This window comes from Lygodium microphyllum, chromosome 27 (assembly GCF_053477565.2).
Source record: "Lygodium microphyllum isolate KBCC chromosome 27, Lygodium_microphyllum_v1.1.10, whole genome shotgun sequence".
NCBI lineage: Eukaryota > Viridiplantae > Streptophyta > Polypodiopsida > Schizaeales > Lygodiaceae > Lygodium > Lygodium microphyllum.
In genome coordinates, this window is record NC_141161.1 from 102,045,561 (window position 1) to 102,189,739 (window position 144,179).

The following is a 144,179-nucleotide window of genomic DNA, read 5'->3' on the forward strand; positions in this document are numbered from 1 at the left end:
CTATTGGGCTTACGTGATGAGGACGATGTACTTTTCATGGCCATTCGTGCGGTGCTCACCACGATTGATTGCAATGGTATTAAGGCAGAGTGCAAGAGGGAATCGTGCAAATGAGTCAAGGTGACAAGTCTAACCATAGGCGAGACAAGCTCCCTAGGTATGTCCTGCCCTTGATGTGCCCTGAACAATTGTGGGTGATGCTAAAGGGCTAGGAGACTAGGTATGGAGCCAACCGACCAAGGTCACTCAACGTACCTAATTTGAGGACCCCTAGGTGTTGTGCCGTGATTGTGGGTGCTTCTTATCTTTTCGTCTCTTTTCTTTTCGTTGTTCTTTTCCTTTCCTTTTTCTTTTCTTTTTCTTTTTCTTTTTCTTTCCTTTTTCTTTTCTTTTTCTTGTTCTCTTTTTTTTTTTGGAAACTTGCCTGAGTACAACCATTGCAATATGTTGGGGCTATCAGCCTTTCAATGGGTTGGGAAATGTCAAGCTTCGAAGGCTCAGGAAATGGATATTTCAGCGATGATTGTCTCTTAGCCTCATTGTTAGAGAAGCAGTTGTTGACATGGGGAGATACACTTGAGATTTTGCAACCCTCTTTGGAACGTGCGATGTTGGTACAATTGAGGTAATAGTTGCCTTGAGTGCCCGGTGTAGAATGTAACCCAGAAAGAGATAGTAGTTATGATCATGCTTTGGGCCATGTGATGTGGGCAATCGGCAAGGGTGATTTTCGCTTTCGGCAGCATGGCTTTGTCACGGCTCTTCATGGGGTTGGTGGTTTATTGGCAGTTTGGAGGTGTCTTGGGTATTGAACACTTTCGCACATAGACCTGCGTCATCCTACATCCACTTGTCACTTCATGAGAGTACATGCACAGCATATGCCGCAACTATAATAAACCAGTGCAACGCAAGGAGACATCACTTATCTGAATTCCATGGTGTTGACTTAGATACTTATCACCTGTGCTTGATTATCTTTTTCTTTTGCTAAAGCCGTGAAATATATTAAACACAGATATGAAAAGTTTGTACAATTGGGGAACCTGTCAACACTTAACCATTTAGAGACAAAAAGTCATGGACAGGTGGCATTTGATAAGCCTTTTACAACATGGGGCTACTCTATTTGTACAAAGCAGGGCGAGTTCGGGTGGTCGGGCGACTAAGGCTCTGCTGGGGTGAGGGGCTCCTGTGAGGCTAGGCGGGGAAGATGTCGGCCAGGACTTGAATGGTGTAGTCCCTGGCCGCAACTGTTTCCAACATGCTTTTGAACAATGTATCAAATTCCTGCTTGTCTCGAGCTACCCTCTCCTCTTTCGAGCACCTGGTGCCCGAATGTCTAGTGGGGGCCCGTACGACCGGTGTTGCCACACCCCATGTGCTCCCTTGAGCTTCTATTCCCCTAACCTGGGGACTTTTTGTGGCCTACGTCCGGGGCGATGTCGCTTGGGGCCTCATTTCTTTGCATACCTTTCAAGGGTAGGTACGTAGTGTTCCGACAGAGGAGCTTATATTGCATGCTCCCTCCGAAGGCAGATAACGCCCTTGCAAGCTAGCTGCACTAGGTGCTCCATGTCGGCTACCATAGGGGGACCTGCAAAATGCGAACCAAGGATTAGGCCTTGAGGCTGGATAAAACTATTCGCATGGAAGGGATTATACAGTGGGTTATCAAGCGCATATGATGAGGAGGGGAGAGGTGAGGCATGCAGTGTTTGTTGTAGAGGGACAGCCCCCGTGATGATGTTCATTTTTCCTCCATCCATTAGAAAATCTTAGCTTATGCTAAGTTGCGTGTATTGGTTGTCATGGAGTGGGGCAAGGCTCATCCTCGAAAGGATAGATTGGAAAGGGAAAAGGTGTATAGAAAGGGACAGTGTCCCATCTACACCATCAGGGATGTTGGTCATGGCTTCCTATGGCGATAATGAGGGTTGCATGCCCTCCAATTGGAGGCGAGAATGGTCACACGACTTCTAAATGTGTGGTGAGAGGAGGACCTCAGGAACTTAGCCTGTCAAACCTAACTCCTCTCCCTGCGCTTGACTATCATTGCTTGTGTGTGTGGATATTGTCTATACATGGTCACAAAATTCATTGTTTATTTATGTACATATTTACGAATCCATGACACTTCACGAGGATAAAAACCAATTGTAGAACTCTGGATTGTACTGGAGTGTGGTACACGCATCCAGTACTCGTGGCAGCATACTCAATAATGATAGATATTTTGCAACATCGAGTAGCATGGCACCTTGTCCGAGTCTACTGGCAACATGTAACTCCTCCTCGGTGAGAACCTTATTAGCTAGAGAGTTCTCTTGGTTAGTTTTGGCTAAGTCCGCACCCCGAATGGCAGTTAGTACTCGAAAGGAAGTTGGTGCCACATAGGTAGGGTCTCTTTGAGACCGCCATTTGGCCAATCGCTCCTGTGAGACTGTCATAATTTGGGCTCCTAGTTCGGCCATCACAACACGGTTTTCAAACCAATATTTTTCAAATTGACTTCCACCCTCCAATTGTCACTTTAGTTGCTCTATCCTTAAGAGATTTGGTTGGCAGAGCACATCATTGAATGTTACAGTTAAGTGTAGTTCGTCGGCTTCCTCATCAGAGGTGAGTCGCATGCGTTCATGTAAGAGCCTGTCATAGTGCTCGTCAAGATGTTCTTGCTCTTCCCAGGATAGGAAAAATGGCAAGTATTCTTCAAGCTGCTCCTTAGGGAATGTGCCCATGTCTGTCAGGACATAGACACATGCGAACACTTTGAGCTTAGCATCCAACTCAATTAAGCATTCTGCGACACTTCTATGTTCAATGAGGGCTTGCTCGGTTGCTATCTCATGCAAGGTTCTAGGAATTTCCCTAGGCTTTAGAAAAGCTGGGGGATCAGGCCTAGATGAGCAAGATTGGTCAACGTTAGGGTTGCTTATGCTCTCGAGGTTTCTATGTTTCCCCTGAGACTTTGTTGTTGCATCATGGTTCTCCTTAGATGTGACTGGTATAAATTTGTCACCCTGTTGTGACAGTGTTGTATCCAATCTTGATTGGTCGATGCGAGTTCTGTTGTCGGCGGATTGAGTGTTGCAAGCAATCCTTGATGCTAACGGCTGCTTTGATTTTTTAGAACGCACGGATGTGTCTGAGGTTTCACCATTATTAGGAGAGACATCAATGGGTTCATTGGTGGATGGTCTCGATGCTTTATTTCTCAACTCTTCGACACTCTTGGTTTTAATCTTCTTGGGATCTACAGCCACTTGCAACTGCTGTTGTTGTTTTCGTTCTTTTCTCTTCTTTTTCTTAGGCAATCGAGGTGCATCCCTTGAAGACTCCGGACTTTGAACTAGGTCAGTCTCGTCGATGTGCTTGGCTGGGCCTCAACATTCTCTTTCTCTAGTGTATCCTCATGGGACATAGCCGTGGCCTGCTGAATAGCCTCGCTAGGTTGTGAGGATACAACTCCCTCTCTTTTTGGAGAGTCTAGCTCTTCAACCAATTCCCTTCTGTTTAACTCCTCCAGCGTAGGCTTTAGGCACTTTGGAAGTGCTGAAGTTGTCAAGGATGCTCGTTGCGGCACGTCCTCCACAGGTGAACTGCTATGGACACGTTTCGCAAGGGGCATTGTCATGGCCAGGGGTTGTGACTACTGTGATCCCTGATTGGAAGTAGTAGTAGCTATTTCAATGGACTGGCTACTGTTAGTAGATTGCAGTGTCAAGTCCCAAGGATGATCGGAAGTGGTCGTGTCTTTTTTTGCCTTTTGAGCATTCACTTGTGTAGATTGATCTAGTCACATTAGATTGCATAGGCATATCCTTGGGCCGAGAGCTACGGATGGTGTCATGTTCCTCCTCTTGGATATTTGGAAGCTTAGATGGAAATAGAGATTGAGATTGAGTAGCTGCACTTGATGACTACTGTTGTGCTTCCTATGTCCATTTAGGGAAAGACGGTGTAGGAGACTTGGGACTCCCAAGTGGCTCCGATACTAGTTGGAAGATTTGCTCGTGGCTATTAGGTGATTTTACCATTTGCTTTGTTGAGCATTTGACCTTGCCATGAGCAATGTTGTGCCTATGATGTCTGTTATCTTCTTGGGGAACCAAAGGCTCCTTGGGCACTAGTGACTTTTGTGTATCCTCAACAATTACATCTGATATCTGCTTGTCAAGAACGCTAGGCTGAGGATCTACCCTCCGATTAGTCCCGTTTGGTTTCTTGATTTCGACCGTGAGGGTCTCGGTCACTCCAATGTTTTTGACTCAAGACTTGGTTTTTCGTTTATATCTCCTCCTACGCTTCTTTGCTCTTGATACGTTCTGGCCTTCAGTCAGCATAGGGGGTTTAGTAGGGGGTTTTGGCACCCAAATCCATCAATTACCTGCGTAATACCCTTGAGTACGTAGCAACGCTTTGGGTATCCATCGCAGTGTTGTGTTGACCCTCCATCGATGCCTTCATCTATAAGACTTGGGCTTCTTTTGGGGTCTTCTACGATATTTGTAAGTCCAAAGCCCATTCTTGGCGTTGTCTCCTGACCTTCTTGTTTCAGGCATGGCCTCACTCACTGGTTCTCATTGTTCGACCTGTGCTCGTATCAACTCTTCCAACAAGTCCTTGCTCTCGTTAGCAGGCTTGACTATTATGTTAGCACCTTCCTTACCTTTCCTTCGAGGTTCGATGAGGCCACCCTTGCTAAAGGTTGTGACTAGCCTCACACCCAATAGTATCAGGTGTATCCTCTATGCTACATAGTTGGCCTCACACTTGGTCGCCCTTTTGAAAGGTCTTCCTAGGAGGGTTTCCTTCCCACAATCAGCACTATTTGGAGGAACATAAAATAGGATAGGAAAGCTTTCAGTTTCAATTGTCGCAAGGATTTTGCACTTCCCTATGAGTGCTTTTGGGTATCCCCTATAAGGGCTAAGAGTTGCATTAATCGGTGTGAGCTCCGGTTGGCCTAGTAGGGTCCATGCTTCATAGGTCAAGATATTAAAATCTGCTCCTTCATCAATCAGAGCATCGATAGTGTACTCTCTTTTCGCGGTGAGTTTGACCCTGACATAAGCAGGCGGTACTATGTCTTCATCTTTCGGGTCTTGGCTCATAAATTTAAGCCTTCTGACAAATGCCCTTGGGTCCCCAACTGCACGACCAGATGTGGATTCTCCACTGATGTCTTGGATCGCCGATGCAGTGCTATTCAAGATTCATCTATCCTTAGGACTGTCATATCTAGTCATCCTCGCCGTTGTAGCTTGATGTTGTTGCTTTCCGCTTTGACTAGATGTAGTCCGAATGCAACACGTACGTGTTTTTGCAGTGTGGCCTTTTTGCCCTTGTTGGCTAGATTGGCCCGTTGAGGTTCTAGGGTCTCTGTTTGTCTCTGTTCGGGTATGAGCTTTTGGTTTCTCTTTTGCAAGTGAGAATCCATGCTCATGTAGAGCCATTACCACACTAGGGTCTAATTTGAAGGACCTGTCACGGTGTGAGTTTTCTCTCCAACCTACTCGGGGGAGGTGCGGAGGGGGCAGAGCCCCCTCTATGGGGGTCTGGGAGGGTAGTCCCCCTTGGCCTACAAGGCCATTATGATAAATGCCATGCACAATTTGAAGGACCATTTATAGCCAAGTTTTGAACTACTTGCTTTAGATTTCAGCCCAGTGATAGATCTATGATGTGGTTTTGGCTCTATATGGTCTCTTGGTCAGTTTCAGGGTCTATAGGTTAAGTTTGAAAAAATCCAAATTCGGCCCAACAGGTCCGAATTGCGAGGGTCGAATGCCCGATTCGGCCCGTCTGAGGACCGAGTAGAAAGAGCCGAATGTAACTGGTCCGAATGTCAAATTCGGCCAGTCCGACTCTAGTTGTCCGAGGGGCCGAGTGGTCGAGTGGGCCGAGTGGCCGAGTGGGCCGAGTCAAGTGGGCCGAGTCGGTAGGGCCGAGGGCCGAATTTCAAAGTTGGTCCAAATGCTTCACTCAGACGGGCCGAGTGAAAGGTGTCCGAGTGTAGTGGGCCGAATGGCCAAGCGGTCTGAGGGCCGAGTCTGGGACTCGGCCCAAAATCGTTGTCACTGGGACGGGCCGAGTGCGACGCATTTTTTCGCCAGACTTCAAAAAATTCATCGCGCCGAGCGATGGAGGCCTTCCTACTAGTCGAGTAGCTCCAAATCCAACCTACTTATGCAGTGGAAGGTGTGGAATTACCTGGACTAGGCAAATAACTCCTAGATGACCAAATCGAAGCAAGTCCACGCGATGAAGCTCTCTTCCTCTCTCCTGCTCTCCTGAAACCCTACAATGCAAAATGTGGCCTTTCTTGCCACTCCTGGCCCCTTATCACCCTGCCCAAGGCCTGCACTCACCTTAATCTTGCTTTCCTTACTGACATTTAACCCAAATTTTCATTTTTTTCCCTTCGTTTCCCTGTTTCAGCTTGTTATACAGCAACAAAAAACCCTATTGTTTGCTCCAATGTTTTGCTCCTATCCTTTCTAAATGTAAGAAAAAATCATAAGGAAAATACCTATGCTACTCCATCATACTTTCCCAAGTCCAAAACAACAAAAGCCTACTTGTTAAGAAGATCGAATACCTCTTCAAACTCCCTTGCTTCCTACCTATCTACCTCAAGCACCGATTCGGGGAAAACCCTACTTCAATGCTTGATTCGCAGCGCACAAGTACTCAAGGCTTGAATCTGTTGGTCTCGGCAACGGAACCAAAATGTGGGAGGCTTCGCTCAATCGCCAAGACCAACGGACCACTTATTGCTTCAAGTGTTCCAATCCGAGCACTAGTGGCTACCTCTCAAATATCCGATGCGCCATTCATATCTATAGGTGTAGCGAGCTTACCTCCATGCCGATCGAGTTACCTCCTCTCCTGCGCACTCCAGTAGCTCCATGATCCAAGTGCAAGCTTCAAGCAAGCTCCACGCTCCAAGCCCCATCGTCGCGAGCAAGCCAAGAGAAGAAAAGAGAAGAGAAGAAGAGAGGAGAAGATGGAGAGCTTCTCCTCCCTGGTCCCTCACCCTCACACACTCACTCCCTCACACTCTCACACTCCCTCTCTCAAGTACAAGCTCAAGCAACCAAGAAGAAGAAGAAGAAAAGGAGGAGGAGAGCCACTTTTGGCCACACACAAGAATGAGCTTCTCATTCACTTTTCAACTTTATATACAAAACCCTAAATCTCTTTTGGGGGGTCATCCCCTTATCCCCTTTTTTACACGACCAGCCATGGTCTAGGCCCTTTTTCCTATTGTCCTCCTATCTTCCTAGCTTCCTTCCTACCGCCCATCTACCTTTACAAATTACACGGATGAGAGTCCGACGCTCTTTAAATTAAATCATGATACACTTGCGCTCTTTTACAAAAGTATTGACTTGTGCTTTTTCTTGTGCGTCTTTTTCCTTTATTTAGGACTTTTTTGCACTTCTTGTGCTTCCATATTTTTCTTGGCGCACCTTGGTCTTCCGTTTCAATTTTGCCTTGGCCTTTGTCTTCTGCTTTAGATTTTCCATCTTTTCCACCTTGTTCGTTTAAGGGTTAACACAAAGAAAGGAGCTTTGGTGTTGAGGCTACTACTTGAGGTCTTTAAGACTTCAAAAAAATCTTCAAAATATCCCAAATCTTTGCTGAAACCTTCAAATTCAGTGTAATTAGGGTGGCATTTGGGTGGTAGGGGAGAGAAAATGAAGAAATACTTAAGCTTTAGCTTAATAGGCTTTGGAGGACTGAGAGTTAGGGTTCTGGCGATTGGTTTTTCTACTCGTGCAGCTCGTGGATATAATCATTTTGCGCAAGACTTGATGGGAAGGAAGCTTGGGGGTAGAGCTTCAGTTGCCCTAATGGATGCCTGGTAAATCACAGCATGCAGAGATAGCATGAACTGTACGATCAGAATATGGCATAGAATGGGCAGCAACCTCCAATTGTTGCAATGCTAGAGCTAGCGTTTACAAATGTTAGGCTCTGATGCGACAGAGAGCTATGCCAGGAGTAGACAAAAGTTTCTCCAGAAGGAAGCGTAGGGAAATATGGGATGTAGGAGTAGATCAAGAAGCTCCAAGTGAGCTAGGTACTATCTGGCTATGGTAGACAAGAGGGCATAGTGAAGATGGAGGTATGAAAATTGGAACCATGAGCTGGCCTGAGGTTAGGAGAAGCTGGAAGAGCAGAGAAAAGAGCTGGGTTGAGCTCCATGGCCAACCGGGCTCTGATACCATGTCAAAAGACGCAAGATTGAGGGCATGGCAGAAGCTATGGTGGATGGAAGATGAAGATTAATCTCATGATCACATAGACAAAGACTTGACCTATTACACAAGTGAATTAGGTTCCAAGATTGAGACTTGGACTCATAAACACAATCTTTTGTATAAGACTAACAATGACCAAGACACTAATTGAAAGAGGAAAGCATCATGATATTGCATTCATCATAAATGAAAAAGTGATAGTCAAGTACAATGCTTTATAATTGTTGGATAGGTAGTTGTCTCCCTCTATGTGCCTATGGGTTTTAGTTTGCTTGCATGTCCTAAGCCTAGAACTGCCTCATACAAAGAGGCTAAGTTAGGTGTGATTGTAAACATCTCAACATTGTGGAGGCTATAGGGGAGTTGCCAACAGGCTCTAGAGCTACCTCCACTGAGGTGAGTCAGACCATAAAGATACCATGACCCATCAGTACAACCTCCATAATTTCACAATGCCAATGTGCAAGGTAGAAAGAAGCTAATCACAAAGTTATGCCTTCGAGGGAGAGTGCTCTACAACCTTACCAAAAATCACATCTCCTCCAGTTCCCTTTCTATGGCACAAACATACAAGAGCTACTCCTCAATGAGAGTGATGTGCAAGGCGTGTGACTAGGGGACACTCACAAAGTTCTTCGACATTAGACCTGAGGTTTCCATTGCGAATCTTCAATGGGGACCTTTTGAGTATGATGTTTGTTGACCCGGGGGGGGGGGGGGGGGGGTTCCTTGAGGGTATGGGGCAACTACGGGTGTTTTTGGTTTAGCCAACCTATAGAGGGGGGGGGAGGGAGGTGTGTGGTGGTAGAACAGTGGGGGAAGAAGGTGCAGATGAAGAGAATATACCTAGTGGCCACGTGCCTATGGACAATGAGACCTTGTGGGGGGGACTAGTGATAGGGAGGTGGGGTGGGAGCAATGGCTTGTGACTACCACATGAGGGAGGAGGGGTTGAATGGTAAAGCAATGGCGTCCTAGTCTTGGTAGAGCAGTAGCAATCATCAGAAGTAGGGGCAACATTCATCATGCGACATGATTCTTTGGAAGCTAGATGCTAAGGCTTGGCTACTTACTTAGGGCCCAACTGCATAGACTCTTAGTGGGGAGGGGCTCACCTGCCCTAAGGAGTCGCTACATCAATATGTTGCCATCCAGCCCCTATCTCCCTCTAGCATCCCACTACCCACTAAAGTACCTCTAGGTTTGCATCCTTGTAGATATCTCTTCAAACCCTAATGGAGCAAGTAGAGCCAACTTCCTAGGCTATCCCCACTAAATATGTATATGCTCCCCTAGCTGCAAATTTCTCAATCCCAAACTTGAAGATTCCATATGGCTAGATATCTATTTATCTCCCGATGACAACTTGGGGCCCTTTGCTCTTGAAACTCCTACAAGCTATGCTATATTCCACTCTCATTGGAGGCATGGCCAACATTCCTAGAAGCCCTCCTAGAGGAGAAGCTCCCAATTCTAAGCACTAGGTGTGAAACCACAAATCATCAACTTCCCTAGAAGGGCCCGACTCTAGTACTCTAGATTAATAATCCCCAAATCTCCCTCTGAGTGTTGTTTTGATGATGGTGGTCAGTTAGATCTCCTTAGTACTAGAGTCCTTAGAGGTGGTCTCCATTCTCATTAGAGGCATGATTGACATTCCTAGAATCCCTCCCAGAGGAGAAGCTCCCAATTCTAAGCACTAGGTGTGAAGCCACAAATCATCAACTTCCTTAGAAGGGCCCAACTCTAGTACTCTAGATTAATAATCCCTAAATCTCCCTCTGAATGTTGTTTTGATAATGGTGGTCAGCTAGATCTCCTTAGCGCTAGAGTCATTGGATGTCTCCCAACCAAACCGTGGGAAGATGCGCACTAGGTTGCATGAAGTGGCACATGAAGAGAAACACCAACAAGAAGCTATATACCAAGCCATTTTTAGCAAGACTTAGTGAACTGCTAGCATTTAGCTTGCTAAGGAAAGGTGAGCACTCTAGTAGGTCAGCTTTCACTAGATGGAGTCTATCACTAGCATGAATTGTTAGGTTACTATGATGTTTAGACCCACTTGGAACCCCAAATATGTATAACTGTCTATGCATTGCAAAACCATCTACTAAAAGGGGCTTGCCTCCTCCCTCCCCTACCCTAGCTTTTTCCTCAACAAAAAACAAAACAAATCTTCCCTCTCCTTAACTGAATAGCCTCCCCCCCACTCCACCCCTCTCTTAAGTCTTTAGAAGACTATTCATTGTCTTTTCTTCAAATCAAAAGTCATTCCCCCCTCCTCCCAACCTTCTAGACCTTTCTTTTCTCCCTATAATGCCAAAAAACCCTTTTGTGGGGCATATTAGGAAACCCACCCCTCCCCTTGACTAAGTGACCCCCTTTGGATATATGGTGGAGAGTCTAGTAATATGTGAGGGTGAGGAGAAGGTAATGTGAGGAAGGGAGGATTATGTGAGAGAGAGAGAGAGTGAGTGAGAGAGAGAGAGAGAGAGAGTAAAAGAATACAAAAGAGAGAGAGAGAGAGAGAGAGGAAAATGTGACAGTGTGGAAGAAGAAAGAAAGAGGAGAGAGAAGAATGATGAAGATGAGAGAATGTGAGAGTGTGAGGGAGTTAGAGAAAAAGAGAGTGTGAGTAGCAAAGAAGAGAGAAATGTGAGGATTGAGAGAGAGAGAGAGAGAGAGAGAGAGAGAGAGAGAGAGAGAGAGAGAGAGAGAGAGAGAGAGAGAGAGAGAGAGAGAGAGAGAGAGAGAGAGAGAGAGAGAGAGAGAGGTTGAAAAGTGATCAAGGGGTTTTGAGATCATGAGTAGATAGGTGAGAAGTCCATCTATCTCTACGATTCAAACCCATGTACATGGACTACACCTCATGAAATCGCCACCAATCCAAGGATGGTTGAGCTAAGACAATATTATAAGTATTAGGATCACCTCAACAACCACTTTTATCAAATATGTCACTTACACCTCTAAAAGGACCCTAGTAATCTATAAGGAGGATTACTATGAACTTGGTAAACCTAGAGAGAGCAACATAAGAAACCTAGTATGAATGGACTATTCACGCACATAAATTGATGTAAAATAGACTATTCTTACACTATCTTTTGTAAGAATAGCACATTTAATATTTTGTATATGCTAGAAGCACATTCTCTCTTCTACATACTTGCATTAAGAGGAACATGTTCTTAACCTTACAAAACCAAACATGTAAGCCTATGATAACCAATACATACTTAGGCCAAAAATAGGACACAAAAAAGTATAGGGTGTGCTTTCCCTTCAAAATCCATTAGTAAGCCCAAATAGGCCAAAATGTGGCATACATCAAATGATTACCACCAAACCCAAGTTTCAATTTCAAATATAAACAATTGCCTACATGCTACCCACATAAGGAACAATAGGTATAGTGTATGCTTTTCCTCAAAAATCCATCAACAAGCCCAACTAGACCAGAATGTGGAATACATCACATGATTACCACCAACTCAAGTTTCACTTTCAAATATAAACCATTGCCTAAACTCTACCCACAAAAGGAACATTATGAAGCCCGGATAGTGTCTAGCTAATCTCCAACTTTGTTAGAGCTACTTGATGCATAAGTTTATGGATCAAGGGTTTTAATCCAAGAACCCAAATGAACACAAGGCATGTAGGTCTCCTTCTTTGATTCTCATAGAGCAAAATTTGGGCATGAGCACCTTGGGAACTCACATAGGTTCACAATATAGGCAATCACGATCTTCTTTGATTCCACTATTAAAACCCAAAAAATATGGGACTCACTGAGGACAACTTCAATCTTACAGAAAAAATTCCCCTTGCAATAGATGAGCAAAGTCACAATGCACTCATTATTTTTCTTGTTTAATTTCTCTCTCCATCTATCAATGCCACCATCTCCTCTACTCGTTCAACACACATTGGTAGGAGTTGTTTGCATATTCTGCACCTTATGCCCCATACCCTCCAAAAGAAATCATGACGAAACCAATTTAGATGACTCATCTAGATTTAAACATGTCCCCTAGGCTACTTTCCACACTAATGGTGTTGTTCTACAAAAGCTTTGAATAAGCTTATCAATCCTAGCTAATTGAACCACACTTGAGAGACAAAACCAAAATATTTGCTGACTCTCCTTCTTCTTATATTGTCTTTGGCCCTTGAAGCATCATACATGCATGCCCTTAACTTTTCTAGCTCTGCCATTGTGAACAAAGGCTGTGCGTCACTTTGCTTTGCCCTACAACACTCCCTAACATGTGGATTGATAATTTGCTAGTGTTTGACATATCATCCGCTCTTTCACATCCACATCAATCTCTTTAGGGATGCCTCTAGTGAGTTTTGGCCCTCCCCTTGTTCTTGGATGATGAATAGTGACATTCTCATACTCTGGCCTATGACTTTCAGTGTCCAACACAAAGTTTGCATGCACATTTCTCCTTTTTCGCATAACATTTTGTTGCTCAATACCATTGTGCAAGTTAGTTGTTACTTGTTTCTCCTCCAACATAGTTGATGTTACATCCACCAAATGCTTTCCTGCTAGCACTCCCTCATCCCCCACCATAAATCTATTGTGTATATTTCTAAGCGTTGGTCCATAGCCTTCATGTCTTCCCATCAAATAAGCTTTACAATGAGCACTTTGAAGATTTGACGTAACAAGGTCCGCAACACAAGTAGAGGACGTAACAAGGTCCACAACACAAGTAGAGTACAAGCTAACTTTTTTAGCATATCCAAGAGGAGCTGCCCTCATAGATGCATGTTTGCATTTTGAAAGGTTGGTTGTAGGTAGAGAGTGAGCTTTGTCTCCTTGACTTAATATCAACCTTGCCCAATCGAACCCCCTCACCTCCCACTAAGAAATCAGGTGTCCAATGACTACAATTCATCCTCATGTGCATGACTGAATCTCCGAGGAATTCTTGACTTTGTTATTGACAAGCACATTATGTCATGGACTCTATGAGTTAGATGATTTATCCCTCCATTGATAGCATAACTCCTTATGTTCCTTTTGGAATTAGGTTTGATACATTTTCTCATATGCTTCAATATACTCTTTTCCCAAAGAAAGGAGCAAAACCTCTCCTTACAGTGCATAACATTCCTCTTTTCTTTGTTGAAAGCACTATGTAATACCAACCGATTTGCCTCAGCCTCATCAACCATGAACCTGGCAAACTATGCTCCTAGGAATCCCACATTAAGCCATTCGTTTGTTCAACAAAGTCCAAAAAAACACTTGAGCATTGGTGTTTTCCACCTTGAACTCACCAACAACAATAGTAAGCAACTCTTTAGCATATGGGTGATACACATGAGCACTCACTTAGGTCCATCCATAAGTACGGTGAACATGATCAAAATGTATTGTACCAATGGGCCTCTAGGTCTCATTTGATTAACCAATTCTACTCCACTTCTTTGACCAATAGTAGAGATTTTAAAACCATGTGGCTCTTCTACATGGGCCAAGTAATTTGGAAATGAGATACCTTGAAAGTAATACACCATTCTTCATGCTCACCAAGTTTCATTGCAATTGAATAGTGCAGCCCTGCGAGCCTCACAAGCCTCATGTGGCTATAACCTAAGGTAAATTGAGCAAGGTGGAAGAGCTTCTTATCTGTTGCTTGCTTGTTTGCTTCCGTGCTCCAATGTCTTCACCTCATCCTTCAATCGAGCTTTGCAAAGCTATGGGACAACTCTAATACCATGAAAATAGACAAGAGGGGAGAGAGGTGAAGCACCCAATTGCGTGCGCGCGTGCACACACACACACACACACACACACACACACACACACACACAAGAGCAATGGAGACTTGAAAAACATAGAGAGATAGGGCTGAAATCTTATTCTTCTTCTTTTTTCTTCTTCACTCATAAGAACTAAGTCTTCAACATGATAAAAGGCTAATCTGAAAGTACCACAACGTATGTACATGTGGTCATTAAGTGTGAATCTGCTAGGAAAGAAAAGGTGGCACAATGAATGTGCCATAACTAAGGATGGACTACGTGAGGGATAGTTTAGGTGTAGAATCATTGGTGTATCCTCATGTTGGTCACCTAACACTCCCACCTAACACTCCAATGAATAATATTGTGCCACATCACCAAGCCACGTAGTAGATGCCAACTCATGTAGAGCTTGACTTCTCAACATGATTGCCAAGTATCCAACGAGTGCCTAGGAGCTCGAGATGTTACCAATGAAGTTGGCAACAACAGTAGGCACAATTTATGTTGATGTTGCTAGGGTTACCACTATAATGGCTTAGCCAAATGCTCACTTGGGTGAGCTCAAGGCAAGCTCAATAATGCCTTGGAAGGTGCCCAAACAAGTTAGGAAGAAGTCAAGAAGTGAGGAAGATCAAATGTATATATTTGAAGTTGAAGCCATGGCTACCATAAATGAATGAACTGTAGGTATTCAAATCGGGCTAAAGCAATGGCAGGTGAAAGCTTCTCGACCAAGGCTCTAATACCAGTCGAAAGGTGGAGCCCAAGTGGAAGCACAAGTAAGAGAGAGACGAGTTATGGAGGAAGACGCAAGAGAGCAAGAGAGAGAGATATATATATATAGATGTGGGAACTCTAACAGTCACGGTGTGTGACCGGCCTTCTCTTATTCAATACACTGAAAGAATAAAGAATAAAGCGATAGTAATGGGCACCCACCACTCACAAGGTACAAGTGTGTGGTCATGATGTGCAATGTAGGCACAAGCACCTTTACCCCCAACACAACAAGGAGGCACCATTTGGAGAGGATAGGAAGAGAAGATAAAGTAAATAAGAAAAGTAGAGAGAGTGACCATAGTTAAATACAATGTAGACTACACTAATCATGAGTTCACATGTAGTGGATAGATAGTTAATCACAAAGCAATATTGCAAGAAGACAAAATGTAATCAAACATAGCCAATATAGGATTAAAAAGGAAGATTACAACTAAGAATAATTGAGAAAAGCATTGTTGCCTAGCCTACATAATGTCAGAAACATGAAAACATAGGGGCAACTATAAATTTAAAAAAAAAAGGAAGTAGTCCAAGCATTAAACATAGACGTGTAGGATTAAGCTAAAACAAAAAATAGAAATGTAGGTTGTTGTTTACAAAATGCAAGGTGAAGATGGTTGGAAATAGGTTGACTTGCTCCAAAATTAGGTCCTTTAGATAACACCTAGTAGTACGAGGCTGATCAATAGTAGAAAAGTGTGAGGGCAAGGTGTCCATAACAAAAACATCACCTATGGCTCTCGAACACAGACATCTAATACCAGGTGAAAAGTGGATGCAACAATGGAAGTGTAGAAGATTGCTGTAATAGATTGCAAAAGAGAGAAAATAGAAAAACATAAAAACAAATGAACACTACAAAGGGAGAACTCAAAGACGTTCGGGAAATGGAATCCATATACTAGATAAGAGATAGTTTGTGTACAATAGTGAGTCACTGGCTATGTGGGCACTGGCATCGATTACCTCTCTCCAACAAAACTTGCTTTGGAGGATTGCAAGTGAATGAGTCATTGAGGATAAGGAAGCTTGAATAAATAGAATAAAATAATGCCCAAAATGCATCAGGTTGGCTAGAATCATAATGGCTCTACGAAATAAAGTTGGCGAGCCAAAAATGCCAAAAGTCACAAAATAAGCAAAAAAAAAAGATACTTGAAATAATCCACTATGCCTAGCCCACATATATTCACACATAGACTCACTCATGAGTTGACTAATTTGCTAACATCCATGGCTTTAAGATTTGTGAATTTTAAGTAGATCTGGCATTTGTTAACCTCTAGCAAAATATTCAATAACGTTCAACTAAATTCTTAGTTTTTTTTGATATCCATGCAGCGAAAATGTTACCTTCATTTAATTTTAAGCAATTAACAGACTACCGACAGTTTTAAAAAAGGCATTTAGGTTTAGTATTTATTTTCAACCAACAAAAATTAAACCACAATATTCTAAAATATTAAGAAACAAGTAGTTTTGACCAAAAACACACATAATCCCACTACCTAAACTTGGGTGCACGTGTCAACTAGGTGTGTCAGCGCAGTGGAGCATCCGATCAAAATATTTGGGCGCCTCATGACTCGAAGTACCAACGCGCGCCTAAAATAATCCATCAATACAAATTCATTTCGAAATTCGCCTCTAAACTTTGAAAATTTTAATGTTCTATTTGTGCTTTAAATCATTGCGCCTCTTAACTTTGAATATTTAAGGTCTAGAAGGTCATGATGCTGCCGGAGCAGGTGCCCGGGTAGCAGCGAGAACCACCAAAAGGTGCTGGCATGGCGATGGAGTTTGTGAGCCCTGAAGGTCTTCGCCTGGATGGTCGGCGACCAGCTGAGGTAATATGCTCCCCCTTTCGAGTCTCTTCTGACGAAGACACGCATTTTCGTTCTGACAGCATGCCAACAGTTTCGAAGGCGTTAGGGCTCATCAGTGGTAAACCTGTTTTTTCCCAAACACTGCGGTATGTACTCATCACCACTGGACAGTGCACATGTAGTGCCCTGTGATAGCAGTGCACATGTAGTGGCAAACCAGGTTGATCATGTCGCGTGAATGGAGTTCTTGTGTTTTCCAGGTTTCGTGAAGTGTGAGCACAGGATTTGATTACTCAGCATGATTAGGCATCCTTGCCTCTGATTTTGTCATGGTTGGTACGAATGGTGTCTTAATAGATACTCGAGAACAAGGGAACTTCATGGGAGAAGATGATAGTGAGAAATTTAGGTACTGCCTGTGAAAACAAGGGAACTTCCTGAGAGAAGCCAATAGTGAGAAGTTTAGGTGCGACTTGCTATCTTCAAGAGGCTGATCGCATGTTTGTGGATTCAGATGGGTGCAGTGCAACTGAGTCAGTTGTACTTCAAATGGTGAAGATGATAGTGGAAAGTGGCAACTACCATGGGTGGATACCAGGTCGTGTGCCACACCAAGTTGCAGTTACAAGAGCCGCTGACATGGCAAGTTAGATGACATGACATATTGGTTGGCAGATTGTTGATGTGATAGGTAGCTATAACAACAAATTGGCAGGATTAGGCAGCGCTGGTCAGATATGCACCAATGCATGTCCAGTACTGAAGAATCAGTCGACCAGCTTGGTCAATATATTTGCAATATTATCTAACGATAGTATAAACTCTCGATGAATGGTGTCTAGCTCAATTTGCTCATAGGTTAAATGGTAGTGTACTTTAATGTGTTCCATCTTTGGACTAATGATGGGGCTACCAATGCAATGGTACTTTGGTTGTCGCAAAAGACTACTATTAGAATGGCACATGGAAATTGAAGTGCCATTAACAAGCTTCTCAAATAGACGGCCTTGGTGGTGTCTTGCATTTTGCCTTGGCAATGGAGGCAACCACCATTTCTTTCTTATGATTGAACCAAACAATGGAAGCTGTACCCACGGAGAAGATGTAATTATTGAGAAACCACATCATTTTGTACAATTTTCCTTCTTCATTATTGTTTTTGGCTTTAGTTTCTAGCCCCAAAAAGGCTTTCTAGGGTCTTTCGAAAGTGTTGGAGCACCGTTTGAGAGACTGCAGTGGGTGAGACTCGAGAATGTTTGTGCCTATATATGCGACATTTCTCATTCATTCTTCACTTGTACTCACCACACTCCCTCACTTTTTCTAAGACTTTCATCTCTTTTCTCTCCTTCCACCATCTCTGCTCATCAGGTGCTAGTCACCTTCCTCTAGAGGTCTGCGTTTATGATAATAGAGGCACCATCTCCAATTGGTGACCATCCCTTCATCATGGTTATAGCATCTTGAGGATGGCACTCCTTGTGAGGAAGAATGTGGAGGCACTGCTAGGGTTTGCACTGAGCGAAACAGAGTGTATGACCAAGCACAACAAGACAAACACAGATACAGAAAGCAAAACTCAAACCCTAAATGCAAAACTCAAAACTCAAACCACAAATAGAGGAAGGGAGAGAAAGAACACAATTCTAAAGTGAATGAATACTATAAATGAATGTACGAGTATACAATGTGTTCAAGGGTAGAGCAATGTGTCAGAGACTGATATTGTTAGAGATCAGATCATAGCCTGATCAGGGGCAGCAGGGCAGGTGGCTTGGTGCAGTCGGACTGCACAGTCGGACTGCCACGTGGCAGTCCGACCTGCAGCAAGTAGTCGGCTGCATTTAATGCAGCCGACTGGGCATTTCTGGCGCCCTGTTTTTTGTCCCGTTTTCGGCTATTTATACCCGACTTCTTCAGCAGTCTAGTACACCTCTCTGCTCGCAGATTACAGACCGGTGACACGCGCAGATTCCGTCTCTGTTCGCAGATTTCAGACAGGAGACAGTGCAGACTGCAGCAGACTTCGAGGTGAACAGCAGGTTGCATTGTCGAGGTGGAGACACGCAGTCCAGCGCACTGCGTCCGTGTATATATCTGCATATCTTTGTATTCAGCACTCTTTATACAACAGATCTTCATCGTCCACTGTCTCTTTCTCTCTCTTCTCTCTCTGCGTTCTCTCTCTCTCAGTCCTACGCTTCCGCACCGCTGCACTCTGACATGGTATCAGAGCAGTGTTTGAGGGTTGACTGAGCGCAGAATCAACCTGAAGAGGAGTTTCCATCGCGACACAAATTTGCGTTTTTTGCGTTTAAGGGCAGACAGGAGGGCTGCGCCTTGGAACAAGGTTGAAACGAGTGTGGGGGCACAGGAAAGGAGTACAGGTGGTGGATTTGCTGCTGTTTACTGTTGTTTGACGTGGAGGAAGTTTGAGTTTTCAGCCTACAAGTGCAGGTTTTGCTTTTTCATCGCCTCTGGCGGGTGAAGAAGGTTCAGGACGCGGAAGAGCCGTAGCAGGCTGAGTTTTCTCAGTCAGAGGGGACTGCTTTTGCGTTTGTGAAGGCATTGCAGGTGAAGATGTCTACAGAGATTGACTTGGAGTTCCAGGCGATCAGAAGCTCGACGGCGATAATTACCGCATTTGGCGCATCATGATGTTGGCCATCCTTGAGTCCTATGATTTGGCGGAGTTGGTATAGGAGGAGATTGACCGGCCCTCGGTAAGAGATGAGTCCAAACTCTCTTCCGATGCTCGTGCGGAGTTGGCCAAGGCCCAGTCTCATTGGGACAAACTGAATGCCAGGATTCGATCCTTTCTCTTTCTATCATGCACTACAGCCGTGATCGCTCACATCGAGCACTTGACGGTGGCTCGGGAGATATGGCTGGAGCTTGATCAGATGTACAATCGGATGACCCTAATGAAGCGGGTTTCTTTGGAGGTACAGATGCGGACCTTGTCCGTAAATAAGTCTTCTTCGCTGCGGGAGCACATTAACAAGCTAAGGCAGCTTCAGATGCAGGTTCAGAATACGGGGAAGCCGATTTCCTCCGAAGACATGGCGATCACACTATTGTCTTAGTTGCCGCCACGATTCGGTACATTTTATTCTGCCCTTATTGCTTCGGGGCGAGAGTCTACTCTTCGTTGGGAAGAGTTGGTTCCTATGGTCTTGGATCAAGAGGAACAGTTAAAGGGACAGAATGCTTCCAAGTCGGAGGCGTTGACAGGTCAAGCCTCTCAGAAGACGGGGAAGGACCAAAAGAAGAAGAAGGGGGATAACAAGTCCAAGAAGGACAAGGAGAAGGACAAGGACAAAGACTCCACATGCCATATTTGTGGAAAGACTGGCCATTGGAAGAAGGATTGCCCTGACAAAGACACGAAGGACACCAAGAAGAAGGACACCAAGGATTCTGGAGCGGTGGCTGTACCCTCATCAGCTGCATTTCTTCATCTAGCTGTCATTGAGGACGCTTCACCGAATGCTTCTGATGCTGCGATGATGGCTCCCCAGGCTCGAGAGTGGATCGTTGATAGTGGTGCCTCACGGCACATGACTCCTTCATCAGATGGTGTTGCCCAGTTGCGACCCTCGTGTGGGCAAATTCTCATTGGAGACAGCTCTTCAGTATCTATTGCAGGACGGGGTAAGATGCAGCTTATTCCCGATGGACGAGGTGGTGCCCATACCTCAGAGGTTTTGCATGTACCAGGCTTAGGGTACCATCTCCTTTCAGTTCATAAGATTTGCTCCCTTGGTCTTCTGGTGGAGTTTGACAGTACTACGGTGCGAGTCCTAGATTGTGGATCAAGGAAGGTTCTCTTATCCGGATATGAGGAAAACGGCATTTACAAATTGAAGTCTTTCACCGCCCTCTCTACTCTTCTTCTTACCTCTCAGTCACAATCCGAGTTGTGGCATGCTCGGTTTGGTCACCTGAACTATGACTATCTTCGGAGGGCGTCACGTGGACAGCTTGTTCGAGGGTTGCCGGATATAGTGGTGAGCCAGCAACCATGTGTCTCCTGCATTCGGGGGAAGCAGCATAGGGATGCCATTCCCCACACAGCTTCGCGGCGGTCTACTTCACCGATGGAGCTAGTATCTACGGATCTATGTGGCCCTATGAGGAATGAGTCCTTGCGTGGGAGCTCGTACTTCATGCTGATCGTGGATGACTATAGCAGGATGTCATGGGCCTACTTTTTGGCATTAAAGTCAGAAGCTTTCTCGCACTTCAAGGATTGGCTTCTCTTTGAGGAGAATCGATCGGGCCGGAAGTTGAAGACCTTGCGATCCGACAAGGGAGGTGAATTTGTTTCTAATGAGTTTACTCGGTTTTGTGCAGATAGAGGAATTCACTAGGAGTTTGCCAATACCAACACTCCTCAAGAAAATGGTATTCTTGAACGGAAGAACTGCAGTGTGATCGAGATGGCGCGCACCATGATGGAGCATCGATAGACCCCTCAGGTTCTGTGGGCCGAGGTTGTGGCTGCTGCAGTCCACATCCTTAATCGATTCCCTACTTCGGCCGTGGAAGGGATGACCCCATTTGAGGCTTATTTTGGGACAAAGCCAGATGTTTCTTACTTCCGGGTCTTTGGGTGTGATGCCTATGTTCACATTCCCAAGGCTCACCGTGATAAATGTGAAGCAGCTTCCCGAAAACAGGTATTTGTTGGCTACAGTTCCCAGTCCCAAGGCTACCGACTGTATGATCCTGTCAAGCGGGATGTGTACACTAGCCGTGATGTGTACACTAGCCGTGATGTGCGGTTTGTGGAGGTTCCGGCTACTTCAACGGGTAAGGAGCATCCCATTCTTGGAGATTCAGGGGAGAGTTGGGCTCCTTGTACAGTTCCACTGGAGCTCGTGCCTTTTGATTATGATTCTGTTTCTGACACAGAGTCTACTGTTCCACCGGACACCTCTGAGGAGTTACCACCGGTGGATATTCCAGAGTCTTCTGCTGATGGAGAGAGACGAGGGGAGGTTCGGCCTCCTCCTCACTGGGGCCGTGACACACTCCGTGATTCAGGGATCGAGGGGGTTCCTGAGGAGTGGGGACCGCAGGATGGTCCGTGGCGGTCACGGAGGCACCAGGCAGATTCTACGGAGCTTGTTTGCTCCAACTATTGTTTGATGACCTGTGTTATGCATGACCGAGAGCCCACCTCCGTGAAGGAGGCTTTACAATCCGCACCATGGAAGAAAGCTATGGAAGTCGAGTTGGAGGCTATTGAGAGGAATGGCACTTGGTCACTCGTGCCCCGCCCCCCGAAGAAGAAGGTGATTGGAGTCAAGTGGGTTTTCAAGACCAAATACCTTAGCGATGGTTCTTTGGATAAGCACAAGGCTCGCCTTGTTGCTAAAGGTTTTGCACAGCGCCCAGGTATTGACTGTCATGATACTTTTGCCCCCACAGCTCGTATGGCGACCATTAGAGCTGTTCTTGCTTTGGCTGGCCATAGGAGATGGCCTGTTTACCAGTTGGATGTGAAGTCGGCCTTCCTCAATGGTGATTTGAAGGAGGAGATCTATGTTGAGCAGCCTCTTGGCTTTGGATCTTCAGATGGGAAAGTCTATAGGTTGAAGAAGGCCTTGTATGGCCTCAAGCAGGCTCCGCGTGCATGGAACAAGAAGATTGATTCGTTCCTCCAATCTCAGTTGGGATATCGGCGGTCCAAGGCCGATCCGCAACTGTATGTTCACACTTCCGAGGATGGTTGTGCGCTTTTTGTCTTATATGTTGATGATTTGATTGTCACAGGTGATGATGCACAGCAGGTCCAGGAGACGAAGTCAGCTTTACATCGGACGTTCGAGATGACGGACTTGGGTCTACTCCATTTCTTTTTGGGCCATGAGATTTATCAGTCTCAGAGGGGGCTCTTCATCTCTCAACAGAGATATGTACAGGAGCTCTTGGTGTCTTTTGAGATGGAGGATTGTCGGGCCCTATCTACTCCTATGGATCCGAACTGGAAGGCCACTTCCCATTCAGCTTCTCCTTTGGCGGATGCGTCCCGCTATCGTCAGTTGATTGGGTCCTTGATTTGGCTTCTCAACACTAGGGTTGATCTATGTTTTACTGTTGGGCTCTTGGCAGGGTTCATGAGTGAACCTAAGACGGTGCATTGGCAGGCTGCTCAGAGGATGCTTCGGTATTTGAGGGGGACGTCTAATTTAGGGATTCATTACCCCGCAGTGCCAGATGGGTCAGATCTTGTACTTGCAGGTTGGAGCTACTCTGATTGGGCCGGTGATATGGACCACAGGCGGTCTACTACAGGTTACTGTTTTACCTTGGGTGCAGGTGTTATTTCATGGAGTAGCAAGAAGCAGCCCACGGTAGCCCTTTCGTCTACTAAGACGGAGTATCGGGCCGCGTCTTCCACCACATGTGAGGCTGTGTGGCTTCGGAGATTATTGGAGGAGCTTGGGTGCCCCCAGACTCGTCCTACTTTGCTGCGATGTGACAATGAGAGTTGCATTGCCTTGGCAAGGAACCCTGTTTTTCATGCCCGGACGAAGCACATAGAGATCCAGTACCACTTCATCCGAGAGAAGCTTCTGGATGAGACCATCACTGTGGAGTACTGCAAGACGGAGGACAATCTTGCGGATTTGTTTACGAAGGCACTTCCTCAGGCTCTACTTTGGAGACATTCCAGATACCTCAGGCTTCTGCCCTGCCCAGGCTCTGAGAGGGGGTGTTAGAGATCAGATCATAGCCTGATCAGGGGCAGCAGGGCAGGTGGCCTGGTGCAGTCGGACTGCACAGTCGGACTGCCATGTGGCAGTCCGACCTGCAGCAGGCAGTCGGCTGCCGACTGGGCATTTCTGGCGCCCTGTTTTTTGTCCCGTTTTTGGCTATTTATACCCGACTTCTTCAGCAGTCTGGTACACCTCTCTGCTCGCAGATTACAGACCGGTGACGCGCAGATTCCGTCTCTGTTCGCAGATTTCAGACAGGAGACAGTGCAGACTGCAGCAGACTTCGAGGTGAACAGCAGGTTGCATCGTCGAGGTGGAGACACGCAGTCCAGCGCACTGCGCCCGTGTATATATCTGCATATCTTTGTATTCAGCACTCTTTATACAGCAGATCTTCATCGTCCACTGTCTCTCTCTCTCTTCTCTCTCTGCGTTCTCTCTTTCTCAGTCCTACGCTTCCGCACCGCTGCACTCTGACAGATATCCACTGGAGACAGATCTCAAGTGTGTGACTACCAGTCAGAGTGTAGGATGAAGAGGATGCAGCAAATGCAAGTGTCAGGAGGGTCTGGAACACCAAACGCAAGCATGAGAGGTGTGAAAGAGGGCTGGCAGTTGTTGCTTGATGTGGGAAGATGTCGCTTGATATGAAGAAAAGTTGTGGCTTGATGTGGAGCACCAACACGTGTCGCTTGGAGAGAGAACAACAAATGCAGGCTAAAGATATAGCTGCCAAGATGTAGTAGCTGTAAACGCAAGTAGAGGAGGTCCAGAAAATTGTCCCCAATGCTTATGGAGGAGCGCTTGATGCAAAGGAAGGTGTGGTAGCAATCGTTGGGACTAGACAGCCACGTGTATATGAATTGATAGCTGAAACTTGCATTCATAGGTGAGAAACTTGCACATAAGGGATTGAGATTGAATGGGAATAGCTTGTCTATTTATAGATGAGGATGGACCCTCCCAAATTAGGGTTTTACTCTTAAATTAGGGTTTCACTCTCGAATTGCTCCTTGTTTTAAGATTCTCATTAAATAAAGCTTGTTTTGGAGATATTTAAGTGGCTAATCGGCGTAGAATGCATTTTTTTTTACCTCAACACCCCCTCTTAGGCCCAAAACAAGATGAGAAAGGACGCCCAACCCATTGTGCCCAAGGTATCCCATCCCAAAGTAGCCAAGGCATCGGACAAAGGGTGTATAGTGGTTGCCCAGTGGCTTACCAAGACTACAAGGATGATGGTTATCTTACCAAGGGAGTCGAAGTAGTCACCCTAGAGAGGACATGGCATCGAACAAAGGGTACTTGTCGGTTGCCCAGTGGCCTACCAAGCCATATAAAAGTGGATTTTTTTTTGGGTTTAAGTGAGAGATAGTTTGTGGTCAATTGAGGAGAAGACGGTAGAATGAGAAGGGATAGTTAGGTTCTGTCAGAAGTGGTGCAGCAATGGAAGTAAAAACATAAGCTGCAGTAAATTGCTGAAACACAAGATGAGAGAAAGGAAAAGAAAGAACACAATACAGATGAGAACTCAGATGTATGCTCGAGAAATGGAATCCATATATCAGACACAAGATTGTCGTAAACAACAGTGAGTCATTGGTTGCGTGGGCACTAGTACCGGCTTCTCTCTCCACGGGACCTCCAGGTGGTGAACTGACCAATTGAGGAGCGACCCAGAATAAATAGACATGAATAACGCCATAAAACATATTAGGTCGGCCAGCAATAAACGCCCCAATATGACCATAAAATGACACGATAAAGAATATTTAAATAGCCTAAATGATATGTCTAAGCCTTTGCAGCTCAGACTCACACATGAGCTGACATATTTGCTAACATCCTCTCTCAGATCATGGGTGATCTGATACAATACAATGGTACAATGAGAATGAATCAGAAACCATACAACATAGAATCACCAAGTGGAACCATGGATACCCAAGTAGTGGGTGATCAAGCTACCACTAAGGTGCCTCGGATAGCACCTGCTGTCGATGTCGATTGTACGAGCTCTTGAAGATAGAGAAGATCATAGTAGCTTTCAATGTCTGTTAACAATGCCATTGATGTAGCACACATGACCATCCTGTCACCAATGCCATGGCACATAAATGACCATGGATTCCCTTGCTTTGGCCATTGCTAAAGTGTCCCCTCATGTGAGCTCCAGATGAAAGCCACCCACTCTCTGTCAAAGAACTAGCCCATCATGAACCTGGATGTCAATCCTAGCTTTAGGATTTGTACTTGCCAGACTTTGGTCGATGCGCCAGGGACGTCTCTCTCTAGATCCTGTGCATCTATATAGAGAGAGAGATGAGGCACGGCTGCTCCATCTCACCACCCTCTCACACTCCCTCTTTGGCATTGGAGAGTCGTGAGGGATGACCGCATCACCACCACTAGAAAACAGGTGAGGAAGGGGCCACCAAACCCTTCCCACGATTTGAAGAAGAGGATCCCTTGCGCCCTTGAACTTCACCTTGGTCGGAGAATCTGAGTTGGAATTTGAGGCAGATGATGATTCGTTGGAGGAGTCTACATCCCGGTTTATCTTTTGATCCTTTTTCTTCTTGGAAGCCCCTAACTCTTTGTAGTCCTTCTGCAAGTGGCTCTTTTTGCCACAATGATAACATTGGGCCTTTGACTCCATCTTCAAACTCCTCTCGGAAGTTGCAAGAGCCTCACCTGAACCTCCATAATGTGATGGAAGCTGCCCTTGTAGTCGCAAAGTTGCCTCATACTCAAGTAGCATCGAGGACATATGAAGGAAACTAACAGGAGTCGTAGATGTGTGCGCCCGTAAAGCATTCGCCACTCCATCAAACTCCCGAGGAAGCTTGCAGAGTATTGTACCAACAAGATGTGCCTTTGATAGGGCAAATTGCATAGTGCGAAGCTACTCTTGGATTTGGGTAACTCCAAGTAGGAATGATTGGATCTTATCTTTGGTTTCAAACTTCAGTTGTGTTGGAGTTAGCCATAGAGAGTAACGGTCCGCATGGTGGAAAGAGCCTCGTACATCAACTGCAACTTCGACCATATGTCAGAAGTTATCTTGTAGGAGGTGACCGTCAGTAGGACTTATTTGGAAATACATTGAAGGCCGAATAAGCACGGACATCATCCGAATCCTATGTAATCCCATTGCTTCTTAATGGTTGTCTTCATAAAATTAGTTGGAACAGAAGAAGGCTATTGAGGGCGTGCAAGAGCTCCGCCTCCTACAGGAGGTGACCGCCGGTAGGACTCATTTGGAAATACATTGAAGTAAGGCCAAGTAAGCACGGGCATCATCCAAATCCCATGTAAGCATTGCTTTCTCATGGTTGTCTTCATCAAAATCAGTTGGAATAGAAGAAGGCTGTTGAGGATGTGCAAGAGCTCCGCCAACAACGTACCATAACCGCTTTTGGATAAACCGGGCCTTCATCACCGCACTCCATGCTTAATAATCAGGTCCATGGAGCTTTCTTATCAGTTGATGTGCATGGAGGAGCCATTTGTAGAAGATTTAGAAGAGAAGTAGAGAAAAGAAGGTATTTGGAGAGGAAACACAGCCAAAACACGAGCATAGATTGCAAAAAACAAGAGTTCACATACAGTATAACCCCAAATCTGACCAAAAGAAGACAAAGGCTACTACAAAAAATCAACAAATCAGTCAAAAACTACCAAAATTAGCAAAAACGGCCTGAAAATACAGTCATCCAGAAGGAGTCAGGTTCACCAAAACACAGGCTGAGTAGAGACCTTGGGCCTTCGTATCTCATCCACATGGCCCGACCTTTGGAAGTGTGTGCAAAACCCTTTTTTCTTAGGAATTTGCTGCCAAGGGGGTCATGTTTCTTTGTTTTCATTAGAGGGAGTGGTGTCACCCTTGTTTTGGCTTGCCTTCGCATCTTGCGAGTTTTTGCCACTATTGATTTTTGCTCCTAAAGAAGAGGCAACCAACCCTCGCCCCTCAGAATAGATGTAAGTGGAGGACTTCTTGTGGACTTGATTATGCAGCCTTGTGTAACACAAGAATTGACACTCAAACTCATAGAAGGTCGGTAATCTAGACAATGAGATAATGTGTTGGATAAATTGGAAGTATTTGTTGGGCAACTTATTCATGAAGAATGTAGCCTAGCGTTTGACTTGGGAGAGCCAGTAGTGGCAAACTCAGCTAGTAACCTCCGATATTTGGCCAACTTGACTTTTAGATCACCCCCTTCCTTAATGGAATACTCTTGAAGCTCAAGTTTAATGTTTGTTGCACGATGGTCGAGGAGATGACTCCAACATTCCGATGCAAGAGGGAAGTACTGAAACTTAGGAATCAAACCTTGCATTAGCCTGACATTGGCTGTGGCATTGCAAGCTTGCCATTCACGGATGTAATCAGGGTGGGCTAGGTGAGGGTTAGGCATAGGGTCAAGACCAACAAGGAGGTCCCAAAGATTGTGAGATTCAAGCACTTCTTGCCAGCAACGAGGTCCCAAAGACTGTGAGACTCAACCACTTGTTGCATATAGTTTGACCAAGTGGTGAATTTCGATGTTGAAACAAGTATTGTCCCTAAAGGCATTCTTGGCCGATATAATAGGAGTGGTAGTGCTTGGATAAGGTGGATAGGCTGTGTAGTACAGTGGAAAGGAGTACACTTGGGAATGGGTCCTAGAGTGCCCACCAAGCATACGAGAAGTGTGCATGGTATGTTTGCATGGGATGACTAGGCATAGGCAGTTTTGCTGCATGAGGACCCCATGGTGGAGGGATAGGGCTATGTGGAGCAGAGGATGGAAATCCTTGCATAGGAGTGACCCATGGAAAGTGCAATGATGCACCATAAGTAGAGGATGAAAATCCCCGCGTCTGAGAGGTCATGGGGTGTGTGTGGTTGGGGGTAGTGAGGGGGATGCCCATCATAGCCGTCCCTATGGGAAAAGAGATGCCTACATTAGAAAAGGTAAGAGGAAACTGTGTTAGAAGTTGTCATTCCTTGTAACCAAACCCCCAGTGCGGAGTGGCTTGTGGAAAAGGGTAGGCGACAGTGTTAGGAGGTGGAATGCCCCCTAACAAGGCATTGTGATTTGAAGTGGTAGGGAAGTGTGAATATGGAATAGAGAATGAGAATCTGCTAAGAGCGGAGATAGAAGGTGCAACTCCCAATGTGGTAGAGGTGGATGTGGAATGTAAATCGAGGTTTTGAAATGAGTGTGATATGGCTTCAAGAGAAGAGAGTGGGATGGGAGGGAGAGAAGAAGAGTAACTGACTTGCTCAAATGAAACAGAAGATGTAGGTATAACTGATGATGAATGTCTACTTCTTGAGCCCCCTCTATTAAGATTTATATACATTTGACCAATCGGATCTTGCACATTGAAAGGCTAAATAGGAGAGGGTTTTGATTGGAACGACTCAAAAGGGTTGTACAAACTTGACACAGGGCCTAGCAAAGATGATGAAGATGGATTGCTAGTCGTCCCAAATGTCATATTGCCTCCATGATCAGAAAGGTGGCCAACCTCACCAATCGGTCAGGAAGCAGTAGCAAAATTGAAAGAAGGGATGTCTTTTGGTCCATACTTGTTGCATAGGTACTCCTCAAACTCCTCCTCTGTGAGGTTAATGAAATCCGGAATATCTGGCATAGGTGTAAACATAGAGGGTAATGGTGAGGGTGAATATGGAGTGTTGTCTTTCTCGTGGAGTCCATGATGCCTCCTCAGGGCTTCCAATGATGAAGAAGCCTAATAAGACATCATGGGGTCATGAGAAGGTGTCTGTGACTATGATTTAGTTACAAGTCGTATTGTGTGCCTCGTGCAAAGGCTAGCACTCCACAATATCCATAGGATACTCTTTATAAGAGCACTAGCTTTGATACCATGTGAAGAAGACTGTGGAGGCACTGCTAGGGTTTGCATTGAGGGAAACACAGAGTGTACGACCACGACAAAAGCACAACAAGACAAACATAGACACATAAAGCAAAACTCAAACCCGAAATGCAAAACTCAAAACTCAAACACAAAAATTCACACTAACAAAGGAAGGGAGAGAAAGAACACAACTTTGAAGTGAATGAATGCTGTAAATGAATGTAAGAGTATATAGTGTGCCCCATGGTAGAGTAGTGTGCCGGAGAGTGATATCCACTGGAGACTGGATCTCAAGTTTGTGACCACCAGTTGGACTGTAGAATGAAGAGGATGCAACAAATGCAAGTGTCAAGAGGGCGTGGAACACCAAACGCAAGCAAGAGAGGTGTGGAAGAGGACTGGCAGTTGTCACTTGATGTGGAAAGCTATCACCTGATGTGGAGGAAAGGTGTTGCCTAATGTGGAGGAGCACCAGCACATGTCACTTGGAGAGAGGACACCAAATGCAAGTTGAAGATGCAGTCACCAAGGTGTAGCAGCTGTAAACATAAGTAGAGGAGGGCCAAAAAACTGTCGCCAATGTTTGGAGGAGTGCTAAATGCAGAGGAGGGTGTGGTAGCAGTCGTTGGGGCTTGATAGCCATGTGTGTGTGGGCTGATGGTTGAAATTTGCACTCATGGGTGAGAAACTTGCATAGAAGGGGATTAAGATTGAATGGGGGTAGCCTATCTATTTATAGATGAGGATGGACCCTCCTTAATTAGGGTTCCACTGAACTCTCCGCTTCCCGTTTTAGGGGTTTCATTTAATCAAGCTTGTTTTGGGGCTGTTTAAGTGGCTAATCAGCATAGAATGCATTTCTTAGCTCAACACTCCTTGTGTTTGTCATCTTTTTCCGTGATCCTCACTTCGTGACCTTCCTACATAGTGGACGTAGTTGCTTCTCCTCCAGGTGGCTTCATCAGCTTGTGTTTGGTTGTCTAGGTGGCTTCACCACACCTAGTGTTTGCATCATCAGCTTGGTGTCAGCTTTTTTAGGCTATTCACATTTTGGTTCTTGGTTCCTCCCCTTCATTAGGCGTCACACTTCTTGCTAGCGCTTCCATCATTAGAGATTGTCTACATTTGCGTTTTCAGTTTTTGGCTCCTCCCTTATCTTCGACGTCACTCCTAGCAATTGGCATTAGTCTTTAGGTCTGTGTTTGCAGACTTAGAGGCTCCTCACCCTTCGACGGTAGTCTCCTTGCTCCAAGCAGCACCAGTCATTATCCTTGTGTTGCGGATGTAGAGGCTCCTCTTTGATGGTAGTCTCCTTGCTCCAAGCAACACCTCATCCTCCCTATGTTTGTAGACTTAGAGACTTCTTCGATAGCCTCCCTGCTATAGAATTCACTTCATTATTTCAGTCCTTCATCATCATCTTCATCTGAGTTTCTCTTCTCTTCTTAGTGTTTGCTGTACATACTTTGTTTTTCTCCTTGCAAACCCTACTATCCTTGTGTTTGCTCAGTCATTTCTTGATAGTAACCACCATGGGAATGTTGGGTGTTGAGATCTCTTGCCTAGTCAGAATAATGTGTATATCCTTGCAAAATCAAATCACGAACATATTGTAAACCATAAAAATAAATACATCAAACATATCTCAACACATGCAAGCAAGCAATCCAATGTGACATTTTAGGTGCATTGAGATACTTACTAAGTAATGAAATAGAGTAAGCTAAATTTAACCTGATATGAATCAACAAAAAAAGCTTTCCTACCATAGATTGGTAGGTGTGCTCATTGAAGGGTTGACCATGGGGATCCTTAAGGCAACTTCAGAGTGGGGTTGAGAGATGTTGCCAATAGCCATGTCTAATTAGTGCAAGACTATTTCACTAATTGAAGGGGATATTTTTGTTGAGATACAAAGTTCATATCCCCATGTCGACCACTTTCTAAAGTGGTTTTGATCTATAAATTTGGGTCATATGGGTGAGAAGATAAGATGCATCTTTGACAAGTTGGAATCCAAATTCCTTTATTGGAAATGTTAGGGATGGCCTTTCCATGTATGCTTGAAAGTGGAATAGATAATCATGCTCCTTATGCTTGCTTATTATCTACCTCTTGTGCCTTGCTCCAAGAGTAGTTTGTGGGGGATTATTGAGGCTATTCGTTCTATGCATTAAAAAAAGGATTTGTTGCATGCTAATATTTCTTGGGGTTTTTGGAGCCATGCTTGCACTCCTAAAAATGAGGGTGGTGGTGCTGTTTTAGATATGGGGACTCACATGGCTGCCCTTCATTTGTCATCATTTCAAGCCATGTGCGCTGGTCATTAGCCTTGAGTCTCTATTGCTTGCTATTTTCTTAAGGACCAAGGTGTTGTGCATGGGAACACAAAAATTCAGGGCTCTTGGTGGCATGTGATTAACATAGATTAGCCAATTATTGCATAATCTCTTCTATTAATTCATTTGGTTTGTTCATGGAAGGTCATTCTTTAAAAGGTGGTTTGGCATCCAACGAAGGATCGATTGAATGCCAACTTTTTGTAGGCTGAAGTGTTGGCCGTTTCTATGTTGGTCTCTTGGGAAGGAAAACAAGATGACCAATCTAGGTTTGATCGGATGGTGCAACTAGGATTGGTTTCTATTGCTAATGCAACACTATTGACATGAGGTGTCTTGATGTCCTTTTGTACCCTCCAATAGGCTCTACGAATTCATTGTGGATACTGTGGTTTGTCAGACATACTTTTCTTCCATTTGCAGGATCAACAACCTTTTCCTAGCCTTGCCTTGAATCATCCATGGCAGGATTAGAGAGTGCAGGCCAGCCGTGTTTGGAGGGTGCTTTTGTTAATCATATCTATCACCTACTTACTTTGTGTTGGTAGCTAAAGCTAATTTTGTTTGGGCCTTCATAAAAGCAGGTCATTGTGGAAATTGACTATTATGGAGGGATGGAATAATAAAACTCCATTAATACCAAGGTAACTGCGAAATGTTTCACCCTTGAAATGTTTTACCCTTGAAACGTTTCACATTTAGGCAAGTCCCAAGCGAAACAACAATTGAAACATTTAAATAATACATACGTGTTAGTTTTCTTTATAAATAATGAGTTGCAACTTACACATTGATATTATGCAAATCCTTTCATGTCAATAAATGATGTCTATCCTATATATAGTGTGTGGAAATGCTAAAAAAGCAAGGAAAAACAAAATTTTGATTTAAAAATCATGTTTGAGTTAAATATTTTACTTAGGATATTTTGTGTTTTAGTGAAACATTTCAGGTGTTTTGCATTTTAGTGCCAACAAAATGCATTTTATGGTTACCATGATTTAAATGCAAGGTCTTTCTTTGGAGAATGTTCATTGGTGGCTTGCTCCTTGCTTCGGTCCTCTATAGAAGACATATTTCCACGTCTTTTGTACTACTAGTGTGGAATCTTCCTGGCAAAGTTTATCTCCTGTCCATTGGCTAGGAAGATTTGGTCTCTCTTGTTAGAGATTTGGCGAAAAGTGGTCGGACTTTTTATGCGTTCTTCTGTTTGGGTCTTTAGTGCATTTCCTACTCCCGTGCAACCACATATGAAGATAATGCTACATTTTCTTAGAGTTTGGGATTGTTGACATAACTAGGTTACTCGGAATGCCTTTATTTTTTATTAGAGTTGTGGTGTTCAAAGTCATGTTGTGAGATTGAAAGGTATTCTCCACTCGTAGCTAGATCTTGTTTAACATGTAAGTCTTCTCCCTGGGGATGATTTAGTCCCTTGGCATATGGTAGTTTTCTCAGTTGTTCTGTCATCTCTTTAGTTCTTTGTGACTCTTGTACTTTTATACTTTTATAGTAATTAACATGAGAACTCTTTGTGTGTGAGAGAGAGAGAGAAAGAAAGAAAGAAAGAAAGTACATTAACATCTCTAAAAGGCCAATGTGGCCTATGAGACCAAAGCAATATATATATATATATATATATATATATATATATATATATATATAATGGTGTGTTTCTCATCTCGAATGAGAAAAGACAAAAAATATGCCTATAAGACTGAAAAGTGAAATAGTGTCCTATAAAAAGAAAACATGTCGATGATCTAAAGTCAAAGTAGAAAAAGAAAGTCTTCATCAATGAGATGTCTATCCTCTAGGGAGATGTATCTTTGCATGGTTGAGGTATCTCAGCATCTGTCTCTTGTGGGGAGAGAGAGAGAGAGAGAGAGAGAGGGGGGGGGGGAAGGGGGAGATGTGAATAAATGCTCTAAATGCAAAAACACAACCAATTATATGATAAAGCATAGATTGATAAACACAGAACATAGTTAGGGCTAGGGTTAGAGAAACTGAGAGACATTGAACACAATGAATAATAAAGTAAATGAATGATAAATATACAGTGCTTATGTAACAAACACACTATATAGTGAATATTGAATCTCAAAGTCTTGTATCTCTAGGATCAAGGCAGAGGTTATGAGCTGTAGAGTTTGTCGTACTTTGAACGGATCCTGAATCGCAACAAAGGCAGCTTACGAGTGTCGAACATGAGCAAATGTAGCCAAGGAAGGGTGGATTTGATGCAGACGACAGTGGAGGAGAGAGAAAGACTAAAAACGCAAGTACCAGAGGAGAGAAAAATTGGGCGATAGTTGTTAGGTGCAAACGTAGCTTGTGGAGGAGAGAGAAGATTAGGGTGTTAGTCAAAAACTGTAAACGTAACCTGTTGAGGAGAGAGAAGATTAGGATGATAGCTCTAGAATGTTGGTAACAATACCAGATGCTGATGTCAGTATCAAACGTAGCAGACAAACTGGAATCGAGCGCTAGATTGTAGGCGATGGTTGACCGCAATGTCCTCCGCAAATAGAGTGTGGGCAATAGAGATACGGCTCTTGAAACCTACAAAAACGAGATTGAGGGAGAGTGTTGGGTTGCATGCTTATTTATAGAAAGTTTGAGGAATCCAAATTATGGTTTTGCATATGGGACACAATAACTCTCTAGGATCGTGTTTCTTTTTATAATAAGAAGGTTCATTCATTAATTAAGCATGTTTTGGGGTTGTTTAAGTCAGACTAATGCATTTTTAGTTCAACACCTTCTCTTAGGCCTAAAACTGAGCCATGAGAAATAAGCCCTTAATATATATTTTCTTTGATTTGAAGGCGTTTCATTCCAAAGCAGCCATGGCATCGGACAAAGGGTGCATGTTGGTTGCCCAATGACCTACCAAGAGTACAAAGCTGTTGGTTATCTTACCAAGGGAGCCCAAGTGATCACCCTAGAGAGGCCAAGGCATCGGACCAAGGGTGCGCATTGGCTACCCAAGGGCCTACAAAGACCTGTAAAGGCGCATGGAATCAACAAGGGATTTTTTTTGTTTTCTAATTTAAAAAAAGAGCTTTTGGTGGAATCTGTTCAAAAACTTTAGCATTAAGTGATGGTTTTAAATCAATTTTCGTCCCATTGAGTCATTGTGCTTCAAACTACGGGAAAATAAGGATATATAACTCTACTACGTTTATAAAACAAGCAAAACAATCCTACACACTACTAGGGTAAGTGCCTAGGGATTCCTAAGGGGGTGTGTGTGTGTGTGTGCTAATCATATGGAGAATATGTAGAGAGAAAGTCAAGACAGGTAAGCAAGCAAGACAAGCAAAGCCTGCATGCAAGCATAGGGTAAAAATTTCGTTTGGACATTGCCATGTGCAATGCCATGATTGTGGTGGATTTGGAGTCGACCACTGCAGGGGTGAGCAAAAAGGGATAAATATACATAGATGCATGCTTAGATGAACATAATGCTTATGCATGGGGTAATAGAAAGGAAGATGCAAGTATTCATGCTCATGCAGAATGCAATGCAATGGTGCCACTTGGATAGTGCCCTCATAGGGGAATTGTTTACTTACCGAAGTATCCTTTTACAATCATGTTATCTTGATAATGTAGATGAAGTTACAAATGTCCATAATATATAATACATAATAAATAAATGTTTGAAAGTAAAAAATTATAAGCATAATCATTGTCACTATCAAGAGAAGGAAGCTACCCCCTCGTAAACTAAAAGGGGAAGTAAGAGGGAAGCATCCTCTCCTTGTCAATTTGAAGAAGTAGAGAAGGGTGTATCCAAACTGATCAGCGGTAGAAGCATTTGTAAAATTGGCCAATTGATTGCCTTGGTCAAAATATCTGCAAACTTTGGTACAAACCTAGGCAAATGGTGCTTAGCTTAACTTGCTCTTTGGTGAAGTGGTAATGAACTGCCACGTGTTGGGTCCAAGGGATAATGATAGGATTGCCTGCAAGGGCAATGACACTCTGGTTGATACAGTAGACAATGGTAGATGGCTTGCAAGAAAGCTAGAGTGCGGCTAGCAAGTTCCTCAGATACATGACCTTAGTAGTACCATTGAAGAGAGCTCTATATTTTGCCTCGGTCATGGAAGTTGCCGTCGGCTCCTGCTTACGGTTAGTCCAAGAGATGGGTGTCATGGCTAAGGTGTAGAGATAGCCTCCATGGGAACGACGGGTGTCAGGATCTCCCGCCGGTTAGAATTAGTATATCCTTGTAAGCACATGACTATAAGTTAGTCCAATCTGATTGGTGTAATATTGATCCACCTGCTGTAGGTGTACTTCTGTTGGGATAGAAAGATACTGCCCTCAGATCTAACAATCTCCATCCCTAAGAAAGAAGACAACAAACCTAAGTATGTCATCTCTAATGTAGAGCAAAGATGTACCTTAATTTTTGCTAGAGCTGCAAAATTTGAGCCAATGAGTATAGAATGGTATCCATGAGTCTGTCAGAACTTTTCCATCTTGTGGTACTAAGATCTCGGCACTTGCATCAGCCCATAAAGAGCATTCAACAAGAGAAAGACCTTGTTAGTTTGGTCATGGGAAGAAAAGCTGGGAGGTTGCTCCACATAGACTTCCTCCAAATAACCGTTCAAAAAGGCACTTTTGATGTCCATCTAATAGATCAGCCAACCATGGTGAGTGGTGAGTGCAACCAACAATCGAAATGATATCAATCGAGCAATAGGTACGAAGGTTGCCTCATGGTTAATGCCATGCTTTTGCTTGAAACCTTGTTCTACAAGGCGCGCCTTGCATTTGTCTAAAGTACCATCAACCTTTAGCTTAGTCTTGAAAATCCACTTCATCTTGATGATTGGATTATGAGAAGGATGATCCACCAATGTCGAAGTCCCATTTCGATCAATATTGTCCAATTTTTTCTTTATGGCCTCACGCCATAGAGGGTCTTGGAGAGCCTCCTTGCCTACTGCCTGGCTCAAAATGTGCAATGTAATTAGTTGTGCAAATAGTGATGCATATGAAGCTTGAGGAGCAAGTTGAGTAGACCTTCTAGGACTCTTCGGAGTGAAATCCGGTGGAAGGATCCTTGAATCCTGCATGTTCTACTAGTACCATCAAGGTAATATGTCTTGCAAGTTGCAGAGGATGCCTGGCAGTTGAAGTATTTGTACGAGAGTCAGAAGCAGGTCGTAGACTCAACTCAGTAGGCATGATCTTAAATGATGTGAGCGAAGGTGAGGTTGAAGAGTCCAATGCAAAAGACTGCACAATGTCCCTCTTGTCGAAGATGACATCCCTCTAACAATAACCTTGTTTGTTTGAGGATCGAAAGGTTTTCGCTTTGGAAGAATAGCCCACAAAGATTAGGAGGTTTGCTTGAGAGGTGAGCTTTCCTATCTTGTCATCATCAGGAGTGTGCGTATAAGCATGACTATTGGAAACTCTAAGTGAGAAATAACAAGCGGAGAGCCAAAGGATGCCATGTATGGAGTCTCTTTAGGGACCATGACAGTCGGACATTAGTTGAGGATGTACACTGAAGTGTTAAGAGCCTCGAATCAAAGGCACTTAGGGAGCTCTATTGTGAATAATATAGAACGTGCCATATTTTGGTTCCTACGCTCTACGGCTCCATTTTGTGCGAGGGAGTTGGTAGAGGTGAGTCAGCGGTAATGGATGTGGGACCACAAAGATCTACATGAATGAGCCTAAGGGGTTGCGCAGCATGGGTGACATATTGTTGAGGAAAGGGTGTATGATGCTGCTTACCTAGTTGACACGCTTTACAGACCTCTTGAGATAGTTTTAGGTGTGGAAGGCCCTCGACCATGCCCTAATGCGATAACTCATAAAGAGAATCGTAGCCAAGATGTCCTAAGCGAAAATGCCAAAGACGCTCTAAGTCCGTGGGCTCGCATGTGGTGGCCAAAGCCTAGAAGCAATGGAACTTTGAATCATCGGTAGTCGGCGCAATAAGAAAGTGTGTCATGTGGTAAAGGCCATTAGGCTATGCCTTTCCTCGAGCAATCTCTAAACTAGACTGAGAGTCTAGGATCTCAACTGTGGTCGTAGTGAAGAAAGCTACTCGCTCCAATTGGCAAAGCGTTGAACGGACAACAAGTTCACCCCAAGCTGGGGACATGATAGACATTATCTAGCGAAGCGAGATTTGGACCTAAGTTAGGGCCTCGAGAAATGAAAATGTCCACTCTAGGAGTCATGTGATGGGTAGTTTCATTGTCCACAAACCAAACATGTACTAACGTGCTCAGTTGTGACAAGCAGGCCTTTGTAGGCATCTCATGAGGAGGCAACTCGCAGATGTGAACGAGACTCACTTTCGATGTCTCTAAGGAGATGATGTGGGCTGATTGTGATGATTGACCGGTGGTTGTGTGGGTTTGGCCTCGCCATTGCCCTTGTTGGGGGTGCCACCCTCTTGCTTCCCTTGTTGGGGGTTACCATGACTGGGGTGCGGGGGTCTTGTTATTAAAATCATATTTGGCGGATGAGAAGCTAGAACCATGAGGTGTTTGTGAAGATAGATAAATGGGATAAGATGGTGGTGGTGGATAAGGAGAAGGGGGTAAAGATGGATAGGTAGAAACAACTTGTTGATGTCCATGAGTGTCGATTGTTGCAGAGGTACCAAAATGAACGTAGGTTGACATGATACCATAGGTGTAGGTAGAGGCACTAGGATACGATAGCCTTATCCAAATGTTGGCTGGGGCATGACATAATGATTGGATGGCCTCACTAGGTAATGCCATAGAGGCAAATTGTGATACCAAACGATCCACACTCGAGTATGTTTGGATGCACTCCCAAAGGGATAATTCAAAAGTGTGTGTGTGGGTACACCACCCGGAAATGGGTATATAGAGGTCCTAAAGGCTATGCCGAAATGTGCAAAACCTCTCGATGTGATGTGTGGTGTATAATGTGGTGCACTTAATGGAAATGCAAAGGAAGGTGCAACAGAAGACGAGGGTGGGATGGATGGGAGTCTAAATGGATTTGTGATGGGTGTGGTTGTGGAAACATGGTTGGTTCTTTTTGTCCATTAAATGCATTAGATAAAGATGCACCTACTCTATATTGACCATGAGAAATAAAATCATTTGACGATAAAGGAAGGGATGAAATACTTGCAAGTTTTTCTTTTGGCTTCTTATCTAGTTTTGAGTTCATAAAGAAATACTTATTTTTCTCATTATTCACAAACCAAAGCTTGTTTTGAAGAGTTGCTTTTTGATTCCGATCCAATAGAAAATACAAAATTAGGTGGCATAAAATCTAAAATAATAGGGTTCGTACCTAGCATTGGAGAAAAGGAGTACTGTGGAAGTGATGTGTAATTTAAGCCTGGTTCCACTTGCGGATGGCCCGTTCGTAGTGGATATTTCGAAGGACTTGCAAGATCATTTGTTCAGTGTATCGAATCGAAAGGAGAAAACTCAAGCTTACCTTCAACCTCGTGCTAAGCCCTAAGCATAAGGATGAGATCAGTGGCAAAAATTTTATATGGTTTGTAGACTCCATGGTAGTCCGATGGTTCTCTGCCCACGTTAGTTTGGGTAGTAGCAAGTAGAGAGACCCACTCTTGATCGTTTTTGTCCATGGTTGGATGTGGAGACTGGAGCGGTGTTATGAATGTGTTCGAAGTCATCTAACCCTTTTGTTATTTCTGCTTTTGCGAATGAGCTTTCCGATCAAAGGCCAAGGTTTCTTAGAGAGTATCTAGATTTGATACCATATGAAGAAATGCTCTAAATGCAAGAACACAAAACCAATCATATGACAAAGCATAGACTGCTAAACATAGAACAAAGTTAGGGTTAGGGTTAGGGAAACTCAGAGACAATGAACACAATGAATAATAAATATACAATGCTCATGCAACAAACACACTATGCAGTGAATATTGAACCTCGAACTCTTGTATCTCTGGGATTAAGGGAGAGGTTATGAGCTATAGAGTGTGTTGTACTCTAAAGGGATCCTGAATCGCATCTAAGGTAGCCTTCGAGTGTCGAACACTAGCAAGCACAGCCAAAGAAGGCTGGATTTGATGCAAACAACAATGGAGGAGAGAGAAAGACTAAAACGCAGGTACTTGAGGAGAGAAAAATTGGGCGATAGCTGTTAGGTGCAAATGCAATTTATGGAGGAGAGAGAAGATCGGGGCGGCAGTGAGAAATTGTAATCATAGTGTGTTGAGGAGAGAGAAGATCAAGGCAATAGCTCCAGACTGCTGGGGATAGCACTATATGTTGACGTTAGTATCAAACCTAGTAGGCAAACTGTAGGCAATAGCTTCAAGGTACTAGGTGACAACCGCAAAAAAAGTTTGGGGGACCCAAATTAGGGTTTTGTATGTGGAACACAATAATTTTCTAAGATCACATTTCTTTTTAAGATAAGAAGGTTTCTTCATTAATTAAGTGTGTTTTGGGGCTGTTTAGGTCAGGCTAATGCATTTTTAGCTCAACAGGAGAGAGAGGGATGTTATGCTTTGGATTGGACTTTGGCACATTTGGAGGACATGCAATGCATTTATTTTTGAGTCAGCCTTAGGTATCTATGGTCATGTGGCCATGCATGAGGATTGTTATTATGGCAAGTTAGTTCCACGGTTTCTTTGGTGTGATCCTTAGAGAGGTGGCTGTTGCATGGATGGATATCATCAACCCCATGGTCCACCTGATTGTGCTTGCTCCATGATCTTCTTCTTTTGTAATTGTAGCCCTACTCTTTTTGTAGTTTGTTGGCTCCATGCTTTGTTCTCCACGTGTCTTTGAGTTCGCTTGGTGGCTCTTTGTAAATATGTCAAATCATTAATTAAACTTTGTGTGGAGAGAGAGAGAGAGAGAGAGAGAGAGAGAGAGAGAGAGAGAGAGAGAGAGCTCCTATTTGTTTTTCACCAAAGCTTTTGTTCTGTGCAGATTAGACAACTCAATGCGCAAATAGGAGTAATAGACAAAGCAGATGGGTATGTGTCCTTTGATATTCTATGTGTAAGATTGTTGATTAAGAGCAAGGTAATAGACACAATGTATGCTTTTTGCTATTTTCTATTTGCCACAGAGGTTATATTTTTATAGGTTTATCTTGCTATTGATTATAGAACGAGTCCAGACTTTTTGGTTCGAGTGCTTGAGGTTGTGGGGTCATGACACATGGGCTTCTAAGACTTGACAAACTACAAAGCTTAGAGGTCCCACCCCCATGGAGGTAGTCGATGTTTCTACAAAGCTTGAAGGTCCCACCCCCATGGAGGTAGTCGAGTGAGAGAGGGAGATCAAGCTATAATACATGAGGAGACAGAGATGCCAAGAGTTGGCATTACAACCACACGGGTCTGAGAGATTGAGCAATAGAGCATGAGATTCCTTTCATGAGATGTTGGTATTGAGTGGTGGGCGGATATTTGGAGAGGGTTGGTAATGAGACCTCCATTGGGCTCTTGGGAGGTTTGATTGGTTTTTCTCATTCGTATCTTGCATTGTTGGAAGATCCTACCAGGATAAAGTATTACTTTCTAGGCTCCAACCATAGAGGTGATAGAAATTCAGACTAGAGTTTGCTTAGTGTTGCGGAGAGTCAGGTCTCATCTGTATGGGTTGGGGTAGGTCTAGTATGCTGTGCCTTATGCCCTCAACAGGTAGAGAGACAAGGGAGAGTTTTCGACTTCAAAGGAAGTGCTGTAGTTTGCATTGTTTAAATGCTGTAACATTCCCCATCCCAATCCTCATCAATGTCTAAAAGTTTTGGCCATCCCTCATCCCCTATTTCCATGTTTGAAACTCAGGCATCATAAACTTTATAGTCACAAACCAACTTTGGTTCCTCTAGATTGGTGCAGACAAGTGAATGCAGTGATATTAAACAACTTTAGAATTGAAGAATCAAGGGATGCATCTTTCATCCAAAAAAGAAGCTGCAACCTGAAATTACATCAGAATCTTTTGCAAAATCAAGATGGTCCATTTTCCTTTTGGAGAAATTCTTTGAAATTTCATCAACCTTTGAACTTTGAGATAGTAATAGCATTGATACTAGAACATCTCTGCTTACTCGTGCTTCCCAGCTGCACATTAATCACAATCAAGTGGCTAAGTTGGCACCCGTTGTACAGCCCCCCACAAAGTAACAAGTTACATAATTCAATTGTTTGAAAAAGCTAATTTTTGGCAGGACAACTGGCTTAAAAAGTTGTATAAAATTGGATCATAGGCAGTCCACTTCTGATCCCATCTATTCCACCTTTCCACACCAATTTGTTGTCACCTATTCTTTTCCCTGGACATTTCCTGGGGATTTTTGCCATGTGGCATTTGCTAGATTTCTTGATTATTGGTGAAACAAGTTTGGTCATTCTGCCTCGTCTTCATTGTGCTCATGCTCTCTTAACTGTCCACTCTCCATGCCCCTGCTTTCATCAGCTAAATCTAATTCAAGCATCTGAAAAGCCCTCAACGATCTATGAGACTGAGAGCATGCTTACAATGCTGTTTATAAACTCTCATGAGTGAATACTGTAAACTCCAATCATGTGATAAGTAAAGCAATCCTAGCCTCTGATTAGTCATGACCAAGGATGTCTTTAAAGTTTTGTAGAAACATTGATGTGACCAAATGATTATTAAAATCTAATAAGTATTCATTCATATAAAAGGTAAGTGGTCATTTTATCTTGTTGAATTCCTTTTGTATCATATACTTTGCTAAAAGTTGTCCTTCAAACTCTGCAATTTTACCAAAAACAGGTCTGCGACTTTTGAGATGGGAAATACAAAAGTCATTGCTGCAGTATATGGGCCACATGAGGTAAGCCATATCTCGTATGCAAATTGTAAGGACATGACTGTTTATAGACAGTTATGGGTTTTTGAAACGAGTCTTAAGGTTCAGTATTTCAAAATGTGTGAATCCCAAGCCTTGAAAATAGATGTAAGTTGAGAGCTGGAAGATAGACGAGGTCCGAGGACAGAGATGTAAGTAGAGAGCTGGAGGATAGAAAAAGTCCAAGGACACAAATTATTTCTAGCCAAATAATAAAAAAGAGACAAAAAGAGAGGATGCCAGAGAGAAAAGGAGTGGAGTGAAAAGCAAATCTGCTGATGACAGAAGATACTGAACTGGGTATTCATAGAACAGCATAAAAAAAGTGTCCATCAAATCAAAGTGTAGTGATTAATAGTTCATCCCACAAAATGTATGCACTAGATCAAAGTTAGAGTGTCAGCAATAAGCAATCACAATGCTTAGCTAATAATTGTGTCTTTTAAGGTCTGCATTTGTTTTGTATCCAAAACGGAATGGCTGTACATAAAATGGAAGAAATTTACATTATTTTCTTCATAGCCCATGGGTTTGGTAAACATTACAGTTGAAATTACCCGATATGCTCTCCCCTTTCTTGATGGCAAGATAAGTAGAATGGCATGTAAACTTGCATTAAATAGAAAGTTGTTACAAATGAGGCAATGAAGCCACTCGTTTATAGCTGATATTTGAGCTCTTTTATGCATGATGCATGCTTACCATTAATTCTAAATACATGCTTCTCCTCCTACACACGTTTTTGCTTCTCTTTTTCATGTGAGCATTCCTTAAAGTTGTTGACGCCTCTAGTAAGTTTTCAACATATGACTTCTATGCTATTGGAGCATGAGTCTGCACTCAGGTCATAAGGGAAGTTGCCATCTCATTCTGGCAGCATCCATGATCGTGCAGTGACTGCTTCAGAGAGGGTGACACAAAGAAGAAAAAAATGAGGAAGGAGCAAATCTAATTTTGTGGCAAGAAGGGGTATCTTTGGAAGGATTGCAATAAGCTGGTGGATGCGTGGAAGAACAAGGAGAAGAAGGGCAAGGATGACTCCAACTCTTTATTATCCTCAAATTTTGACTTGGATTCTAGTTGTGCAGTCAAGGTTGCAGTGACCATGCAATTGGTCTTCTAGCCATGATGGTGCTGTCATCCCCTATGACTCTTTGGGCAAGAGTGTGAGGGTAGTGGTGGTGAGACATGCGGGCCTCATCCATATTCATGCATCATTGACCTTGAGCATGGCTTTCTACATGCAGCAATGAAGTTAGGTGGCTCAAATTCTGGACGTATTTTGCCTTTCAAGTTCATGATGGGAGGTTAGATAGAGGCCGATGCTTGCACCTAGTTTGTTCTCACGTGAGGGGACCCCTTTGGCAGTTTGGCCACAGGTGTGTGAAAAAAACATAGGAAAGCCCTGAAGTCGCTTTGAGAGTGTGTGAAGTGGTAGGGTTTTAGTGGAGACAACATAATGCACAACAAATACGAACAATGAATGAATGAAGGAAATGATGAATAATGCACATATGATACAATGGGGTCTCAGGCCTCCATGCCTCTAGGGTCAAGGCTAAGGCATGAGTTAGTGAATGTGATTGCCCATACAGATATGTGCAGCCCCAATGCCCCATGCACACTCCTCCCATGGGTAAGGCTCTCTAGTTGATGTTGATCATGGACAATTTCTTGAGGTATGGTTAGGTTTATTTCCTCATGCTCAAATTAGAGGCCTTTGATAGATTTTGTGAATGGAAATCTTTGGTGAAGGTTTATCCACATTTAGGGTTTGAGCTGCTCGTGAAAAACTTAGTGGCGAGTTTCACTCCTTTGAGTTTGAGAGGTTCTATATGCAGCATGACATTGTGATGGATTTGGCCAATACATGTACTCCGGTGGAGGATGGTGTTATAAAGCAATAAAATTTGACCATCTTTGAGATCGCTAGGTCCATGCTTGAGCACAAAGGGCTTCCTCGTTCCCTTTGGGCTAATATGGTTGTCACGACAAGCATATCTTGAAAAAGCACCCTATAGTTTTTGCTCTTGGAAAGATCTCGTTTGAGGCTTATTATGTTGCACACCTTCGGGTATTTTGGTGGGATGCCTACATACATGTGCCTAATGGCTAGATAGAAAGTTGGATGCCAAATCCAAATGGCACATTTTTATTAGCTATACCAACTCCACTTGTGGTTCCCATTTCTCCTCTCTTTCCTCTAGATGCGCAGTTAGATTCTAGGAGTGGGGAGGATCCTCTTCAAGATAAAGGAGCTCTAGTGGTTCTTGAGGCTTTGCCACCTCATTCGTAGGTTTACTCTGTTGACATTCCTTGGTGGTTCGAGAAACTTATGCAAGATTCAAGTGTTACTTCCTTTCTGGAGCCCATTGTTGGACTTTGGCGATTGCACGTCTATAGAAGCTACAATAGGAGGGGCACCTTAGTTTGTGTGAACTGTGCTCTTATGACTAGGATTATGGAAGGATGAAGAGCCTACCACCATTCAGAGACCCTTTCATAGAGACCTAGTATCATGCTATCTAGGAGGAGCTTGATTCTTTTGAGTCGAATCAGACTTGGCAATTGGTTTGGTGTCCTCCACAGAGAAAGATCATTGGTACTTGATGAGTGTACAAGACCAAGTATGGTGCTGATGGATCCTTGGACAAGCATAAGGCTAGGCTTGTTGCCAAGATATTTGCTGGAGATCTAGGCTTGGATCATGTTGAGACATTTGCTACGATCACCCTGATGTCTTCTATCAAGATGGTCCCCTCTCTTGCCGTCCATCATCATTGGCTAATGTCGAGAAGTGACGGGACAGCATGCACTCATACCATATTAGAGAGATTGTAGGGTTTGCGGGGAGATGAATCAAGTTGATACAGTGGAGCAATGCTTTAAGATGACTGCATTGTCTTGGCTAATGAGGCGACAACACCTGAAGGGAATTTGTATAGTGAAGGGACCGAAATATAGTCCTTTGGGCAGTAGAATTTTGAAGTAGATGCTGAAAGACCAAGGGCAGAGTGTAGGGAGTGAAACACAATTCTCAAGAGTGAAGAAAACACAAAAACGCAGGTATCTGATGTAGGGCTGATAAAGAGGGTGTAACCTGCTGTAAACGGCCTGAATCTGCTGCAACAAAGCCTTCATAAGGTGGCTGATGACTTGGCCTAGGTGTTGGGGTGGCAACAGGAGCTGAAAACACACAATAATGATGTACCAGCCTAGAGAGGAGTGAAACTAGCAAACACAGCAGTAGGGATGATGAAGGACAGGCTGCCAGGATGAAAATGCAGCAATTTGGACATTTGATGGTGATGTGAAGAAGACCTCTAGATTGAAATCACTTGTTGGTATGACGTCACAATTAGTTGGACAGCACCACGAACTGAGATATCTGCCAAGGTAGGGGTGTGGACAGTAGTGGTAAAGAGTTGAGGCTGAAGGTGTGATGAGGAATGATGAAGAATGAATGAGATAGTAAGTGTGGAGTGGAGTGAAGAATGGATGAATGCCCATGCCCTACTTATAGGCCCATGAGCCATTGAACTCTTGGGTGGCACCTCAACTCTCTTGGGTGGCACCCACTAAAGTGTCTAGTGTGGTGCCCCGATTCTCTCAAGTTTGGTGCCCCGATTCTCTCAAGTTTTGTCAAGAGACTAACTTATGATATAAATAAAGCCTTTTTGGGGCTGTAAATAGGAATTAAGGTAATGAAATGAACTTAATGAATGGGTTTCTCAACAACCAGACTATTAGACGTTAAGGTAGCCTCGATTACAATAGGAAATTTATGTTGATCAACATCTAGATTTCAATGTACTTGGTAAAGAGAAGCATGTGTATGATTTGTAGAAGTTTCGTTATGGCCTCAAGTAGGCTCCTAGGGCTCGGTATTAACATGTTTACCACTTCTTCTTTCAATATGCTTTGAGGAGATAAGGTCATGACCCCAACCTTCACTATTGCTTGGAGGTTGGCCTTTGTGTAATTGTTATTTTGTATGTCGATGATTTGATTCTTGTAGGGAGCAATATAATGGTGTTGCTTGTATGTGGGAGGTTCTCAGCCAGGAAGTTTGATATGATAGATGTCAAGCTCCTCCAGTTCTTCCTTTGTCTTGAGCTTTATGAGCTACCTCAAGGCATATTCATCTTGCAGCAATGATACATCACCAATATGCTTACAGCCTTCAACGTGGCTGCTTGCAATCCTATTTTATGCCCCATGCACCTCCACTCCCAAGTTCTCTCAATACGGCACTTTAGAGTATGCATTAACGTCCCGTTACGGTAGTTTTGGTTATTGATTTGGATTGCTTAAACATGACTAGATATCTCCTATTGTGTGGCCATTCTTAGTTCCTTCATGAAGAAACCTCTCCTATTCCAATGTCAAGCAACGATGTGGGTATTTTGGGATTATAGGGTAACCTCTCCATTCTTAATTCCTTCACGAAGAAGCCTCTCCTTTCCCAATGTCAAGCAATAATGTGGGTATTTTGGGATTATAGGATATCTATTTTCATGGGATTCTCTTTGGTTAGGGGCTCATACTCTTTGGCTAGTCAGATTCAGATTGGGTAGGTGATATTGACACCTATAGGGCCACCACAAGTTTTGCCTTTACTCTTGGATCTTGTGCAACATCTTGGAGCATCAAGAATCGGCCTACCATTGCCCTTTCTTCAACGGAGGTGGAGTATCCAGCTGCGTGCTCTTTCAGCTCAGAAGGGATTCTAGCTTTGGAGGATGTTAGCAAATATTGGGTTTCCTCAATGAGGACTTTCTGTACTTCGTTGCAACCTAGAGTGCTCTAGCCATTGTCAAGAACCTTGTGTTTCATACTTGCACAAAAGATATGGAGCTCCAGTACTATTATTCTTGGGAGTGTATCTTGGATGGAGAGCTGCAGCTGGTTTATTTTTCTACCAAGGACAATGCTGTGGACACTTTCATGTCCTTCCATTTTCTTCTATGCTTCATCACATGCGTTTTCTAGGCCTCCAGCCACTCCTAGGATATAAGATTTTGTTGGATTCATACTACTTTTGTTAGTCATCTCTTGATTGTGAGCCCTAGTTTGAGTTACACAGGGCCACATTTTGGAGCTTTTACATTGTCATTTCAGCATATGTTTTCAGTCTGATGCTTTCCCTTCCTTGCATTGACCATGCCTGCATTTGTCATTAGCTGATTGCATTTTTTGGCAGCCTAGAGGCCTATTTTGCTTGTTGCACCAGTTTATGCCATAGTTGGGCCATTTTGGACAGCAGTCAGCCCATTTTCAGAGCAGCTAGATTTGGTGGATGCCTGCTATATGTAGCCCTCCTATTGGCATGTGTCACATTCATCATTCTCTCTCTTCTTCCTCGATTTCACTCTTCTCATGATCATTACCTTTTTCTCATTTCCTGTTGGAGTTCGGCATGCTTATTGAAGTGGACATCAGCAACACATGTAGGAGCTTCTCTTTGTGTGCAGTGCTTAATGAGATCAATGTGATTTCTTCTTTACTTCAGCATTCCTCCCCTCTCTCTCTCTCTCACACACACACACACACATTGTTCTTTGCTTCTACATTTGCATTGTGAATTCGAGGTCTTCATGGGTGGATATCACAATGATGGTCATTGAGAGGCTACGAATCTCACAATAGCACCCCTTGGCAGAAAGATAACCTTCTAAAGGACTATCTTCTCTAGCTCTTGATGATGGCTTCATCACCCAACTAGGGATACATGGATGCACATTTCATTTGGGATGAGATGTGCCATAGGGCGGTGCAGACTTCACACTACGTTTGACATGCTTTGCATACTATGAGACATGATGCTGCTGCCATTGGCTTATTCCATGAGGATTGGGTTCCTTGCATCAAGTTATAGCATTTATTGAATAAAGATGCATGGGATTTACCTTTGGATATTTATGGACATGAGTCTCGTTGATTTGAGCCCTAGCAGTAGTCACAATCGGTGTACATGTGTCAAGACATGAGACAGTGGCATGTATTTTTTTAGGGGTGTACACTATTGATATTGGTTTGCACCTAGTAGAGGACTATTTGGGGTGATTATAGACAAGTTAGAGAGTTAGGAGGCCCCACCATGAGCTAGGCGGCATGCATGATTGAAACTAGCCTTCCTCCTTGGATAGGGTGGTAGATAACTTAATTGATTGATATTTACAGTAAGTAATTAATTCACATAAATTGAAATACACACTTTACCACTTTAATTTTGGACAATGGATAGCTTGTTGGCCCCAAAATCGGTGCCCCTTGTGGTATTTCTTTATCCTTAATTGCAAATGGATGGAGTACATCGGAGATTCCTTGATCTCCTTTGCTAATCCAAGTGCCTCTTGGTTGCTGTTAAAATTGACCAGTAAGCCTTCAAACCAATTTTCCCCTTGGTTTGCATGGAGATTGGCATTCACCTTGCTTCTTGAAAGACAAATTAAGCCGTAAATCTGATAAGGGTTGGTTGGCCTCTTGAATCTCCTCAAAACTCTTTAATTTTAGCTGCTAGAATTCAAGTCCTAGATCCTCAATTCAGAGCATGCATCTTGAGGTGGCTGTCAAACCATAGTTTCTACTGTAAATTAGGGTTTATAGTAGAGATTTTCTTCTATGAGAAAGGTTGAAAAATTGCTGCTGCTCTGTGAAAGCAGCCATGAAACTGTCATCTACACCTTAGGACCACTAGAAAGGCTATTATCCCCTCCAATATGCTATCACCTGTACCAGAAGAACCTTGGATTGAATTCACTTGCAGTTGGAGGGCTCCAAACTGTTGTTGCTTATTGTAGGACTGGTCCTTGGTTACTGCAAATCATATCAATAGCATATCCTTGCTCTCTAACAACCTCCTCTCTCACAATGGTTGGAATAGACTTTCACTAGCTCCCAAAAACGTTTTTCCCATTTGCACTGAGACTACCATGAACCAATTGTACTCTTTGTTTTAGTCTTAGATCATTTTAGCCTGTACAACTGTTTATTTCTCTCTCTCTCTCTCTCTCTCTCTCTCTTATTTGTTTGTGTTTATTAGAGAAAAATATCTAGTTTTCACTTAAATTGGATGCAACACGGGATGGAGGCCAATGCGAAGACAAAGCCGAAGCTTGTAAATACCAATGAAGGGTAGAAATCCCCTCTCAATGGGTGTCGATGTTGAAGGAGGAGGATCTGATGTCAATCTTCGTGTGGTGCAGGGAACCATGATGAAGAATAAAGCTAATGATGGTAGACTTGACACCCGTTAGCTAGAATAGCCAAAGGAGAATGAACCATTTGGCTACCCAAACATGACCATACTCGATCTCGAGAGAGGGCTTCTGTGTTGACCAAGTGGTGTAGACAAGCCTAAATCTCAACCTTGGGAGGTGGCTCCAATGCTAGTCGAGAATCACCAAGATAGTAGTCCACCAGCATGCACATGGATCTGATGGATGAAGAAGAAGGCTTAAATGTAGTGTTTAGCAGATAATAAATGCCTCCAAGCAGCACTTAATGGTCCCCTAGCTGATACAAAAGCCCAGTAAATGCAGCAACATAGATATCTATCCACCTATATTGCAGATTGTCCAGCCTAGATTGTTCTGCCCAAGACTCAAAGCGACTTGCCTACCCAAAATGTAGGTCTACAATGAGTAACCTGCACAAAAACACAGCATGAAATGATTATGAAGGGGTTTAGATGGCTGAACACTCGTATAGACGGCTCCTCTTCATAGACTTTGAACTCCCATGTATGGTTTTGATACCATGTGAGAGTGCGCAATAGAAAGGAAACAGATAATGGAGAGGAGACAGTAAGAGAATGTAGGTGAGAGAAGAAACAATGTGATTGCAATGTTTAAAGGATACAAGGTTGCATTAGTTAGTTCCAACATGTAGCTCTACATGCTAGTGGCCATGTCCATAATGTGGGTGCCCAAGATAGTCTGTAGTGCACAAAAAGAAATGCACTAATGGTGCCCTCTATCTAAAGCGCCTAAAGCACAAAACGATAGACAAAGACAATGTCAGAGCTGTGAGAGTGGGTAATGGAAGAAGGAACATGAACATAGAGACAAAGGAACAGGGAGATTGCAAGAAAAGAAGAAAAAATCTGCACTAAACAAGGAAAAAGAATGCTGAATATAGGAGGATTGAGCAGTCCCTATACACAGGCCACAATGTCAGTGAGAGCAACAGATCAGGCTAATGATAATTGCAGCACTGGAGATGGAGGAAGATGATGGAGTCGGAGTGTGCACGTGCCAAGAAAGGAGGAAGATGAATAAACTTGCCAATTGAGTGGGGAAGGTTATAAATAGTCAAATACCCCTAAATATGTCCAACCTGAAATTTGGGGCCAAAATATTGTCGACCAACATTTAATGTTGGTAAAATGGCAGAAATGCTCAAAATAATCTTGGAAATAGTGGACAATGTTTGGCAAGTGAGATAGGCTACTGTATGCAAAAATTGCCCAGGAAATGCACACAAAATCCCGATTGAAGACGAAAATGCACTGAAAGGCAATAAACTTAGTGCTCTAGAATGAGCTACCTCTTCCATAAAAACAAGTGATAGATAGGTCATAGCTTCTTAAGTCCTTGTTTGACTTAGACTGAGACTCATAGACAAGAGATGACAAGGTGTGACAAACATGATTGCAAACACGCCCTCTCAGATTGTGGATATTGTGGAAGGCCAAGGAAGAACGGATCCGGGGGTAGCAAGAGAAATGCCAATGTTGATGAAGTCCATGGATGTAGATTGCCGATGAAGAAGCTTCTCATGATCTTGGGAAACCTCCTCTGAAGCACTAGGGGCTAGGGAATCCATAGTTGCATCATCAAGATTGTCTCCCTCTAAAAGGGATGGGAGATACAAGGGAACCATCGGAGGAGAAGGTGGGGATGGGAAGAAATGTGTGAAATAGATGGTGCATAAGTGAAAGCGGATGTAGCAATAGACAATTGCCTTGAGGACCATGCATAAGAGAAGGGGAATGGAGCCTCTAAAGCCCTCTCTCTTGCCAACCTGTTGCGATAATAGCCCGTGTAGAAGAATCCTCAATACAAATGGTTTGCTCGGTGAAGATAACCTAGATACCAAGCCTAGTAAGGCCATAAACTGAGAGGAGTGGAAAGCCCAAGTTTGGAACATATAGGGCTTGTGAAAGGGAGCTTGAAGCGCGATTGGGAAACAAAGGCAAAGTGCCGACATCACAAATAGGCATTGATACAATGTCACCAATAGTAGATGAATCCTCAAAAGGGCATAGATCTTGTAGCAAATCACCTCATGGAGTCAAATGACTAGAAGCTTTACTATCGACCAGCCAAGGCTTCTCAGAAGACGAGGTAACCATTGAAGAAGGCTCCTCCAAGTCAATAATATGAAGGAACATTGACTCACGGGTAATCGTTGAAGTAGAGGTAGAAGGTTCGGATATTTAGCTCCGTCCTTCGCTCTTGGACAAAGGTGAGGGTACTTCTTTCAACATTTCTCCTTTGGATGTGTTCCCTTTCCACAATATGGTTATTTAGGCTTCTCTGAATCCAAGTCAAAGCCTGAAGAACTCTCCTGACGTTTAACCTTGGACTTTCCTTTCTTCTTCTTTCCCCCTCCAGAACCTGCAACAAAAGCTTCGGTGGAGGTGGATCCACTGGGAATCTCTTTGGCGCACTTGTCATGCTTCAAAACAAGCGACGTAAGCTCCTTCCATAGAAGCTTCTCATGGATCCTTAATGTTAGGAGCCTAGTGTAGAAGACATCAAACCAGGGATATGGCAACTGAGTCAAAAGAATCATATCTGGATGCAAGCTCATCCCTTATATCCTCAAACTTGTCGATATGATTCTTCATAGAAGGAGAATCATCAATAGTGAGCATCCATAAATTCTTCTAGAGAGTAATCCAGTGGGCAAATGTCTTTTGATGCTACAAAGAAGTAAGTTTTGTCCATACTTCTGTTGCTTTTTGCAACCTACGCACATGCACTAGGATAGAATCTTGTAAGCTAATAAGGAGAAAAGATCAGGCTCTAGAGTTGAGCCGATCCTATAAGGCCGCATGATCCATTGATGATCCAATTGTGGGATCCTCCACTAGATGGAGAAGAGGGTGGGTATCAAACTCCCAAAGATCGAAGGTGTCAAGGATACACTCCACCTTAGAAGACCAAAGGGAGTAGTTGAACCATCAAGCTATTCCTCTCTGGGTAAAGAACGGAGTACGGGCACCTATATAGAGGGTGCCATTGATAGCATATGGAGGCCAACAACACGAGTCTTTTGTGAGACATGGAGATAACGGGGAGGAAAGGGTTTCCGAACAAACGGGGTAGGTGACCTCCATGCTTTATGATTTGCGTGATAATCTCGTTGCCATTCGGAGTAGGGTGGAGAAGGCTCCTCAGCTGTACCATCAAAGCCACGAAATTGGTTGTAAGATATCTTCAAAATCGTGCAAGACATTGTAAAGAAATACTCTGGCATAGAAACACAAATAACAATTGTATGACAAAGTACAGACTGATAAAAGAACTCAGTTAGGGTTAGGGTAACTCAAAGACAATGAACACAAAAAATAACTGAAGTGATATAACTGTTGAATATTCAATGCTCATGCAACAAACACACTATGCAGTGAATGAATACCGAACCTCGAACTCTTGTATCTCAAGGATCAGGGCAGGGGTAATGAGCTACAACAATTGGTTTGCCCACTGCTCACTTACAACTTGAGAGGTTGATGATCGCTCTGGAGGTAAGGGAGGATGATATAAGTCGGGGTTTTCTCGCTCGTTGTAGAATTGAAGTAACAAGTTACAAGCATGTTCGATGACTAGAGATTTGGCAACCCATGAAGCTTCTTTGATTGGTCGGTTCTTCCATTTGATGTGGAACTCTGGATGTTTGCTAATGAACAGAGTTTCCAAGATGAGTTTAGACTCAAACAGAAGTTAAGCGAGTTGTGCTGGAAGAGGTCGTTGTCACCTGAACTTGGTATCTGCATGAAAGTTGGATCTGATGCAGACGGTAGTGAGGAGAGAAAAAGACTAAAAACGTAGGCAAGATAGCTTGCAAGAGAGAGAAAGCTGCCAAACGCAGGCTGGACAGTCTGCAGAAGTTGGACGACAATTGGAGGAGAGAGAAAAACTGCCAAACACAGGCTGCAGATGATGGGCTGACGGCAGTAGGTATGTCCAGGAACAACAGTCGCTTGGTTGGGATCAGCTCCAAACTGTGAGAAGAGGGCTGTAAATGAGGCGCTAATTGATGTAGACAGCAATGGACAGCTTCGGTTGAGATGTCTTTCACGAACGGGGTGTGGGCAGCAAGCTGAAACACTTGAAATTTGCAAAAACGGGATTGAGGGCTGAATGGAGGGTAGCATACGTATTTATAGAAAGTTTGAGCCATCGTAAGTGGGTTTGTGCTTATGGGACATAGAAACTCTTTAGGGTCGCGTTTCTTTTAAATAAATAAGGTTTTTTCACTAATTAAGCAAGTTTGGGGGCTGTTTAAGTAAAGCTAATGCATTTTTAGCTCAACAGACACCAACAAGAAATTTGCATTTTGGTGGTAGATAGCCCCGAAACAGTAGGAAATGGCTATAGGATCACAACGAAGTTGATGTAGAGGATCTACCTAGGGGAGAAATACTATTGAGTGCATAAAGAAGCTGATGCCTTCAAGAAGAAAGCCGTGTTTTCAGCAAAACGTTGATGTGGCAAGGCTGTTTAGCAATCTGGGGTGGTCTTCTCTGCGAGAAATCAGCTTTGTCTCTCTTAGGCTCTGATACCATGTGAGAGTGCAACGGAAGAAAGAACACGAATACAAAGACAAAGGAACAGAGAGAAACTACAAGAAAAGAAGAAATAAATTTGACAAGCAAAGAATGCTGAATTCAAGAGGACTGAGTAGTTTTTGCATGCATCCCATAGTGTCAGTGAGGGCACCACATCAGGCTGATGATTGTAGCACCGGAGATCGAGGAGGATGATGGAGTGGGAGTGTGCATGTGAGATAGATAAATGACTTGCCAATTGAGTGGGAAAGGCTATAAATAGACAAGTATCCCTAAATTTGCTCAACTTGAAACCCAGGGCCAAAATATGATCGACCAACATTTAATGTTGGTAAAATGCTAGAAATGTTGGAAAAGTTCATGGAAATAGTGGACAATGTCTGGTAGGTGAGGCACAATGTTGTATGCAAAAACTACTTAGGAAATGCACATAAATCCCAATTGAAGGAGAATATGCATTGAAAGGCAATAAATTGAGTGCTCTAGAATGAGCTACTCCTCTGTCAAAACAAGTGATAGACATATTAGAGCTCCTAAAGTCCTTGTCTAACTCAAGCTCAGGCTCATAGGTAGGAGATGACAAGGCATGACAAGCATGACTACTGACGAGCTCCTAAGAAGAAGCTATTACCTCCAAAAGTAATTAAAGTTTAGAATATACAAGAAAGGCCTTGCTACTTCCACAAAAACAACTGCAAAATGGTTCTCTGCCATGTCCATTCTTGGAACTTTGTGGGGGTTGACTCCAAGAATGGCAAAGTTCCAAGAATGGACTGACTTCATCGATGTAAGTAAGGAAAAATGGGAATTTGCCAAAGATGGAGTCAGTCCATTCTTGGAACTTTGTGGGGGCTATCTTGATTCCCAAAGCTAGCACTGTCCATTGATAATGACCTTGTGGGACACAAAATGCTGTTTTATACCGATCTTCTTCTTTGATAGGAAGTTGCCAAAAGCTTGACTTAAGATCGAATTTGCTGAAGATATTAGTCTTTTTTAGTCCTTTCAAAAGAAGATCTTTCAATGGAATGGGATGACCATGTCCAATCAAATACTTATTTAAGGGCTTATAATTAATCACTAATCTCTTTTTTTCCCTTTTTTGTTCGGAATGCTTATTTACATAGAAAGCTTGACATGCCCACAAGAGTTAGTTGCCTCTATTAATCCCTTTTTTAGAAGAGAGTATATTTCTTCTTTGCACAACTGCAAATCTTCATCCTTCATACCAGAATGAACTGCCTTTGTGGCCACTGCATTGGGTTGGACAGGTAATGAGATTGCATACCTTTGTCTTTGCTCCTTGTAGACCATAGGGTCTTCATGCATAAAAGTCTTTATTTGCTCCTATATTTGATTTATGGCCTGTTCATGTTTCTGTATTTTTGCCTTCATCCATTGAGCTCTTGAGATATCCTTAGTCTTGACATTGGATTCTGTAATGGATTAAATAGTCCTGCCAATTTTTTGGAAGTAGTGTCATATCAACTTTCTTTCCCTTATAGAAAACTGTGAAGTGTGTGGCCCAAAAAGTGTAGGGTAGCAAATGTTGCAATATATCTGTTCCAATCAGTAAATCATATCTCATCTATTTCATAAGCTGTATTTCTATAGGTACATTGATGGATCCAAGATGTAAATAAACCTGAGTTACATGGATCAATGTAATCTTTTTGTTATTAGACAGTTCTACTATGAGGGGGGTAGAGATTTTTATACAGTTTTTTGGAAAGAGTTCATAAGGGGCAATTGTTAAAGAGGATCCTGTATCTAACAAGGCATCTACAAAGAGAGAATTGTGGGATATTTTTGACATGTACACAAACCATAGGGATGGGTCCACGAGTGTCTAAAGCATTGAACTTATGGACTCTTGATTGGGATAATCGTACTTGATTTATTGGATTTATTGGTTCACCTGTAGTTGAAGAATGTAGATCTTGTAGGGTTGTATCTTTTTGTCTCAATAGAATCCTTTTGTATACTTTACAAAGTGAATGGAGTTCATGTTGCATTTGCAAAAATGCATTAGTTATTTCTTGATTAGCTTGTTGAGTACCTGAAGTAGTTGACTGTAGCAGTTGAGATGCCGTTCTGCGTTGGTGTAGATTCTCCAGCTTGTGAGGAATGAACGAATTTGCTTGTCCTTTAGTTTTTGGTGCAAGAGTGCATGGCCTGGGCAAATCATATGGATTTGAGAAGAATTCCTGTCAGATCTTATTTTTATGTTTTTTATGTTTAGATGAAGATGTGTCTGTTTCTTCAGAATCTTGTGAGTTGGAGGAACTTTCTTTGATCTGCTTTTCTTTCATTTTCTTTGAAAATTCATGCTTTGAAGAGGATGCAAAAGCATTGCCCATAAACTTTTCTTTTCTAGAGGGAAAATGAGCTTTATGGGCATTAATAGCTTGAAAGCTTTCAAGGCATACCTCATCATCATCTGAGTCTTCTGTCATGTCTGAGGGTGTTTCATCCACTGTATCTGTGAAATCCTCTGCAGTATGCCAAGAGGTTAAACTGGATACTTCAGGAGTAGAATAATCTTCAGATTCAAAGAGTTCTGTCTTAGGATATTCTTTTTCTTTATCAATGTCTTGCTGAGTATCATATTCACTGTCATAGTCACTGTTGTAAGAATACTCGTCTTTGGAATAGCTATCATATGAGTAACATCTATCATAATCAAAGTGATGCATCATATTAACCTTTGCCGCATTTGTTTGCTCTTTGTTTTTCTTTGGACACTTGTTTGCTAAGTGGAAAGAATTGCCGCAAAGAAAACACTTCAAATCTTTCTTTTTTGATCACTTTTCATATTCCTTATTTTTTTCATGTTTTGAGTAAGATTTGTGGTGATACTTATCTCTATCTCCTCCTCTCTTGAATCTTCGAGATCGTTTGGAAGACAGATGACCATATAAAGATTTTTGCTCATAATCTGGCTGATTGTAGTGTTTGTAATATTGGTGATGTCGGTGTTTATTATGTCTTATTTTGCTGCTGTTATAAAAATAATCATTGCTACATTTGTCACATCCAAAGTCAGCCTCAAACTTAGAAGCTCTTTTGGAGATAGACTGGTTGAGTTGGGTCATTTTTTGGTGATGACAGATTTCTTTGATGGTTTGCTCAATAGTTTGGATAATTTGTCCAACACTATCAGTGAATCTCTGTTCTCACTTTTCATTTTTTGTTTGCAATAGAAAGGAATATGTTCGGGGAAGGAACATATCAAGTGCTCCTTTATGGAATTATCATGGGCTTCAAGACCTTCATACATTCCCTGGCTTCTAGAACATCATTTAATTTATTTCCAACTAATTCTTCAAGTAATAGTTCAAAGAAAATTTGGATAGGGTCAGCATGCTGTACAATGGCAAGTTTGACCTGGGGATGAATAGAAATCCACCATTATTTAAGGCCTCCTACAAATCCATGGGTCATTGCATTTAGGATGTCTATCCTATTGGTCTGTGGTTTTTCAATCATCTTCTATCCTAAATATGCATACATCATATACATAAGAAACTTTATTTCTTCAAAGGATTTACAATCAATGGACCAAATTGGAAAAGATCCAACCTTTTCTAGAACACCTATTTTTTAATGGAAACTATTGTAGGATGGTTTTGATTTTGATGAGGATGTAGAGGTAGCATTTACAGGATTTGTAATAGAGGAATGGTTACTTACGTAGGAAAAGTGTGCGTTCATTTGCGCACGCATCGGAATTGAAGTGGGAGATGACTGTTGTTGGTGTAGATTGATAGGGACAAAAGTCTCTTCAATTAAATTATCACCGTCCTCATCGGAGAAAAAAGAGAGTGAATGCGGCCTGTTGTTGAAAAAATGCCTGATCATGAAAGTACCATGTAGGTAGTTCTGATGGATGTTGGTTTGGAGGATTTTGCTCTATGCTTTCTCTCATAATTCTAGAATCAAGCCTTTTATGCACATGATGGATAAGCTCATCGCTATACTTCTCAGAGGGATCAATGCACAAGGGCATTCTATCTAGAATTTGATTTGCTTCCCTTTGCCTATGAATCCTTTCAAGATCCAATTCATCAATTTCGTCAAATGCTGTGCGATAGTCATTATCAGACCAATGTGAAAACGTGATTCTAGATAGTCAGCCAAATGCGTTACAGTTTTCCCTAATTGAAGGGGTTTTTGTAGGTAAGAGGGAATAGCAGTAGAGGATTGATTTTCCAAATCTTCAATCATAGGGCAATAGATATGATGGACTTCTTTAAGGAGAGTATTTTCCAAATCATCTTTTCCATTTGAAATTGATTCATAACAATATAAATCCTTATCTGTTGAAGCAGATTTGTTGGCATGAGAAGATCATTCACCTGTAGGAATTATCTCTTTAGCTTTACCTTTGGAGGAGTGAATATAATGAACATTGAGGGTTCTTGAAGAAGGTGAAACAAAATGAGATGTCCATCCTTTTTGTAACTTTTTGTTGGAGAAAGTGGATCAATCAATCACTGTTTGGGAGAAAGGTACTAGTGCATAGGCAATGATTATTGGAGTAGGTCTTGAAATGGTAGTTTTTTGTAATTGTTGACAAATATTGAGAAGTTGATTTGCAATCTGTTGCAAAGATTCTATCTTTTCAATCAATCGTGTAAGAGCTAGATGGGTCCAGTTTACTGCCTGGATCTTTGGTATCCAAGATGAATTATCTTGTGGACGTAGGTAGGGTATAGCCTTATACTGGTTATATTCATATTCGAATTCCTGGATGTTGTTGATAACTCTTGAAGATGAGCCAGCTTTTTCAATTAGCTTACGACAATGTCGGCACACTCCTTGAATTACTTGGTCATGATTACAAGGTTGAGTATGGAACTTAAGAGTATTGGCTATCTGAGATGGTGAGATCTTGAGTTGAGGTTGTTTGAAATCCTTGTATAGGAGTGACCCAAGGGATACGTGACGAGAGTCCATATGCAAAGGATGGTGAGATCCTGAGTTGAGGTTGTTGGAAATCCTTGTATAGGAGTGACCCAAGGGATACGTGACGAGAGTCCATATGCAAAGGATGGATATCCTTGCATGTGAAAGGTCGTATGGGGGATTGTATGTGTTCGAGGATAGTGAGTGTTGGAGCTATATATAGCTCACCCTATCTAGACTAGGTCTCACCTATATATATGTAGATAGATTGTGATTAATATGAAATAGTCTTTGGGAGTACACATGGTGTGTCTCCTCTCTCTCTCTCTCTCTCTCTCTCTCGCGTATCTATATATAATATCTTCTCTCTCTCTACATCTCAACATGGTATGAGACCTATCATGATTGACTACAACAAATTCCTTAAAGAAGACTATCCAGAAGTATATCTATGTAGTATCTCTTTAATTTTGGATTGATGTTTTTTTAATGCTTAAATTTGATGTATTGTGTATGTTATGAATTTTAAGCATAGAAGAAGTTTACTCAATCATCATTTAGATTGTAGATATGTTAAATTGTAGATATGCCTTGCTTGGACATTCTAAAAGTTTCTATTTGGAAAACTCTTAAAGAAATGCATTTCTCAAGAAAATTAAATTTTGTGATGTGCTAGGACTCACAAGCTTTCTTTTTAGCAAATCCGTGCTCAATTTGGAGTTCTATGTCAAAAGTTATGTTAGTTCATGTAAAATTGACTTGAAATATGAAAACAAACAAGGCAATAACATTTCATGTAGACTTCTACGACACAGGTTTCGTCACGATTGCTCACTTTTGAGTTTCTACCAAAATAAGCCAAATCATCGTCTATTCTTGGCCAAAAAGTAAAGCGATAATGTTTTGATCGTTAGTCATATTTATCGTCTTTGTTGGGTGGCCGATTTATTCTCGTATACGTTTCGTCTATTTTGGGCCGTTTTATTCTTGCCCATGTTTCGTCTATCTTGGGTCACTTTATTTTGGAGTATGCTTTTTGAACTAAACGCCTTTGTTTACAGCATAGCTTTTGTGTACAACTTGTTATGCTGCATTTTTGTCGTTGTTTCGTATACGGTGTGCTAATTCTATGATCTTACATTGTACGTATTCTCTCAGCTAGATATGTCAAATTCTATAATCATCAATAGATTTTCTGCTAGATAACGTTCTGTCTCTTAGTTTCAAGCACAAGGATTCCTTGGATGGAAAGTAAAGATGCTACTAATTCTTGAAGGTGATGACTTGCATGATATTGTTCTTGGTAATTATAAGTGTCCGTCTCATCCAATAGATCAGGCTCATGATAATATCCTTGTAACTGAAGGACCTATCTTTGAAGAAGGGCGAACTGTTTCTAATGAGTGGATTAGATGTGACAAAGTGGCTCATCAATATATTCTTTTTGCTCTTCAAGAATCCCTTATGCTTGATGTATATAATCTTTCAACTCACAAGCTATATGGGAGTATTTGATAGCCAATTTTGAGAAGAAATCTACTATAGAAATACTTTATTTTTGTAGTCAGCTCACTCTGTTACAATACGACATTGGAACTTCTATAACGATATATATTGAATCATTCAGAACATTATCAATTTGCTTGCTGTTTTGGTCATGCTATTCCACGAAAGCAATTGGGAACACAACTTCTTGACACTATAAAGGATCTTGCTTATGATAATATTGTTACCATATTATCTAACAAAGATGGGATCAATTTTGATTAAGCTTGGATATCTTTGATTGAATATTCACAATGACATGAACGACGATGCACAAATCAAGAAACAACTACGATCTCACCAAAGGACACACAGTCAGAACAAATCGACTAAGCTTTCCTTGCTCGAAGGCATCCCTTTTCATGCTTTACACGTAGTAGGAGTTGTGGTGGTGGTAGCTTCTCTTGTCTCAAGTTTCCTAATAGACATTGTTCTTATTGCAATAGAAATGGTCACACTACTGATGATTGTTGGGCAAAACAATATGATAAAGAATGATATTATGAATAACAACCACATTTATCCAAAGATTATTCTCCTTGTGATCAAGTCAAAGATACATATGATTTATATCTTGGTACTCTTTCTTCAACAAGAATTCTGCGTGGAGTTTTACATACCCTAGATCTACAAAGGAATTTTTTTTCAGTGGCAAGACTTGTCGATCTTGGTCTCTTTGTTGGTTTTGACCCTAGCAAGTGTCGCATTGAGAAAGACGGCCAAACCATAGCTGTCGCTCCTTGAAATGGTAATCTTTTTGAGTTATCTTTAAATAAAGATGTTGCAAATGTTGTTACAACTCTTAGTGATCTTAACAACAAACTATGGCATCATCGCTTTGTTTACTCTGATTTTTTAAAGCTTATCGATCTTTATCGGCTTGAGCGTGTTCAAGATATAGAATTTAAGGCTTGTTCTTACTTGGGTATTTGTGAATATTGTGCACTTGAAAAGCATTTTCGCAAACCCTTTTCTATTTCCACCACAACTTATTTCAGAGATTTGCTTGATCTTATTCACACTGATTTTTGTGGATCTTTTTCTCCATTGAAATTTCAATATCTGTATTTCATAACTTTTATTGACGACTTCTCAAGATACACTATTATTTTTCTCTTGCGATACAAATCAGAAACTTTATTATCTTTTAAGCAATAAAAAAAAGCTGCAGAACTTCATATAGGTCGTTGCATCAAGAAACTTCGCAACAGTGATAATGGTGAAGAATAATCATAAGTTGTGACGCTATTTTCAATAAGCAACCTATTGCTAACACATGGTCTTAGGAGGATGCTGGGAGGACGTGGTCACTAGAGCACGTTGATGATACAAAGCCATTACTCATTGCTTTTTCTTTTCTATAAGATGATGAACCTCCTTCACAGGACAATATTGACTCTTCAAATTAGAATTCACAACTTGCACCTATTATTGCTGATGATGACCTTGGTGTTGATCTTTATGTTGATCTTCCAATCGATAATGAGCATGGTACCTGTCATGTCTATGATGTTGATATTCTTGAGAATGCTCTCAATATTTGTGAAGATCCTGTCAATGGTAGGAGGCTATGGAAGCTAAATATGTATCTCTTATCTCTAAAGGTATGCCATGCGCTCTAACTGAGTTACCTCTTGGATATACTGCTATTAAATGCAAGTGGGTTTATAAGACTAAAACAAAAGCAGATGGCACATTTGATAAATTCAAAGCAAGGCTAGTTGGGAAAGGTTTCTCACAAATTGCAGGTGTTGATTATCAAGAAACTTTCTCACCTGTTGTTCGTATTACCAATATTCGAGTCTTGTTAGTTTTTGCTGTTGAGTTTGATTTGGAGATTCACCAAATGAATGTGAAAATTGCTTTTCTTAATGGCGATTTAAAGAAAGAGATATACATGGAGCAGCCAGAGGGATTTGTGGTCAAACATAAGAAAAATCTTGCTTGCAGACTTCATCAAGCACTCTATGGTCTCAAACAATCTTCATGAGCTTGGTATCAAAACATTGATCTTTTCCTTATGAAACAAGGTTTTATCTCTTGTTCTTCAAATCCTAATGTATATGTCAAGCGTTGCAATGATACTTTTGTTATTCTTGCTCTATATGTAGATGATACTATACTTGTTTCTAACAATCTCAACTTCGTGCAACAAGTGAAGAAGGTTTTGTCTGCTGCATTTGACATGGTGGATCTTGGAGACATACACTCATGTCTTGGTATTTAGATTCAATGCTATTGAGAAAAGGGTGTTTTATTATTGCGTCAAGCAAAGTTCATCAAATATATTATGTAGAAGTTTGGTTTGGGTTTTGTACATCTTGCTACTACTCCTTGTCTTCTGAGCTCTACCAAAAACTCTTACTTTTTGTAGAATGATGGACAATTAACATTACATCAGCCTTATACTAATCTTATTGGGTATCTTCAATTTGTTGGTTTAAATCCTTGGCCTGACATTCTTTTGCCTATAAATTTTCTTGGACAACATCGTCGTTCTCCATGCCTTCAATATTGGGCTGCAACTAAACGAGTTTTAAAGCACTTGAAAGGCACTAAAGATTTTGGGTTGGTTTATTGGCGCCAACAAAACTTTGATTCTCTGTATTCACTTCAACTTTTGGGTTATACAGATGCAAATTGGGCAAGCTATCACTTATCTATTCATTCTACAAGTGGAAATTGTTTCTTTATCAATGGTTGTTTTGTTCCTTGGACTAGCAAGAAACAACATTGTGTTGCTGTTTCCACTACAGAGGCTGAATATAAAGTTGTACCTTTAGCGGCTCGAGAGTTAGTATGGCTTTGACAAGTTCTATCAGATTTTGGCCATCCTCCTCTCTATAGCACACCACTTTGATGTGATAACCAAAGTGCTATTAGTCTTGCTAAAGAGTATGTTTAACATAACAAGTTTAAACTTTTTGTAGTGCATTATGATTATGTTCTATGAAGTAAAGAATTGCAGGATCATGATTGAACATTGTCTAAGTGTTCAGATGACTGCATATATATTCACCAAAGGACTCAATGAAGCACGCTTCACGCTGTTGTGCTCGGAACTTGGAGTTGTCTCAACTTTAATCTTTGGGAATTAATCTACTATTACATTGTAGTGCCATTGTATATACTCCTTGTAGGCACCATACACTTTACACATGCACATACATCTTAGATCTCTTGGTTATATTTGTACATACATATTCAATTTCACTTCACATTTACGGATTTACTTTACATGCACACAATAATCATTCTTGATCATGTTTGTATATTTGTATATAGGAGCTCAGGTTTTTCCCTTATGCTCCCTAAGTGTTTTTTCATCCGCAGCTAAAGACCTTTCTTTGAGTGGGGGTGTTCGAGCTATATATAGCTCACCCTATCTAGACTAGGTTTCACCTATATATATGTAGATTGTGATCAATATGAAATAGTCTTTGGGAGTGTACATGGTGTGTCTTTTCTTTCTCTCTCATGGCTTTACATATCTTCTCTCTTTCTCTCTACATCTCAACAGTGAGGGGGATGCCAATCGTAGTTGTCCCAAAGTGGAAGGATGTGGTAAAGTGGGGGTATGTGGAAGGTATAACGTTAAAGGGTGGCATTTCTCGTCACGATGCACGAAGAGGTGGAGGGAATGGAGGGTAGGTAGATTGTGGGATGGTGACAGTATGTTAACTTTAATAGAGGAGGCTCTTAGAGCAGATAACCTTCATTAGGTATATCTCTACCATCTGTTTCATTTGAGCAAGTAAACCACACTACTCAACTCCCTCCCATCCCACCACTATTTTTTCCACATTCTGATCTATTCACATCTTCATTCCAAAATCTTGGATTACATTCCACTTCTACTCAAAGCACACTAGGGGTTGGATCTTCCATCTCAACTCCTAGCAAATCATCTAAGAGTCTCCTCTATTAAAGTTAACATACTGAAAATCATCTAGATCTTGCACAACAAAAGAAGAAACAAGAGAGGATTTTGGCTTATACGACTCAAAAGGGTTAAATGAACTTGAGATAAGGTCTAGTTGAGATAAAGGAGATGGACTGCTAGGCGCGTCAAATGTTGTGGTTTCTCGAAGATTAGAGAGGTGGCCAATCTCACTAATCGGTTCGGACGGAGTAGTAGCATTCGTTAAAGGAGTGTAAACTGAACTGTACATGATGTGCAAGTACTTCTCAAACTCTTCATCTCTAAGGTGACCAAAATGAGAAGAAGAAGATGGTAAAGGTGAAGGTGTGTCTATCTTCTCCTCGAGGCCATAATGCCTTCTCAGAGCCTCCAATGATAGTGAAGCTTGATAGGACGTCATGGGATCCGAAGAAGAAGTTGCGTGAGACATTATGAGGTAGAATTGAGTCGCATGTGAGTCTCGTATAAAGACTAGCCTTCACAATCACTATAGGATACTCTTTAGAAGAGCATTGGTTCTGATACTATGTGAAGATATGCCAAGGTTTGCACTGAGGAAACATAGCATGTACGGCCAAGACTAAAAGACAAAGAGTTAGACAGAGAAGGCCCTAAATGTAAAACACAAAACACAAAAACTCAGAAGTCAAATGCAAAGACAAACACAAAGGGAAGAAACTCTGAAGTAAATGAATGTTGTGAATGAATGTAAGAGTGTACAGAATGTCCAATGGCAAAGCAATATAGTGTTGGAGAGTGATGTCCATCGGAGATGAATCCCAAGTACTGTGGCCACTAGTGAGAGTGTGGAAGTTGAGGAAAAACCCCAAATGCTTATCACCAGAGGGTCAGATGATTGAGATGATAGCAGGGAAGGTGCATGGAGCAGAGGGCGGCAATAGGAAAATGCACTCTAGGATGGCCCCTAGTAGGGAGAAGATGGTTGCCATTAGGGAGAAGATGGTAGATTCATTGTCTCTTATGGAGATCCCTCCTCCCCATGTATGTGAAGGATGTAGTTTTTGTAAAATGCACATGTTTGCTTTCAAGAAGGATGATGTCGTGCATGTTGTATGGAAAATGGAGCTAATACACTCCGATGTTTGTGATTACATGAGGAGACGTATACTTGGGGATCATCTTTCTTTTGTTACTTTTATTGATTTACTTGAGGTGTACATGGATATATAGGTTGAGAGCAAAATCTGATCTATTTATGCATTTTAAATATATTAATGCAAAACTTGAGGTTGAAACTAGTTGGAAGGTGCAAACACTTCGCATCGATCGAGGGGGGAAATACATGTCCGTGCCTTTGAGACATTTTTGCTTGAAAATAACATCACACATCAAGCCACTGTTAGGATGATATCTTAGCAAAATTGTGTTGCTGAAAGTTAAAATTAGACACTTAAGGAAATGACTCGTTGTATGGTTAAGAGCAAAGGGTTGCCACACAAGTTTTAGCTTGAGGGCCTTTAGTGTGCGAATCATGTCTCAATACATGCACCCACCCAAGCACTAAAGATGATCACACCATTTGAGGGTTGGCATGGTAAGAAACCCAGGGTTGATTACTTTCATGTGTTTGGATGCATAGCCTATGCACATATTCCGAAAGAGCTTCATGGAAAGCTCGATGACAAAGCAATAAAATACATTTATTGGCTACAGTCCAGAGAGCAAAGGCTATTGTTTGTATGAATGATGCACAAAGAAAGTATTTGTTAGTCGGGATGCTACTTTCATTGAAAATGCAACATTTTCACATGATCAATTTGAGATGCTAGCCACCCATGACATAGGTGATGTATTTGGGGGTCTTCTACCATTTTTTTGGGGTTTGTGCTTGCTGTAAATGGTTGGACAGACTTATTACAGCAAGCTGTTGTTACACCACATGCTCTTGAACAGTAGATATTTGATCTTGGATTGCCTCATGTAGTGGAAGATTTAGTACAACATGAAAGAGCTGCTGTAAATGCAGCAAAAATAGTTCCTTGATGGCTGTTACAAACTCTCTAGGAGAGTAAAATGGATGCTCCCTTACCTCAGCACACTAGAAGGGTTGCTAGACATGCATCATATTACGGAGGGGGGCCACATTTGGCTAATCTTATGGAAGTGGATGATGTTTGTGACAAGCATGTGTTCATAAGCTCAATGTTAGATGATGATGAGCTTACTTCCTTGGACGAAGCTTAGCAAAATGTACTTTGGATGCAGACCATGCAAGAAAAGTTAGACTCTATTGCTAGTAACTATACATGGGATCTTGTGAATTTAAATTTTACCATGCGATAAAAAAGCTATTGGGACAAAATGGGTTTTTAAGCTCAAACGTAATGTTGATGGCACTATTGATAGGCACAAGGCACGGTTGGTCTCAAAAGGCCATGCAGAGAAGAAGGGCATAGATTATGAGAAACCTTTACTCCTCTATCCCATATGAGTATAGTGAGATGTATCATTGCTATGACTACAAATTATGGTTGAAAAGTACATCCATCGGACGTAAATAGAACATGTTTGAATGGAGATCTACATGAGAATGTTTATGTTTCACAACCACCAGGGTTTGAGGTGGCAAAGGGAAAAAAATACATGGTTTGCAAGTTGCTTAAGGCTCTTTATGGTTTCAAACAAGCTCCTCACCCATGGTACTCTAAAACTAATGCTTATTTGGACAGCAAAGGGTTAAAAAATAATCCAATTGTTTCCACTCTATACATTAAGAATGAAGGGGGGGCTTGCTAGTTATCATTCTTTATGTGGATGATATGCTACCCACGAGCCCTAATGAGGATAAGATTGCAAATTTCAAGGTTGCAAGATTACAAACCTATGTGTACTCCTATGGAGCCAGGCCTAAAGCTGTCTATACATGATGGTGAAGAGATGTGTGACGTTGGAATTTACAGCCAATTGGCTGTCTTATTTATCTTTGCAACACACGCTCTAACATTCAGTATGTAGTATCTCAGGTGAGCAGGTTCATGAACAGCCCACAAACTATATGTTGGCTAGTTGTTAAGTGGATCTTCAGATATTTGCAAGGTACTCAGTCACATGCATTATTATCTTTTTGTTGGGGGGGGGGGGAGACTTGCATCTATAGGCTTATGGTGATTTAGATTGGGCCATCGATTTAGACATTAGAGAGTCTACTAATGGACATTGTTTCTTTTCGAGCTGTTCATGCATTTCGTGGCTAAGTAAGAAATAGTCTCTTGTGAGGTTGAGTAAAGAGCAGCCTTCACAGCAACAGTGGAATGTGTATGGTTGTGTGGATTATTGGCTGATCTAGATATATCACTAGAGGGTCCTACGACCATTATTTCTGATAGTTAGAGTACTATTGCTATGGCTTGGAATCCTCGTAGGAAACACATTGAGGTGCATTACCATTATGTCAAAGAGAGATGCTATGCAACCCCACACAAGAAAATGTTGCAGACATTTTCACCAAAGTGTTACCATGTGAGAAGTTTGAGGCTTTTTGAAAGGCTTTGAACTTATTTTCCTTGGTGATTGATCATCCTTGTACTCATCACATTGTCATTGCAGGGGGATCTTAGAATTTGCCAATTCTAGACAATGCCCAATGTAATTCATGTGGTGTGGACACTTATTAAAGTGTCAATGTAGGGTGTGTACACCGAGTGTCTTAGAACATTAAAGTAGTGACACTAGGCACTAGAGTAAATAAAACTAACTCTAGTTAGTTGGTGGAAGGTTGGTTGGTTCAACCCTTGACCTAAACATTGGTTGTACTTTCCCTCTATCTTTCAGTTCAACAAGTACACACTACTCTTTCGCTTCAGCTCACGTATTGCTATTGTCTCTTGTTTCTCTCTTCACCATAGTTGGTGCCATTTCTCACAAGACAACCACTGGAGGGAGAGCTAATTGCTGAAACTTGCAAGACACGGGATGAGGCTAACTGGTGGGCAGCTTTTCTATTTATAGGTCAGTGGATCCTCCCAAATTAGGGTTTGGCTTATGGGATGTAGACACTCTCTAGAGCCACACGTTGTTTAATGGAACTTTGGGTAATTTACATGTTTTGGGGCTGTTTTAAAGAGCTAATCAGTTTGCGCATTTTTAGCTCACCACAAATCATCCTCAAGCTGATAATCAAAATGTTGTGCATAGAATATTTTGAATAGATGCTTGTGTCCAGCCACATACAGTTTTGTGGCTACAAGTGAAATTAACACAAATCATGGGTATATGGGTATTGAGTACTCAAACTATACTCAGCAAGATTTGTTGTTGCAAGGCTGGATGTGGCAGAAGATTTTGACAATGTTAACTGGAATCGTTTCGTTGCTGTGATGGCTAACTTGGATTTCGGCAGAATATGCAAAATAATCTTTGAGCTTTTATAGCGACAGTTCAGCTAGATGTATGTTGGGTAAAGGTTTGTCACTTCCATGATTATTAGGTCGATCAGTCCAACCAAGATGTCCTCATGGCGCTTTACTTTATATAACAGCACATACCCAGCCTGATCATTGAATTGCTTTAGATAACAGCATATATCCATCCTGATAATTGCTTTATATAGCAGCATATATCCATCCTGATCATTGGATGACTTGACTGCAAGTACATTTGCATGGTTTGCAAAGGCCAAATGGGAGTACTTTGGTGCAACATGACTTGACTTTCAGGTGGACTCATTGACAGTTTTATTTGGGTATGTAAAATGGTAATGTCTTTGGTGGGGAGGAGAGAAGGGGAGAAGAAGTGAAGGAAGGAGAAGGACAAAAGAAGAAAAGAAGTAGAGGAAGAAGAGAGAGAGAATAAATTGAGAAGCATATGCATCCCAAGAGCGGCAATTTTGCTTGACAGATTGCTGCAAAAAATGACTGGAAACATGTATATAAATGCACAACACAATGAACACAAGTAAAACTCAAGTGACTTAGCAATACCAAAATAATGTGGCATAGTCTCTGTATTATACTAGCACCTAAAATGAAAGCTGTAGTGATTAGCATGTATCCACTGTATGTCCAATCAGAAGCATCCCAACTAACATCCCCATGGAAAAAACATCTAATGCGCTTGAAGGTTTAAATTATGGCAGATCATTGTGCACAATTATTTGAAGAATGGAGCACAATTGGGTCCACACGATCTTTGCCTATGCTCATTACTTCCATCAATTCTTCTTGGCTTCCTTTTGCATGAAGTCCTTATGACAAGTTCCATATACTCTCCCATCCTCGTATCATTGTGACGAGGCTTCTAGCTGTCTGGTTCTTTTTAACAACACTGTCAAAATGTCCTGTGGAACAGACTAAGGTGCAAATTTAAAATACTCTACAGTTACATCCTGTTTTCTCAGTGGTCTTTACCTACTATCCATCTGGTGCATGGATATCAATGACATGCCGAATACTTTTCAGTTTTTTGCCTAGAAATTTATTTGCCTAACGTTGTCTGGGACTGTAAAGGCTAGCAGTACTGAGTTGTGGCTGTTTCCTTCAAGACATTTTGTTGTTCTTTCTGTTAATTGATGTAAGGTTTTGGTTTTGGGGCATGGTTCTCCAAGTCCAATGTGTATTTTGTGGTGTTCATCTTTAGCCCAATCGATCAGAAATTAGGGCACTTTCTCTGGATAATCTATTCATACTGTAAAGGGTAGTGGATTGTTTGAGCAGAAAGGATAATGGACTAGTATGTATGATACAGAGGTAAAAGTTGGCACAACAGTACAAAAAGCTTAACTAGTAGCAAGCATGCTGAAATGATGTTTTCTATGTGCTAGTGTTCCCTTGATCAAACTTGCACTTGGAACTTGTTATGGTGTTGCAAACTTGCATGTATGAGGTATGTTTTTGGCACTTTTGACTCTTTGTTGGATAATTGTGACTGAACATTTGAGATTGACAGGTTCAAAATAGGAGTCAACAACTCGAGGATCAAGCTTTGGTAGTATCCATGTGCTTCTTGTTTGCAGTATTTTAAGAATTTGATGTGTGTAACTGGAAAAAGATATGGGTTTTATTGGTTTGACCAAGACTAACTATGACTATTGAGGTGGTTAAATATTGACAGGTAAAATGTGAATATAGCATGGCTAACTTCAGCACAGGTGACCGAAGTAGGAAGAAGCCTAAAGGAGATAGGTTGGTGCTTAGGCGCTCTGTTTATGTCTGGCTGCATGGTATTAAAACTTACTCTTGAAGACATGTGCCTTTTCTTTGAATACTGGCAGGCGTTCAGTGGAACTTTCACTGGTTATACGACAGACAATGGAAGCTGCAATTCTGACAAATCTTTTGCCTCGTACACAGGCAATGTTTCCTGTATATTTCTTACAATGAGCAAAAACACAATGTACTGTGCTTGCTGAAGTGTGACAGGTTTTATGTGTTTCATGCTGCAGATAGACATTTTTGTGCATGTTTTGCAAGCTGATGGAGGTGAGCATGTACAGTTTACCTCTGGACTTAAGTATGCTTCTCTACAATTTCCTGACTCCTCTCCATGTCTTGTGAAGGCTTTACCCATTTCAACAAGACAATGTAGTCTCAAGTTGACATTCTGAACTTTTTGAATTTTGCTCTGGATGCCCTCCAATGCAGGAACTCGTGCTGCTTGCATCAATGCTGCATCTTTAGCACTGGCAGATGCTGGGATTCCTATGTGCGACATAGTAGCTTCTTGTGCATCAGGCTATCTCAATAATACTCCTCTATTAGGTGTGCTTATTTCTGTGATGGTCACAATTTTTCATGTGAGATCCCAGTCTGGCTTTTTGGAAGTAGAGCATGAATTCTTAAGCATATAAGATGAGCATGCTCTAACAAATTTTGTCAAAACAGACTTGAACTATTTGGAGGACAGTGGTGGTGGCCCAGATTGTACTATTGCCTTATTACCTCATATTGACAAGATAAGCTTGTTGCAAGTAGGTTTTTCCATCATAGTGTGAGAGAGATAGTGATTCATTTCTGAAGGGCATGCAGAGTGTGCTGGAGGGGTTTTTTTGGGGGGGGTGGGGTGTGGTGGACGGCGAGGGGTAGGTGGGAATCAGAGTTGATATACATGTAATTAGTGTACATCCTTTCAAGATATGAACCAGTCAAATGTGAGAGATGATTCTAGTTTATAAACCTCACAGATGGATGCAAAACTTCCTTTGGAAATGTTTGAGAAGGTTTTTGATCTTGGAGTAAAGGGATGCAAGGCTGTTGCTAATTACATGCAAGGAGTAAGTGTTGACCCTTAACAACCTTCTCATTTTTATGGAATTTTATACTCGTTTATAATATATTGTGCTGTACAATGTACTTGATTGTTTAGCATCAGTTAGTCAACAAGAGCCTTCAAAGGCTATGCTGCAAATGAGGTCCCATCTATGATATTGACCAACTGTTCACTCTGACTGAGGGGAAGCAGGGACTGGGGATGGCTCTCTGCCGTTAGAGCCAGTGCTGTCCGTGTCTGACAGACAGATGGATCTGTCCTGTCCGGTATGTTCTGTCCGATCTTGTACAGACTTGTCCGATGGGGCATAGGTGTCCATTGCGCGGATCAAAAGTTACCCTGCAAAGGTCAAATATGACCAATTTCTTGCCCGTTTTTTGTGCCTGCTCCCACATTGATGCAATGGCTCATCCAATGTCTCTCTAGGTTCTCTCTCACAAAATCTCTCTCTCTCTCAACGCCCCCCCTACCCCCACCCCCAAACACACACACACGCACACGCGCGCGCGCGCGCACACACACACACACACACACACAAACACAAAGTATCTGCCTTAGACATCATTTTGTACCAATCATGTATGTATTTTATTGTTTATTTTCCATCTAGTTAGTCATAGCATTAGATGACAGCTATTTTGGGACTTGGGAAATTCCCTAACTTTTCAGATGTAACATTTTGGTGTCATAGGCTGATTTCGCATTTTTGTAGATGCTAATACAACTTTCTTCCTTCATTTCTTTCACTCTCTCTATATACACAACACACACATACATTCTCTTCTTTCTCTCATACATGTGACACAAATACATTCCTTTTTATTTGGTAATTGTATTAATTAAAAAAAGTACAATATTACAAGGTTACAATATGTAGGATGGCTCTAAGTCATCATGTAGAGAAAGAGACAAAGTCATAGCATTTCAATAGAGGAGATTGCCATGTGCCATGATACCAAATCTTGTCGAGGGAGAAGATCAACAAATTGAATAAGATCTAGCTGTCAATGCGAGAGACCCTTGAATTCGGCAATATGTCCTTGAACATGTGCAGCTGAGTTGAAGATGAAAGCATTTTGGGTAATCCAATTATGCCAACTACCCCAAATCTAAGAAAATGAAACATAAGCTTCATATGCTTCATATGTTGTTGTAGTAGGGTGGGGTATTTTGGTTAGGAAAAAACCCAATTAGAGGGGTGTAGTAATGGTCTAGCCACAATTCTCCAAATATTTGACGAAAGTCTAGTTTTTCTTGGTTAAAGGGTAGGAGATAAATCAATGATTTGAGGACTTTGGGAGATGAACCCCCCAGGTTGACAAGAGAGAGGAGGAATCTCGAAAAGTGGCCATTGGAATGAAGAATGTGCCACCATGAAGCGTGTATGCTAGTACTACTGTGGATGAGGCCCCAATCTTCCAAGAAAAAATTGGACAATAAAGACCCAAGGGTGATAATCAGTGCACATTGCTCGAAAGAGTGACCAATGAAGGCCACCATGTGAGCCTTCACATCAAGAATAGCTCGACCACCCATACTTTTAGGGGTACAAGCATGACTCCAAGAAATCCAAGATATTCTTGCATGCAAAGAATCCTTCTTCGACAACATGAAGTGTACATGAGTGGCAATATTCTAGGGTGGAATTGGAGGAAGTAAGTGAGCATCGGTAGCATGGTGGCATACACAACTTGAGACACACATTGAAGGACCAAGCTTGGGATTTCCAATAGACAAATTTAATCTCTATCTTTTGTGAAATCCAATTCAACAAAACTTTGGGTTGAACATTGATGCCCAAGGGATACCCAAATGTCTAACAACATTGTCACGAGGTATGATCAACCCTTGCCATCCTAGGGACTAAAGGCCAAGTTCAGTGTAGTTCATAGAAAGGACTTTGCATCATTGACACGAAGACCAGAAGCATGACCAAAGGAATTGAGATTCCCGACATCCAATGCCTTACGAAAATTGTCCCTTTCTTCATTAAAGATCATGAAGGTGTTATCAGCCTAAGATTGAGTGATAAGCTATTGTTGGAAATGAAGGGGTAAATGAGACAATTGCCGAGTGGCCACCACATGAGAGGTAACATAGTAAGGACCGGATGAGTTACCAAACCAACAAACAAAGGACTCAAAGGGCAGCTTTGTCTGACTGAGTGTTGAAGGGAAATGGGATTAGTGACACCACAAGCGCCTCCCAAGTGATAGTGTCCCTTGTATAAGAGGTGAGAAGATTGGTCTAGACATGGTTGTCTTTTTCAATGGTGTCTGATTCGTACCATTTGATACAAGTATGGTAGTAATCAGACTAACAGATATTGGATGTACATTTGATGCGATGTCTAGTGCAAAGATATTGTAAATATAATATTAAGGTCTAAATGTTGGAACTTAAAACAATACACTTCAATGTTCAGAGTCTTTACACTAGGAGCTAACATATGGAGAGTTTGAGGATAGAGGTGATGGAGAGCTTGAGAGCTTGAGGATAGAGGCGATGGAGAGCTTGAGAGCGTGAGGGTGGAGAGGATAGAGCATCAGTGTAGAGAGGAGGTTGGAGAGCTTGAGGAGAGAGAGTTTGAGAGTAGAGAGCTTAGAAGTTAACCTTGAAATTCAAAATTGAAATTTGGAAGGAAGGACAATTTATTGGAAAAGGGGGCAAAAGGGGGAGGGGGAGAGAAAATGATATATTAACATTTGCAAAAGGCCAATATGACCTTTGAGACTGCTAGTTACAATTATCTATATGACAATACAATTGCCTCAAAAGAACAATAAATGAAAATGTAATAAACAACACAAGAAAGCTAAAAGCTATATCTAAGGAGAACGCTAGCTGACAAATAAAGAGCTCTAGGTGATACAATCTCATTGAGGTGTAGAGGGCTTGTGGCTCTAGTCCAAGCAATAATCTTTTGTATTTGCCTGCTGACACATGTGTTGGGGGGTCTAGGACATTTGGATCGTGGCAAGCTAAACTGCTCAATAAATCAATATCGTATGTGTAGTTGATTGAGGCTATGACTATGTAGAAACTTCTTGAGTCTCCCTCACGAAGAAATCTGTAAGCTATCCTTAGTTAGGGCAGGATGACTTGGAGCTACTGTACTCTTGAGGAGTGTGTTCCAAAGCCATTGTATCTCAAGGAGGAAGAGGTCAAGGCACCGTTGGTCAGTTGTAATGTACCACTTAGAGCTTCTTTCCATGTCACGATGTTGTGGCCTATTGGGAGAGAATTCCAAGCGACACGGCCTAGCTCCCCTTGGAATGTCATGGGGTTTGCTACTCAAATTCATTTGAGTCCACATTGCAACTGAAGTTTGGTTGAACCCACCAAGATTGATTCGAATCTTGTTCTTAAAACAAATATGGGGTCACCTAAAGTTTGCTAGCATTAGACTTTGAGTGTTCCACTTTGCATAGAAGCACTCAAATAGAGGCGGACTCATGTCGCACTTGGTTCAAAGATATGAAACCCAATGTCTATGCACATAGCAAGGCCTGAAACAAGAGGAGGGGTGACAAACTTCTCATGATGTGATATAGAGATCAACATACTTCTTAAAGAAGCTTTTAGCTAAGCAGGACCACCCAGCCACAGGGGGATCCGTCAAGGATCATACCCACTTGCTTCCCTTGTTTAATGGGTTATCTTTAATCAACTAATTACCTACCATGATTATGTGTAACACTTACAACCAACGTTCTTAATGTGAGAACAGAGGATCAAGGTACAGTTGGGATTCAGTAGACAGTGTGAGAGTGAGAGAGACAGAGTTGAAGCACGACACCCAAGAGAATAGACTGAATGAGTGTAATCTGAAAGTACAAAGTACAACCCTTAAACCTTAGGGTTGTAGGGGGGTGTTCACACCCGACACACACTAAGTGCCTAAATGTGTGTAACATAAGCACATAAGTACATACGATAATAAGACCATAAGTTTGGGGGAAAAAACCTCTCCTACCGAGAGTAAAAAGTGCCCCAGTGTCCTACTGATCACCGACACTCCCATATGAGCGTAGGCGTAAGTAAGGCGTGAGTAAAATACCCAACAAACCCCCTGGAGTGAAGAGTGATCAAGAGTACAAGGATCATCCGCCACCAAAGGATATCAAATTTAAAGCATCGCGAAATGCTTCAAATTTGTCACGAGGAAGAGCTTTGGTGAAGATGTCTGTCACATTACTGGTGGTAGGACAATAGGCAAGGCTGATATCACCTGCATGTAGCCTCTCTCTGACAAAGTGATAGTGAATCTCAATGTGTTTCGTGCGAGCATGAAACACTGGGTTCCGTGCCACTGCAATGGCACTCTGACTGTCAGTGAACAAAGGAGTAGGCTCAGTAACAGATACATCCAAATCAGCTAGCAAGCGTCTAAGCCATACGCATTCAATTGTGGTGGTGAAAGCTGCCTTGTATTCAGCTTCACATGACGATGTGGCAACAGTGGATTGTTTCTTGCTAAGCCAAGAAATGCAAGAAGTGCCAAGAAAGAAACAATTGCCACTAGTAGAGTGACGTGTATCAAAATCACCAGCCCAATCAGAATCACTGTAAGCATGTAAATGCAGGGGTCCCCCCTTGGCATAAAGCAACCCAAGAGAACGAGTACCCTGCAAGTAGCGGAAAACACGCTTGACAGCTTGCCAATGTGACATACGTGGCTGATGCATATACCTGCTCAAGGCTGAAACTGCAAACTGTATGTCCGGCCTAGTATTGCATAGATAGATAAGGCATCCAACTGCAGGAGCATATGTATGTATATCAAACAAATCACTGTCATCATGTAATGACAGTTTCAGTCCAGGTTCCATGGGAGTACAAACTGGCTTGCAATCCTGTAAGCCAAATTTCTCAAGAAGCTGCCCAATATACCTTGACTGTGATAACCCAATACCTCGAGCAGTATGTATGAACTGGATGCCCAAGTAGTAATGCAAAACTCCCAAGTCAGACATATCAAAAGTTTGCTGCAAATTTTGTTTGAATGCTGAAATCTGATCAGCATGTGTTCTAGTGAGCAAAAGGTCATCAACATAAAGACATAAAATCAGCATAGATTCCCCTTCTTTACATACGTAAAGGGTAGACTCAGATGAACTGTTTAGAAACCCCTGACCAAGCAAGAAAGCATCTATCTTTTCATACCAATCTCTAGGAGCTTGTTTTAAACCATATAGTGCCTTTTTTAGCTTACATACCAAATGTTCTGAGCCTTCAACTGCAAAACCAATGGGCTGCTGTACATAAACTTCCTCCTGAAGTTCCCCATGCAAAAATGCAGTCTTGATATCTAGCTGATGAACTGTCCAACCATAATGTGCAGCCAAAGCAATCATAGACCTGATGGTCGTCATACGGGAAGTAGGAGCAAATGTCTCCTCATAATCAATGCCCTTTTTCTGTGCGTAGCCTTTAGCTACCAGCCGTGCCTTGTATTTATCTATGGATCCATCTGCTTTTCTTTTCAATTTGTAGACCCATTTTGTTCCAATGGCTTTCTTCCCAAATGGCAAGGACACGAAATCCCAAGTGTGATTCTTAGTAATAGAATCTAATTCAGCTTGCATGGCTGCCTTCCAATGCACACTGTGTTGTGCATCCTCATAACATTCAGGCTCTTCATTATCAAAAGTACTTGCTGCCATAATAAACTCCATAGTATGTGCTGAATCATGCAAACGAGTTTGCCTTCTAGTACGACCAGCCATGGGTGCATCCAAAGGACTATCTTGCATAGTCTGCAAATACCATCTAGGTAGCTGTCTAGCATCCTGGCTGTGTGCAAGCTCTTGCTGAATTTCTGTTTCAGCATTATGCTGAGTATTCCGATCAGCCAATGGCTGAATTTCTGCACTTTCCATAGGAGCAGCTGGCTGAACATTAGGTTCATTTTGTGAACCTCCAGCTGAGTCACCAAAAGTAATGGCCAGCAGCCCTTCAAAAACATCACGGGCAGCCTGATATGTGTCCAAACCAGCCAAGGATAATTCTGATTTTTCATCAAAAACAACATCCCTGCTGACAAAAACCTTCTTAGTAACGGGATCATAGAGTCTGTAGCCTTTGCTCTCATTGCTATATCCCATAAAAATGCACTTAACAGCCTTGTTGTCCAATTTTCTTCTAAGTACCTGTGGAATATGGGCATAGGCAAGACACCCAAAGGTACGAAAGTGACCAACAGAAGGTTTGCGGCTGTTCCAAGCCTCAAATGGTGTGATGGTCTTCAAGGCTTTGGTAGGGCATTTGTTCAAAATATGGCAAGCACACATGATTGCTTCCATCCAAAAACTATGAGGCAAGCTCTTTGCCTTCAGCATACATCTGGCCATCTCCATGAGTGACCGATTTTTCCTCTCTGCTACCCCATTCTGCTGTGGAGTATAAGCTGTAGTATACTGATGTACTATGCCCTTCTGTTGCAAAAAAGAATTCAGCATAGAGGACATGTATTTCCCCCCTCGGTCCGAACGGAGAGTCTTAATGTGGCATCCAGATTGGTTTTCAACAAGTGCACTGAAAGCCAAAAATGCATCATACACTTCTGACTTCTTTTTCAAACAATAGACCTAGCAAAAACGTGTGAAGTCATCAATGAATGTCACAAAATAATAACAACCACCCAATGACATGGTCTGCATAGGCCCACAAACATCTGAATGCACCAACTCCAATCTGGTTGTTGCCCTGAAAGCAACATCACGAGGAAATGAGAAACGATGCATTTTCCCCAAAATGCATCCCTCGCATAAGTGCTCAGGAGGTCTCTCCAAGAGAGGTAAGCCATCCAGCATCTGAGTACGCTGTAAAAGCATCAAGCTGCCAAAGTTTACATGCCCTAAACGAGCATGCCATAACTCTGCCTGTATCATAGCAGGAGTAAGAGTGGATGTCAAGTATGCTGACTGATCTACTGAAAGAGCATCCAACTCATATAAACCATGACACAAAGATCCTGTCAAGACCAATGTCATGCATTCTTTTTCTCGAACCATGCAACGGTCATCATCAAAAGTGACCTGCATACCACAACGTGCCAAAGAAGAAATAGAAAGCAAATTCTTCTTTATTCCAGGCACAAACAAAGCATCCTGCAGGCGGAGAATAGAGCCATCAATGGCTGTGAGCTGAATCTCCCCAATACCACGAACAGGGTATGATGCATTATTGGCACTCTGTACCGATTTCCCAACGGGAGGTGCACTAACTGAAGCAAACAAATCTCTGCGAGATGTGATATGTCTAGAAGCACCACTGTCAAAGAACCAAGTGTCAGCATCCTCTGTAGAGCTAAGTGCTCTATCGGCCCAAGAGATGTCATAACTGCAAGTGTAAAAACAATAGTCCCTGTCCACAACAAAGGACGCGGACTCACTAGCAGTGGAAGGAGTAGTAGAAACAGACATTCCTGACTCCTTTTTCTTCTCTTTGGCAATGCGCTTTCTGCACTCAGTGATATAGTGGCCGGGCTTCTTACAATAATGACATTTTCCTTTCTTTGCTTGCATCCCCCCTTGTGACTGATTCTGCGATGTGCCCGAAGTGCCAGAACTCTGTGGAGCATTTTTCACCTTGCTGTTCTTGCCTTTCTGTCGTGCCACAAAAGCCTGCTCAGAGACTATAGCATCCACACCACTATTTTTCCGTGTTTGCTCCTCCTCTAGAAGCAAGCTAACCAGCTGAATAAAAGTGAGTGGGTGCTCAGCAATCCTCATTGTGAGGTTCAATGCAGTATGAAAAGACAAGTACGAAGGAGGTAGGGAATTCAAGGTGGTGGATATGAACTGTGCATCCGAAAAATACTCATCTACATTCATGAGCTGCTCCCTCAAGTCCTGAATCTTGTTTAAGTGATCCTGCATAGAATCACCTTCATGCATCTTCAGAGTTTCCAACTCTTTCTTCAAGAAAGAGATCCGTGTCTCATTTTTTCCTGCAAACATATGCTCCAAAGTCAGCCATGCATCTCGTGAAGAAGATGCCGAACGGATATGAGGTATGATGGACCGCTGAGCTGCCAAAGCAATCAGCGACAAGGCCTGTGCATCACGGGTATCCCAAGCTTTTTGAGCTGCAGTTCTTGGAGGAAGTGGCTGAGGTGGAGCGGGCTGAGGTCCCCGTTGTCCACGTGCGCCATGGGGAGGAGGAGTAGCAGGAGCTACAACTCCCGGCCGAGTTTCCTCTCCACTGACATAATCCCATAAATTCTTGGCCACTAATACATTTTTCATCATAAATGACCAAAGGGAATAGTTGTTTCCGTCCAGTCTGTCCTCTTTGGATACATACGTAAAAACATCACCTCCCTGATTTGCCATGATGACAAATTTCCAAAGACAATATGAGCAATGTCAAAGCAGTTTGAACTGGAAATCTGCAAATTTCCAGAAATTGCAGCAAGTACTTTTCTGCAATTGATGTGCAAGGGCGTACTCTGTCAGAAAACTGTCCTTTACTGCACGCTTCCCAAGGTGCAAACAGTGCAGTGCAACACTGTTATGAATAAATCCCCAAAATTTTTGCCAAAATCTGTGTCAAAAACAGTCGTTCTGTGACTGTATCAGCAGTTTAAATGCATCTGTCCTCCAAATACACAAAAGCCCCAAAATTTCTGACCATTCAGTCCAGAAATTTGCATGAAATTTACTTTTCCAGTAGATCTGTGCCAACCACGTGTGAACCGCCGCTTCCAGAATTTTATTCTGGGCTGGAATAACAATAATTTTGAAAATTTTACCTGGGCGTGAAGCACGTCGCGAGCTGCTGACGTGACGAAGGCAGGCGGGCAGGCGGGAGCAGGTCGTCAGACGGGCTGACCAGTCGCGATGGGCAGGCGGGCTGCACGTGGTCAAAAACGGCGGGCAGGACTGTCGAAAACTGCGCTGTCGAACAGCACTCGTGCTGATGTGACGTGTCGCTGGTCGCTGGTCGTCAGGCGGGCTGCGACTCTGACGCAGGTCTGAGAGCAGTTCGTGGTCACGAGCGCAGTGCAAGCTCGTTTGCAGGAAACGGGCCCTGGCGGATTGAGGCGGATTGCTGGTGCTGCTCGCGAGCTGCTGACGGACGGCTACAACTGCTGACGTGGACGACTGTTGACGGGCAGGGTACTGGTGGAGGCTGGCGACGAGCTGTACTGTCCTGACGTGACGTCTGACGCTGTAGCAGGACTGGCGTGTGCTTCAGAAGCTGAGTTCAGAGCTGAGCTCTGATACCAAATGTGAGAACAGAGGATCAAGGTACAGCTGGGATTCAGTAGACAGTGTGAGAGTGAGAGAGACAGAGTTGAAGCACGACACCCAAGAGAATAGACTGAATGAGTGTAATCTGAAAGTACAAAGTACAACCCTTAAACCTTAGGGTTGTAGGGGGGTGTTCACACTCGACACATACTAAGTGCCTAAATGTGTGTAACATAAGCACATAAGTACATACGATAATAAGACCATAAGTCTGGGGGAAAAAACCTCTCCTACCGAGAGTAAAAAGTGCCCCAGTGTCCTACTGATCACCGACACTCCCATATGAGCGTAGGCGTAAGTAAAGCGTGAGTAAAATACCCAACACTTAATTAAGCTTTTTGTACACAGGGTTTATTCACGTAATTTAATTCATAATATAAAGATAGAATCAAATAAGCTTTTGTCAAACAGTTCCTTTATTATCTTGAAAGGTTGAATTTTACAAAATTTTCACTTCATTCCATATACGGAAGTAATCATCCAGTGCTACCTCGTTATAATGTGATGCAAATCTTTCCATTCATGAAAAAATGAGTTTTAACTATCATTTCAATGCAAGATAAATCAATCTATGCAAGAGCAAGTATGCCTTCTATAGATGACATTTGTCTTTCAATCTGTCCCTAGCGTAATACTATGTAGAATTTTAACTTGACTACATGTTCTTTTTCACAATAAAGCAATTGATGCAAGATGGGCTAAACAATTCTAAACATCCATGCAAAGCAAGGTCCAGTAATGTTTTTAACATAGAAATATGAAACGGGGAATGGGAAACGAGGACGGGGATGGTGACGGGGATGCCAAACCTAGGGAACGGGGATGTGGGAACGAGAATGGCATTTTAAAAATCAAAATTCATGAAAAATAATATTTCACTCATAATCCACGTGGACTCTAGAGTGTTAAAACCAATGTATATAATCCACAAGGACAAATCATTTTAATTTTTAACTTTAAGATATCATGCATCATTCTAAAACTACTCATTAGAAATTGAATTGCAACTTACAAGGCTCGAGAGGTAAGGTTTAAGCTATTCAATTATAAATAATAAAATGCATAATACATATGCCATAAATGATAAAACAATGAACAATGAACTAAACTTTAAAGTCTAAGTTGAAAGAACATGGCTATGATCCCATTGCCAAAAAACTTAAAAGATTACAAATATAAAGTCTAATCTCTAGATTGAAGCAAAATGCGGCATGCCAAAATAGCCCAAAGGGCAACTGTGAGACTATAAGACTCAAGTACAAATATAATATCGGCATGGCACAACAACCCAAGTGTAACACTGTCATCAATGATCATAATATCATATACAATGTACATGTGTTATGTGTCATGATACTCATGATAAGTAAACTAAATCAAAGATCATCATCATGATCTGAGGTTGCTCTAGCTACTCCTGAAGTGCCAGCCTCATCATCATGCATACCATGAATTGCTACATCTCCCTCAATATCAGCATGTGTCTCCTCTTCTTGCTGCATCTTCCACTCTGTGAATGGATCAGGCTTTTTTGTCATACTGTTACATAACATCCTCAAATTAGCACTAACAAATAGTAGATCGTTTGTCCTCTCCACACCGAGACAGTTCCTCTTCTTTGAAGCAATGTGAGCGTATATACTCCACAATTGCTCCAAACAAGAGGAGCTAACTGATTGACTCAAAATACGGATGGCTAGTTGCTGCAACTCAAGACCATTTAAACCATAGTCCTTCTATCACAAAGCTACCCCAATCTTATAGCGATCCTCTTGTGCATCCCCACAACCAAAAGAACCTTGAAAGGTCCTATAACATGAAAGATGATCTCTGATCTTTCGTCTAGTGTCATGATCAGGCACTAGACGAGACAATATAAGTCTCCATGCATCCATAACCTCAGTGTCATTCTCCTGACCCTTGCTCTTGAAATCGGGATCCACAACAAATGCAGCTGCATGCATGGGTGAGCTATAGGAGTTTCACCTCGTCACAACTAAATGGCGTATCTTTGTTGGGTATCTCACATGCCTTACTTACGCCTACGCTCATATGGGAGTGTGCGGGTGATCACTAGGACACTGGGGCACTTTTTACTCTCGGTAGGAGAGGTTTTTTCCCCCAGATTATGTGTACTATTTTGTATGTGCTTGTGGTGCACACTTACGGGCACTTACTGTGTTCGGGTGTGAACAGCCCCTTATAACTCTAAGGTATAAGGGTTATCATTTGTACTTTCAGCTTACACTCTATTCAGTACTATTGCATTGGGTGTCGTGCTCAACTCTGTCTCTCACTCTCACACTGTCTACTGCACTTCAGCTGCACCTCGATCCTCTCCCATCTGACATTTGGTATCAGAGCTGGTCAGCAGCTCTGTTCGGTTCCCGAGGACTTGCGTCAGCACTGACAGCTCGTCAGTACCTGTCTGGTACAGCACGTGCAGCCTGTACCTTCGTCAGCAGCCACGTCACTTGCAGCTCAGTCCTGCCCGTCAACAGTCGTCCACATCTGCAGACGTCTTCAGTCCAGGCGCAGCCTTCTCTGCCCAGCGCGCTGGTTGCAGACGCCCCCAGCGCCACCTGCCCAGCGTGTCCGTCAGACCACCGCCAGTCCACCTGTCACACGCGACTGACCTGCGCCCGCCCGTCAACGTCACGTGCAGCCCGCAAGTCTGACAACAGCCCGCCTGTCGCCGTTTTTAAACTCCACGTCAGCAGCCCGTCGCCTGCCCTGTCCACGTCGCCTGCCCTGTCCACGTCGCTGCCTTCTACGTTGGCCCGCCAGTCAACGTCCTGTCCACTTCGTCAAACGACGCCCGCCAGACCACCGTTTTGACCACACGCCAGTCTGCTCTGCACGCCCAGGTAAAATTTTCAAAATTATTGTCTTTCCAGCCCAGAATAAAATTCTGGAAGCGGCGGTTCACACGCAGTTGGCACAGATTTACTGGAAAAGTAAATTTCATGCAAATTTCTGACTGAATGGTCAGAAAACTTTGGGGCTTTTGTGTATTTGGAGGACAGATGCATTTAAACTGCTGATACAGTCACAGACCGACTGTTTTTGACAGAGATTTTGGCAAAATTTTGGGGATTTATTCATAACAGTGTTGCACTGCACTGTTTGCACATTGGGAAACGTGCTGTGTCTGTCTGTGACACATTGAATGCACATTTTGGGGCTTTTGTAACAGACATTTGTGACAGAAATTTTGGGCAGAAAATTTTGGGGCTTTTGATGTTTTAGTGCTGCTGAGCACTAATTGCACCTTGGGAAGCGTGCATCAGTGACAGTTTTTTGTGACAGAGTACCCTTTGCACATTAATTGCAGACTTGTGTTTGCTGCAATTTCTGGAAATTTGCAGATTTCCAGCCCGTACTGCATTGACATTGCTCTATTGCCTTTTGGGAAATAATGGCAAATCAGGGAGGAGATGTATTCACCTATGTGTCCAAGGAAGACCGATTGGATGGGAACAATTATTCCCTTTGGTCTTTTATGATGAAGAATGTATTAGTGGCAAAAAATTTGTGGGATTATGTCAGTGGAGAGGAAGCACGACCGGGAGTTGTGGCTCCCGCTACTCCTCCTCCAGGAGGACGTGCAAGAGGGCAACCTCAGTCCCCTCCACCTCACCCCGCTTAGCCACTTCCCCCAAGAACTGCAGCTCAGAAAACTTGGGATACACGGGATGCACAGGCTATGTCGCTGATTGCATTGGCAGTTCAGCGTTCTATCATTCCTCATATTCGTTCAGCAGCTTCTTCACAAGAAGCTTGGTTGATATTGGAGCAGATGTTTGCAGGAAAGAATGAGACTCGCATCTCTTTCTTGAAGAAAGAGCTAGAGACTCTAAAGATGAATGAGGGTGATTCTATGCAGGATCATCTCAACAAAATTCAGGACTTGCGGGAGCAACTCATGAATGTGGATGAGTACTACTCAGATGCGCAGCTGATTTCTACGACATTGAATTCACTGGCTCCCTCTTACTTGGCTTTTCATACTGCCTTGAACCTCACTATGAGGATTTCGAAAGAGCCCATAACTTTCATTCAGCTTGTCAGTTTGCTTCTAGAGGAAGAGCAAACTAGACGGAACAGTGGTGTGGATGGTATAGCCTCTGAGCAGGCTTTTATGTCAAGGCAGAAGGGTAAAAACAGCCAAGGGAAAAATGCTTCGCAGAGTTCTGGTAGTAGTAACACTTCACAGACAAGTCAGAAACAGGGGGGGCACGCAAGCCAAGAAAGGAAAATGCCATTACTGCAAGAAGCCTGGCCACTACATCACTGAGTGCAGGAAGCGCATCGCCAAAGAGAAGAAGAAGGAGTCAGGGATGTCTGTTTCTGCAGCTCCTTCCACTGCTAGTGAGTCCGCGTCCTTTGTTGCAGACAGGGACTATTGTTTTTACACTTGCAGTTATGATGTCTCTTGGGCTGACAGAGCATTTAGCTCTACAGAAGATGCTGACACTTGGTTCTTTGACAGTGGTGCTTCACGGCATATCACATCTCGTAGAGATTTGTTTGCTTCTCTTGGTGCACCTCCCGTTGGGAAGTCTGTTCAGTGTGCTAATAATGCATCATACCCTGTTCGTGGTATTGGGGAGATTCAGCTTACAGCCATTGATGGCTCTATTCTCCGCCTACAGGATGCTTTGTATGTGCCTGGCATTAAGAAGAATCTGCTTTCCATTTCTTCTATGGCACGTTGTGGTTTGCAGGTCACCTTTGATGATGACCGTTGCATGGTCCGTGACAAGGAACACATGACATTGGTCTTGACAGGTTCTCTGTGTCATGGGTTATATGAGTTGGATGCTCTTTCGGTAGATCAGTCTGCATATTTGACATCCACTCTTACTCCTGCTATGTTAGAGGCAGAGTTATGGCATGCTCGTTTGGGGCATGTAAACTATGGCAGCTTGATGCTATTACAGCGTACTCAGATGTTGGATGGATTACCTCTCTTGGAGAGACCTCCTGAGCATTTATGCGAGGGTTGCATTTTGGGGAAAATGCATCGTTTCTCTTTTCCCCGTGATGTTGCTTTTAGAGCAACAGCCAGATTGCAGCTTGTGCATTCGGATGTTTGTGGGCCCATGCAGACACAGTCATTGGGTGGTTGTTACTATTTTGTAACATTTATTGATGACTTTACACGTTTGTGCTGGGTCTATTGCTTGAAAAAGAAGTCAGAAGTGTATGATGCATTTTTGGCTTTCAGTGCACTTGTGGAAACTCAGTCTGGTTGCAAGATTAAGACTCTCCGTTCGGACCGAGGGGGGGAATACATGTCCTCTATGCTGAATTCTTATTTGCAGCAGAAGGGCATTATCCATCAGTACACTACTGCATATACTCCACAGCAGAATGGGGTAGCAGAGAGGAAAAATCGGTCACTCATGGAGATGGCCAGATGTATGCTGAAGGCAAAGAGTTTGCCTCATAGTTTTTGGATGGAAGCCGTTATGTGCGCTTGTCACATTTTGAACAGATGCCCTACCAAGGCCTTGAAAACCGTCACACCTTTTGAGGCTTGGCACAGCCGCAAACCTTCTGTTGGCCACTTCCGTACTTTTGGGTGTCTTGCATATGCCCATATTCCACAGGTACTTCGAAAGAAGTTGGACAACAAGGCTGTAAAATGCATCTTTATGGGATATAGCAGCGAAAGCAAAGGCTACAGACTCTATGATCCCGTGACCAAGAAGGTTTTTGTCAGCAGGGATGTTGTATTTGATGAAAAATCAGAATTATCCTTGGCTGGTTTTGATACATATCAGGCTGCCCGTGATGTCTTTGAAGGGCTGCTGCCCATCACATTTGGTGATTCAGCTGGTACTTCAGCAAATGAACCTAATGTTCAGCCAGCTGCTCCTATGGAACATGCAGTAAATCAGCACATTGCTGAAACTGAAATTCAGCAGGAACTTGTACACAGTCAGGAAGCAAGACAGGTGCCTAGATGGTACACGCAGACTATGAGAGATAGTCATTTGGAAACACCCTTGGCTGGTCGTACTCGAAGGCAAACTCGACTGCATGATTCAGCACATTCCATGGAGTTTGTTATGGCAGCATGTACTCATGATAATGAGGAGCCTGAATGTTTTGAGGATGCACGACATAGTGTGCATTGGATGGCAGCCATGCAAGCTGAATTGGATTCTATTCATAAAAATCATACTTGGGATTTGGTGTCTTTGCCAGTTGGCAAGCGTGCCATTGGTACGAAATGGGTCTACAAATTGAAAAGGAATGCAGATGGATCCATAGATAAGTACAAGGCACGGCTGGTAGCTAAAGGCTACGCACAGAAAAAGGGCATTGACTATGAGGAGACCTTTGCTCCTACCTCCCGTATGACGACCATTCGGTCTATGATTGCCTTGGCTGCACATTTTGGTTGGAAAGTGCATCAGCTGTATATAAAGACTGCATTCTTACATGGGGAACTTCAGGAAGAAGTGTATGTACAGCAGCCCATTGGTTTTGCAGTTGAAGGCTCAGAAAATTTAGTATGCAAGCTGAAAAAAGCTCTATATGGTTTGAAACAAGCTCCACGAGCTTGGTACGCAAAGATAGATGCCTTCTTGGTTAGTCAGGGGTTTGTAAACAGCCCATCTGAGTCTACCCTTTATGTACATAAAGAAGGGGGATCCATGCTGATTTTGTCTCTATATGTAGACGACCTTTTGCTCACTGGAACACGTGCTGATCAGATTTCAGCATTCAAAAATAATTTACAGCAAACTTTTGACATGTCTGACTTGGGTATTTTGCACTATTACTTGGGCATCCAGTTTGTACATGATGCTAGAGGCATTGGATTATGTCAGTCAAGGTACATTGGGCAACTTCTTGAGAAGTTTGGCTTACAGGATTGCAAGCCAGTTTGTACACCCATGGAACCTGGGCTCAAACTGTCATTACATGATGACAGTGATTTGTTTGATATCCATACTTATGCTCCAGCAGTGGGATGTCTCATCTATCTATGCCACACTCGGCCAGACATACAGTTTGCCGTTTCAGTTTTGAGCAGGTACATGCATCAGCCTCGTATGTCGCATTGGCAAGCTGTGAAGCGTGTGTTTCGTTACTTGCAGGGTACTAGAGCTCTTGGATTGCTTTATGCCAAGGGGGGACCATTGCAGTTACATGCTTACAGTGACTCTGATTGGGCTGGTGATTTTGATACTCGTCACTCCACTAGTGGCAATTGTTTCTTTCTTGGCTCGTCATGCATTTCTTGGCTTAGCAAGAAACAATCCACTGTTGCCACGTCGTCATGTGAAGCTGAGTACAAGGCAGCCTTCACTACTGCAGTTGAGTGCGTATGGCTTAGACGCTTACTTGCTGATTTGGATGTATCTGTTACGGAGCCTACTCCTTTATATACTGACAGTCAGAGTGCCATTGCAGTGGCACGGAACCCTGTGTTTCATGCTCGCACGAAACACATAGAGATTCACTACCACTTTGTCAGAGAGAGGCTATATGCAGGTGATATCAGCCTTGTCTACTGTCCTACCACAAGCAATGTGGCAGACATCTTCACCAAAGCTCTTCCACGAGACAAATTTGAAGCATTTCGCGATGCTTTGAATTTGACGCCCTTTGGTGGCGGATGATCCTTGTACACTTGATCACTCTTCACTCCAGGGGGGTTTGTTGGGTATCTCACACGCCTTACTTATGCCTACGCTCATATGGGAGTGTGCGGGTGATCACTAGGACACTGGGGCACTTTTTACTCTCGGTAGGAGAGGTTTTTTCCCCCAGATTATGTGTACTATTTTGTATGTGCTTGTGGTGCACACTTACGGGCACTTACTGTGTTCGGGTGTGAACAACCCCTTATAACTCTAAGGTATAAGGGTTATCATTTGTACTTTCAGCTTACACTCTATTCAGTACTATTGCATTGGGTGTCGTGCTCAACTCTGTCTCTCACTCTCACACTGTCTACTGCACTTCAGCTGCACCTCGATCCTCTCCCATCTGACAATCTTTTCATACGCCTCATCATTTGGTGCCAACTCTTGCAACTTTTCATTTAGCCTATTCATAGCCTCATATACCTTGCCAATGCAAGGTTGTATAGCATCCATAATCCTCAATAAATGCACAATAGGTGATACCATAGTATCTATCCGCTTTACATCATCCCAAAAAGTGGAGTTATTTTCTTTCTCTAAGCATAAGGTACTTGTAGGAGTATTTGCCAATGTTGATGAGGTAAACTCATCACTAAGAAATAACTGCCTCAAGGCGCCACTGAATTCTCTTAATCTGCCTAGCATCAAGAAGTTAAAGGCAAACTTGGTATTAGAGTATTTTAAAAGTTCCTTCTTCGACTGCAAAGAGAAGTGATGGCGAAGAAACTGGTGATTCAAAACAAAGCTAACCATTTGAGCTCCTTGCTCTATGATGGGTGCAATCCATGACAGGTTACCAATATCCTTTAGTAGGTTGTTCAAGCAATGAGCCATACAATATGAAACTGTGATATGCGGATAATATCCATGGATAATAGCAATTGTTGCCCTATTTGTGGGCTCTCCATTTGCAAGAAATACCACAATATGCTCTGGGCTAATAAGCTCAATACTTGTAACCCACTCTGTTGCAAGTACATTTGCTGACTTTCTTGTCCCCGATGCGTCATGTGAAGATATGAAATGCATTTTCCCATGAGAATAAGCAACCATACCATGAATGGATCACTTGCGTGTATCACTCCAACCATCAACAATCAAGGAAACTTCATTTTTAGCCCATAGGCTCTTTTTAATCATTGCTGCTTGCTCAACAAGGCACTTTTCTTTGTCGAGCAAAGTGGTGCATAAGGTCTCTGATGATGGAGGTATATATGAAGGGCCATATTCACCAATCTTTTTGTACATCAATTTAAAATACTCTGACCTAGCTGCGCGAAATTAAATGTGGTCATGATAAAAAAAGCGTGCCACTGATGTATCCATCTCTTTCTTCTTCTTGGGATCCCAACTAGCATCAAGTGTGCTTTGTCTACGTACAACATGTGGCACTGTTGTTGCCATGGTTGATGCAATGCCTGCAGTAGGTGTGGAGGTAGCACTTCTTGATACTGACCCTACTCTAGATACATTTGATGGGGATGGTGTCACAAAAGTTGCAGGGTCAACTGCAACATGTCGTGGTCTAGATGCAAGATAAGCTTGTTGACCTGCTATACGGTCACAAAGCTCCCTTTGCTTCTCCAAGGTCACATTCGGATAAAACTGTATCTTTGAATTTGACTCATGTAGGAGATAAGCTTGGACCTGATTATGCATAAAACGGAACATGTGGTAATTGGTATTCCATATTTTAATATTTAAGTAACTTTGAAAAATTAAAATCAATAAAAAAATCGAAAAACAAATGCTCGGCTCAATGGATTACCTTGTTTGCTCCACTAGTTCGCTTGTATGGGCAAAGCTTGCAAGTCCATGGTTAAGATCCTCCACTACTCAATGGGCGGTCAATATTTACTTCTTCCCACCATGACGAATCATTAGACCTTCTTCCTCGACTACTAGCTCGACGAGCATGGCGGGAAGATGAAGCCATTTTAGGTTGAAAATTGAAATAAAAATGGCTCGAGAGAAGTGAGAACTCGAGTCTCGAGAGAAGGGAGAAGGCTCAAGAGTCGAGTCGAGAGAGAAGGGAAAAGGAGAGAAGGGAGAAGAAGAAGAGAAGAGGAGGAGAATGGAGAACTTGGAACTTGGAGAAGAAGGAAGACTCAAGAGAAGAGGAGAAGAAGGAAGAGAAGGGAGAAGGTCCAAGGAAGAAGGAAGAAGAGAAGGGAGAAGGGAGAAGGAAGAAGAAAGAAGAGAGGTTGGAGGTGGGAGGAGACGGGGGGATTACCGGTTGACCACTGATGGGACAACAAGGAATGGGCGTTGGAGCACTGTGCAGATTGGTCATGAGGGCGGGAACGGGCAGATGATTGGGTGGGAGTAGTAGGTAGGAGAGAAGCGGGCAAAACACGGAGTCGCAGACGATCGGGTGGGAGTAGCGGTCGGCCGAAGGTAAGTGGGTGCCACTTGGCGTCCCCTGTCTCGTTTGAGACAGGGAATGCTGCATTCCCTGTCTGAAACGGGACAAGAAATGTTCCACCAATTCACAACGTGTTCCATGACGGCTTCGTGCCAGGGATGGCGATTCCGTGTGCCGGGGGGCCGTTCTGGCCGTTTCCTATTTCTATGGTTTTTAATCTTAAATGTGAGACCTTTAATGATCGATATGAATGCAAATCCTTATTTCTTTCATTATATAGATACAATTTGTTATTCATTTCGTGTAATCAAAAGATCCCAAGTAATTTTGCATGCGTCTTTTATACAATCTTGTGCATTTGATCATGGTCCTGAAAGATTAACTATCATCGTATGCAAGAATTGAATGCAAGGTTTATCATTTTGTATAGCATTTCATACTTAATATTTAAAAGGGAAGCACTTTTGAGTTAGCATAGAAAGGAAACTATATTTTTTGGTTATTGAATAACTTGGACTTGTGTAGTCAGAGAGTCATTTATGGTCTCGCTCGTGTATGCATTAGCTTCGGACAGACCCTTAGCTCTTGTCGATCTTAGAGCTCCTCTTGGGTGCCATTGTAATGCGTGTGAGTGAAAGGAAGACTGATGGTAGAGAGAATAGAGTTGCTGCGTGTGTGCAAATCTTCTCTTTCTCTCCTCAACACTTGATTGCATGGCCTTGTCACTATATATATTCTTACCTCTCCCTCTATCTCACTTTCACACACTCTCTTTCTCCCTCTCCCCCCCCCTCTCATGATAGTAGGATGGTGTGTTGTGATCATCAATAGGGTCGCTATTTGTATGGCTAAGAAAGGGGAGGGGGATCTACCGTCTCTCTCTTTTTGCCACGTCACCTTCCATGATTGTAGTCGGACTGCAGTTGTGTCTTGCACGAGGATTGCATGGTGTGTACTTGTGTGTGCTGGTGGCAATTTGGAAGGATGGGTGGGGCGGAAGCTTCCCATGAAGCTTCAGCTCAAGGCAATGATGGTGACGTTGGCGGCAGCGAGAAGGGTTGAAGTGAAGCTGGCACTATCATAGGTAATAATGTAAGTTTAAAACTACTAGCATTACTAACTCTTTTTAACTTAATAACACTTGTATTTATGGATATAGGTGGAAACGAGGAATTTTTTTTCAAATCTCGGAAAAAATAAAGTATATTGCCATTTCTTGGTGGAATGATGTGAGAAAATGTTAGAGTTCTTGACATTTAAAAAAATTCATAGGATGTGTTTATTTTAGAACTTGAGACATTACATCCTCGCCCCCTTATAGGAATCAAGATGTCCTCATCTTGAAAGAAATTGGAGAAATTGTTTACATAATGTGTCTTCATCAATCCAGACAACGTTCCCTTGAGGATAGTCCTTCCACTGGATGAGATATTCTCTAAGGGTTTTGTTTCAAAATCCTCTCTCTTACATTAAGTATCCTATCAAGTTGGAGCTCAAGTATCCTATCAAGTTGGAGCTCAAGGACGCTTTGGCTTTACATTTTAACTTATTGATCATCAAGGGTATGATTAGGGTTTGCTACATAAGTCTTTAGTATGCTAATATGAAATTCATTTTGAACTTTCAAGTGTTCGGGAAGTTATAGCTTGTAAGCATGGTCTTAGACACTTGAGAAACTTGTAGGGTCCACATTATCTTGGACTTAGCTTCTTGAATTTCCCAAAAACAAGGAACTCTTCTTTGGGCAGATACGGACAAAAACCATGTCTCCTTCCTTGAAGATCCATTCTTATCTTCCTAGATCAACATGTGCCTCTTGAGAAACTTGTAGGGTCCACATTATCTTAGACTTAGCTTCTTGAATTTCCCAAAGACAAGGAACTCTTCTTTGGGCAGACACAGACAAAAACCATGTCTCCTTCCTTGAGATCCATTCTTATCTTCCTAGATCAACATATGCCTTCTGCGGATCCTTGGTAGCGCGAATATCTTGCCTGATAGCCTTGATTGACTCATCCATTTATTCTAACATCTTCTTGGAAGCTTCTACTCTTAGGGTGGAATCAGAGAAGTTGAGCAGTGTAAAACAACTTCTACCCTTAGGGTGGAATCAAAGAAGTTGAGCAGTGTAAATTTTTTTTTCCAAACAATGCTTGGAATGGAGTCATCTGGATATTTTGATGATAGGATGCATTGTAGGCAAATGCTACCAAGGATAGATGCTGTATCAAGCTCTTGGGTTCTTTGGAATAGTAAGCTCTAAGTATGCTTTCAATGACTTGGTATCTCAAGTAGGCTTCTCCAAAAATGGAACATGAAAAGGCTCCTCATGCATGGTACTCTAAAATTGATGCATACTTGGCCAACATGTGATTTAAAATTAATCCACATGTTAAGTGAGGTTTCAAAAATACATGTCCTCATGACAGTTAGAGTTAGTTAACTCTAGTTGAGTTAGAGCTAGGTCTATCTTAGACCTATCTTGTACCTTTCATTCTCATTCTTGCAGTTCAGCAAGTACACTCTACTCTTTTGCTTCAGCACTCTCATTGTCTCTCTTTTCTCTCCTCCATAGTTGGTTGTCATTTTCCAACATGGACAACTATGGGTGTAGAACATTGAACACATCATGCTTTGGTGATGAGAGACGTGAGACGAGTGTCACAACAAGGTTCTCCAAAGAAACCATCTTATTGAGGGATACAAGCTCATCTTGAATCTCCTCTATCTTGTTGATGTGGTCTTTTTATCCTTGGGGAATCTTCAACAAAGAGGCATCAAAGCACACAAGAATAGATTGTTACTCTAGGTGAAGACAATTGGAAAGTGGATGCTCTCTGCTTGTTCGGGGCCCATGGGTTTGTTGTGTGGCAAAACTTGATGTGTATCAGTTGTAAATGGGAGTATCTGAGGCAGGAGAGGTTGAACCTGGAGAGGTGTCTCCTTGCAGAAAGGACAAACTGTCTGCCCATGTAGGATGATGTCAGCACCTGAACTAGGCCACCCAGCGAGTATTTGATGTTGGTGGCTACTGCCCAGTCAGAATCATGAGAGGGTGCTTGCATAAAAAATGCAAGCTCACAAGGGCTGTCCCTGAAAAATGTAGCAAGGAAGCAGCTGGAAACATGCTGCCCTGATCACAGCAAGTGAAAAAGCAAGGTCTTCAGCACATGAAAATGTCACCCAGCTGGTTGCAGTGCTGACAACAACTCTTCATTGTCTCCAGCTTCCAGCAAGGCAAATTACCATGTGAGATGTGCAACAAAAAGGATAATGAACGTAGAGCGAATAGGGGAGGAGATTGAATGAAACATAGGAGAGAGAAGGAACAGAATAATTGATGATTGAATAATGCAAGGCTGCGATAGTCAGCCCCCACATGCAGCATTGAGCCTCAGTGTGGGCGCCAGATGGAAGCAAGGGGATGAGAGAAGAATAAGGAGGCCTGGCTGAATGAAGACTGAATAGAGTGATGTGGCAGGCTGCCTTTATACAGGCTGATTGAAGCCAGAATTGGTATACAACTGGCCTGGCCAAAACTGTGAGAAAAAAGGTCAGTGTGAGAAACGAAATGCACTGAAGTACTCTCCAACCAAATTGTCTAAAACATAAAATGACGGATACACACAAAATTAGAGCTCCTAATGTCTTTGTTTGATTCACATTGATGCTCATAGGCAGTAGATGATTGTACATGACACATGTCTTATTAACAGTTCCCAACTACTGCATTGTTCACCCAACCTTCGTGGACAGCTGCGTTTTTAGTTTGATCAGCTGCCTTGTTGCTGCACAGCTCCTGGATGTCACACTTTGCTCCAATATTCTTCTATATGCTGCATTTTTAGCTGCTTGCCCGCTTCTTCATTATCTCCCAGCTTAGACCAGTGGTTCCAACACTTGGGGCTTGTCCCTGATTGGCATCACACTTTGACCTCGCTCAGCCTGCTTCCATGGGAGCTATCGGCTGTTGAATAGCTCTGCCTTTGAGCTTTATGTACAAACATTCTTTTACTTTCAGCATTCATTCAGTTTCATCAGAGTATCTTCTCCCCTACTTTACATTTTTGCATTGATGTTTGAGTGATTGTGTTCTAGTCATGTTTGTACATTTTGTGCTTCACATGGCTTTAGAGCTGATGCTCTACTGAAGAATATCCTGTGGCTATTGTGCGAGATACACAAGTGACACTTAACCAACTCACAATGGCTGAGGCATCTACTCTTGGGAAGCTGTGGTGCCTTATCAAGTTTTCCCTTCACACTGAGAGTCTTTGTAGTAGACATATGCTAAATTAAGGATGTGGTTGCACCTCCCAGTCCAATTGAACCAAGCAATAATGCCAGCCATGAGGTCCCATCTATGCTCCTCAGTCCACTTTGTCTAGGGTGGGGATCTTGCTCAAGTGCTAGCCAACAACGACAGAGTGATTCCCTTGAAGGTCCTTGTATGCACATGCTGGGCCTTTGTCTAGGAACAAAGCTAACTATACCATGGAAAACCATCTCGAGGGCTGGTCTCCTCACTTCTTGGGCCTTAGGGAAGTGCCATAGGCAATGACTTGGAATCCTCAAACTCATATCTTGTACATGTTGTTAAACTTGCCACATGCAAGCCAAGTATCAATTGCCAAGCTTTCAGTGCTACTAATCAAAGGAAGAATGGGATCTTGGGTTTGAAGCTATTATTCAATCTCCTCCAAAAGTTGCTCAAGAGAGGTGCATGAATATAGTGCCAATACCAATGTTGAGTGGCAGCTGGATTCACTCTGGTCCTGCTCACTTGTGTCCACCCAAACTTGGTGATTTAGTGAGAGAAGGTCATGTTGCAAGCTCTATCAAGGAATGGGTCTCGCCAAACCCACTCTCCTATATTCCATTGTAATTTTTGTAAGGGCCTCCTCAAGTAAGGCCAGTGTCTTCATCCCTCCATCATGCAAGTGGTTGGGTCTGGGTCAATGTACCATTTCCTATTCCAATGGGCCACTAATTTGATCCTCTACCGGGAGCAGCCTATGAATGCTGTCCAATCCAAATCCTCTCTCATAAGCCCACCCTCCTTGACAATAAATTTAAATACTCCCTCTGCCAATGTCTATCACAGTTTAAAGGATGTCTCCCCTAGAGAAGAGACTTCTTTCAGTCTGAGAGGTGCCTGAGTCTATCCTCCATTTGGGAGGTAATCCCTCGAGGCATCACTATCTCCATCATTGTTTTGATACCCATAAAACTCAATAGTCTTTGTCTCCAAGTCTCCTACTCTCCCCATTAAACTCAAATTGAGAGAAAGTGCTACGATCTCATGCACAATTGAAACCATTTATTTTCCTTACATGTTGAGAGTTACCAAGCTTAGTTTTGTCGACATGGGGTTTCTAAAACTGCTTTGTGAAGTTGAATTATACTATTGTGAGTCAAGACTGCAAAGTTTACCCAAGCAGCTACTGGATTAAGCCAGCATCAAGCATGACATCGAAAACAAAGGCATGTATATGAAGTAGATAGGTGGGAGCAACAGTCAGATAGGCTCGGGATTTGTTGAACAGAAGTAAAAGTTGAGTCTCATAGCTTGATCCAGATTTCCATGTTTAACTAGACTTGGTTCTTCCCCAGAAAACTGGTGGCTGGACACATTTGTGATGTTAAATCACAGCATGGAATAGCATGATTGGAATTCTGGAAGGTGACAATCTAGACACTAGCTCGCCGTCGTGTCGCGTGCTACCCCCGCCCCCCGACTACTCCCTCACACCCGCGTTTGCTCTGCTCGCCGCCTGTTGAGATGGCAAGCTCAACACGTGCAGACATCGATGATGGACCGCCTAGCTAGATGAGTCCGTATGTCTACAATTAGCATGCTGGTGGTCATTATGATACTCACATGGCCACTAACTTATCACTTATTGTATTTAGTTTGTTACACCTACCTACAGCTGGCAAAGACATAGCGCCAGTCGATTAGTGTAGTCGATTATGCACTGTTTGACTTAGTAGTGTTGGGATGTAAAGGTCCTTTATTCACCTCCGTGTATTTTACACGTGTATTGTTATGTTGTACATGTGAATGCACCCTTACGGGCCCTAAGTATAAATACATTTTATTCTGTGTACCAACACATTGTTGGTACACCCAAATGTGTTCGTCACTCTTACTCTTACTCTCACTCACCTGTTCACTTCCTCTGCTGCAAATCTTCACGCTTCCGCTACCCGCGCGCTCCAACAACTGGTATCAGAGCTGAGGTTAAGGTGCTCGCGCTCCTCGAAGTCCATGTGAGACAACACCAGCTCTTCGCTCGCGAGAAATCAATAAGTCGTCACTCATACAGGTCAGGTCGTCACTGTTTCCAGGCACGTGTATGTGCTGGACAGTCAGGCGACAGTGTTGCAGGTCACGTTTTGTGCAAGCGACAGCCTGATAGACAGGCGACAGGTCATTTTTTGACCTGGCAGGCAGGGACAGGTCGTTTTTTGATCAGGCCGCAGTCAAACAGGTCACGAGTAGCCAGGACAGGTCGTTTTTTGATGAGGCAGCAGTTGAACAGGTCACGAACAGGTCGCGAGCATGAGGCGTAGGCTGAACAGGTCACGAGCATCAGGCGCAGGCTGGACAGGTCACACGATGCTGTTTTCATCACGTTTTTGAGCAGGCGACAGCTCACGCAAGGCTGCCGCAGGCAGCGCAGGTCAACGGCTGCAGTTCGACACGTTTTTTCTTCTAGAAAATTTTTAAAATTTTTTCTAAGGTTTACTGCAAGCAACCTCTTTGCCACTGACAGGAGTTCGCGCGCGCAAGCACAGTTCTCAGATTTGGTCAAATTTGAACCTGAAAATTTGGGGCTTTTCCCAGATTTGATGCTGTTTATGCTTGACAGTGACATCTGTGTCAGAAATTGCAGACATTGTGCGCATTGACCTCAATTAATTTGGGGATTTTTCAAAATTTGTTGGAATTTTGCTCATCCGAGTAAAATTTCTTGGCATTGGACCAAGGAAAATTGGGGCTTTTCATGTATTGATGCAATTTTGCTCAGCTGAGTCAGTTTGGCTGACATTTGCGCACATTTGGACCTGGAAATGTGGGATTTTGTGCAGAATTTGATAAATTTCTGCATTATTTGCCTATGCAGTGGCTGGTTTATGTCAAAACAGCAGAGGATTATTGCTGGTTATGCAAGAACAACAGTGTATTTGCTGATTTAGCTTGTGCTCTTGCAGTTCAGTGCTTTTACACTTGTACTTGTGAAAAAATGGCTGCAACTTCTTCCAATTCTGACATTAAAAGTTTGATGGAAATCAAGCGATTTGATGGTTAGGGCTTTGATCTTTGGAAAGATCGTATGCAGGGCATACTGTTCTTAAAGGATTGTGAGGATGCTTTGCAAATGGATAAACCCGCACAAATGTCTGAGGCGGATTGGGCCAAAGTCAATAAAAGGATTGTGGCTTATATAAAGATGGGTGTCACTGATGACATTTTGACAGACATTAAGGGTTTAGACACTGGTCATGCAATATGGGAGAAGTTGAAGACTACCTATGAGATCACCAGACCTGTCAATCAGGTGCATTTAATGCGTAAGTTGGTGAATATGCGGCTGGATGAGTCCAAGCCTGCAGCTGAGCACTTGAGTGCATTTACTGGCATTTTAAATTAGCTCAAGGATGCAAGTTTGGATTTTGATGATAAGTTGAGGGCGATCTTTTTGATCATGACATTGCTTGACTCTTGGGAGACTTTGGTTGTTTCTCTCAGCAATAACCCCAATCTCACATATGATGGTGTGAGGGGTTCCATCTTGAATGAAGAAATTAGACATAAGTCTAGTGGAGAAGGCAGCAACTCAGCTTATAATGTTAGAGGCAGGGCTGAAAAGAAAAATGCAAATGCTGGACAGAGAAGCAGGAGCAAGAGCAAAGGAAAAGAAAAGAGTGATGTTACATGCTATCAGTGTGGTCGGAAGGGCCACAAGAAGCCTGATTGCAGGTATTACAAGAAGGAACAAGAGAGAAAGAAGAATGCAGGAGACAAAAAGAAGAAAGAGGAAAAGACAGATGCATCTGAGGCAGGTAAAGGCAAGGAAAAGGCCAATGTGGCCTCTAATGTTGTCATAGAGGAGCTCTCAGATGCAGAGGCTGATGTATTATGTGCAGTGGGTTATGATGCCCTTGTATGTCACATGCAGGATATGCAGATCATCAAGGCTGATGTGATTGATGCACTTTTGTCAGTTGATGATTGTGTCACTCAGACTTGGATTGTAGACTCTGGTGCCTCTTTCCATGTGACTCTATGCTTGGAGTGTTTTGCTACTTTTGATGCAGGCTGTTATGGCAAAGTTTACCTTGGAAATAATCATGCTTGCAGCATTGATGGGATTGGCACCATACACTTGTCTTTGGATAATGGGCAAGAACTTGTGTTGAAAGATGTCAAATATGTGCCTGGCATCAAGAAGAGTTTACTATTTGTTGGATAGCTTGACTTGCATGGTTACACCACACTGTTTGGTGGTGGTTTATGGAAATTAAAAAGGGGTTTCATGCTGATTGCTAAAGGAACCAAGAAGGGCACTTTGTATTGTCTGCACTGTAAAGCCTTGAATGGCAAGTTTCTTGTAGTTGCTGAAATTGGCTGTCATTTGGAGTTATGGCATAAGAGATTAGGCCATATGAACCAGAAAGGTCTTGATGTTCTTACCTCTTTGAAGAGGGTTGATGGAAAAGGCTCTAAACTTGATTTTTGTAATGACTGTTAGTTTGGAAAGCAAATGAAAAATTCCTTTTACTCTGGTGTCTCCCGTAAGTCAAATGTATTGGACTTAGTGCATTCTGATGTATGTAGCATGCCTCTGAAATCGTTGTGTGGTGCTGCATACTTTGCCTCTTTTATTGATGACTGTTCCAGGAAGATTTGGGTTTATTTGTTGAAAAAGAAAAGTGAAGTGTTTGCTGTTTTTAAAACTTTTCATGCATTCGTGATCACTCAGACAGGTAGAAAGTTGAAATGCTTGAGAACTGATAATGGGGGTGAGTTCACGTCTAATGAATTTAAGTCCTTTTGTGACTTGCATGGGATCAAGAGGGAGCTTACAGCCCCTTACAGCCCTTCTTCAAATGGTGTGGCTGAAAGATACAATAGGACTCTATGTGAGAGAGTGCGGTGCATGCTGTTCACTGCTAATCTCCCTCATGAATTTTGGGGAGAGGCACTTAAAACCGCGGTTCACATTTGCAACCGTTCTCCAAACAGGTCCCTAAATAATGGTATTCTTGAGGAAGTTTGGTCTGGCAAACCGGCCTCATATGACCATTTACGAATATTTGGCTGTGATGCTTTTGTGCATGTTAGAAATGAGCTGAGGAATAAACTTGACCCGAAATCCACCAAAGGCATTTTCATGGGCTATGGTGATGAGGGTGAATTTGGCTATAGAGTGTGGCTACCTCAGTCCAAGAAAATTGTTCGCAGCCATAATGTTGTGTTTAATGAGGCAAAGTTACTGAAAGGTACTTCAGCCTTTGATGAAGACATGAAAAAGGTCAAATTTCAGAATTTGCAGCCACGTATTAATTCAAATGATGAGCCTCATGGTGCTGTACCACAGGCTGAAACTGATGATCAGCCGGTTATCTTTGAGCCAGATGATGATGGACAGCAAATAGAAGCACAGGGAGGTTATGGGCAGCAAGACAGACTTGCTGATTATGAAAATGCAGGTGCTGGAAATGAAAATGAAGGTGCTGTACAGCATGAACAGCATGCTGAAAATGGCTGACAGCAGCCAATAAATGCTGAAGATAACATGCCTCCAGATGTAGATCCGATTCCTGAGAATGTAGATCATTGGGTACGCAGGTCTACACGCCTAAGAAGGCAGCCACATAGGTATGACCCCTCTTTGCATTATGTGATGCTTACTGATGAGGGTGAGCCTCTGACATATAAAGAGGCTAAGTCATGCAAATTCAGCAATAAGTGGGAGCTAGCTATGCAGGAAGAGATTAAATCTCTGTATGCTAATGATACTTGGGATCTTGTGTCGTTGCCCAAAGGAAGAAAGCCTCTTCCAAACAAATGGGTTTACAAAGTAAAGACAGTTGATGGGAAACCCAAGTACAAGGCAAGATTGGTTGCCAAAGGTTATGCACAGAAGGAAGGGATTGACTTCCAGGAGGTCTTCTCACCTGTTGTGAAGATGGCTACACTACGTGTGCTTTTTGCTCTCACTGCTGTATTGGATTTAGAGCTGTACCAAATGGATGTGAAAACAACTTTTCTGCATGGTGACATTGATGAGGATATCTACATGAAACAGCCCGAGGGTTTTGTAGTTCCTGGAAAAGAGCAGTTGGTGTGTAAACTAAAACGCAGCTTATATGGGCTGAAACAAGCACCACGGCAGTGGTACAAAAAGTTTGACACTTTTATGCTCTCTCATGGGTTTACGCGCAGCCATGCAGACCATTGTTTGTATATGAAAAAGGATACATATGGCAGCCCTATCATACTTGTTTTGTATGTGGATGATATGTTGTTAGCTGGGAAGAGAAAGACTAGCTTGGATGCTCTCAAAGATCAGCTGAAATCAGCTTTTTTCATGAAAGATTTGGGGAATGCAGAGCATATATTGGACATGAGGATTCGTAGGGATAGAACGCAGAAATTGTTGTTCTTATCTCAAGAAAAGTACATTGAAAAGGTACTGGACAGATTTAACATGGCTGAAGCTAAGCCTCTTGGAGTACCCTACCTCCATACCTTAAGCTTAGTAAAGCCAATAACCCAAAAGATGACATGGAAGCCAATGCTATGAAGGGAGTCCCTTATGCATCAGCTTGTGGCTCTCTTATGTATGCTATGGTGGCTACTCGTCCAGACATTGCTCATGCAGTGGGAGTTGTCAGCGGATTTATGTCAAATCCTGGCAAACCACATTGGGAGGTTGTCAAGAGTATTCTTAGATACCTGAAGGGTACACAAAGAAAGTGTATTTGCTATGGGCAGGGTGCACTTAATTTGCAGGGTTATTGTGATGCAGACATGGCAGGTGACTTAGACACTCGCAGGTCCACTAGCGGGTATGTCTTTACAGTTGCTGGAGGGGCCGTCTCTTGGTGTTCTAGGTTGTAGAACATTGTCGCACTGAGTACTACTGAAGCTGAATACATATCAGCTACTGAAGCTTCTAAGGAAGCTATATGGTTGAGCAGACTCGCAGAGGATCTCGGCATATCTGTGAGTACTCCAGTGTTGGGATGTGATAGCCAGAGTGCTGTGTATCTGGCTAAAAATGCCATGTATCATTCACGCACAAAGCATATTGATGTGCGATATCACTTTATCAGACAGATTCTGGAGGATGGTCTAATCACATTGACTAAGATCAAAACACAGGACAACCCTGCAGATGTTCTCACTAAAAGTCTAAGCAAGGCTCAGCATGAGCATTGCATATGACTAGTGGGAGTTGGTTAAAGGTTCACTCCGGACCTTTAAGTGGGAGGTTGTTGGGATGTAAAGGTTCTTTATTCACCTTCGTGTATTTTACACGTGTATTGTTATGTTGTACATGTGAATGCACCCTTACGGGCCCTAAGTATAAATACATTTTATTCTTTGTGTACCAACACATTGTTGGTACACCCAAATCTATTCGTCACTCTTACTCTCACTCTCACTCACCTGTTCACTTCCTCTGTTGCAAATCTTCACGCTTCCGCTACCCGTGCGCTCCAACAAGTAGGTCATTTTCCTTTATGTTGTATCTTATCTATACTTTGTGTACATTGTATAGAGTGTGGAAGAAGAAGAAAAAATCAGCAAGAAAACGTTTTGGTCTCCATCTCTCTTCTTGTGTTCTTGAGTGAGCTTCCTCTTGTGTATATAGTGTGTGTTTGGCGCAGCAGCTCAAGCAAGTTTCCCCACCATGCGATTCTTTACATGGTATCAGAGCAGCATCACTGAGAGAGGTTGATTTCAAAGGCTGAAGTGAAGGAGAAGAAGTAAGGTTCGAGCAAGCAAGCAACGGATAAGAAGCTCTCCCATTCTTCTACTCTCTCTCTTGGATAGTGTCTGTGGAGGCACCGAAAGTAGGGTCGAGTAAATATCTCAGATTGCTGTGAGATTTGGTGTGCGAGCAGATCACTGTATATTCTGCAGATCAGTCCTTTAGGACTCTCCCGTAGTTATTTTGGATGCTTAAGGCCGTTTCAAGTCCCGTTTTAGAGCCGCAAGGTTGTGGACAACAATTTCAGGGTACACTGTGATTTCGGTTGTATTGACCGAAAGTGGGTGCGTAAGTTACAGATTGCGAATTTGTAATTTTTGAGGTATTTGTAGGAAGCAAACATAAGGTTTATCTGAAAACAGGTTGCAGATTACATGTACTATTGAGCAATCAGTGAAAAAGGTTGCTTGGTGTAGTGCTGTGCACGTGTTGTTAAAGATTGCAGAAGATAGCTTGCTGTGCTGTATCCTTGCTTGTGATAATGGCAGAGAATAGTGGAAATCCCATTATTGAGAAGCTCGACAAGAACAATTACTCTTCATGGAAGTTCCGTGCGACGAACTTCCTAATTGAAAAGAGCCTTTATGAGTTTGTCTCAGGTGAAGATAAGGAGCCAGAGCTGGATATTCCTTCGATTGCAGATGAATTAAAAGCATGGAAAGAGTGTAATACGAAAGATAAAAAGGTGATGTATTGGCTATCTGCAGTCATTGATAATACTATGCTGGGATATATCAGGAATGCAAAAACTTCACATGCAGCTTGGACAATTTTTGAGAGCATGTTTTCAATAAATACAAAGGCACGAAAGATTCAACTCAAGCAAGAGTTGAATGCCTTGAAGAAAGAGAAAATGTCTGTCAATGAGTATGTGTTGAAGATGAGGAGCATTGCAGATGCTTTAGCAACAATTGATGCGATGCCAGATGATGATGATTTGGTTTCATCTACTCTGAGTAGCCTTAACAATGAGAAGGCATGGAAATCATTTGTTACTTCGGTATATGTACGGAAGTCATTTTCAGATTTTGATGAGCTGATTTTTCTCATGATTACTGAAGAGATCTATATGCAGGGTGATTCATCTAAAAGAAATAGTGAACAGGTTCAAGCATTTTACTCGAGTTCAAAAAGGGGACGTGGTAGATCCTCTTCGAGAGGCCGTGGTATGGGACGTACTGGCGATAATCAACAAAACAGGTTCAATCAACAGTTTGGTTAAATGCAGGTTTTTGGAGGTAGAGAAAACTTTAGAGGCAGGGGAAGCTCTAGAGGAAGAGGTGGATGACAGAATAGAGGTTTTGAAAATTCTGCTATTGTTTGTTATTATTTTGGCAAAACATGCCATATTGTAGCCCATTGCTATGCAAAGAAGGATGATATTCGCAGTGGTAAATTGCAGCAAGGAAACTATGCATCGTCTTCACGACAGAATGAAGATAAAAATGAGCGTCTGTTTGTTATGCAGCATATGATGAATGCAGTTACAGGAAAGGGGACATATGATGATGTATGGTACATCGATTCAGGTGCATCTAATCATATGATCAGTCATGTTGAATGGTTTGGAGAAATGCAGGATTTACAAAATCCAGGTTATGTGCAGACGGGTGATGATTCATGCTACCCAATTTCACACATTGGAAAGGTTTCGTTGTCCTTGTATGATGGCCAGACAAAGAGTCTGACAGATGTATTACATGTGTCATCAATTACAAAGAATCTAGTATCTGTTGGTCAAATGGTAGAGCAAGGGTTGCAGGTCCGATTCAATGCAAAAGGTCGTTTTGTAGAAGTCTTTAATGATAAGTGCAGGTTGATCGCAAAAGGAAGTAGAGTTGGCCGAATGTTCACTTTAGATGTTGGAATTCTTGCAATGGATGCTGCTATGTATGCTAAAGGAAATATGATATAAACGTATTGAGCACGCAAATGTGCAAAGACTGAAATTAATGCAGTCCAGAGGATTGGTTACAGGGTTGCTTTCATTTAGAGTTGCAGAATTGCATAAAGTCTGTGAAGCATATCAATTTGGTAAGCAGGCAAGACAACCCTTCATACATGACAGAGAAGTGAGTAGGAAAATACTTGATGTAGTGCATACAACTGTTTGGGGGCCTATACAAAATATATCTCTTGGTGGCAACAAATACTTTGTCACATTTATTGATGACTGTTCAAGGAAGTTATGGGTATACTTTATGAAGGAAAAAAGTGATGTGTTTGAGCACTTCAAATCTTTTAAGGCAGCTGTTGAAACAGAAACATGCTTAAAAGTAAAGTGCATGAGATCAGATGAAGGGGGAGAGTACCTCTCTAATGAGTTCAGTGGCTTCTTGAGGACTCGTGGGATAAAGAGACAATTTACTTGTAGGTATACCCCACAGCAAAATGATGTTGCAGAAAGAAAAAATAGGCATATTGCAAAAGTTGCACGTGTATTAATGGCTGACAAGAATATGCTCAAACATTTTTGGTCTGAGACTGTGCATACTGCTGTCTATATTATGAATAGAACTCCCACAGTTGCGGTTTATGGGATGACTTCTGAAGAATGCTTTACTGGCAAGAAGCCTGATGTATTGCACTTGAAAGTATTTGGCTGTGTTGCATACGTTCATGTGTCAGATGAGCTACGAAAGAAGCTTGATTCAAAGGCAGAAAAATGTGTTTTTATTGGATACTCTTTAGAGCAGAAAGGGTATCGCTGTTATAACCCTGTCACAGGTGAGTTCAGAGTGAGCAGGGATGTTATCTTGGATGAGATGGGAAGTTGGTATACACCTATTGGTGATGTTTTGGATGATGATAATGATCAAGACAGCTTTGTGTAGAAAGATAAACAAGAATCACGGAGTCTTAGTGGACCAGAAACATCATTTGGTACTACACCTACAGTGAGCCCTTGGTCTGGGAGACTAAGGAGTAGCCCCACATCTTCAGGTGAATCTATAAGTGTTGCAGGGAAGAACAAACGAAAGAAGAAAGTGTTGGATGGTAATGATTCATCTAACAGTCATTTGGGATTTGACGGAGATTCCAGTGGTTTGGAGAGTTTGGATGATGAGCTTGGTATTCCTTCAGTCAGGACACCAGGTGTACAGAGAGCTCATAGTAATGTAAAGGCTCCATTGAGTGATCCGGTGGTACGCAGATCTAGCAGGGTCAGATACCCTGTTAAAAGATTTGGTTTTGAAGGTTATGCAGCTCACCATTATGCTTATATGGTGAAACTAGTTGAGGATGTTGAGTCCACTTATTTTGAGGATGCTGTTGGTCATGCTCATTGGGATGCAGCAATGGATGAGGAGATGGCTGCATTAGAAGCCAATAAGACTTGGGATCTGGTATCCTTACCTAAGAGTAAGAAAGCTATTGGCTGTAAGTGGGTTTACAAAGTCCAGCATAATGCATATAGTTCAATTAGCAGGTATAAAGCTAGGCTGGTTGCAAATGGCTATGCTCAAACTTATGGCATAGATTATGAAGAGACATTCAGTCCAGTTGCTAGGATGGCAACTGTTAGATGTGTGATTGCCTTGACAGCAGCCAAAGGTTGGAGTTTGAAGCAAATGGATGTTAAGAATGCCTTTTTGCATGGTGAATTGCAAGAAGAAGTGTATATGAAGCAGCTAGCAGGTTATGAGGATTTAGAGCATCCCACATATTTGTGCAGGTTAAAGAAGGCGCTCTATGGGCTGAAGCAAGCATCTAGAGCATGGTCTGACAAGATTGGAGACTATCTTGTCAATACTCGATTTTGTATTTCTGATGCTGATCACTCACTTTATGTGAGAAAGAGAGATGTAGGATTGATCATCATAGTCATCTATGTGGATGACTTGATTATTACAGGTGACAGTGACAATGGGATTGCTGAAGTTAAGAACTTCTTGAAGAAGAAGTTTGAGATGAAAGATTTGGGTGAGCAGAGATACTTTCTTAGTATTGAGGTGATCAGATGTGATGATGGTATATGGTTGTCCCAAAGGCAATATGGCTTGGATATGTTATCTAAGTATGGTATGACAGCATGTAAGCCTCTTTCAGTACCATTGGAACAAAATGTGAAGTTGAGTGTTGATGTTGGAGATGAGATAGAAGACCCTACTATGTTCAGGAGGATAGTAGGGAGTTTGATTTACATGACTATCACAAGGCTAGACTTGAGCTATGCTGTTGGTCTTGTCAGTCAGTTTATGCAGATGCCTAGAAAGCCTCATTTGGATGCAGTTAGACGTATATTGAGGTATGTGAAGTTTACTTTACATCATGGACTTTTTTATGAGGCAGGTAATGACATATATGTCTTTGGATACATAGATGCAGATTGGGTTGGTAGCATGTCAAACAGAAGATCTACAAGCGGATTCATGTTTTCCCTTGGTAGTGCAACAGTTACATGGAGCAGCAAAAAGCAACCTACAGTTGCTTTATCGAGTACAGAGGTTGAGTATAGAGATGCTGCTATGGTAATATGTGAGGTGGTATGGCTGTATAAGTTATTAGGTGATTTGGACGTGTAGGGAGATGGTCCAGTTGTCATTCATTGTGACAACATGAGCAGCATACAGCTAGTTAGGAATCCAGTATTCCATGCTAGGACAAAACACATTGAGGTGCATTACCATTTTGTGAGAGAGAAGGTACTTGCAAAAGAGATTGACTTGATATATATCAGCACACAGGATCCGATAGCTGACATTTTCACAAAGGCATTGGGTGCAGAGAAGATTTGGAAGTTTCGAAGTTTACTTGGAGTTGCAGAGATAGAGTTGAGCTTGAGAGGGAGTGTTGAGATGGCAAGCTCAACACGTGTGGACATTGATGATGGACCGCCTGGCTAGATGGGTCCGCACGTCTACACTTAGCACGTTGGTGGTCATTATGATACTCACATGGCCACTAACTTATCACTTATTATATTTAGTTTGTTACACCTATCGCGCCAGTGGATTAGTGTAGTTGGTTATACACTGTTTGACTTAGTAGGTCACTTTCCTTTATGTTGTATCTTATCTATACTTTGTGTACATTGTATAGAGTGTGGAAGAAGAAGAAAAAATCAGCAAGAAAACGTTTTGGTCTCCATCTCTCTTCTTGTGTTTTTGAGTGAGCTTCCTCTTGTGTATACAGTATGTGTTTGGCGCAGCAGCTCAAGCAAGTCCCCCCACCACGCGATTCTTGACACCACCTTGGCTGGTGCCTCCCCATTCTTCGCTTACGGCCCCCGCTTGTAACCCGTCACCCCGTCCCCGCCCTATTGGTGCCTCGCTCCACCTTGTCGCCCCGTTCTCGCTCTGTCCGTTGCCCATACGATTGGCCATACCCGACGACCCCCTCCTGGCTGCCTGGCCTGCCTGCCCACACCCGACGAATCCGCTTGGTCTCCCATTCCGCCTTGCCCATCCCGCCTCGACATTCTGTGCCTCTCCTCCCCAAGGCTATTCTTTTCTCCAGATCCCCCTCGGGCGTGCTTCCCCCGTCCACAACCTCGGACCTATTCGTAGCAAACATAGCAGTGTTGCCCCCCCCTCTCCCCCCTCCCTCCCCCCTCCCCCCCTCCCCCCCCGCCCCCCCGCGTGGGGCATTGATCCCCCTACCCTCCAGTTGCTCCCTCCATCTGCAGCAACTCTCCCCCTCAGGTAGCACCGCGACGTGATCGGTAGTTCTCTCAGGAGGGACACGCAATGGAAACCTTTAGTCAGACGCCGATGCACTCAGCGAGTGCCCCCTAGTCAAACACCTTGCCCGTAGTCCTCTTTGAGGAACAACTCTTAGCCGTCCGAGCTATGGAGCTGGAGCTAATGGAAACAACGATTTATGGTTAGGTAGTAGGACATTTCCCAGCTAGGGCCTAGCTTCGGGACTGGTTACACTCCACGTTGTGCATCGGGACAGCGTAGATCGAGGAGGTGGTCCTATTGGGCCAAGGGATCTTCATGGTCCGGCTCCGCTCGGCAAACATAGCTCACGAGTTACTTGCCAGTTCACCATATGTGTCCACGAAGGGGGTTATACACATGGTCCCCTGGTACAAGGGCTTTACTGTGGAGGCGTTTGCACTCCACAACAGGTTTCTTCGGCACCCGGTCACCCTTCTTTTCCTCGGCCTGGCGATTGAGTATCACCAGTTGGTGGAAGACTTTGGACGGCTTTTCGGCACTATCCTTCTTGCGTCCTTTGCGGATGCAGTGACAGCTGCAGGAGTCCCAAAGATATGGATGCAACCTTGTCGGACGGATCGACATTTTATTTCTAGAGGAGCACAAGCTCACCCCCACCCAGGCCCAGCGGGTAGGGAAGGTACTCCCAGGTAGCTCGCACGCTTACTGGGAGCACGCCATAGGTGCCCACGGTAGGAGTAGAGGCATGTGCACCTCTACTGGTCCGCCGAGTCTTACCGCTTGTGTTCGAGACCACGGGACAATAGTGGCAGGGAGGGTGCTATGGATTAGATTGGATATTGGGGACTCGTGCCTTGGAGTCCTTAATATCTATGCCCCTACGGAGGTTAGGACACGCAGCAAGTTCTGGATGGAGATCGCGAAAGGACTCTCAAAGGTGGACTCTTGGGTTGTTGGAGGAGACTTCAACAACCTGGAGGCTTTGGAGGACCAGCAGGGCAGAGGGAGAAACTACCAGGGCATGGCCGAGGAGGAGCAGGAGGCATGGGAGGTGTTTCTACTAGCAGGAGCATGCAATGCCTGGAGAGACCCTGCCTTCCATAGGAGGGAGAGGTCGCTGGACTTCTCTCGGGGATACAGGCGGCTAGGTGGAGTCCTGCTGGAGCGGTTGGACATGTTTTTTGTGGAAGAGTGGGGAGGCTCTCGGGGAGGCCAGATTGGGAGTTGGCGGGTACCACGTTGTCCGGGTTCTCCTGACACTAGATCCTCCAGAATCTGCCCTAGATACACGATCTTGTCGGATCTCTGACTCGATCTACAGGAGGGAGGATGTGACGAGACAAATAGAGCAAAAATTTGGACCAGAGAGTGGGGTAGGAGCCAGATTGTAGAGGAGCTTGCAGAGGCCCTAGCTGATCGAGTAGAATCTTCCAAGAGGCAGCCATACAGGCCAGGCAGCAGAGCTGGGAGAAGGAGAGAGCACTCTGGCGGAACCTTGCAGCCACGCAGAGATTATTACAGGAGGCACCAGAGGATCCCACTCTCCACGCACAGGAGGTGCGTGCGCGAGCAGCCATTGCTGGCCCAGAGGTCAGGCGCTCTGAGTTCTCTTTCCGCACCTCAGCAACTTTCTAGGCGTGGAAGGGGGATACGATGTGCAGGGAGTTTTTTTAGGTGCACCAGCCTTGCACCTCAGGAGAGCAGATATGCAGCCTCTGAGATCAATATGGGAGGACCCGTCCTAGCCCAGACGAGGTGATGGAGATTGCCACCCACTACTATAGTCGCCTCTTCCAGCAGGAGACAGCCTCAGCTAGAGGACAACGATGTAGACAATAGGTTTAAGATAACATCCTGTCCCTCGTCACAGAGGAGATGGGACGCTCCCTCCTAGCCCCCTTCACAGAGAGGGAACTAGAGAAGGCTTTCCGTACACAGGACGGGCAGAAATGCCCGGGAGAGGATGGCCTCTCTAAGGCTTTCTTCACTACCTTCTGGGAAGTGGTGAAGGACCCCCCCACTGATGGCCTTTCAGGAGATTTTCACTTCAGGACTGATGCCAGGGAGTCTATTGGTAGGCCTTATCAGTCTTCTCCCCAAAGGGGAAGACTGGTTGGAGCTTTCCCAGTGGAGACCGATCACCTTATTGTCAGTGGCCTATAAGGCACTAGGAAAGATGATTGGTAGGCGACTACGCCCCTTGCTTCCAGACATCATCCATGATGCATAGATAGGCTTTGTCCATGATAGGAGCATCCTGGACAATGTATTTACCTTCTTTGAGGCGACAGACTGGGCCCAATACAGTGGGCAAAGATTGGCCGTACTATTGGATTTTGAGAAAGCCTATGACAAGGTGGACTAGGATTTTCTAGAGGGCACCATGGTGAGGTTGGGTTTTCTCTAGGCTTGGATTTCCGGGGTCTCCGCACTTTACAGATCGGCCACCGGCAGGGTTTTCATAGGAGGGAGGCGAGGGGAGTTTCGGTTGGAGAGATCGGTGCAACAGGGTTGTCCCTTGGCCCTGTACCTGTTGCTTCTCTTTGCAAAGGCGATGTCTCACTTCCTCAAGTCACGTGTGAGCGGTTAACGTGGCCTCCGACTTTGAGTAAGAGAGGAGACCGAGTTGTTAGACTCAGAGTATGTAGATGATACAATGCTCTACATAGAGGACGACGAGTTGATGCTGGAGAGAGTGAGGTTGGCTCTTGAGGTGTTCTGTTCTGCAGTGGGAGAAAAAATCAACTAGCGAAAGTTGGTTGGTTTCCTTATAGATCCGGACTCTAGCACGGAGTGGGGCGTCCACTTGGGATCTAGATGGGTGAGCAGAGGACAGACTGTTTGGTACCTAGGATTCCAAGTGGGACTCGACATCACTCCCGCCGAGCAGTTTCTTCTAGTCCTCGATTCTATTCGGAGGAAGCTGATCTACTGGAGCACGATTCGCCTCTCACTAGTCGGCCGAGCCCTGGTAGTTAACCAGGTTCTCCTAGCGACGGCCTGGTACATCGCCTCGTGTTGGTGCTTCTCCTCTTGCGTAATGCAGCTTCTCCACCTAGTGTGGAATTTCCTTTGGTCTTTGTTAGACGGCTCCAGGGATTCCAGGGCCAAGGTGGCGTGGGCTACCATTATACGACATCGGTCAGAGGGAGGGCTTGGGATCATCGACCCAGAGTATCAGAGTATGGTCCTCTTGGGCAAGCTAGTTGTCCGCGGCCTCACACCGGGAGGGCACACCTGGAAGGTCCTATTGCAGAAGGGTCTTCAGGATTGTAGACCGAGGCTTAGCGGTGAGTGGAGGCCGTCCTTGAGATGGATCTTCACGTTGGCCCAGATCCCCCCCCCCAAAGATCACCCTTCCTACACAGCTTGCTCCGCGTGTGGCAGGGCCTCTGTAAGGCCCTAATCCAGAGCCTCCTAGGCTGCCAGGAGGAGATAGACCGTCAATCGGTGATTTGGAACCCCCAGGTTAGGGACTGGGAAGGAGCACAGATTGGCGAGCGCCCCCACATCCAGTGGGCTGGTTGTGAGGTTGGCCTGGCTCGTACCATCAAGACATGGCGGGAGGTGTACAGGATGGCCGACGAGGAGGTACTGAAGCAAGTATCAGGCTTCCAGCGAGGAATGGAGCGGAGGAGAAGGGAGATAGACGCAATGATACCTCAGGAGTGGCTTGCTTTCCCGTTTCGAGAGCCGATAGAGTGTGGGGAGTTATGGGCCACTAGGTTCTCACCAGCAGGCATCCCCTTATAGGTGGCAGGAAGAGTAGGTGGCGCTCCACCTGGGACCTTTTTCACAGTGCAGGAGGGAGGGGGGGCGTCTGGCTCTTGACAGAGGGCAGTAGGACGAGGGGATAGCTGTCCTTTCATGGAAGAAGATCCTGGTGGTTGGTCTTCAGGGGAAGACATGGCGGTTGGACACCCTTTGGTCTTTTGGCAGGAGCTCGGGGGGTGGCGCCTCTGGATATGGGAAGGAAGGCCACTTGATGAGTTGGAGTGGGATCCGGGACAGTGGCTTTGGCCGGCCACAGCGGTCGCCAAGAAGCCACCGAGGTTCCTGGAGTATACTGCCAGGATTGGCAGACACGTACTGATGCAGGAGGACATGGATTGGGCGTTGTCACATAGCAGGCACTGAGCGGAGCACAGCATCACGGAGCTGTTCTGACGGTGGCCTTCTAGCGCCGCCTATGGGACAGCTGGAGGCTGAGGAGGGTATCGCATTTTTTATGGCTAGTGGCACATGGAGGTTTGGCGGTGGGAAGCTGGCTTGCCCAGCTGCAGGAGGGAGTTTGTAAGTGTTGCACACAGCAGTCTATGGAGTGAGGCGGCATAGCTCGTGTGGAGAGGAGTATGCCGCATCTTGCGCTGCATAGCACCTAGCCTTGGATGTATCTCTTGGGGTGCTTTGTGCTAGTAGGCGGTTAGCTAGGGCCGTCACCTTTTGTATGAGGCCGGGATGCAGGATACGATATTCATTATCGAGGCAGGGTCGTGCGTAGTGGTGGGTTTAGAGTCTCTACCCATCTGCCAGGTACTGGAGCCCACAGCAGACCGCTTTGAGGTATGGGAAATCATAGGGAGTCTTACTGGTTGGCATATCTGGAAGGTGCAGTGTCAGGTGGCTTTCGGCGGAGAGAGACTTTGAGTATAGGCGACCTTAGCAGAGCTCTGGACCTCCATCATCCACTGCCTTCGAGGCCGATGGGATCAGGTGCAGGGCAAGTCCAGGGCTCTTCAGGAGCTCCGAGGTCATTTCATGCGCACTTGGGGCGGCCAGGACCTGTTCTTCGTGATGCAGGTAGGCAGCCCCAGATGGCGATACACCCCCCCTCCATGGCTTCTTGCCCCTATCCTCCCCAGACCGCCTTGAGAGGCGTGTATATATGATGCATCTGTTACTCTCACCAGCTCCAGCTTGGTCTGTTGAGTTTGAGCAGTTCTTTGTATTCAAGGTTTTTTCTGAAGTAATATAATTAGCCACACTTTATTTGGGAAAAAAAAAAGAGTGGAATTCTGCGCATGAAACCACTACTACACACTTGAGTGGACCCTGTATGAAAGTCTAGCAAATGGACGATTCACACACACACACACACACACACACACACACACACAGTTCTTTGTTTAACTCTGTACATGAATGGTTGCACTTTTCTGTTAGATACTTTTTTGGCATTTGAGTGCATATGCGCCTCCTCCATCAATGACATGGCTCAGAAACATAATCTTAAGGAATCTAAGGTATGTTGAAATAGCATACCAGATAATTCAACTAGTTTAATCAGTATGTTGGATAGGGCAGGAAGAGCTGGATAGGTAAGATGTGGGAGATGAAGGTGACAGACAATAATGGAATTCAGAAAACTACAAAGAAGGAAGTTTTTTGAACTGCCGTCATGGAAAGCTACAAAAGTGATAGATTCCAGATGATCATATAGCTTTCTTGTGAAGCATTGACATGCCCTGTTTTTCTTGGAGTGTGTTCTTTGGTTGTTCACTCAACCGTTGTATCTATTATGTAATTAGCTGATCTTTGCAGGGCTTGCCACTGGAATTTGATATTGGACCCTGTGCGAAGCAAAACCTGAGGTTGTTGAAGCATCTATATAGGTCTGTAGCTTGTGAATGATGTTTCTGTATTGCGTTGCTGCAGGTTTTGTTAGAGAACACCAAAGAGCTAGCATTTTCAAGGGGAACTGTCCGGATTTGAATCAATTTTGTATAATAGGTAACTTATCTCACAGTGGGTGAATGCCAACTCCTCAATGGAAATGACAAAATCACATTTGAAACAATCTTTGTTTGCCTTACTGACCTTTCCAGATTTCATACATTTTCACTTTCTGGAGATCTGCAGATTGGAGAATTGGGTCTTTCTTAGGCTGTTTTCTACGGAGGCTCCCATCAGGAAGCGTAATTGTAGCCATAATCTGTACAAGATCATGGGCATTTAGTGTCTCACTCAAAAAACATTTGGACTAGGTGTATGCGCTCGCGCGCGCACCCACACACACACACACACACACACTCTCTCTCTCTCTCTCTCTCTCTCAAAGTGTCCTCTGTACAGTAGATGGGTAAGAAGAGCAATTTACAGGCAATGTGTACTGATAGCCATTATGTTCTCTACTCGTAAATTCATTGTTTAGGACTACAGGGCATTTTTGACTGATTCCTTTATCTTTTTTGGCTCTCTGGAACTCCATAGACGATAGAAAGTTAAGCAACTTTCTCCTTCGTTATGATATAGAAAAGTCGAGAACTATTGATGTCTATTCTAGACATAACACATTTATTCGACATACGAATACAATTTATTCACCCCTAATTTCATGAAAAATGTGGAGGAATTTTAATATATTCTTAGTTGCAACATGTTTGAATTATGAGCGTATTTGAGTCATAAATAGTCACACAGATGTGTAAGAGAATGGTTGTGCATGTGCACGTGAGCTTGAAGCCAACACATGGGAAACTCTGCATCATATTTCTTATACTATTAGGGAAAGTTGATGAGGTGTAACAGAATGTTCGAACACATGCAGGTGTGATATTGAAGACAACACATGGAATATTTCTTATACTATTAGGGAAAGTTGATGAGGTGTAACAGAATGTTTGAACACATGCATGTGTGATATTGAAGCCAACACATGGAAAACTCTGCATTATATTTTTTATACTATTATTGAAATTCCATGAGCGACAAACCTTTAGATACTTAAGTCCATTGGTTCTATAAGTAGGCAATCACATCTTGTTACACCAATCTCACATATTTTAAGGGCATTGCGTGAGTTGTCTCATTTGTGTAAACCTTTGTTATGTAAAATTATGGGCTCCTAGCCTTTCTTTATTGCAATGGAAGTCGTGTATTAAGATCTCTTATGAGGACTAACAAACCTGTGACATGCAGAGTGTGAATATATATACAGTAACATTGAGGCCAATCACATTGAAGGTTTCCTCATTGTGGCATGCTACTTAAATATAGAACTTTTAACCCTTTAATCTTTGGAGTCATTTTTTTTGAGCAAACCTTTTTGGATGAAATGAAAAAACCAAGTGATGTGTGCCAAAGTACATGAGACAGAGCAAGGCAAAGTAGGAGGTTCATGTTCAGATTTAAAAAAATTAACAACAAAAGGAATTACAAGATTGCTTCCCTTTCCTCTTACATGCTCTCTCTCAATAGGTTTGCTTATATTTAAATGGTTCATTACAAATGCAAAAAGTATGCTTTCCAAAGTTTAGAGATGGGATCACTAGCTGATGAAAGCCTTCATGTGCTCTTTAAATGAAGTTACACAATCAATGAAAATACTTGTCCATCAATTGTCCGAAGACATGCAATCTCTTGACTTGTTTTAAAGTATCAAGATGCATGCAAATGTTTCATTTTGAAAGCAAACATGTGGCTAATATGTTTTAGTGTCTCAACATTTGTCTCTATGGTTCATTTTAATACTAGACATATGGGATCACTAGGCTATGTCTTTGCCATATGCATACTATGATGGGTGTTCTCATGGATGGTTAATCCAAAGCGATAAGAATCCCAAGCAACAAAATATTGCAACTGTCATTATTAGCAACATGATAGGAACATCAAGGAATTATTCTTAATCATCAATGTCAAAGACAATGCCACAATGTCAATGCATGTATCCATGGACCTCGTATGGTTTCACACTCACCATCCACAAAAAGATGCCTTTGTCCTTGCTTGGAAGAGCCACCATCAAAGTGTGGATCTTTGACCATCTCGCTCGCCACTGCCTCTGCAAATATAGGGAGCCCACTTAAAGTAACACAACAACAATGCACAAAGTCAACACTTTTTATGGCTATCACTAATTGTCGCATGTTCAACACCTATTGAAAATTAGATTCAGGCAAGTAATCGATCTCCTAATAATCTGATACAGGTCAATAAATACAACAAATAATAACCTGATAGAGCTTATACAGGTCAATAAATATAACAAATAATAGTTAGAACTATTATAACTTGTGTCAGCACACAAATTGTAAGTGACTTTGCATGAGAGATACTAGATACTAAATAGGCGTACAGACTTTCACTTGCTCTATCATCCACCGCATGACCAAGCATTAAAGAATTGGCTTCCATGCTTGCCCCTTGTATGACACGTGCCACTAAAATGGATGCATGTAAGAGGTAATGATGTCATTGTCCATGGCTAAGGAGCCACATACATGGCTAGTCCTAATGTATACCTTGAGAATGTGTACAATGCCACAACTCAAGGCAAACATGCTCGTTGGGACATAGGAGCTTCTAGAAGCATGCCATAAATATATGGATCCTCTCCATGCATACTCTCTAATCTCCACCTTCAAGCCTCTTCTCCCTTGTAGTCAACATATAGTGACGCATGACATTGTTCCTCGGATGCAAGCGAAGGTGTTGAAAAAGTGCCATGCTCCTTGCCATGAGCACACAACAGTGCATTCCACGGTATTGTATCATGAACAACATTGATAACTTTGCCTAAGAAAACATAAGGTATATTAGATAGATGAACGGATTGAAAGCATGGAGAAATACACAAAAATAGAAGGTGAACTTGAAATAATATATCTTAACTGAAGAACCACCACCATCGTAACACCCAAAGGGGAGCTCATGCTCCATGGTGCTCAAATTAGTTTAGGGAGAGCGGATCAAGATAAGATTGATTTGTTCACTAGCAAAGGAAGCCATGACCAACACCCAACCAACCACAATCTACTGATGTGGAGGTAGCAAGGGCAATCTCGAATCGTGCATGTTCCTTTGTTAGCATATCCCAGGATCTGGCTTACGATTACTAAGTGGAATGCCACCACATGGAAGATCCAAAAAGATGAAATGTGAAGCCTATGACACCCTTGCCATTCTCGACATATTGTCTTCCTATAGGCCTCACTCATGCCATGTGCTCATGTATCAAAGTGAATACATAATTCTTCATAACACTTGCAAAGTCTCTTGCAATGCATATATAATCTCCAACAACAACAATACACCTACTTCCAAACTCAGTCATTAAAGTGAGCAATGCATGCTCTTCCAATAACACAAAAATCATGGTCTTCTTAAGTGTTTTTCCCCCTACAGTGGGTGCTATGTTCTCCTCCTCATCAAGAAAGTCTTCAACGTCTACCTCATCATTCAATGTCTATCCTTTATCTTTTGTAACATTTGATCATTAAGCACAATTGTCAACTCTTGTTTTTGCAAGTGGACATATGATTAATTGGATGGGATCATTGATGTTTACCTTTTTCCATGTGTGTAGCGTCCTCCTTTGGTCTATCTTCATTTTCTCTTTAGATCTCCTTTTCCTTGGCAAGCGTAATCAATCCACCATGGGCAGTGTGGCAATGCCGATCTGGATAGTGCGTGCATGGGAGGGGGTAACATATAAACCCCCTCATTTTTAGTCAAGAAAATCTAGTGCATAGCTCTTATAGGAAGAGCTTCCATGTATCCTTGTCTCTTCAAATAGTTGAAGTATCTACATCCATGCTCCCAAACAAAGCACAACAATCAAAATCCCAAACCACGTAAGTCCTAACCACTAGCAAAACAATAGACCAAGCACTTGTATACTAGTCGTTGAGAGGCCATCTAAATCAAATTCAGCTTTCTTGAGGCTGAGGCCTCCCCCCTTCTCTCTAGAAAAAACCTTGGCCTTCAATGGGAACATGAACCTCCTACACTCGATCTTAATCTCCTCAAAGTAATCAACAATTGAGGAGTTGCTAGGAAGGAACAATCCACTTGGAACATCAGTGAAATCTGTTAGCACATCCTTTGCCTTAACCGGTATTTGCTCAAGAATCCCTTCTCGATGGATCCAACTTAAGCATGAAAAACAGAAAATGTTTAACATTCAAGCAACTCATAGTTAACCAAAACCAACATCTAAAGAATAAATGGTCATAGCCAACGCAATGACCTGCAAAACATAATACTTACTCTTGGAATGTATGGTTGCCTTGTGGCGGATCTACCATGTTCTTGTTGGCCTTTGTCGTCGCCTTGAGCAATGAAACGCAGGTCGATTCGGTGGAAATAAGCACATCACTTAGAGTAGTTAAATTCAACTTCTCTAATGTAGCACAACTGTCTGGACCCCACTTCAAAGCAAAGATGCGCTCACACTACACACCACCATGTTTAGGGTCCACAATGTTAAGGATCTATAAGAAAAATAAGAACTTGCTGAGGCAACACACCATCATGTTTAGGGTCCACAATGCTAAGGATCTATAAGAAAAATAAAAAATTTGCTAAGGCAACACACCAACACATGTATTTCTTACAAGTCCAACTAAGAGATCATGTATCTTTCCAACTCTATCATCGTGTCATGCGGCTAATTTCTCTTTTGACATGCTTGCTCTTCATACTTTGAGCTTATAGTTGACAACATGAGCTATTTACACTTGTAAAAGTACAATGGTCAACCGAGGGTCATGGATCAACATCACATTGCCATACCATCATTAGATTCCTAATTCAACCAACACAACACCATATGGCCCCACAGCCTAGAGAAGCAAGTAACCCATCACTTACTTTATATACAGACCTTCCCAAGTACCACCATGTAAACGGATACCATGGATCAACCCCTCTTGAAAACTTCTTTTTGAGGTGTGCAATAAGCTTCTAGTCCTTGTTAGGGAGCTCCTTTCATATACTCCTCATGGTTTGCCACATTAATAAGCTCATCATGGTGTTTGGGAGCTCGAGTGCATGTGTGTTTAGACATAAGAAAAAGACTTCATCATTATATTAATTGTTGAATCGCATTGGGAAAAATATGACAAATATCAAAATCTACTGGTTTATTTGCTGGAGACTAGACAAAAGCGCAATCTCACTGACCCTTATGGGATAAATGAGAGTGTAGAGCACTATGCAATGCTCTGCTCTTGTATTCACAAAGCTATATGTGATTGTTGTTGTCCAAGTAATGGTTCGGTGATTCCCCTCCCATACATAAAACATCTTGCTTGATAGTAAGTGAAGCTCATCTCCATGGGCTTGATGTCTCAGTGGAACCTTCATTGATTTGATTTCAAATGGCATCCAAGCTTCCAATTACATTGTCGTCCACCCACCAAGTTCATTTTATTATCACAGGTGCACATCGAAACAATGAAAGCTCCTTTTGTTGGAATGTACCCCTCTTTAGCAAATGTAGACTTCAAACTTACAAATGCAATCCCAAGGCAATCACAAATCCAAATCAATCGACAAACATTGTTAAAAACAATATAAATGTAGACACGAGCATAGGGGATCAACCTGTATAAGGGTATTGATGGGCATTGAAAATAATTAATGGAATCTTTTTCATGATGTCCTCCTTCTTAACCATGTAAATCTTAGTATCATCCGTGTCATCATCTAATGAGTTGACCTTAGGCTCGAACGCACAAGGCACTATATTTAGGTTAGCTTCAAGGGGAGCACCTTTATCTTCATTATCATGTGCCTTCTCATTTGCCTTAGAGTCGATATGCTAGCTCTCAGCCTCATGACAACCTAAATCATGCACCTTGGAATGTTGTAATGATGCCTCCACCACACTGATTGGTCAACCTCTCATTTGACAAAACCACATTCTTCCCTCTCTTGCAACCATGTGTTTGTTTGGCCTTGGTGGAAGGGCTGTAGTATTAAAAAACCCATTACATGTGAAAAGAAAGCTTAGAACTATGCCTAAAAAGGATTAAAATCATGAACTCACCTAGGAGGAGACCGAGCCCCGAGCCCCTCTACATGGATGACCAACCAACGACATAACTAGCCAAACTACAACTAACAAAAAACAATAAAACTTGGTCAATTTGTGTAATTTTGGTGATCACCACAAGACACACAACTTTACAAAATGCACTTGAAATCCTAGTCTTATTTGATCCAATCAATCAAAAGACTTTTTCACCATGCCATGGTAAACACACCAACCAAAAATCTTTCAAAGGCAAATTGTAGGGGAAATGCTTTATGACTCGCAAAGCAATGTGTCTAACACTCAAATACCTCCTTTCTGTGTCATGGATATGCCAAGGACAATTTAACCATGGCCATGATGGAGAGATCCTCGAATCTACATGTCCCATGAGATAACATTTCTAGTTTGCAAACTCTCAGACACATTGAGAGCCTTGTCTAGCCTTTTGCACTTGCCATAAAGATCAATCAAGGAGTTCCAGATATTCACCCCTTATTCTAGTCTATGCTAAATGATGAAAACATGTATCACACAGCCCCCCACTGTATATCCCAAAATTCCACATGCTTTTAGTGTAGAAATTAGTGTGTCAAGCAAGGGAAGAAAGCACCGACTCTAATATGTGACCTTGTGAAGCAATTGTTGCATCATCATGAATAGGTTTTTACTTGATGTTTGATGGCGTCATCGCATTATAGAATGATTTGGGAGGAAATTATGATGCCACAAAGCACCAAATCATTGTAGCATTATGGAATGATTTGATCCACCTAATCTAAAGGATTTGACCCACCATGAAACTCGCTAAGTTCATTCTACCTTGGCACATATTGATATGGGAGAAAACCATTATGCCACAAAGGATTAAATGAGCATTACACACATTTCTTCAACATCCCAAACTCTTCGTACACGTTTGATGGCATCATCGCATTATGGTGTTAAGTAAGCAGTAATCGAAGACAAGCGTCTCTCACAACCCGATAACGAGATGGTAAGGAGTGCTGGTTAAAGAATTGACTTTGTTGTTGGATGTTACACAACGAAACTTTTTGACGTCTCATGAACACAGCACAACCAACACATGAACACAAACAAAACAAGTATGCCTCTTGTAGCTCAAAAATCTCAAAAATCAAAACACTAGATAGAGCATATCAACAACATTGAAAAATTGAGTTTGAAAAAATCAATAACTTTGTAGTACCTCTTTGAGATTGATACCACTCCAACATCTGAGTTTGCACGAGGTTGCTCTCAACACAATGGCATTCTCCACTCTCACACACAAAATAAGAAATTGGATATCAAGGAAAGGGCCCCTTAGGCCTTCTAGTTCTCTCCTTGAATGGGTTTTTGATTTCTCTCATAAAAAAACTTGTGACGTGCAGAGCATTGCCGACTTCGAACCAATCATCCACAGCATTTGGCGACTCGATTTATCTCTTGCAATGCTATCCATTGTCTTCTGACTGACTGTTTCCCCGCTCAGAATAGCTCTTTCGTCTCAGACTGACCCGCTGCGCATCCTCTCCTCAGATATGCTCGACCTTGTAATTATGGCGTGCAAACCAGCCCACAATCCTCTCTGCCTTCTCCGGGATTATCACCACCTTGTTTGTTTGGCTTTACAAGCAAAAACACGAGAAATGTCTGGCATGATCTCTTTATTAGGCTTCCGAATGCCATTTTCTAAAGCTCCGTCCGCCGTCATCGTGATTTTAGATCAGACTACTGCACCATTGAAGGTTGAACTAACCCCCCTAAAAACCTTACGACCTCAGTCCCTGCCACACGGATGACGTTCATTGGCACGACAGCATCAGACTTCTTCACGTCCAATCATACTCTCCGCCCAGAAAAGATTCTAGAATACGCACTGACTTCAGTACATCAGACTGCATTATACCGCTGTATATTAACTCATCAAAGCTCTCCTCTTCAGGATGGGCTTCCTCACTTGACCTTTTGCACGCCAGCCTCCTAATTCTTCTATGCAATATGCAGCTTCATGATCTTCTTTCCAGATTTCTTGACCACCTCCTTGTCATCCTTAAAACATGGCTTGCCTTCCTCGGCTTCTTAACGATCACTTCATACAAATTCTCGGGCACATCGTAACACCTTTTCTTGACACAAAGTGCTTTAATTCATTCCTATCTTTCGATGTATACACTTGTGTATCAAGAAGAGATCCCAACTGTTGCATTTGATGTGCCGACTCTTGAAACATCCCTCTTCCTTCGGATATATCCAAGCCACACTATGACTTTACATGTTGCAAAGAATCCTTATGATAAATGGCCCCCCTTATTCTCAAGAACAAGGCTATCTCCTCCAAAATAATGCTTTAACCAAAGAACCCATGCTCGAAAAAAAATATACTGATGCTTGAATAAAATCCAAGCATAGATCATGAAGCTCAAAGTAGGAGAAATCTTTCACTAAGACAACCCCATGTTCTTGTTTCGTCCAAAAAATATCATCTTTGTGATGTCCTTGCTTTCTTTAGTGGTGCAGTGTGCTCTAACCTAATTTATGCTTAAAATTGTATGCAATGCTTAGTCACATATGTGTTGAGGAAAACGCAAAGTTGGATCTATGCAATGCAATCAAACAAGCAATGCTACACATGACAAAAATGGATGCGCTTAAAAAATAGTGCCTAGCCTATGTACATGTGCATGTGCGTCATGCAATATGCAAATACAATTCCTTGATTATTTAAAATCCTTAACCTCACCTCTCATTACTCAGCTTCAAAAAGTGTTGTACTACCTGCTCCATGCCTCGTAGGTCTAGAATCAGCAACAATCCAGAAGTGAGTAAAATGAAAATGTTTTCTAGTGAATACATCACTTTACTCCTCCTGATTTATTCTTATCTTGATTGCTTTATTCGTTGGTTCGCTCTAATACCAACTATAACGTGTCTGAACCTTGACACGTTTTAGTAGTCCATTTGATCTAAAAGATGTTGCCTGATACTCCCACGGAATGCCATAGGGCTTGTTGGTTAGTGACTTCTGAGTCTACTCCACAATGAAACATGCACTATAAGGATATGATGCTATAGCCACGCGCGTTAGTGACGACAAATAGCGGGGTCACTATTGCGTCGCTATTAGCATCGACGCTAATAGCGACGGTACCCAGAGAAAAAAAACGTGGGCCAAAACTCGAGCGCGTCATTTTTCGCGCATTCATGAAAGAGAGAGTGAGAGGGAGAGCGACCATCTTGCTGAGAGGGAGAGAAAGAGAGAAAGAAGGCTTCTCACCGCCATCTCCATTGCCGCCGTTTGCGAAGAAGAGGAGGAGGTGTACGGAGGGCGAAGAGGAGCCGCCGTCGCGAAGAGGAGCCACCAAACCCTTGTTCGAGTCTTTATGGTGAGTGTATTGTCCATTCTTGCTTTGCTTTTGTGTTTTCTCTCTCTCTTTTACTTGGTTTTGGTATAATTCGTGTGTATTGAGAGAGGGAGAGAAAATGAGAGAGAAAGAGAGGCAGAGGGAGAGGGAGAGGGAGGGAGAGGAAATGAGAGAGGGAGAGGGAGAGGGAGGAAATGGGAGAGGGAGGGAGAGAGAAAGAGAGGGAGAGGGAGAGGGGGAGGGAGAGAAAATGAGAGAGGGAGAGGGAGTTTTCTCTCTCTCTTTTACTTATTTTTGGTATAATCCATGTGTATTGAGAGAGGGAGAGGAAATGAGGAGAAAGAGAGGGAGAGGGAGGGAGAGAGAAAGAGAGGGAGAGGGAGAGGGGGAGGGAGAGAAAATGAGAGAGGAAAAAGGAGTTTTGTCTCTCTCTCTCTTACTTGTTTTTGGTATAATTCATATGTATTGAGAGAGGGAGAGGAAATGAGAGAGAAAGAGAGGGAGAGGGAGAGGGAGGGAGAGAGAAAGAGAGGGGGAGGGAGAGGAAAAGAGAGAAAAAACATTTAACATAATAGGGAAAGAGATAAAGAGAGGGAGAGGGTGAGGGAGGGAGAAGAAATGAGAGAGGGAGAGGAAGAGAGCAAAAGGAAATGAGAGAAGGAGAGGAGAGAGAAAAGATGTTAAACATAATAGGGAAAGAGAGAAAGAGAGGGAGAGGGTGAGGGTGAGGGAGGGAGAGGAAATGAGAGAGGGAGAGGAAAATCATTAAACCGAATAGGGAAAGAGAGAAAGATAGGGTGAGGGTAAGGGAGGGAGAGGAAGAGAGCAAAAGGAAATGAGAGAAGGAGAGGAGAGAGAAAAGATGTTAAACATAATAGGGAAAGAGAGAAAGAGAGGGAGAGGGTGAGGGTGAGGGAGGGAGAGGAAATGAGAGAGGGAGAGGAAAATCATTAAACCGAATAGGGAAAGAGAGAAAGATAGGGTGAGGGTAAGGGAGGGAGAGGAAATGAGAGAGGGAGAGAAATAGAGAAAAGGAAATAAGACCTTACAATAAGCTCATCCTAGGCTCATAGGGTTTAGGCAGATCCTCAAAAAACCTAAGGGATATATGGCTAGAGAACCCTAGCACACTTGCGCCTCCTAGTATAATGTTCTTTCTACAAAGAGACCTCTCATACATGGGGCTTGTCCTAGCCTCCACCACGCTCAAACTATCCCCTTGGTGAAGGGATCTAGCCACTAACCTTGGGGGAGGTTTAGTGTGTAACCAAATATCCACCTATGAGGGCACAAGAACTTTTGTAGAAGTATACAACGAAGGCAATTAGCCTATCAGTTAGAAAAACATTCATTTTTAATAACGTAAATCAAAAAATAAATTTGGATATTCCATAGAAATCAATCTCTTTTTAAAAAGACAAATACAAAAAACTAAAACAACATCATTCATATGCTTCGCAAAAGAAGATGTGATCCACAATAACTTACCCTTGTTATGTTAAGTACAATAATAACTAGTACTAAAGATAAACAATTCCATCCCAAGTATATCATTGTACTTTATTTATCTTACATTATTTAAAGTTACTAGTCATGGTAGTACATTAGGTGATGAGTAGCCTAGGTAGTAAAGCTTCTTTTCTACATAATATTTAGATTGTCCCTTATATTCATCACCACAAGATCTCTTAGGAAACTCATCTTCAACTATCAATTTTAATTTAAAAATATAATATAATATCACTTGCAAGGAAGGATACTCTTTTATCATTAACTCTCTTTCATCATGCTCTAACAAGCATATATTTGAGCATAATAACTATTTTAAGGTTTCTTCCATGAGTAGTAGTAGTATATATGCAACCATCAAGCTAGAGATCATGCTTTGGTATCTATGGAGATCCCAATCTCATGCCCTCATAGAGATTGTAGTGTGAAATAGTGTGGAGAGAAGGTGGGTGAGTTGTAAATGGTAAAGGGGAATTCTATTGATGATGGAGAGAAGATGAGGTAGAAAAGACAATTCTATTCTTAGTGAGTGCAATCTACCCATAGTATGGCATCCATGACCGATTGAAATCAGTAAGACTTTGAAATCCTACCTCGAGTATTATAACTATTATTTTTTGGTGGATTTTCTTGCCATAAGTCAATGTCAATTTGTGCTTGTGTTCTCCACGGTGTGTTGGCTATAGGTGTCAAATGCTCTAGTCAGATCTCTCTCTCTTTCTCCTCTCTTTTCTCTCAACCCTTCTCTCTCCCTCAATCTTCCCTCTTTCTCTCTTCCTATACTCCCCCTAAATCCTTCTCTTTCCCCCTATCTCTTTTCTCTCTCTATCTCTCTTTCTATTTCTACCTCTCTCACTTCTCTCCTCTTCTTCTCTAACTTTACTCTCTCCCTAACTCTTAGTCGTAGTCATAGTCATAGTCATGGTCGTGGTCGCAGTCGTGGTCGTGGTCATGGTCGTGGTCGTAGTCGTAGTCGTAGTTGTGGTCGTGGTCGTCATGGTCGTGGTCGTGGTCATGGTCGTAGTCGTGGTCGTGGTCTTCATCGTAGTCGTAGCCGTGATCGTTAACGAAAATGAGAGAGGGGGAGGAAGAGAAAAAAGAAGAAGGAATGAGAGAGAGGGAATAAACATACAACATAATAAAGAAAGAGAAAAAGAGAGAGAGATGGAAGGAGAGGAGAATAATTTAAGAAAGAAAAAAAGAATGATAACAAAAACAATTTGTTTGTCGTAACGTAGACAAAATGGAAAACGATGAAAGTCTTGTTGTTCAAGATCGTGAAGTGTATCTTAATTAGCGTGTCCCATGTCCTTGCTCTCAATGCAAGCTGGCAATTAGACGAAAACATCGATTGTCTATAGAATATGTACAACGCTTCGGCGAGTTTCAATCTAAGATCATTGATCAGACGAGTTTCAATCTAGAATACGTACAACGCTTCGGCGAGTTTCAATCTAAGATCATTGATCAGGCGATTGCGGATTTTCAGCAAACGGTAAGAAAAGTTAATATCAATCATGCATTGTACTCGCAAGCTAATTGAATACCATATACAAGAAGATTGGGTGTGGCTGGCAAATTTTCTATCCAGGGAGGTGACGTCTCGTCCCAAGGTGGTGCACAGATAGGATGCTGTATGCTTGCTAGTGAACGCCGGAAGGTCCTCAACAACAAAAGAACTCTACTTTTTGCACAAAACTCAAGGTAGAAAGTATGTACGACATGAACCAGAGACCAATTAGGTGCAATCTCCCCCCATGCCTTGTGTGAGCGCTCCACAAAGCATGTATTTTATGTATTAATCATCTTCAAGCTCAAATAATAGCCCAAATTACAAAATAGCATGCTTTTGGCTTTTGAGTTTGCTTTAGCACAAAATAGAAATAAAGCTAATGGACGGGCGCCCAAAGAGTCAAACATACCCAATATAATGTCTAAATACAAATATCATAATCGTGTGCCCATACGCATACAAAATAATAAATAAATATCCAACGCCTTAATAAATAGGCGCAGCAAAATATAGGCGCCATGCCTAAGGTATGTGCCCATCAAAATATAAGTGATAACTCGAATACACGCTATCCTCCAATGCTTTCTCTGCCACTGCTGCTATCTCTACACATCAACTGAAGCATTCACAATCGTTAGTAAAATAATACAATTAAACCGATAAAAGTGAATACCTAGCAGTCTTCAGCTACATAAATAAATCAACTGGTTAGAAATCAACCCTAACCTTAATTTATTACGAGTGCGCACTCTAAACTCATAAACCTTTATTATTTTAATATGTATTTTGCGGAATCACCCGCTATGGAATCACCCATGTACACACTAAATTAATGAAACGCTCGAAAAGGATAGGTGTCCCCATCAACTTCTCGCACAAAGAATCCACTTTGTATGAGCCCCGGTTAACAAAGTTTACGGAATCCACCGTAAAACCTCACAGAATCCACCGTGGCACGGAATCCACCGTGAAATATGCCTCCTGGCATCATACCAGCAATTGTCCTCAATTGCTATTAGCTCAATGTGGAGCTAACAGAGTGGGGAAAGCATTTAAGTCTCTAGCGTGCATCCATTAGGCCTCTTCAACAGGATGGTTTTTAAACTTGACCAAATATCTAGAATATCTACGGCCAGTTCTAGTGGTCATAAGGTCAGTATCTATGATAGCTTCAGGCTCAAGTATTTCAGTCTCTTCATCTAACAAATGTGGGTTTTCATAAACAGGGTGTATAGGTAATTGGCCTCTAAAGGGTCGTAATAAACTAATGTGAAAGGTGTTGTGAATTTTCCAGTGAGGTGGTAGTTCTAACTTGAATGCATTGTCATTGATTTTGTGAATGATCTTAAATGATCCATAGAACCTAAGTGCTAATTTCACAACTGGGTGTTTATCTACACTTTGTAATCTACGTTTTTCTATTCTCAACCAAACATAGTCATCAACTTTGAAATTCATGGCCTGTCTTTTCTTATTGGCTTGTTTTGTATATGATTGCTGGGCTTTGGCAATCATGTCTTTAACCTCATAAAAAATAGTAGTGTGCATGTTAGCAATATCATTAGCACTCTGAATTCTATTTGATAAAGATGCAACAGGTGTAGATAATCTATAACCATAAATCACTTCAAACGGTGCTTTCTTTGTAGCTGTGTGTGGTGTATTGTTATATGCAAACTGTAGTAAATGCAAATGTGTGTCCCATGTTTGTGGTTTAGAAATAGTGTAAGCACGTACAAGATCTAAAATAGTACTGTTAGTGGCTTCTGTTTGTCCATTAGTTTCAGGATGAAATGCATATGAGAAATCAATCTTTGTTCCTAGGTTAGCAAACAAAGTAATCCAAAAGTTATTACAAAATCTAGAATCACGGTCAGAAATAATAACTTTTGGTAATCCATGATTAGTGAAAACAATTTTCAAAAACAATTGTGCTGCTTGAGATGCTGTTAAAGTTTTCTTACATGGAATGAAATATGCTTGTTTACTAAACCTGTTTACAACAGTCCAAATCATATCATGGTTAGCTTTAGTATTAGGTAAACCAGTAATAAAGTCCATAGAAATCTGTTCTCATGGTCTTGATGGAATAGATAAAGGCATAAGTAAACCATACTGTTTACCATGATGTCTCTTAACTCTTTGACAAATCAAACATTTAGAAACAAAGTTAGATACATCAGTCTCCATATGTGGCCAATAAAAATCTTTAGTCAATGTACGCAAAGTAGATATAATATCTCTATGACCTTGATATGGAAGACAATGAATTTTATTCAAAACAAAAGATCTAAATGGAGCTGTAACATATAATCTCTTTTCATAAAACATGAATCCATCATTGTAAGACAGTGAATCAATAGGAATCTAGTTATTTTCAACTTATTTATTCCAATCAGCATGAAAAGTAATGTCATGATGATAAGTATCTTTCATAGGAGTTAAAGAATCAAATGATATGACAGAGATATTATGAATGGTCGGTCTTCTACTTAATGCATCAGCCACTACATTTTCTTTACCTGGTTGATATTAGATACAGGGATGAAAACTCTGAATAAAAGCTGCCCATTTGATATGTCGGTCAGATATTTGGGGTTGACTAAGGAGATGTCTAATACTTTGTTGGTCAGTCTTAATCATAAACTCAGAACCCATTAAGTAATGTTTTCATTGTCTTAAAGCTTGTACAACAACTAACAATTCTTTATCATATGTGGAATATTTAAGTTCGGATGGTTTCAATTTACATCTAGAATAGACTATGGGATGATTATCTTGCATAAGTACGGCTCCTATTCCAGATCCGCTAGCATCAATAACTACCAAAGAGAATGGTCTATTGAAATCAGGTAGTTGTAATACAGGAGCATGGGTTAATGCATGTTTCAATAAATCAAAAGATTTCTGTTGATTATTAGACCAATGATAAACAATACATTTCTTTAAAAGTTTAGTCAAAGGTAAAGCAAGTAATGAAAAATTTTGCACAAACTTCCTGTAAAAACTACTCTCAAAATTTATTAACTCTTCTGCAATAGATACCACCTCTTGATTGAAATTGCTTCTATGTAACGTGTCCGCTCGTCCACCTATGGGACACATCTTAGCATCCCATCGGGAAGAGAGTCTAGAAAGCGCCACTTGGCACTTGCAAGGAATGTCACAGGGTTTGCGATCTAGGTCTTCCCGAGTCTACCCCGAGCGGAAGTACCCGGCCATTCCCACTTAGGATCGACCTGAAGTCTGGGTTTCTTTCCTATCAACAAAGTCTCTAGGAGGTAGCTAGTGTCGAGCTCTAGATGAACCACTTTGCATAGGAACAATAAAGTCGAAGCGGATTTATGTTGCACTTGGTTCATGGAGAATGGGAAATGAGAGCGATGCGAAGCTCAACCTCTTTGCCCGTAAGGCATAGTCCCATTCCGTTCCCCTAAAACAGCATAAATCGGGATTCTAACTCTACTAACGTTAGGTCCTCACAGTCTCGTTATCACGTCTTTTGAGAAAAGTTCCCAGCTAATCGGGACCACCCTTCCGTAGGACGGACCCAAGTCATGTCCACCGCACTTTCCTCGGTTTGCTTAGTTATATAATTACCTACCACATTATGTTTGACATGCAAAAGCAGCTTCCTTAATTAATCAATTTAAACACAGGTTCCTTCACGTAACTTAGGCACCGACACAAAAAAAATGTCAAAAAAGTTCATTTTTCAAATATCTGATCTTTATTTATCATAGTCTCGGAATCCATCAAGTATCATGCCCGAAGGCTATCCCAGCAATCAACAGGATTGTTGCTCCAAGTTCCGCCCGTAGACTAGTACACGGGCCTCGGGATCCCATCTCGAGTCACATTGGCCTCTTGTGCGGGATCTGGAGGCAAGGAATTTACAGCCAGAGCCTCCCCTGGCACCCAAGCATCCTCTCGCTCTAAGCAGCACCCACGGAGAGACCTCTTGCAGCGGGTTTGGTCCATATACCCAGCGCGGTTAACAACCCCCTTGGATAGGGCTAGGCAGGCGGTTGGAGGTAACTGAACTTGCCTCTCCCTCCAGGCTTTTAACTTGAAGCATTAAGTATTTTTCCTTGAATCAGTTCATTGAGCAAAGAAGTTCAAACAGTGTACCTAAGTATACAATCACGATCATTACGGTGGTCGTTCGTACGACTAACTGCTAAGGTGCGATTTCTTCTTCCTGAATGCTCCCAGCATTCGATCCTGAATTGTTCGCGACTTGGCGAGATTCCAAGGGCTTGGCAAGCTAGGTTGTTTGTTTCCCCTTTATCTTCGGGTTAGGGTTTGTACCCTACCGACCCTAATTATCCTTACCTTAGGTCTCCTTGTAAAATAGATCATGGACAATCCCGTCGTCCTCGGTTGGTCAACTTGCTGGTTATCTCCTAGATCCCTTGTAGTACCTACATACCTTTATCCTTGATCTCAATTGATCAAGATTGTCTATCCCCTTGACCATAGTTGGCCAAGATGGTACTGTTTAGAACAGTTCCTACTTCCTCTGAAGTATAACCTTCTTAAGCTCTCTTAATAATGCTCACATGCACTAAACCTTTACCTATCCCTCTTGAAGTCACCAAGGACTTTGACATGGGACTCATGGATCTCAGTCCCATTTGGTAAATTGCAAACAACGTTGAATTTTTCCAACAACTTTAATGCACGCAACGTAATGCTAGGCTTTCATTTCAATGCTTACAATTTTGATATAGTCCATACGATATTTTTTTGCCACACATGCGAAGGTATTTTCTATGCATGCAATCTTAACATTATCCTCTATGTAATTATTTACACGACCTATAACCTTCTTGAATGATCTAACTTTATGTGATAATTGTATGAGTCTAGCTACACTTTAATCTTTTCTACAGATCAAGAATTTGTGCAACGAGCAATGCACTTTATGCAAGAATTCTTGCAAGACGTTTTTGGTAATTTACGATGCAATCATCTAATCAATTTCACCTATTATGATGTCATCTTACAATGGAAATTATCTTGCTCATTACATACATCACAACTAAGTTCATACCTAGGAATTTATCAAACATGCAATTAAAGTGATGCACGTGAATATGATTTTTCACCATGATAATTATAACCTATAATTTAATAATAGAGCAACCTGGGTTTGGAGTGATGCCGTGATTCTAGTGGTATTGATACCTGATGAACCGTTCGCGATTGCGGTGCCACCTTGATTCAAACCTCTATCCACACTTGTAAGGTTTCTGGCCATGTTTGTGGAACTACACTTCGGGGCCATACTCGAAGACGTGTGTACGAGTGATAGAGTTCTCGCGCTCTCCTATGTAAGATTCTTGCCTCCTCTCCTTGAGTGGAGGAAGAGATAATGAAGGGGGGCGTTGTCGTATTGCTGCGCATTCGTGGTGTGAAAACCACCCGAAAGTTGTGTGTGCGATTAAATACTTTGTGCATACTTAGTTGTTGTGATTACATTTATTCTCTGCGTATGAGTATAGTAGCGAGTATGAAGGGTTGCTTTCAGTCTATGTTGAACAGGGTCAAGGAGAGAAGACATTACAATTATTCAAACAAATGCATGAGGAGGATATCTCTTTGGATAGTATCACACTTGTCTGTACTTTAAAAGCTTGTGGCAACATGGTGGTTGTTGATAAAGGCCAGGAAGTCCATATGGAAATTGTAATAAAACATCTTGAAAATGACATTTTTATTGGCAACACTTTGGTTGACACGTATGCCAAATGTGATTCCCTTTCCGAGGCGTTAAACATTTTTGACAGTCTGCCAGTCCAAGATGTTGCATCTTTTAATGCAATGATAAAAGGATGTGGCACAAATTTAGATGGTAACCAAGCCATAGATCTCTTCAAGTGTATGCAAGAAAAGGGATGTTGTCATGTTCACATGCTTGTTGGGTGCATGCAGTCATGCGAATTTGGCATGTGAGGGCCGAAATATTTTCAAGTTGACGACAAATAATTACGGCATTACACTCATAGTAGATCACTATACTTGTTTGGTTGAACTTCAGAGGGAATTCTGGAAATGATGTCTTCCTCACCTTCTAAAGATATGTGGATAGGGGCTTTTTCTGGAAAAGGGGAAAGGAGCCGTGCTTTGGGGGGAAAAGAGGAGTTTTTATGTTTTTGAATCAAGCTTGGAGGATTTTCCCGGGGGATTGATGGATCTGGCATACGATTTCTTTGGAGAGGAATCAGAAGGCAAAAAGGGAGGACGATCCTCTGCGCTGAATATGGATTTGGGGAGGACGATCCTCTGTGCAGAATAGGGGGAGAAAACGACGGAAAAAGCTGGAGAAAGCTCTAAATCTGGAACCGAGTGCTGAAGCCTTGCGTAGGAGAGAGGCGGGACGAATAGAGCATAGGAAAACAGAGGATTGGGAAGGGGAGTGCTTGGCAATCTGTGAATAAGGGGAACAACGAGGAGTGCAGACAGAGGATTGGAGGGTGAAGGAAAGGTGTCGTCTGAGGCATAGAAGGAGCCGACTGCGGTAATGGTAATCATCCATAGCGGAATGGAGCGCGCCTGCATAAGAGTACTTTACTGGCATGGCCGACGGGCATGGCGGTGGCCGAAATAAGTTTGCGGGTGACAGTCTGGGGCTGAGACCAGTCCAGAAGGTCGATGCCAGGATGGCGAAGAGGAGCGACGGAATGAAGCGGAAGAACGTGCAGGAAGGTGACTGACTAAGGAGTGACGTAGGTGCTGCAGTGTACGAAAGGGAGAGGAGCCTTAGATCGACATGCTTTTAAGATGAAGGATGAATGATGCTGGGCCTATTGATTTGATTGATGATGAAAGTGATGCGAGTCCTCCTTTCTGCCACGAAGAGCAGAAGCTTCAGGAAGCCACAGGCCCAGCAAAATAGTCGGAAGGAGCCAGAAGGAAGAACGTCACAAGGATTGCTCTGGCTGTCTCAGCTGCCGTCGCACAGGGTATACGAGACGTGGAGACTCGTTGGAATCTTACTTGGTAGCACTCTAGCTATTGTCTATATCAATGGATGAAACTGTGAAGTTGACGGTACTGGAAAAATGATAACACTATTTCTGTTGTTTCAACCTTTCCTGGGCATCATGAAGCTGTCCAGGACAGAGATTACATGTTCTTGTCAAAAGTAGTAGAGGAGGTTTATAAAGGTGTCAATTGTGGATACAGATGGGGCTCACTGTTTGAATTAGTTCACAAGGGATTTCTTTGTTGAAAGCTGAAAGGTTTAATGTGGATGCTGGTGATGCTTAATTACTCTGATGCACTGGGAATCCTCTTGCAATAATATTGAAACATCTTCTCTTGGTTGAAGGGGTTACTCCCACCGGTGTTTGAACATATCCGTGAGATTAAGGATTTTGCATGCTTCAAGTCTTAAATATCTCCTCCTCGCGTTCTACTCTAAATAGAAATCTGGAATGGATGCCCAAATCTCCTCCTTTGGTACCTTGATCAAGCAGGAGGCTGAGCAGAGAGACCCTTTACTGCATGCCCGTGTATCCTCTGGTTTCTGGATCAGCTTCTCTCACCATAATTTTCAGTGACTCCAATTATTTGAGCCCAATTTATGGTACGGTCTTTCTGGAACTTTATATTCCACAGTGCTTGTTGAGAGAGTTGGCACTCTGATGTTTCAACTGCAAAAGATCAACTATATGAAGCAAGAGCTAAGTCTTTTTGCATGCATATTCGCGTGCTTTAAGAGGGAGATGGAATGCAGTTGTGATGTAACAGTGTCTAGATCTGTGCAGACTGCCATGCCAGGACTGTCTCTTCCCTTATGTGTGTACAGAGACTCATTTTATCATTTTACTTCATAAAATAGAAGGCCTGGTTATTTAAATAAACCAGATTGGTTTGATGAAAAAGTTCATATACAACTTGGACGAGGAGAGCAAATTGTATGAATGTATTGGTAGATATATTAAAGTTTAGAGAATGGTCATATTATCTTGGATAGCCTGTTCTTGCTTGATTGATCTTCTATCCTGAAATTATCCAAAGTCCTCTGTGGTTGCGACATTGCTTTCACAAACCCTTCGACAGCGTATTTTCAAAAATTCTTCTTCTTCTTCTCTTCTTCTCCTTCTCTCTCTCCCTCTTCTTCTTCTTCTCTCTTCTTCTCCTCTCTCTCTCTCTTCTTCTTCTTCTTCTTCTTCTTCTTCTTCTTCTTCTTCTTCTTCTTCTTCTTCTTCTTCTTCTTCTCTCTCTCTCTCTCTCTCTCTCTCATTCCTTTTCTTCTTCTTCTTCTTCTCCTTCTCTCTCTCCCTCTTCTTCTTCTTTTCTTTGATGATCACGGGGGGGGGGGGGGGGGGGGGGGGGGGAGGAGGGGGGTTTCTGTCGAAGATGGAGGGGGGACGTTGGGGCTGCCGTCCTGGTCCCACGGGTCTGCACGCGAAACCCGCACAAGAAACATGGCCCGCGGCCACCCAGCACCGCGTTGCGTCTTGAAAACGCAGTCGAATCCAACTCGCAAGACATGTCAAGGAAACACGCCGTCGCGTCATAGCATGACCCCGTCGCATCGCGTCGCGTTATGGGCCGTTACGCCCCATGATATCCCTCCCGCGTCGCGGTTTGCTCACAACACGCGTAACACTTTTTTCTAACTCGCACAAGGGTAACTTGGTGCTTGGAGACACCGGATCGTGCCACGGAAGAGTTCCGGGCTCACAAGGATCCACAATCAATCATCTTGGAACACGGCGCCACGGGGGCGACACGGTTCATATCCCACCTTTCCTCATAAGAAGTCATGGCGACTCAAACTCGGAACAGGGGGCCCGGCTGCCTCGCTCAAAATGAGAACCCTGCACGCCGGGAGGCTAAAACAATGGTTGCTCCACGAGGCATGGCCTACATGGAGGAGGTGGGGAGACATGGGTTGCCCAAGCCTCACACTCCCTTCCCTCATACATACTAGGGGGGCGTGATGATGATGAGGAGGGGGGGCGCTGTTCATGAAGAAGGGGAGGCACTGCCTGTTGACATGGAGGAGGGAGGCTGCTGAAGGCGACGAGGGTGGGGGCTGCCTCCCCTTATATGGTGGGGCGAGGTGGTAAGGGGGGGGGAGATGGCCATTAACGACCACCACCCCCTTCCATCTAGGGGCTGCATGCCCCCCCTTCTCACTCCTTACTCCCTCTCTCTCTCTCTCCCCGCCATGCAGTTGGCAGGGGGAGAGAGGGAGAGAGTAAAAGAATTTGTATTAAAATTAATTTTTTTTAAAGGGGGAGTTCTCATGGGGGGAGACACGGGGGAATATTACATCCTCTCCCCCTTAGAGAAATCGAGATGTCCTCATCTCAAGAAGACTTGCGGCGGGTATTGTTGGTTGAGAGTATTTTCGTCCATATAGGTGGCATCCTCTTCTGGATAATCTTTCCACTAGATGAGGTATTCTCTCAAGGTCCTTGATCTCAAATGCCTCTCCCTAACATCTAGGATTCTATCAGGCCGTGGCTCAAGGACTCCTTGGCTAGGCATTACAATTTGCTGATCACATCAAGTACATGATTCGGATTAGGTAGATACTTTTTCAATAGGCTAACGTGGAATACATTATGAATCTTTAGGGTTGCGGGCAGCTTTACTTTGTAAGCATTCGGCCCTAGGCACTTGGTGATCTTATAAGGTCCACAATACCTTGGACTTAGCTCTTGTACTCTCCCAAGGACAGTGAACTCTTTTTAGGGTATACACGGATGAAGTCTATATCACCTTCGACGAAGGATCTGTCTTGCCATTTCAAGTCACCGTAAGCCTTCTGTCTATCCTTGGCAGCTTGGATGTCTTGTCTTATTGATTTGATTTGATCATCCATGTCTTCCAGCATCTGCCTTGAAGCTTCTACCTTCAAAGTTGGATCTAAGAAGTTCAGAGGGGTATGACAATCTGCCCATACAATGCTTGAAAAGGGGTCATCTGAATACTTTGTTGGTAAGAAGCATTGTAGGCAAACTCAACCAATGGTAAGTATTGAATCCACTTTTTGGGTTCGTGACAGCAGTATGCCCTAAGTATATCTTCAATGACTTGATTGACTTGTTTTGTTTGACCATCAGTTTGGGGATGGTAATGTTAGAAGTCAAGCTCACTTCAGTTCGTCTTTATGAGTGACCGACATCTGTGACAGCTTGTGTGTGTACAACTGTCTTCATGTGACTACATTGAATAAGTCAGGTGTGTGTTAGTCAGTGACCTGACTAGAGTTAGTCAGTTAGGTCTACACCTAGTCTAGTTTACTTTTACATTGTATTGTGTGCTTCTCAGTTAGTTCTTGAATAATGAAGAAAACACAATGAGAGCCTAAAGGTTCATGGATATGAAGTATTCCCTGTCTCTCTCTCCCATCTTTGAACATGGTATCAGAGCATTGCCAGGTTGAGCTCTCTGGAGCAGGAGGAAGTCAAGAAGACTTGAAGAAGTTGAAGAACAAGGTCTTTTGAAAACAAAATAGGCTACCATTACTCTGTCAAGGTATGCATTTGCTCATTTGGACTCTATGCTTTATCACAGTGGTTGAGGCCTTTCTGGGATCCTTGGTGGGCATCTTTGAGCATATGTAAGTGCTCATTGAGCCTCATGATGAGGAGGACCAGCTGTCAAACCAGATCTGGAAATCAGCGTGATTGCGCCTGCTGGACTGTTGATCACAGATCTTTGCAAACTATCAACTACATCATTTACTAAGTGATATGGAGCTTGTTTACACCTTCTAAAGGTACTTGAAGACTACAAGAAGCCATTGCTTGTGTTGGAGCTCTATTATGAGCTGGGTACAGAGTACACAGATTTGTGAAATAGTCTTGAACTATTGGGAAAGTGAAAGGACAGCTTGCATTTGATTATCATTGAGCTATAGAAGCTCTTGGTTATGCCCAAAAGCTGATATCAACAAGGCGTAGACATTTGCTTGGAGGCCGTATGTATATGTTCTCATGTGTTGGAGCTAGTTTTTTATGACTAAAATATTCGGATCTGGAAATATTTTAACGGCTGGAAACTGTCATACATAGTGAATAGCAAGCATTGTATCTTGCTGAAGCAATACATGTCACTTTGGAGCTTTTATCACCTATATGAACTGACATATGCATGTTGAATGTATGGAGGATTGTGGAAAGCATTGGATGCTCTTGAATACTCAAATCTAGACCTGAAATAATTGCCTTGACAGTGCTTATAGGCTGGTTATGAACATGCATGTATTCCTTGACAGTGATTAATGAAGACAGGTTGTCTATGCCTACCCAAATGCTCATGTATTGAACCTATCACTTCAAAGTGAATGTATGACATGTCTTGAAGATTTTTGGAGCTGAAATACATCTTGGTTACCAGAGTATTGGTTGTTTGTAATCTGTGAGATATGCATTACTTTGTGCTCGAATGGTTATGTTTGGACTGCCACATGTACTAGTAGATACTCTGGAGTTTTTGGGACATGTATGACATGTATACACATTGATTTTGGCCTTGAAATTGCTGCTGGTTACTCATAGTTTATAGTTTTCAGACTGCATGTAATTACCCTGGCAGTGAGGTTGCAAGAGTTTAAGCTGAAGCAACTACAAAGTATATGTATTGACTGCTATACCTACAGGTTAGACCACTTGTTTGTGGACTATTTTGGGCTATCATCGGGCTGAAATACCCTGGTTTTTTATTGCAATTAATTGCAGAAAACTGTCATAAACAGTTAAGGACTGAAGTTGGTTAGTCATACTTATTGGCTTACAGGTAGTCAAGCATCTGGCAGACATAGTCTATTGCATCATGGCTAATGCACATGGGACTGATAATATCACTTAGATAGTTGGAGAGAAGTTAGACAACAAGAACTTTGCATTATGGAAATTCAGAATGAAGAACTTTCTAGTTGGCAGGGGTTATTGGGATCTATGTACAGGAGATGAGGCTGCTCCTGAGTTGCCTGCAATGAATCCAACTAATGAATAGAAAAGAGCTCATAGGCTATGGAATGAGAGAGCATGCAAGGTGCTGCATTGGTTTTCTCTATGTATATCTAATGCTATGGTAATTCAAATCACTGGATGTGAGACTCTGAAGGACGCTTGGGACATATTGATGAAAAATTATGGAACCATGACACATGCACGAAAGATCCAGTTGAAACAGCAGTTCAACAACATGTCTAAGAATGGCAGGAGCATCTAGGTGTATACCACGGAGATTAAGACCATAGCTGATCAACTTTCTACCATTGGCTCAAGTGTAATATGATTGATGTTGCCTTGAATGGATTAGGGAAAGAGTACAAAGCTTTTGACACATCCATTTCTATTAGAGAAGAGCCCCCTACCTGGGAAGAGCTAGTTGCTTTGTTGTTGCATGAGGAGGTCAAACTTGGTTTGAATACAGGTTCCAGTGCATCTCAGAATAGAGACACTGTGTTATACTCTAGCCAGGGTGGCACATGATTTAGAGGTCGTGGTTCATTTCGAGGTTGTGGTGACACTCGTAATGCTTATGGACAGTCGCAACAGTAGGGTAATTGGCATGGTGCAAATACACAAGGCCAGCATGGATCTGGTGGGTTTAGAGGCAGTGGGAGATCACCCCGAGGTAGAGGTGGTGGATTTGGTTCATGGCAGTCATCTGATCAGTCCAACAGGGACAAGGATTGCCATTATTGCGGCAGGTATGGGCACATTGCAAAGGATTGCTACAAGAAGCAGGGAGATATGAAGGCAAAGGGCAGAAAACATGGGCACTATGCATCTTCCAGTGGTGCTCATGATGAGCAAGTTGATAGACTCTTTTCCATGCAGCATGTATCCAAAAATGCATCGAGACATAATAGAGATGATAGATCGTACATTGACTTTGGAGCGTCAAACCACATGACACCGCATGGAGAGTGGTTTAATGAGATGGTTACAGGTATACATGGCCATGTATGTATTGGGGATGACACCCAACATGACATAAAGCATAAAGGGATTGTTCCTCTCATGATGCCTGATGGCAAGAAGAAAGGGCTGCATGATGTATTACATGTACCAACCATAACAAAGAATCTTTTGTCTGTGGGTCAAATGGCAGAACAGAATCTGCAAGTGAGATTTAACAAAGATGGATGTTTCATTGAGGAGTATGGAAATGGCTGCAAGTTAATTGCCAAGGGCAGAAGGGATGGCAGGATGTTTACATTGGATGCGACCATTTCGGGACTTAAGGCACTCATGTTTGCTCATGATGAGAGTGCCATTCGGGATGTAGAGATTTGGCACAAGTGGATTGGACATGTCAATGTACAAAAGCTGAAATCTATGCAGCAGAAGGAAGTAGTACTTGGATTACCCAAATTCAAGTATAATGACTTTGGTCATGTATGCCTTGGATGTCAATTTGGGAAGCAGGCACGGTTTCCTTTCGTGAGACATGTAAAAAACAACACTAGGCCTTTACAGTTGGTGCACTCTGATGTCTGGGGTCCTTCACATAATGCTTCTTTTGGAGGTGCATGGCATTATGTATCATTTATTGATGATTTTAGCAGGTACACTTGGCTTTATATTTTGAAGCATAAAGATGATGTGTTTGATGCATTCAAAGACTTCAAGAAGCATGTAGAAAATGAGGTGGGGTGCTACATATCCTGTTTGAGATCAGATGGAGGAGGTGAATATGTCTCTAATTACTTTGACAAGTATCTTGCTAAATATGGGATCAGAAGACACTCACATGTAGCTATACACCACAACAAAATGGTGTTGCAGAGAGGAAAAATAGAGTCCTGATGGAATCGGCTAGAGCTATGCTGAATGAGAAATGTCTGCCAAATGGTTATTGGGCTGAAGCACTGATGACTGTTGTCTATGTGCTGAATCGAACCCCTACAGTAGGGATTCATGATGTCACTCCATATGAGAGGTTGTATGGTCATAAACGTGATATTTCGCACTTGAAGGTATTTGACAGCATTGCATATGTGCATATACCGGATGAGAAGAGGAAGAAACTAGACCCTAAAGTAGTGAAGAGTGTGTTTGTGGGATATGCACAGGAACAAAAAGCTTACAAGTGTTATGTATCTTCTACGCATGAGACACTCATAAGCAGAGATGTGGTATTTGATGAGTTAGCATCCTGGTATGGGAATCTTGTTGCAATGCCTACTGATGGCTCACCCAGTATGAGTCGTGTTGAAAATACTCCTGCAGAGAGTACTTCCATGAGTGGTCAAACAGGTGATGTATCATCTACAGTGAGTCCTTGGACAAGACGATTGTGCAGTCACACTACTGCATCCACTGACACGGATATGTCAGTGAGGGGGAGAACAGATAAGGGAAAAGAAAAGGTTTTTGAAGATGTAATAGGTCCATTCACTGCAGGTTATGAGTCATCTAGCAGTGACAGCTTAGACAGTGAATTGGGGATTCCATCTGTTATGACGCCAGGTGCTAGGCAGAGTCGTTATGTGCCGCCTCATGAGAGGCAAGCTCACAGTGAGCCACAACTCAGGAGATCAGAGAGGGTCAACTGACCTGTTGATAGATACACTTACACTGGATATTCAGCCCGTCATTATGCTTATATGACGAAAGTAACAGGTTTTAGAGAACCAAGTAAGTTTGACGAGGCAGTTGCAGATGAGGATTGGTGTGCTGCTATGGATGAGGAATATTCAGCTTTGGCTAAAAATGGCACATGGGATTTGGTACAGTTGCCTGAGGAAAAAACACCTATTGGCTGCAAGTGGGTGTATAAGGTAAAATGTAAATCAGATGGATCATTGGAAAGATACAAGGCCAGGCTGGTTGCAAAAGGGTATGCGCAACACTATGGTCTTGATTATGAGGAGACTTTCAGCCCTGTAGCAAAGATGGCTATAGTTAGAACTGTGATTGCTTTGGTAGCAGCTAGAGGCTGGAAACTATGGCAGATGGACGTAAAGAATGCCTTTCTGAATGGAGAGTTACAGGAAGAAGTTTACATGGAACAGCTTGAAGGTTATGTGCATCTAGAATTTCCAGCACATGTATGCCGACTGAAAAAGGCATTATATGGGCTGAAACAGGCACCTAGAGCATGGAATGCTCGCATCAATAGTTAATTGCAACAACATGGTTTTCTATTGGGTGATGCTGATCATAGTTTGTTTGTGAAGAAGACAGATCGTGGCTATGTATTCCTAGTTGTCTATGTTGATGACTTGATCATTATAGGAGATGATGAAAGCGGGATTGCTGAAGTAAAGACATGTTTACATGTTGAGTTTAAGGTCAAGGACCTAGGAGAGCTGAAATATTTTTTGGGGATTGAGGTTGTCTCTACACCTCAAGGCATATGGCTGCTACAGAAGTAGTATGCTCAGGACATGTTACAGAAATATGGTATGGCTGATTGCAAGCCTATGGGTACACCTTTAGAGAAAAATGTCAAGCTGCAGATTAATGTTGGGATAGAGATTGAGAATGTTACCATGTACAGACAGATGGTAGGCAGCTTGATCTATCTCACGATCACTAGACCTGACTTGACTTATGCTGTGGGGCTGATCAGTTAGTTCATGCAAAAGCCTCGCAAACCACACTTGGATGCAGTCAGGAGAATTCTGAGATATGTAAAGAGTACCACAGATCATGGGCTTTTTTATGCGTATGGGAAACCCCTTGACTTGATGGGGTGTACTGATGCTGACTGGGCTGGTTGCACTTATGATAGGAGGTCAACCAGCGGCTATGCATTTGGATTGGGTAGTAGCATGATCAGTTGGTAGAGTAAGAAACAGCCTACAGTTGCACTGTCCAGTATGGAAGCAGAGTATCGTGGTGTGTCCTTAGCGGCCTGTGAAGCTATGTGGTTACAGAAGTTGCTGAATGACTTGGGAGTACACTTGGACAGCAAAGTAAGGCTGTACTGTGATAATTTAAGTAGTGTCATGTTAGCAAGCAATCCTGTTTATCATGCAAGATCAAAACACATTGAGGTTCACTACCATTTCATTAGGGAAATGGTTTTAGCAGATCAGACTGACTTGGAGCATGTGAAGACTGAATACCAGGTAGCAGACATCTTTATCAAATCACTTGGTAAAGATAAGTTCATTCACTTTAGACAGCTACTTGGAGTGATGCAGATGATTTGAGTTTTGTTTTGAGCTTGAGGGGAGTGTTAGAAGTCAAGCTTACTTCAGTTCGTCTTTAGGAGTGACCGACATCTGTGACAGCTAGTGTGTGTGTACAATTGTCTCCATGTGACTACATTGAATAAGTTGGGTGTGTGTTAGTCAGTGACCTAACTAGAGTTAGTTAGTTAGGTCTACACCTAGTCTAGTCTACTTTTACATTGTATTGTGTGCTTCTCAATTAGTTCTTGTATAATGAAGAAAACACAATGAGAGCCTGAAGGCTCATGGATATGAAGTATTCCCTGTCTCTCTCTCCCATCTTTGAACATGTAAGCTGTACTGAAACAGAGTTGAGTTCCAATAGCCTCAAAGATAGCCCTCCAGAAGTGTGATGTGAAAAGAGAGTCATGATCACTAATGATTCTTCTGGGTAACCCATGAAGTTTGAATATTTCCTTGATGAATAAACTTGTGATGTCTGAAGCTTTATAGCTCGTCTTACAGGGATGAGATGTACGACCTTGGTGAGCATATATACTACAACCATAATAGAGTTATATCCTCCTTGAACCTGGGGTAAGCCAACAATGAAGTCCATACTAATGAATTCCCATTTCATTTGGGGAATGCCAAGTGGTTGCAATGTTCTGCCTTAATGCGTTGACAAGACAAACATTCTGTGACATATTTGAGTACGTCTCCCTTGAGCCTTTCCTAATAATAGCTCTTTCTAGCCGTATTAAGGGTCTTGGCATAACCTGGATGCCCTGAGAAAGGGGAGCCATGGGCTGCCCACAGTATGAGAGTTTGTCTTGCAACGATACATAATCTTGCCCTAAAGTAGACAAGCCCACTACTGATGGAGAATTCTTGATACTTCGCCTTTAGCTTCGGGTCCTGATCCTTGATGGGGATCTCCCTTAGCATTTTCTAATAGAATGGGTCATGATATGCCCCTTCTTTTGCTAGCTCAAGAATTGGGTTGTTTGGCATTGATACCTTTGTGGCTAGAGACCTTGCTGTTGATGGATCTTGCAAAATGAGAGAATTTAGAAATGCCTTGTGACAGTGTGCATCGGCAACCACATTCTCTTTTCTAGGCCTATATTTGATTTCAAAATCATATT

General features: G+C 42.7%; 1 protein-coding gene across 8 annotated transcripts; it reads left to right on the forward strand.

Moving 5' to 3' along the window:
- Positions 1-16,520: 16,520 nt before the first annotated feature.
- On the forward strand, positions 16,521-115,534 carry RRP41 (3'-5'-exoribonuclease family protein). Of its 8 annotated transcripts, none has more exons than XM_087668683.1 (13): positions 16,521-16,675; positions 40,547-40,593; positions 42,371-42,431; positions 70,529-70,567; positions 70,694-70,764; positions 70,854-70,932; positions 71,025-71,061; positions 71,224-71,340; positions 71,464-71,549; positions 71,763-71,852; positions 114,320-114,350; positions 114,434-114,508; positions 114,604-115,148. In XM_087668683.1, exons 1-13 carry the CDS (start codon positions 16,616-16,618, stop codon positions 114,732-114,734), a joined length of 924 nt encoding a protein of 307 aa, XP_087524809.1. In that variant the 5' UTR covers positions 16,521-16,615; the 3' UTR covers positions 114,735-115,148. The 8 variants fall into 8 exon arrangements, with proteins under 8 accessions (XP_087524809.1, XP_087524811.1, XP_087524810.1 ...); XM_087668685.1 differs by having other exon boundaries at positions 114,630-115,148; XM_087668684.1 differs by having other exon boundaries at positions 114,638-115,148.
- Positions 115,535-144,179: the final 28,645 nt, after the last annotated feature.

What these genes read in the sequence shown, in the direction of transcription:
- RRP41 (XM_087668683.1), top strand. Translation starts at nt 16,616, where the DNA reads ATGGCGATGGAGTTTGTGAGCCCTGAAGGTCTTCGCCTGGATGGTCGG. An exon ending in ATGGTCGGCGACCAGCTGAG is followed by an intron (nt 16,676 to 40,546) that starts GTAATATGCTCC and finishes TGTTCTGTGCAG; the next exon opens with ATTAGACAACTCAATGCGCA. An exon ending in GAATCAATTTTGTATAATAG is followed by an intron (nt 114,509 to 114,603) that starts GTAACTTATCTC and finishes TGACCTTTCCAG; the next exon opens with ATTTCATACATTTTCACTTT.